This window comes from Bos mutus, chromosome 20 (assembly GCF_027580195.1).
Source record: "Bos mutus isolate GX-2022 chromosome 20, NWIPB_WYAK_1.1, whole genome shotgun sequence".
Lineage (NCBI taxonomy): Eukaryota > Metazoa > Chordata > Mammalia > Artiodactyla > Bovidae > Bos > Bos mutus.
In genome coordinates, this window is record NC_091636.1 from 33,492,249 (window position 1) to 33,636,427 (window position 144,179).

General features: G+C 39.6%; 3 protein-coding genes across 11 annotated transcripts; 2 read left to right on the forward strand and 1 right to left on the reverse strand.

The window, feature by feature from the left end:
* Positions 1-16,290: 16,290 nt before the first annotated feature.
* On the forward strand, positions 16,291-46,383 carry PRKAA1 (protein kinase AMP-activated catalytic subunit alpha 1). 5 transcript variants are annotated; one of them, XM_005889714.2, is made up of 10 exons: positions 16,305-16,422; positions 17,628-17,759; positions 26,829-26,970; positions 28,642-28,735; positions 32,759-32,903; positions 35,071-35,158; positions 37,288-37,512; positions 39,454-39,940; positions 40,051-40,177; positions 41,698-46,383. In XM_005889714.2, the coding sequence occupies exons 4-10, from the start codon at positions 28,676-28,678 to the stop codon at positions 41,940-41,942; spliced, it is 1,377 nt and encodes a 458-aa protein (XP_005889776.1). In that variant the 5' UTR covers positions 16,305-16,422; positions 17,628-17,759; positions 26,829-26,970; positions 28,642-28,675; the 3' UTR covers positions 41,943-46,383. The 5 variants fall into 5 exon arrangements, with proteins under 5 accessions (XP_005889775.2, XP_005889776.1, XP_070213706.1 ...); XM_070357605.1 differs by having other exon boundaries at positions 17,628-17,751; XM_005889713.3 differs by lacking the exon at positions 17,628-17,759 and having other exon boundaries at positions 16,291-16,422.
* Positions 46,384-49,685: 3,302 nt separating this feature from the next.
* Positions 49,686-83,948, forward strand: TTC33 (tetratricopeptide repeat domain 33). Of its 5 annotated transcripts, none has more exons than XM_070357609.1 (5): positions 49,686-49,990; positions 53,091-53,321; positions 69,491-69,572; positions 71,792-71,923; positions 74,876-83,947. In XM_070357609.1, exons 2-5 carry the CDS (start codon positions 53,101-53,103, stop codon positions 75,227-75,229), a joined length of 789 nt encoding a protein of 262 aa, XP_070213710.1. In that variant the 5' UTR covers positions 49,686-49,990; positions 53,091-53,100; the 3' UTR covers positions 75,230-83,947. The 5 variants fall into 5 exon arrangements, with proteins under 5 accessions (XP_070213710.1, XP_070213711.1, XP_005889773.1 ...); XM_070357610.1 differs by having other exon boundaries at positions 49,686-49,964; XM_005889711.2 differs by lacking the exon at positions 49,686-49,990 and adding an exon at positions 50,001-50,059 and having other exon boundaries at positions 74,876-83,948.
* A 6,416-nt stretch (positions 83,949-90,364) lies between these two features.
* On the reverse strand, positions 90,365-103,588 carry PTGER4 (prostaglandin E receptor 4). Its single transcript, XM_070357612.1, has 3 exons — positions 103,008-103,588; positions 101,622-102,549; positions 90,365-92,329 (listed from the first exon to the last, which is right to left on the reverse strand). Exons 2-3 carry the CDS (start codon positions 102,504-102,506, stop codon positions 91,736-91,738), a joined length of 1,479 nt encoding a protein of 492 aa, XP_070213713.1. The 5' UTR covers positions 102,507-102,549; positions 103,008-103,588; the 3' UTR covers positions 90,365-91,735.
* Positions 103,589-144,179: the final 40,591 nt, after the last annotated feature.

Here is a 144,179-nt window from a genome sequence, read left to right on the forward strand (position 1 = left end):
TTACCATAGGGTATCTGAAGTAATACCCAGGAATGTATCATTATTTATGTATGCATTTGACCTTTCAGTCACAGCTACTGTGGTTTTGTCAGTTGGAGAAAATATCAGAGGTAGGGGTCTTGGATTTTCTGGACTAGGGGGCAAGGATTTGGTGCATTCACTGAGGAATATAAGATGGAAGCAACAGGAAGAAATTGTTAGGTGGTGTTGATGCCTGTGGGATACTAGAAGTATCTTGGAAGAACTCAGTAAAGCTAGTGGCAGCTGAAGTGGAAAGCCGAAAGCCCAGGCTGGAGATTTGCATTTGGAAATAATGAACATAGAGTTGAGAATGGGAATTGATTTAGGGATTAGAAGGAAATGGTGAAACCTGGGAGGCATTTAAAAATGATGGGAGATGGGAGGAAAGGATTGTTTATTTTTCTCTCTTTAAAAATTCAGATTCTTGACTCAGTAATGGTTGAAACCATTTGAAAAAGAGAAGACAGTGTAGAGAGACTCAAGGAAAGGTTTGGGGAGATGTCCTTAGGAGATGAGGAATGAGAGTGGTTCATTAATTTGTTCAGCATACACGTGATGAGTGGGAACAAAAACCAACATGGTTGAAGTTGACTCCAGTCATTGCAGAAATGAGTCCTACAAAATAAGTGTCCTGTGGGACTAAGGCCAAGGAGGAAAAGATTTTTAAATTAAAAAAATTTAATGACTTCAGGGTTTGGAAAATTTAGGTTAGTGTTTATTTTCCACCAACCTTGTTTCTGTAGAGCATCAGGAATAAAGCCAGAGGTTCAGGGGTGATTGGGCAATAAAGAATTTAGTTTAAAATGAGAAGAGTTTAGTTTAAAAAGCACTTTTGGAAGGTTACCTAGTTATTCTGTAGTTGCCTTTCACTTCTATTTATGATACTGTGCCCCTTATGAACCAAATCTAGTGACCTCTGTGTGCCAGAAGCAGTTCTGGGCCCAGGAGATACAGTGGAGAATAAGACAGACTCCTTTGGCAGAGATTTCAGTAGAGCATGTGACAGCCTGCACTTGGTGTGTATGTGGTGTGTTGGGGTTGAGATACCTAGAACAGATAAGTAATTTCAGGTAGTGTTAAGACCTATGAAGACAAAAATACAGAAAGTGTGACAGGATGGAGGTAGAGGACCCCTTAGAAAAGTGGTTAAGATAAATATGGAAATTCCCTGGTGGTCCAGTGGTTAGGACTGCAAAAGGCCCCAGTTCAGTTGCTGGTCAGGGAACTAAGATCCCAACCCTAACTTTTGTCAAGTTAAATGTTTTTCTCAAAACGAAAGGTAATTCATAATCTAAGAGAAGCATATGTCAGAGACTATCAAACTGAGAAACTAAGAATGAAATCTGGAGCAAAAACTTCTGTCTATGGTAAGGTAAACGGATGTCTTGTCAAATAACCAATGAAAAAATGGTTCTCATCTATGCGAGTGGTCTGTAGATTACCACAGACATGGTATGTGGATTGAGATTTTATTTTTGTGTGCTCATCTCTATGCAATGGAGATATGCCCCAGGATGAAGACTTTGTTCTTTTTTTTTTTTTCTTAAGATTACTCAAAGATAAGAAAAAATATCCTCCAGTCATGATTAGTTGTAAAAATAGTTTTTATTTCTCAAGAAATTTTTGGTTCTATGTTATAGTCAGAATTCAAAGTTGACTTAAGCTTATCTTTCAGCTTGGGCCTCTTGGGCTGAAGCCATTGGAGAAGGGGGCATGATCCCTCTGATTTCAGCTTTTCTCCTTGAGATGAGGGGCTTGTGAGCTGCAGTTTCACTCAGTGGGGTTTAAAGAGTAGACAACACGGGGGAGTGATGTTTCCTTTTCCTGAGGTTTCCTCTACTTCTGAGGGCCCTACAGACAAGATCCCATGCTTTTCCTCATTCCTGAGTGGCTCACATCTGGTCCACAGGAAAAATTCCCACATTCCTGGCCTCAACAACCTGAAGTTTCCTAGGTTTAGAACTGCTGCCGCTGCTAAGTCACTTCAGTCGTGTTCGACTCTGTGCAACCCCATAGACGACAGCCCACCAGGCTCCCCCGTCCCTGGGATTCTCCAGGCAAGAACACTGGAGTGGGTTGCCATTTCCTTCTCCATTGCATGAAAGTGAAAATTTCAGTCAAAGTGAAGTTGCTCAGTTGTGTCCGACTCTTAGCGACCCCATAAGACTGCAGCCTACCAGGCTCCTCCGACCATGGGATTTTCCAGGCAAGAGTACTGGAGTGAGGTGCCATTGCCTTCTCCGAGGTTTAGAACTAGAAAGTAGTAAAACTATTCTAAGAAGGTTGGATTGAATACTTCCAACTCAAATTTCTTTACAAAATTTTTCCATTAAACTCTTATATCTTTGATTTGGCTGAGGATTCTAAAAGCTGTGACCAGATGTGAGCCACTCAGGAGAGAGGGAGAATGGAAAAACAATAAGATCCTACTGGATAGGATGGGGACCTGTACTCAATATCCTCTAATAAACCGTAATGGAAAAGAATATAAAAGGTACATATGTATAATTGAGTCACTTTGCTGTACAGCAGAAATTAACATTGTAGGACAGCTATAGTGTTGGTCGCTCAGTCGTGTTTGACTCTGAGATCCCATGGACTGTAGCCCACCAGGCTGTTCTGTCCATGGATATTCCAGGCAAGAATACCAGAGTGGATTGTCATTTCCTCCTCCAACTACAATTTTAAAAAGCTGTGACCTGGTTCTTGGATATATTGTGTGTGTGTGTGTGTGTGTGTGTGCGCGCGCGCGCGTGCCTCCATGCTTAGTTACTTCATTGTGTCTGACTGTGTCTGACTCTTTGCAACACATTGGACTGTAACCCTCCACATTCCTCTGTCCATGGGATTCTCCAGGCTAGAATACTGAAGTGGGTGGCCGTTTCCTACTCTAGGGCATCTTCCCAACCCAGGGATCGAACCTAGGTTACCTGTGACTCCTGCATTGTAGGCAGATTCTTCACCCGCTGAGTGTGTCTGTTGTTGAGTCACTAAGTCCTGTACAACTTTGCCCCATGGGTTGCAGCACACCAGGCTTTCCCTGTCCTTAACTATCTCCCAGAGTTTGCTCAAATTCATGCCCATTGAGTGGATGATGTCATCCAATCATCTCATCCTCTATCACCTCCTTCTGCCCTCAATCTTGCCCATCATCGGGGTCTTTTCCAGTGAGTTGGCTCTTAGCATCAGGGGGCCAAAGTATTTGAGCTTCAGCATCAGCCCTGCCAATCAATATACAGGGTTGATTTCCTTTAGTATTGACTGGTTTGATCTTGCAATCCAAAGTCCAGGAGGCTTTTCTAGCACCACAATTCAAAAGCATCAGTTCTAAAGCGCTCAGCCTTCTTTATGGTCCAACTCACATCCATACATGGTGGTGGTGCAGTTGCTAAGTCATGTCTGACTCTTATAACCCTGTAGACTACAACCTGTGAGGCTCCTCTCGTCCATGGGATTTTCCAGGCAAGAATACTGGGGTGGGTTGCCAGTTCCTTCTCCAGGGGATCTTCCCAACCAAGGGTTTGGACCTGAGTCTCCTGCTTTGCAGGCGGATTCTCTACTGACTACGCTACGAGGCAAGGGCATCCATAGATACTACTGGAAGAACCATAGCTTTTGACTCTGCAGACCTTTGTTAGCAAACTGATGTGTTTGCTTTTTAATATGCTGTCTAGGTTGTTGCAGCTTTCTTTCCAAGAAGCAAGCATCTTCTCTGTGTCTGATTTGATACTTTCCAGCCCACTGAGAGCCCTAACAATTGGACTGCCAGGGTATTTACAGCCCTAATCTTAAATGTTCCATTTGTATAGTTCTGGAAAAGACATCTATCTAGCACATGCAGAAGGTGTGTGATTTGCTCTCAGAAAATGTTTAAAATGATCTGAACTCTATTATATATAGTTACTATGTGGAGATAATTAAGTCCTTTAGGGGAAAGATCTTTAAAAAAAAAAAAACACCGAGGACTCTCCTGGTGATGGAGTGAATAGGCATTCGCTTGCGGATGCAGAGGACATGGGTTTGATTCCTAGTCTGGGGAGATTATGCATGCTGCAGGCAACGAAAGCCCGTGAGCCCTAGAGCCTCTGCTCTACGAGAAAAGCTACTGCAATGAGAAGCCTGTGCACCGCAACAAAGACACCCAGTGTGACCAAAAAAAAATTTTTTTTAACTGTTAAGGTGTTGAAGAAAGGTCTAGCTCCTTTAAGGTAGAGCAGGTGGAAGAGGTGACCGAGGAGGAAGCAAATGGATACCAGGTGATAAATGGTACTGTTTTAGAAACATCACCATCTTGGGCAAATGGGAGGAGGGAAGGCTTGTCAGTAAATGGTTCATCCAGCTCAGAGTGGAAAGGGCAGAGAGCAGAAACTTCATGGTCCCTGTGTTGCAGGGCAGCAGCCCTAAGAGAAGTAGCTCCCCAGGGCAGGAGAGACAGGAAGCCTCAGAGGGAAGTACTGTCCAATTAGGGATGACTCTGGAGAGAAGCCTCTGGGAACATGCGCCTCTGAGGGAGCAAAGCATGGTGCTCTGCGTTTCGAGTTGCAAGAGGCTTGAGATGGTGTAATTAAATTTCCTTATTTTAGAGAGGAACAAACTAAGGCACAGATTTATTGTAGATAAATATATATATATATTTCTTTGCTAATAACGATTCTGACAACAGAGAGTATTGGAATGCACTGCTTTAAATATTACATTGTACAATGTAAGGTTCCTTTTGTAGAAATTTGTCTTTATTAAATAGAACCCTAATTCATCTATAGCCTAGATGTGGAAACAGTGCTAATCATACATTATATAGTACAGAGATCTAAGATACCATTCACATTCATGACTTTAGCACTGGATTCTCTAAAGATAATAGCAAGCCATTTTCTGGTCATCTTAGAGCAAATCTGCCCTTTTCTGATTCCTCCTCTCCTCCCAAGAAAGTCCTTTGAGGATATACTATGGAGTAAAATCCTCAATAGTTTAAAATTTTTGAACAGTTTTAAATTTTGAGTAAATTTCGTATTCAGATACAGCTCTTCAAACCTGCATAGGTGAACTCTAGGCAGATTTTATCACACTGTGCCTTCTGGTATTTTTCAATTACTTGGCATTTAGATCAATTATAAAATTTAGTTGTAGATGCCAGCACCAGATCAGATCAGATCAGTTGCTCAGTCGTGACCGACTCTGCGACCCCATGAATCGCAGCACGCCAGGCCTCCCTGTCCATCACCAACTCCCAGAGTCACTCAGACTCAAGTCCATCGAGTCAGTGATGCCATCCAGCCATCTCCTCTGTCGTCCCCTTCTCTTGCCCCCAATCCCTCCCAGCATCAGAGTCTTTTCCAATAAGTCAACTCTTGGCATGAGGTGGCCCAAGTACTGGAGTTTCAGCTTTAGCATCATTCCTTCCAAAGAAATCCCAGGGCTGATCTCCTTCAGGATGGACTGGTTGGATCTCCTTGCAGTCCAAGGGACTCTCAAGAGTCTTCTCCAACACCACAGTTCAAAAGCATCAATTCTTCGGCGCTCAGCCTTCTTCACAGTCCAACTCTCACATCCATACATGACCACTGGAAAAACCATAGCCTTGACTAGACAAACCTTTGTTGTCAAAGTAATGTCTCTGCTTTTGAACATGCTATCTAGGTTGGTCATAACTTTCTTTCCAAGGAGTAAGCGTCTTTTAATTTCATGGCTGCAGTCACCATCTGTAGTGATTTTGGAGCCCCCCAAAATAAAGTCTGCCACTGTTTCCACTGTTTCCCCATCTATTTCCCATGAAGTGATGGGACCGGATGCCATGATCTTCGTTTTCTGAATGTTGAGCTTTAAGCCAACTTGATGCAAGCATAGACAGGAATTTAGTATTTGCAAAATAAAAACCAGCTACTGCTCAAAACATAGTAATTATGTATAAATACCAGAAATAACAGGAATACAAGCATCCAGTTAAAATAGCTGGTATATCAGTGATGGCTCAATGAAGAGACAGAAATCACACGGTAAACTTGAACAGGAAAAGATTAAGGGATTAAGGTAATACGGGACTGGTAAGGAAAAACTGAAGTGAACCCTATAGGAAGAACAGAAAGAAGCAGCAGTCACTTCCCCTGGAGCTGAGATAAAGCACCCAAGGAAGAGGCGGCCTCAACCCCCGCAGTTGAGAGCCAGATGTTGGAAAAGGTACAGCACAGTTCACTGGATATTGAAATGTCTTGTTTCTGGGACTTGACGGGAAGCCACCAGAGGCATGACGCTGGGGAAGTCATTCCTGAGGATGTGCCTTGCCTAACAATGTTTTGAAGCTGCCTGAAGGGAAAGCTTCTGGAAAGCCTTTTGTAAAAGTCAACTATAATGTACATAATCCAATAAGTCACTTAGAGCATTCTCCATATTAAAACTTCAGAGTCAGGTAATCTAGAAGCATTTCAATGAAAACAAAATATACTAGAGTTAGGGCTTCTCTGATGGCTCAGATGGTAAAGAATCTGCCTGCAATGCAGGAGACCTGGGTTCAATCCCTGGTTCAGGAAGATCCCCTGGAGAAGGGAAAGGCTACCCACTCCAGTATTCTTGTCTGGAGAATTCCATGGACAGCGGAGCCTGGCAGACTACAGTCCATGGAGTTACTAGAGTTAGAACAAATTCCTCATATAAAAAACTCCCAATGCCAAATAAAATCAACATAATTTTTTAAGTTAAACACTATACATTTCCTGATGTACTTGAATTTAATTGTATTTCATTTTACATAAGAGAAATAATAGATATAAATAATATGAGAATCAGTAATTTCACATAATCACATGTAAGAAATAATATTCCTTACTAAAAAATAATCAAGTCTTTAACTCTTATGTAATTCATTAGTTATTAAAGAATCCACCAAAGCATATAACAGCTCAGTTCTTTAGAGTATATCCTCAATACATTTAACGTAACTTAGTAAATTCTACCATATTATGGTTCTTTTAGAAAGTATAAAATATCTCAAAATATTTGGGGACTTCCCTGGTGGTCCACTGGTTAAGAATCTGCCTTCCAATGCAGGGGACGAAGGACTGATTCCTGGTCTGGGAACTAAGATCCCACATGCCTTGGAGCAACTAAGCCCCCCGGACACAACTAGAGAGAAATCAAGGGCTGCAAAGACAGATCATGTGTGTCACAACTAAGACCTTGATGCAGCCAAATTAAGAATTTTAAAAGTATCTCGAAATATTTGAAGAAAAATATTTTAAGATGGAGACCAATATACTTTACATTTTAAAAATGGTTTATATTTTCCTGTTTCAAAAGCATTTAAGGGTGACAAAAAAGAAAGAGATGAACGTTAGTGGAAATTGCTAAGGGAAAGAGCCAGTTTGAAAATACTACATGCTGTATGAGTCCAATTACATGATATTCTGAAACAGACAAAATTATAGAGACAGGAAAAAGTATGGTTGAATATGTGAGGCAACAGGACAATTTTTAGGGTACTGAAACTATCTGTATGATATGGTAATAGTGGATACAAAAAAAATAGTGGATACATGATACTCTTAAAACCCACAAAAATTTATAGCACAGAGTGAATCTTTTCTTAAAAAAATATTTATGGACTACACTGGTCTTCCTTGCTCACGACTTTCTCCAGTTGCAGAAAGCAGGGCTACTCTTCACTGAGATGCACAGGCTTCTCATTCTGGCACTTCTCTCATTGCAGAGCATGAGCTCTAGGGTGTGCAGGCTTAGTTGTCCTGCTGCATGTGCGATCTTCCCAGAGCAGGGATCAAACCCGTGTCCCCTGCATTGGCAGGCAGACTCTTTTTCGGCTGTGCTAGGTCTTCGCTGCTGCACAGGGTTTCTCTAGTTGCAGAGAGCGGGGGCCACTCTGTCTGCAGTGCATGAGCTGCTGCTTATGGTGGCTTCTCCTGTTGCAGAACACAGGCTGTACAGGGCACACGAGCTTCAGTACTTGCAGCGCAAAGGCTTAGGAGTTGCAGCTCCCGGGCTCTGGAGCACGGGCTCAATAGTCGTGGCACCTGGGCTTAGTTGCCCTGCAGCATGTGAGATGTTCCCAGTTCAAGGATGGAACGTGTGTCTCCTCCCTTGGCAGGCAGATTCTTAACCACTGGACCACCCGGGAGGTCTCAGAGTGAATCTTAATGTATGCAAATTTATTTGGGAAGTTGTAGTATATGGCCTAATATTAAGGCTCAATATTATGTGTTGCCTTAATAGTCATGTTTATTACCTGGTAAAACTGGGAGGGCCTAGAATGGCTTAACTGTGTATGTCCTTCTCCTCAGTCTTCCCTTAAATTAGTTCCTCTAGCTAAATCTCTAGCTTTCCTTATTGAAGGGACCAGGCACAGTCAGTGCTAGTCCCTGAGAAGTGGGTTTCAGTTCCCTGCCAACTTGTGGAACTATTCTTAACATTCTTAACATTCAAATCAAATAATCATATTCTTCACAGGAACCGGGGGCACTGTGCCCTCTTGGTACTACAAATCTGTCTTCCATAGCCTCTGGTTGTTTCTTCTCTTCTTCAGTGTGACTTCCCTGTGGCCCTGAGTGGTATTGTGGTGTCCATGGCTACAAGTATTTGTGACCACAGACTGATGTTGATATCATCTGTCCTGTGTCAGGAGTTGCTTGCCTACTCCTATAGCCCTAGGGAGGGAACTCCTCTCTCACCAACAGGGTGAATAGGAGGCAATTAATAGGGGGACCTGAGGATGGACTGCAGATTGTGACAACATAATCTATGTGTATTATACACATATGAAATCACCTCACTGAAGAGGGTGGAAGAAATAGGTGATTATCTAAGGAAATGGTAAAGAGCAAAATTACCATCTGGAAGGGACTTCCCTGGTGCTCCAGGGGCTAAGACTTGAAAATGAGTGAAGCCTATAAAACTAAAGACAAAAGGAACTGCACACAAGCACTGGATTCACATTGATAAAATTGTTATCCACAGGGGTAAGGTTAATAATTCTGATACTTCCATAAATGTAAACTCAAACTGAGCAATTAGGTAAATGGATATTAGAAAATGAAAGCTAGGTTTCTCAGTGTTGGAGCAGGAGTTTGCAGATAAGCAAAGGGAAAGGCTAGGATAATCTATGCAGCAACAAATTAAGAGTTGTTTGTATGGATCAGTATGAAGTCATGTTTAGCTTAATATAGATAGGGGTGATTCTACCCAGAGAAATAGAGATATGGGTATATTTATTAGTTAGAATACACACATATATTTATTTGCTCTGTCAGCTGAGAGAGTCTCAGTTCAGTCACTCAGTCATGTCCGACTCTGCTACCCCATGGACTGTAGCACGCCAGGCCTCCCTGTCCATCACCTACTCCGGGAATTTACCCAAACTGTAGAAGCAATTATACTCCAAACAGCAAATTTTGGTTTCTAATATCACTCTCCAATAAAAGTAACAAGGACACCTTCGAGAAATGACTGATCCTAGGACCAGGACAGGACAAGTTGAGTAGCCTGTAGTGTCAGAAAGTGACAAAAAAAGAATAAAAACTACACTGATGGAGGCATATCAAAGGGATACAGGAGCCAACTGAAAGGGCACCCAAATGACCAAAGCTGGAACAATCTGAGCAATGAAATCAAGGTGTATCAGATTATAACTTGGTGTATAAAAAATAAATATTCATGAGTCCATACTGCTATAAGCAAATGAAACATCCTCCCCACCCCCACAAAATGCATGCTTAGCTGGCCTGTGAGCTGCTGCCAAAAAGCTAGGGTCTGGTAACCACAGGGTCCTTGTTTCCTGGGACGTCACTCCAGCTGTCCTCTTTCTCTGCCTTTCCACTTAAATTCTGAATCAATTTTTCAAGAATAATGTTTTGAAGGAGACCAAATTACTAGTACAAATAGCCCAATTATTACCCTATTCAAGGCATCCACATGTCATCAACCCCTTTTATTACCAAACTTCATAAAAACAAATCTTAACAGTGACCAGAAACAGTCCAGTGATTTCTGTCTCTGATAGTCTCAGCTGATCCAAAGGCACAGTTTAGATGACCAGCCTACTCTTCATGCAATGATCCAAGGCCATTATTTCCCTTAACTGATAAGAACAGGGCAGCAAACAGTTTGGAGTTACATTGTTTTGGTGAATGACTACTCTTTGTGCCACTGATCATGGACAGATCCACATGCCTGATACTCAGTAAATCAACTGAGCGGTGGGGAGGGTTGACATCTTCTTATTAAAAGTAAGGAACCCATCCAGGACTAAGCAAGCACAGTTACCTAGAGATAGACCGAGGGGGTCCTTGTGAACAGTGCTGATTTTCTCTAGAAAACAGCTCTGGGCCTATTTCAGCACGGGTGATTGAATGTTAAAAATCATCATCATGAGGGGGTTGCAAACATTTTAACCTAAAAATATTTCAAACCAGGATTGGGAATCATCTACGCTAGATAAACAGGGGGACAATTATCCACAAACAAATTTTAATCACTGTAATTTCCTGGAGAACGTCTAACTTTATGACTATTTTTTCCCTATTTCTTTCATAGGCTCATATTGCTTCTGGGTCTTCTTAAGTTTTCATGTTTTCTAAGTAAATGTCCTGTCCTTGGGTCCCTTAACTCCACAATTTGGGGAGATCGCACCCAAATTCCCTGCCCTACTATGCCATTTGTTTGATGAGGACACCCAATCTGTATCTCTAGACTGACCTTTCTTTGGGCTAGTGGACCTGTATTACCAGTATATTTCTGGATACCTTTTGTGACTGTCTCTCAGATGCCTTGATGTTATAGACAGAATTTATTATTTCTGTTGAACCTCCATTCCCCACCCTCCTACAAACCTCTCCAGAAACCTGGGAGGTTAGTGTGGACTCTGTATCTTGCTAATTTCATATCTAAATAGGTCTTGAGTTTTTCCTTTACATATATGGTGCCTGTGTCATCATTTCTTCACTAGATGATTGCAAGTCTCTTGTTTTACCACACTTTCGTCTCACTCTTCTGCAATCTATCCTCCGTACTAATGGCAGAGTCAAAAACATTTTTTTTCTAACAGTTGATTTTTTTCTGACTCTAATAACATGCTTGAGGTTTAAATCCAAAACATAATACAAGAGTACTAGGGCAGAGTTTACACTTTGCACCAGACTCTAAGTCACCCAGTTTGCCTTCCCAAAGGCACCCAAAGCTATCAATTCCTTTGGTAAAGAATGTATTTATTTCTCAAATGCATCTACTTTGAGACTTCCTGGTGGTCCAGTGGTTGGGACTCAGCACTTTCATTGCAGGCGGCAGGAGAACTAAGATCCTGAATGGCACGCTGTGCAGCCAAAAATAAATAAAATGTATCTACGTCACATCTTCCCTTGGCTCACCATTGTCTGTAAGAAAATTGTGACATTGAGAAGCACAATCCCTCAGGATTTTGTCCTATTTCTCATTCCTTTTAGCCATTCCCTCTATCAATCTAAATTTTGTCCCCTGTAAACATTTTTCTTCTCTAAAAAGTCTAAGGCTTCCTTCCCTCTGTGATTTTGCATATCCTCTTTCTCCCACCAGGGTTGCCTTCTCCAAGTTCTTTCATCCCTATGCCATCCTTTTTTTTTTTGAGTACAGAGTACCACCTCTTAATACTTCTCTAAATATATTCAAGTTCAAAAGACTGAACCTCCACAGATAAAGGTTATACCCTCCTCTCATGAAGCCCTTTTAGGACCATATATATGTGTGTGTATATATATATGTGTGTATATATATATATATAATTATAGCACCTATCACACTGCTTGGCCATGTTAAAAGCAGTACTGTAGGTTCCTTTGTTTTCTGAGTCCTCAGAGTCAATTTGCATAATACCTAGTTGTTGTTTAACAGATAATGAATATTAGTTACAATGTAACTGCAACTAAGGAAATATTAGGCTGCATTACTAGCACAGTACTTAAAATTTTTAGTTCTGGCCACCATGTATACAGATAGACACTAAGGAAGAGTACTATCTCTCTGACAGTATAGTGTAAAATGTATTAAGAAGAGGTGGAAAGAATACACAGAAGAACTATCCAAAAAAGATCTTCATGACCCAGATAACCATGACTGTGTGATCACTCACCTAGAGCCAGACATCCTGGAATGAGAAGTCAAGTGGGCCTTGCCTTAGGAAGCATCACTATGAACAAAGCTAGTGGAGGTGATGGAATTCCAGTTGAGCTATTTCAAATCCTAAAAGATGATGCAGTGAAAGTGCTGCACTCAATATGCCAGCAAATTTGGAAAACTCAGCAGTGGCCACAGGACTGGAAAAGGTCAGTTTTCATTCCAATCCCAAAGAAAGGCAATGCCAAAGAATGTTCCAACTACCGCACAATTGCACTCATCTCACATGCTAGCAAAGTAATGCTCAAAATTCTCCAAGTCAGGCTTCAACAGTACGTGAACCATGAACTTCCAGATGTTCAAGCTGGTTTTAGAAAAGGCAAAAGAACCAGAGATAAAATTGCCAACATCCGCTGGATCATCGAAAAAGCAAAAGAGTTCCAGAAAAACATCTACTTTTGCTTTACTGACTATGCCAAAGCCTTTGCATGGATCACAACAAACTGTGGAAAATTCTTTAAGAGATGGGAATATCAGACCATCTTACCTGCCTCCTGAGTAATCTGTATGCAGGTCAAGAAGCAACAGTTAGAATTGGACATGGAACAACAGACTGGTTCCAAATCAGGAAAGGAGTATGTCAAGGCTGTATATTGTCACCCTGCTTATTTAACTTATATGCAGAGTACATCATGCTAAATACCAGGCTGAATGAAGCACAGCTGGAATAAGATTGCTGGGAGAAATATCAATAACCTCAGATATGCAGATGACACCACCCTTATGGCAGAAAGGGAAGAAGTAAAGAGCCTCTTGATGAAAGTGAAAAAGGAGAATGAAAAATTTGGCTTAAAACTCAACATTCAGAAAACGAAGATCATGGCATTTGGTCCCATCACTTCATGGCAAATAGAATGGGTAAACAATGGAAACAGTGACAGACTTTATTTTGGGGGGGCTCCAAAATCACTGCAGATGGTGACTGTAGTCATGAAATTAAAAGATGCTTGCTCCTTGGAAGAAAAGCTATGACAAACCTAGATAGCATATTAAAAAGCAGAGACATCAATTTGCCAACAAAGGTCTGTCTAGTCAAAGCTGTGGTTTTCCAGTAGTCATGTATGGATGTGAGAGTTGGACTATAAAGAAAGCTGAGCAGCAAAGAATTGATGCTTTTGAACTGTGGTGTTGGAGAAGACTCTTGAGAGTCCCCTGGACTGCAAGGAGATCCAGCCAGTCCATCCTAAAGGAAATGAGTCCTGAATATTCATTGGAAGGACTGATGCTAAAGGTGAAACTCCAGTACTTTGGCCACCTGACATTAAGAACCAACTCATTTGAAAAGACTCTGATGCTGGTAAAGATGGAAGGTAGGAGGAGAAGGGGACGACAGAGGATGAGATGGTTGGATGGCATCATCAACGCGATGGACATGAGTTTGAGTAGGCTCCAGGACTTTGGTGATGGATGGGGAAGCCTGGCATGCTGCAGTCAATGGGGTGGCAAAGAGTCAGATATGACTGAATGACTGAACTGAACTGAACACTGTAATGGCCTTAAGAAGAAAAGACTAGGAGGATACAGAGCTCCCTTAGAATCTGAAGGACTAAAGAGGAAGCATCTGACAACTAACGAGTGAGTTTTCCCATGAGACCCAAGATTCTCCACCACAGTTCTTCACCATAGTTCACCTTCATCATTGCTGAAATGTATTGTAACTTATTTGCATTAATAGAAGTGGAAGAACTGAAGTTTGAAAACAATTTACTTCCCCCCTCTTCTTAAACTAGGCTGGATTCTAGGTTACTTCTACAAAGTCACTCCTGCCCACTTATATTCCAATATACTTTGTTGAGATAGGGGTACAACTGATGGGTCTGGAAGCTAGGCATAAGTCCCAGTTTACCTTATCTTCACTTCCACCCTGGAAGAAAGATGAGCTTGTGAATATTATTTATTGTGAGGTTGGGAGGATACAGAGAACTGCCCTCCTAGACTATAAGCTAGTCCAGAGTAGGGACCATGACTTTTCATTTTGTGTCTACCCAGTGTCTAGGTGGAAGGAAATGTGACAAAAACTTTTAAAAAGGACTGAAGGAAACAGAAAAACCAAGGGAATAAAGGAAGTTTATTATTTGCTTTCTTAGAAACTGCTGACTTAATTTGGTTTTTAACTCAGATAAGGGGGGAAAATAAAACATCAAGAAAAGCTGTTTAAAGACTGTGGGAGAGTGGATGAGTTCTAAGTTCCTATTCAATTCTTTGATCTATGATTATCAGTTTTATTTACCTAACAATACCTTTAAGTGATTAATGGCATTTAATGAATATGTATTAAATAGAATCATAATCTAAAATAACACCATGGCAGAAATGAACTGATGTTTCTGCTAAAAATTGAACTGATAGTTTTATGAAGACACTGGTAACAGGTTTGCAAAATGCAGCTTCAGACTGCTGCCTTGCTGGATGCTCTATGGCTTAACTGGCCTGGTACAAGTACCTTGCAATTTTTTTCCTTTCAGAGCAAAAGAAATCACAGAACCTTGCTGGGCTAACTTCTAGACAAGACTCAAATTTAAAGTAATTTATTGGGGGTGGATTAAAGGGTTTTTTTTTTTTTTTCGTTATTTTGTTTTAGTTTTTTCCTAAGAGAATCCAGAGAGCTATTTCTGTTTTGTAGAGACCACAAAAGCCAGAGCTGCAGAAACTCAAAATTCAAACAGATGAAGGTGAAGAAAGGAGAGAGGAAACATTACAACAATAACCTATGCTTGCCTCCCAGTATGTCAGTAATGAAAGATTTCTTAACTTTTTGGCTCTTCAAATTATACTGCAGTCAATACTACAGTAGGAACTGACTTGTCCAAGATTAGTTGTTAATGTCTTCTGATTATTTGATGTAATTCTAAGCTCAAAGGCTTTTTTGCCTCCTCTGCAGTACCTTGCTTGGAACAAAGCTGTGCTTAATGCACATTACCTTGATTTCATCAAGTATATAAAAACCAGAACAGTTGAGTAACTTTTATTGGGAAGGAAAAATAACATTTTTAGTCTTTTTTTTTTTTTTACATGATTTTCATGAAGAGGCCAACTCTTTGCCCATTGATACCTGTCCAAATGCTATGACACTGCAAAACTGAGATCACATAAACTGGTTTGTTTGTCCGTTTAATTTTGCCCACGATGCAGGAATATAATTGGGTAACACCCTTAAAATCCTACTGCAAATAAGCATACTTTCTCTACTCCCCCTGTGATATGCCATGAACCCATTTGTATAGGCTTTTACTCACTGAAAGTACAATAAATATTTGTCGATTGATTTGGTTGATGCAACTGTAAGCCTTGTTTTCAGTTCAAAATCTTCATTTTACTGATGATATAAAAATACTAACTCCTGTACATCCAATGTCTGGATAATGTCCTGCTTCCCGAACACACACCCATTCACCCTTTACCCCAACCCGCTCCTCGCAACGGAGCTTGTTGTGGGGAGGACGTTTCAGGAAGGTATTCAGCAGGAGGAAAGACCGACAGCGCTACAGGAGCTATCGAGGTGCTCGATAGCAGCTTTCCGGCTCAAAAAAGAGCAGCGCGTGCGGGGGGTGGGGTGCAGAAAGAGGAAACTTCATCAAAGATACAAGTGACAACTCCCAGTGGCGTCTAGCTAGATTCCGATCCGAAGCGGAAAAATGAAAAGGTTAGAAAATACTGGCAAGGTGGTATCTCCAGCCATATTTAAATTCACGCTGTACTAGTAACAAACCACATTATCTGCCTTACCCAAGCAAGCCTATCTTCCCTCTTGGAGTCGGGAGAGGGGCCCCCACGAGTCCGGAGTAATAACTAGGGGAGCCTACTGTCTGCGTAGACTTCGCCAGAGGAAAGGAGCCGAGGGGCTCCGGCCCTCCTCGGCAATCCAGGAAACCCCCTCCCGCGCGCAGGTGGGCGGGCGCCCCTGGCCACGCGGAGGCAGATCGAGGAGAGGGGTACCGGTGGCCCTCCCAGCGAACCCCGCCAGTCCCGCCAGGGGGAGCGTCTGCGCCCGACGGCCGGCGGCTGGGACCCGGCGGGCGGTGCAGGGCGGCGGCTCGGCGGCGCGGCTCCCCTCCCGCGTCCCCACCCCCTCCCCGCCCGCCCCCGGCGCGGCCCTGCCCGCCCCCTCCGCCCCCTCCCGCGGCGCCATGCGCAGACTCAGTTCCTGGAGAAAGATGGCGACAGCCGAGAAGCAGAAACACGACGGGCGGGTGAAGATCGGTCACTACATCCTGGGGGATACGCTGGGGGTCGGGACCTTCGGCAAAGTGAAGGGTGAGGACCCCCGGGGCAAGGCTCGGCCCCCCGCCCAGGATCCAGGAGATTTCCGCCTTTCGCACCTCTTCATCCTCCCCCGCCCCTTGCGTTCCTGGTCTCCCGGGCTCCGCAGCCCCTGTCCTGCTCCGGCGCGAGCACAACCCGAGGCCGCCGCGGGACTGCGGCGCAGCCCCCCGTCCCCTGCCCGCGGCGGGTGGGGGTGAGGTGCGGACTGGTCGCCATGGCGACGGTGCGGCGGCTGGAGGGGCTTGTACGTGAGAGGGGCGGGGATGCGGAGGTGCTAACTTTCCCAGGCCCGACAGTCGCGGGCAGTGCTGAGTGCTCCCTTTGCTGGGTCCGGGCGCTGGGGTCTCGGCGGGGAACCCGGGAGAGGCGGCCTCCTATTCGACCCGGCTGTGGTCCCTCGGATCAGGGCCAGCCCATCGCCTCCCTGGCCGTCCTCGGCATTGTCCGTATTTCTGTCTTCCTTAGGAGACTGTTGGCTTACCTGCCCTAGCTGGCTGACAGGTGTGAAATGTGTACGCCCCCGAAGTAAGGTTGCTTTGGAGGTAGTTTACAGAATTATTTAAAAAAAAAAAAAAAGGCCGTCTCGTCGGAAAGGATCACTGATTTTTTTTCAGAGTGGTTTATGATTATAAATTGGTCCTATATGTATTTGCGATCTATGGTTTATGGTCTGAATGCACACCTGGTGTCCTCAGTGTTTCTTAATTACCAAACCCGGTAGGCAGATTTTTCCTCCGGATAGTGTTTATTCATTGATGCAATTCGCTTCCGTTTATTTTCACAAGATATTTATATTTTAATGAGTAGTTTAATGTTCATCTGAATTTTTTTTTTCTTTTTTGAAGAAAAGTGGAATCGCTTTTTCTTGTGTTTCAGTACAGTATTCTGGAAATAACAAACTTGCCCTTCAAGTCACCAATTCTGGCACAAAGAGTTTAATTGCAAATTTTGTGAGGCATAAATATTTTTTCTTTGAAATAGTTGACTCTGCTATTAGGAATGTAGAGGAAGGAAGTATGGAACTGATAAAAATTATTATGCATTGGCTTTGAATAAAGAATAGCCTGTGACTTGCATATAATAAGCTCTTGGTAAATATTTGAAAGAGAAAATAGTTTGTGAAAGTCTGTACAGTGAATTAACTAACCGAGCCTTGCTCTATCAGAGCTAAATAAACATTTTCTGATTTTATCTAGGGATGGAAGAGGAGAGCCCTTCCTTCTCTTGCTCTTCCTGAGTCATAGAACTGGAAAATTGCTGTATAGCCCACAGGGAAGCAACTGCCTAAACCTTCTTAAGAAAATCAGCAAGGCCACCAATGTAAGAAAGTAAGAAGCAAATGCCAGAATAGGGTAATTACAGCTATTAGGGTGGGTTTGTTTTGGGGCCAGTAAGATGTTTCTGTGCTTTTGAAGTTACTTATTTTTGACGATGTTGTTTCTTTACTTGTTAGCCATTACAGACTGCTTTCAGTTTGTAAATACTGAAGTATTCACTATTGCCCCCCAAATAGTAATGACAGCTTTGTTGCCTTCACTCCGCCCAGGGTTCTGCTTGGATTAGCATGCTCATTGTTCTCCTAATTCAGACCTGAATAGAGTCAGGTCTCACGTTCTTATGTGCTAGGTGGCTTTTGGCAAGGTAGATGGTAGATAGGAAAGCCAGAGGATATTCCTCATTTCCTGGATTTGATCTGTGTTATGGCAGTGACATGAATCCCTCCAGTGACTGCTATTCCTTAACCTTCACTCCCCACACCTGCCTCTCGAAATAACACATGCTGTCAGAGTCAACCATCTCTCCAAATATAGAAAGGCCAGTGTTAGTCAGAGGATCATAGTTTTCATGGATCGGGTTCCTTTGTTCATAAATACATTAACTGATGGTGGTCAAAGTCTTCAATCACAGCCTTTTTAAAGTTGTTAAAACAGTTGAAATGCTTCCTGCCCCCAAATAATAGAAAATTCAACACAGCCCAGCCAAGAACGTCTTTTCTGTGGTTCTGTGTCCAGGGCGAGGAAGCCCCAGCATCGCCCTCAAGAGTCTTACTGGCTCAGTCAGTCCGTCTGGCCAGGATTTTTATGTGCTAATTGGTTTAGGCTTGTGTTCCTATAGGGCAGATGGCATTACCCTTGAAGGAAGAGCGCCCCCTCTCGGACGTATGGGTGGGAGGGCATCTTCTGAAGTACTTGACTAGTATGGGGAGATAGGGTAGACACCTGCACAGAAACGGGGTTTTTTTTGGAAGAGAGAAAGGGGGACCTAGATGCTTGGTGAACATGCAGAAATAGCCACTATAGTGATGACATGTTAACTTACAGTAGCCAAGAATTTGACCGGAATTCTTACAAATTATACAATTAGCCACATATTTCAAAGGAGGCAGTTTGGAGGAGATAGAGCTTTTTAGTCATACACACTGGTAAATTTAACATAGAAAGAGAGTCTAATAGAAGATGTGATATCATATCATTCCCAATATGATATACTTATAGGAAACTTATTGAGGGGATGGGGAGGACTGCAGATTCATAGGCATTATTTTGTTTCTTGTTAAGGTTTAAAAAATCCTTTGGTAACTTAATGGGAACATTTTGAGGGGAAACTTTAGACAACTAGGGTTAGTTTGGAATTATGCTTGAATTATTGTTTCCAAGATACCTTTTTTCCACCCCCTTGATTGTCGAGGGGTTGGTCTCCACTCCCTTGTGGTTCTACTCCCCTCTCCTCCCAGGAAGAACATTTATAAAAGCATGGATGAATAGAGTTATTATTGCAGTAAATATAAGTGGAAGTTTTTGCTCATTTTCTAAGAGAAGATACTTCTTCAGTAGGATAGGTAATCTTTCCCAAATGAGTTTTTATACATATAATCTGTTTATTAAGTTGGAGTATTTTATACATGAAACTGAAAGTTTAGGTAAATAGGTGACTTCTTTTTGAAGTTATTAAAAAAAAAAGTTATTTAAAAACTTTTAAGTAAAAAAGTCTAGATATGAATTAGAGCTATATATACCAGCATGGGTGAATCTCAAGTATATAAGGTTAGGCCACAAAAACAGAAGAAGTTGAAGAATATGTCCAGTCATGTTATTCATATAAAATTTAAAAACATGAAAAAAGACTTATACATTGCTGACAGGAGCACAAATCGGTACCACGTCTACAGAGTATGACAGTATTTATAAAACTAACCCGGCAGTTCAGCTTCTAGGAATTTATCCTGTAGGTATATGGAATAATGAGTTATTCATTGCCATATTGTTTGTCAGTACAAAAGATTGGAAGTAACCTTGCTAGCAGGACAATAGTTAAATTATGGTTTACCCATACAGTGGTATATACCTTGCAAACATTAAGGAAAAAAAAAAAAGCAAGACTTCATATAATATAGGGAACAATTTCCAAGGTGTATTTTTAAGAGAGAAAAAAAATAAAGATAATCAACAAAGTGTATAGCATACCTACCATTTGTGGATAAAGAGCAGGGGCAAATTAAAGTATCTGAGTGTAACCATGTGCATCTGTATACAGTGTTTCTTTAAAGATACACATGAAACTGTGCTACAGTAGAAAGTGAATATTACACATGTTCAGGGGAGGGGAACTAGGTTGTAGGAAGACATGTCACTATATCTTTTTATATTTTTGAATCTGCATGAATTCATTATGAATTCAAAAGAATATATAGTTTGTGAAAGTAAACATATGAAAAAATTGTTACTATATCATCATATATGTGGGAAAGACAAACCACATTCAAGATAGTGGTAACCTCTAGGGAGAAGGAAAGGAGGAAGGAATCTGGGAGGAGTCAGACTGGGCTTCAGTTGCATCTGTAATGTTTTATTGCTTAAGCGGCTATTGGGTGGAACATGGGTATTTGCTTTGCCTTTTGGGATGCCTAAAATGTTTTGTTAAGAAAAGGTACCTTTCTCAAATTTCCACCTATAGTTTTAAAATTCATCCCTCTCCAGCCAGAATTCAGTTATTTCACTGATACTTTTAGCAGTGTGGGGTTTTTTGTTTTTGTTTTTCAATTTTAGAGTGAAAATGAAATGGTTGGGTGATTAGAATATCTTTAGTAGACATTTCTATCTTTGTGGCAACTCTTTATCAGTGTTTAAAATTCTCTCTTTCAACGTATGATCTTACTTTACTTGAGGATTACATATCTGATTAGAAGAGCATGTTTACAGAGTTCTACAGTTAGACAAAGTTCCTTTTAGAAAGCAGTAACAGGTTGTTAGCTAATGTTTAGTTGACTCATCTGTTGCTGTTGTTGTGAGGGAGATATTGTGAATTGTGGTAACCTTTGCTGTGAGTGACTCAGGTCTTCCATGGCAGAAATACCTGTCTTCCATTTCACCCAAAAGCCACATCTTGCTATTACTGTAAAACAGTGATATCTGAAGAGTAAAGTTTTGAGCTTTGGACCAAGGGAGAAATATTTCAGAAGTGCATATCCTTGACAAAGTCCATGTACTGCACTGATTGACTTATGGAGCAGCAGTTAATTTGGCTGCAACTGAGTTTAGTCACTGGAGAATCTTTAGCTTAGTTTTGAGGAAACAGTTCAGATTTTGATATTGTTGTCAAGGCTTCTTTCCCTTCACAGTGCACACTGATGGTGCTGTACAGTGGATAGGTCCCAGACTTGGAATTCTTCCAACTAGAAGACCTGTTCTGCCTTGATCACTTAATAACTTTACTTCAATGAGTTAATCTCTCAGCGCCTCATATTACCTGCATCATAGGTTTATTGTGAGGCTCAAATGTGATCTTGTGTTTCCTAAGCTATAATAAAATAACTATACTTTCAAAACTATTATGCTACTAAAATTCTAATACTGAACTATGTTGGCAGTGGGTTCAAGGCAAATATCGTTGTTCCTATAAGTAAGGAAAACATAACATATTAATCATATGATGGCTGGAAAATTACCGAGATTTTGCTGGGAAGAAAAAGGGAAAAAAATAATAGGAGATACTGCCTTCTCTTAAAAAGAAAACATTTGGAGTCCTCAGTGTTCAGTTCAGTTCAGTCGCTTAGTCGTGTCCGACTATTTGTGACCTCATGGACTGCAGCATGCCAGGCCTCCCTGTCCATCACCAACTCCCAGAGTTCACCCAAACTCAAGTCCATGAGTCAGTGATGCCATCCAACCATCTTATCCTCTGTTGTCCCCTTCTCCTCCTGCCCTCAGTCTTTCCCAGCATCAGGGTCTTTTCCAATGTGTGAGCTCTTCGCATCAGATGGCCAAAGTATTGGAGTTTCAGCTTCAGCATCTGTCCTTCCAATGAACACCCAGGACTGATCTCCTTTAAGATGGACTGGTTGGATCTCCTTGCAGTCCAAGGGACTCTCAAGAGTCCTCTCCAATACCACAGTTCAAAAGCATCAGTTCTTTGGCACTCAGCTTTCTTTACAGTCCAACTCTCACATCCATACATGACTACTGGAAAAACCATAGCCTTGACTAGATGGACCTTTGTTGACAAAGTAATGTCTGCTTTTTTTATGCTGTCTAGGTTGGTCATAACTTTCCTTCTAAGGATTAAGTGCCTTTTTATTTCATGGCTGCAGTCACCATCTGCAGTGATTTTGCAGCTGCCGTTCCCACTATTTCCCCATTTATTTGCCATGTAGTGATGGGACCAGATGCCATGATCTTAGTTTTCTGAATGTTGAACTTTAAGCCAGCTTTTTCACTCTTCTCTTTCTCAGTGTTGGGACATTGTTTTCAAACCTTGGAGGAAAAACCTGTATCCAGTTAAGACTGGGAAATACCAGATTAAACACTTGATGGGTTTCTTTCCAGTAGGGCTCTATCGGTGTTACTGTGTTAATATGCATAATAAGTTTCTAAAAAGGAGAGGAGACACCCTTTCCGAGACCACTTGATTTTGAAATCTTTTCCCATGAAGAGTCTCCAGTCCTAGTGTTTTGTAAAGCATACTTTAGAAAATTTATTCTAATAATTTTAGTTTTATGATTCTTCTAGCCCATTGAAAATTAGAATTCTTGAAATTAGAACATTGGAGAAGAGGCTGTGAATTGACTCCTGATAGACCGTGAAGGATGAAACACAACTTCAAAAAGTAGAAAACCCTAGGATCTGGCCCATAATAGCCTGGGAGCAAGAAGTGCTATCTAGAGAAGTAACTCCCATGATGTCCCTGTGGTCCCTGTCATCATGTGTTCCATTTAAGAATGCGTGGACACATGTAGTACAGTTCAGAAAAATCTGTTTTCAAAAAAGATTACTTTTGTTAACTTGTTGATTTCGATGTGACTATCATAAACCTAGGGATTCCCACGTGGCTTGTGGTAGAGAATCTGCCTGAAATGCAGGAGACTCAGGGAATGCGGGTTTGATCCCTGGGTTGAGAAGATCCCTTAGAGGAGGAAATGGCAACCCACTCCATTTCTTGCCTAGAGAATCCCCATGGACAGAGGCGTCTGGTGGGCTACAGTCCGTGGGGTTGCAAAGAGTTGGGCACGACTGAGCGACTAAACACAACAGAGCACACGTCCTAAGCCTGTCAGTTTCTTAGGGCTGTGGTAACAGTACCACAAAGCTGGGTGACTTAAAACAAGTTATTTTGGAGTTCTGGAGACCAGAAGTCCCGAAAGCAAGGGTTTAGTAGAGTTGCACTCCCTCTGAACGCTTTAGGGGAGAATCTTTCTTCCTCTTCCAGCCTCTGGTGACTCCTGGTGTTCCTTGGCATGTAGAAGCAAAACTCCAGTCTCTGCCTGTCTTCACGTGGTCACCTCTGTGTGTGCGTGCCTGTGTTCTCTCCTTTTCTTATAAGGACACCAGTTATTAGATATAGAGCCCACCCTAAATCTAGGATGATTTTATCCTGAGATCCTTAACTAACTATGCCCCCCAAAACCCTGGTTTCAAATAAGATCCCATTCTGTGGTGATGGTAGATGTGAATTTGTGGGGAAGAGGGGACACTCTTCAACTCAGTACACTTGCATTATATTTTATGTGCTTTTATTTATTTATTTGGCTGCAGTGCATTGCTCTCAGGATCTTAATTCCCTGACCAGGGATAAAACCCAGGCCCAGCAGTGAAAGCCCTGAGTCCTAACAATTGGATCGCCAGGGAATTCCCTATGTGCTTAGTTTTATGCTCTTCATTTTTGTCTTATGATGCAGTCACCCCTCAGAATACTGGAGGGGTTGTTTCTAGGAGCCCCCAAGGATACCAAAAGCCCCAGATGTTCAAGTCCTTTTTATTAAGTGACATAGTATAGTGGGCCCTCTATACCCTTGGGTTCTACATCTAGGGATAAGAGGGCTAAATGTTTATCTGCTGAAAAAAATTATAGTATTAGTGGACTCTTGCAGTTCAAACCCGAGTTGTTCAAGGATCAGTTGTAGATTTTTGAGTAACTTTTAAACAGATTTAATAGAATGAATAAAATGTCTTTTTTGGTCTCTTGTTATAAAACATTAAAATTGATAAGAAGCAGGTTTTTACTGCATGTGCATGTATTCTTAGTTGCTCTGCTGCTGCTGCTAAGTCGCTTCAGTTGTGTCCGACCTGAACCCTGTGCGACCCCAGAGACAGCAGCCCACCAGGCTCCCCCATCCCTGGGATTCTCTAGGCAAGAACACTGGAGTGGGTTGCCATTTCCTTCTCCAGTGCATGAAAGTGAAAAGTGAAAGTGAAGTCACTCAGTCTTGTCTGACTCTTAGTGACCCCATGGACTGCAGCCCACCAGGTCCTCCGTCCATGGGATTTTCCTCAGTGGTGTCCAATTCTTTGTGACCCCATGGACTGTATCCTGTCAGGCTCCTCTGTCCAAGGAATTTTCCAGGCAAGAATACTGGAGTGGATTGCCAGTTTTCTACTTGAGGGGATCTTCCCAACCCAGGGATTGAACTTGGGTCTCCTGCATTAACAGACAGATTTTCTTTTTTTTTTTTTTTACGTCTGAGCCACCTGGGAAGTCTATTAGAGTGGATTTATTTTCTCATACAGGAGAAAGGTCATAGTAGCAAGTGCCTGGCACATAGTGGGTGCAGGTACTCAATAACTATTTCTTAAATAAATGAATGAAGTTTTAGAGTAAGTCTTATTAGTTTGGAGAATTCAATCTGTTATTCTTTTCAAAATTATAAGACTGTGAATCAAGGGTTCCTCTTACATGTTCAACTTCTATATCTTTTATTAAAAGGATATTTATTTAGTATTATTATATATGTAATATTCTTTTGAAGATCATCTTTTAAAAAATAATCACATTTCACATACCATTTTTGGAAAAAGGACAAGTTTTTGAGACAGACATTTTTGTTTTGTCAGTCACTAGCTATGTAACTTTGGGCAAGTTATTTCATCTTGGTTATTTCATCTTCCTGTACTTCAGTTACTTGTAAAGTGTTGCTAATATTGCTAGTCTTCCAGGCTTGGGAGAGTTAGAGGCAGTATGTTTGGCTATAAAGTGGGTATGTCATGAATATTAACTACTGAGTTGTATACCTTAATTATGTTATGTATTATAAACCAATTAGATTTATATGTTTAAAAAAAATAGTAATCATTTTAAAAATCTGATTTCAAATTAAGTCAGATAAACCTATTTTTACCTCTGTGCTCTTCTGTGACTGAATAAATGTTTCTATAGTTTTTGGGTAGTAAGTGAAATCTTACTTTGTGTATATACATCTAGCAATATCATGTTGAAAATTAACCAAAGTCAGGAATTGGGTTGAACTTTGGAAGCTAGGAATCTCTGGTGTTGGCGGGAGCGGGGGATGGAGCAGGTTAGTAAGATTGAAGCTTATGGGGATAGAAGCCAGGTGCATAGAAATTACAGCTATTTGGAAAAAAAAATGAAAGTGTTAGTTGCTCAATTGTGTCCGACTCTGTGACCCTGTGGACTGTAGCCTGCCAGGCTCCTCTGTCCATGGAATTCTCCAGGCAAGAATACTAGAGTGGGGAGCAATTCCCTTCTCCAGGGGATCTTCCTGATCCCACCCAGGGATCGAACCCCAGTCTCCTGCATTGCAGGCAGATGTCTGAGCCAGCAGGGAAGCTATTGTTTAGTACTTATTGTGGACCTGGAAAAAGGCATGGCACTGAATCTAACTATAAAAAGGACAAATCAAAAAGCTGAGATAAAATTGGCTATACAGGATTAATCAGAAATTTTAGGACTGATTAGCTAGGAACAGGGGAGACATTTGGGAGCAATGGAAAATAAATAACCTTAAATAGTAATAGTCATCGTTTTTTCATGAAGAAATTACTGTGCTGGGCATGATGGAAAGTGTTTTACAAGCCCTACTTCATGTCACCCTATGGGGTATGTAGTATTGTTATTTTGACTACAAAGTTGAAATAATTTAACTTGTTCAAGTCAAAGTTTAGTAACTAGAGAGCTTTCCACATAGCTGTTGCTTCAGACTTTGCTTCATTAACTTACTGGGAGTCATTTTCTTTTTCTCCTATTTTGGACCCCTTCTTTACTGAATACCATCTTGGCTTACTTCTTGATTTTGTTGGAATATAAATTCTCCACTAGACCCTTAGAAAAGACTTTGCCACTATTAAAAAATGTCTAAATTCTGTTATAACCATTGATTATCTGGGTATAACATTCAAAATGGAAAGGTAATCACTTAAATTTTTTTCTTATTTAAAAAAATAGAAACTACATGCTCATGAACCAAAATTTAAAAGGTTCAAGGGCTTATAGAGAAAGTGTGTCTTTAACATGAGGGAGGTTTTTGGAATGAGGAAACTGTTCTGTATCTGATTATAACAGTGATGACACCAATTTCCACGTGTTAAAATCCATAGAACTGCACACCAAGAGAGAAAAGCTCAATTTGTATGTATGACAGATTAAAAACTAAAAAGTAAATTAAGAGAATTTAAAAGTATAAAAAGGTAGAGAACAATAAAGAAGTTGCTTTCTTTCTCTCTGCCTTAGCCCTCCAACTTTCTTTTCTGGAAAAAACCACAGTAGTTTCTTATGTGTCTTCCCACTTGAAAGTGAAAGTATTAGTTATTCAGTCATGTCTGACTCTTTGCAACCCCATGGACTCTAACCTGCCAAACTCCTCTGACTATGGACTTCTCCAGGCAAGAATTCTGGAGTGGGTAGCCATTGCCTTCTCCAGGGGATCTTCCCAACCCAGGGATTGAGCCTGAGTCTCCTATACTGTGGGCAGATTCTTTACTATCTGAGCCACAAGGGAAGCCCATACTTAATCACTCTTAAACACTCAGGGGTAAATCAGGCAGAACTGGAAGGAACTTGGACTTGATTAAGTATTTTTGGAGAATGCTAAGATTTCTACTCTTAGAATAGTTCTAAATATGTTATTAACCAAACCTGGCACTAATTTATTAAAATTATTTCTCCTACAGTTGGCAAACATGAATTGACTGGGCATAAAGTTGCTGTGAAGATACTGAATCGGCAGAAGATTCGAAGCCTTGATGTAGTAGGAAAAATCCGCAGAGAAATTCAGAACCTCAAGCTTTTCAGGCATCCTCATATAATTAAACTGTAAGATCTGATTATATTAAATATAGTCATATCATGTTTTCATCATTTTTGTTAACCTACTTAATCTGACAAGTGAGAAAGCTGAGTGACATTTCATTTTATTCCTGAGAGTTTTAGAAGTTCTTCCTATTCATGTATTTATCTAACCCCATTCATGGTCACTTAAGCCTGAGTCCACATTTAGCCCTTGTGTTTATCAGCTGCTATATTTCTTATTTTCTGAGCTGATGCCCTTTTGATAGATGACTTTCAGTGCCCCCCTACTGCTATAGAACCAACAATGATTCACAAAACAAAAACTCCTGACCTCCAAATTTCCACGTGGTATCAGTTAGCCTCATCGAGACAACACAGTAGAAATTGTCCCTCACTCCCCTACACTGGTTCTATCTGATAAAACAAATAATAAATAGAACTTTAGAAATCCAGATTTCAAAAGGCAGTAGTATTTCTGTTGTTTTACAGTTGCCAGTTGTAGGGTCTACAGATAACTTATTTACTGCTTGGCTTTATTATGCAGACTGTAAATTAAAACCGTTTAGGTTTTTGTATTGAACTGGCTGACTCAAAATTTGTTTCACTCTCACCTCTTCTAATCTGTTGAAGTGCCATGGTTTTAAATACCATTTTTGTGCCGACAGCCCTTAAGTATACGTGTCCTGCTTTGAAACCCATTCCTGGATGGCAGACTCCTATTCCCGCTATATTTTACATCTCCATTTGGGTGCCCACGAGGCACGTGAAACTCGGTATGGGTAAACCTGAACTCTTTATTACCCTCTCACACTTGGTCTTCCACAGTTTTTACCATCTCAGGTGATAATCTGGTTCCTGAGGGCAGAAACTTAGGAACTATCCTTAACTTTACTATTTCTCTCACTTCCCAACCTCCATTCCATCTCTTCCTGCAAAAGTATATCTAGGATCTGATTCCAGTTCCTTCATTGTCATCAACCCGGTGTGGGCCCCCTTCATTTCTCTCATGGACTACTGCAATAGCCACCTGCTTCTACCCTACTGCCCAGTCAGTTCTTCACATTGCCACCATCAGTCAAAGTTATTACCCTTTTAATCGGCCAGGCCACATGACTGCTTTGCTTAAAACCTTCATTAGCTGTCTCTCTGCCAGAGAATAAAAGCCACAGCCTCATCATGGCTTTGTAAGGTTCTGTGTCCTCTGGTACCAGTTGCCTCTTTGACCCCACATCCTGTTTTCTCTCTCCCAGCTTACTCAGCTCTAGCCTTCCTACTATTGCTCAGACATGCCAGGCAGGCTTCCCCCTGCGGGCCTTTGCACTTGCTCTTCCCTCTGCCTGGTTCACCTTCTTGGTAATGGCATGGTTTGTTCCCTGATTTGCATTAGGCTCTGTTACATGTTACTTTATCAGAGAGGCCTTCCTTGAACACCCTGTATGAAAGATTTCCTTCCCTTAGTTTGCTTTATTTCTCTTCATAGCATGTTCCACCACCTGAGATATTGCTTTTTTATTTAGTGTCTGTTTCCTGGCTCCTGGAAAATAAACTCCGTGAGTGCAGAGAATCTGTTTTGTTCACTGCAGTTTTCCCAGCCTCTAGCACAGTGCCTGGTGTATTATAGGCACTTAGTAGATATTTATTGAGTGAATGAATATACATGTTTTAATACTGGTAGATAATGTTTTCTCTCACCAGGTACCAGGTCATCAGTACACCATCTGATATTTTCATGGTGATGGAATATGTCTCAGGAGGAGAGCTATTTGATTATATCTGTAAAAATGGAAGGGTAAGCAGTTCTGATTTAATCCTGTATATATTTTGTAACTCCCCTTATCCTTTATGAGCATCAGAATATTAGAAAGCAATTCTGTTAAGAGTTCTATTTAATAACCAGTCCCCTTAGTCACATATTTGCTTAGAATCATAGACTTGTTAGAGCTAGATCTTAAAGATTATATCCTTAGCCTACTTACACAGATATGGAAACTGAGACTCAATGGATTTTTTTTTTTTTTTGCTCAAGGTCACTTGATTTATCAGTGATAGGATTAGATTGAGACCCTAGAACTCAGGATCTTCAGACTTAGCTTCTGGGGCATATGAATACTTGTAATATATATCTTAAAGTATGTATTTAATCCTTAAAAAACATATTATTTAATACTTAGAAATCTGGGCCTTGCTAGTCAACCCCTGCTGCTGCTGCTAAGTCGCTTCAGTCGTGTCCAACTCTGTGCGACCCCAGAGATGGCAGCCCACCAGGCTCCTCTGTCCCTGGGATTCTCCAGGCAGGAACACTGGAGTGGGTTGCCATTTCCTTCTCCAACAGTCAACCCCTAGCCACATTTAAATTGCATTCATTTTTGGTTTCAGAAATCTGATGTACCTGGAGTAGAAAGAACAGGCTCCATGAAGGAGGTAGGAATTAGACTTAAAGAATTTAGAGTTGGAAGGAATTTTAGAAGACATTTTGAACAGTATCTTAAGTTACAGATACAAAAACAGAACATTACCCCTACTGTACTTTTTCTCATACCCAGAGTATGTGGTATGCAAAAACCTCTTTTGGAGGAGCCTCATCAAGCACTAAGAAGCCAATTGTTTTCCCTCCCAATCTAAAGTTCTTTATATCATTCATTCATTTGTTCTGCGTAGTATATCTGTTCACTTTCATCAAAATCAAAATCATTAACAAAGTTAATTTTGATTTTACCATTTCTTGACATGATTCATTTCAATTTCAGCTCTTTCACTTGTCTTTTTCACCCCCTGCTTCCTCTACCAACCCCCTGCCCCCATCCCTGGCACCAATGTTCTGCCTAAAAAATGGGAAAAGACACAAGTTGAATTGGTGTCTTGCCTTCTTATCTTTTCCATTTCTCATGTCCTGATCATTTTGTTTTACATTATGGAAATTGTGCTCAATTTTACCCATTGCATATTAAAATTCCAGCTGTCATTTTTTATTTCTTTCTTGTTTTCTGAAGTCATCTTTCTTTAAATAGCCTATTTTTTTGTTCCACAAAGATAATAAACATCTGTTTGAGGATGCCAATTTCTTTAAAAATTTTTTTCTTTTCTTTCCTTCATTGCTTCTGTACCTTCTGTGTTCCCTGCTTTTTTCTGTTCATTTTATTGGTGTTTGTCTTTTGTGCATGACCCTTGCTTAGATATCTGGTGATTGTGGGTTGTCCACTCATATTTGAGAGTGAAATTCTAAATGCCAAGGTCAGGAGGGTGGAATTTATTAATTGATGGACCTTCCCATTGGTTGAATGGGTAGGGACCTGTCTGTTTACTAGGGAACACCAAATGTCAATAATAAACAATATTTTTTCCTTGCTGAGATAGTTGCTCCAGAAGAAACCTTCCAGTTTCCTTGAGGGTGTGAGCTTAGCTGCCAGTGCTTTGTGAGCTAAATGGAGAAAGGTCCAGAAGGCTCACTGATTCCTATGCTGACTTTCATTTAAGCCCTATGTTCTCCATGTGGTGCCTCATTCCTGCTCTAGTGTCCTTGAGGAACAGGGCTGGTTTAGCCTTCAGTTCAGTTGAGTTCAGTTCACTCGCTCAGTCGTGTCCGACTCTGCGACCCCATGAATCGCAGCATGCCAGGCCTCCCTGTCCATCACCAACTCCCGGAGTTCACTCAAACTCATGTCCATTGAGGCGATGATGCCATCCAGTCATCTCATCCTCTGTCGTCCCCTTCTCCTGTGCCCAATCCCTCTGAGCATCAGAGTCTTTTCCAATGAGTCAACTCTTCGCATGAGGTGGCCAAAGTATTGGAGTTTCAGCTTTAGCATCAGTCCTTCCAAAGAATACCCAGGATTGATCTCCTTTAGAATGGACTGGTTGGATCTCCTTGCAGTCCAAGGGACTCTCAAGAGTCTTCTCCAACACCACAGTTCAAAAGCATCCATTCTTCGGCACTCAGCTTTCCTTACTAAAGAGTAAATCATGGCTCTTATTCCCCAGTAAGGGTGGTGAGCTTAAAACTTGTTTCTTCAATCAGCTGTCCTGTTTCCAGTCCATTTCTCACTTCTACCATCAGAAATTCCCAACACTTCCAATATCTAAGCCCTTCAAGAAGTCTGTGTGCAGATGAGTTTATCATTGAGTTCCACCTCTAGAGGCTTGGGTTCCAGCTTTCTGTGGTTAGCCAAGTCTTTATCACTGTTCACCTACCCTTTTGCTTAGTGACTCCCCTCAATTACTGCCATCTCTTCTCTTGCTCTTTTGTCTTTATATGCTGTCATCTTAGTGATGTTCCATCTTCCATGTTTAAATATGCTTTCACTTTTCTAGTCTTTCTTTATAGACTTCCCCTCCTTGATCCTTTGTACTGTATTAATATAGTATCAAATATAATTTTCATTTTTGTAGCCTAACTAGTTATTTTACTGCTTGTATTTTGTTCACTCAGTTAATTTTCTTCTCTTTCACATTTAGAACACATTGTTCTTTTCATTTAGTATATTTATATATGGAGTTGTATTAGAAAATGAACTTATATTTCTTCTAGAAGTAAATTAGATTGCTAATCATTATTACCTGCTCTTGAGGAAGGGTATCTCTTATCTCTTTGATAGTTTTGGTTTTGTTTTCAAAAGAATTTACTGGTTCATCTTCCAGATTATCTATTACCATTTAAGGTATAGGAACCTGGTTTTAGAATGCTAATTTGTGACCTGTGTTAAAGAACTGCATGTTAGCGTCCTTTATCTAGAGGATTAATAGCTTATTTATTAAATATGACTTCTTGGGAGCAGGCATATCCAAGTAATGGTTTTCACTTATGGAAAAAAATCATAAAATAAGAAAATGTGGATAAATGGAAAGAGAAGTTTTTAAAAAATGTTTTTAAAAAATATTTTTAAAAATGTAGTACAGCATAAGATATAATTTTTTCAGTAAGCAGAGTAAAGATAAATGCTATTATATTTTATAAAGGCTTCCCTGCTGGGAATCTGCCTACGATGCAGGAGACCTGGGTTTGATCCCTGGGTTGGGAGGATGTCCTAGAGAGGGAACAGCTACCCGCTCCACTATTCTGGCCTGGAGAATTCCAGGGACTGTATATAGTCCATGGGGTCGCAAAGAGTCAGACACTGAGCAACCTTCACTTTCACTCTATTTTATAAAACAAACGAATTAGGGTTTTTCTTTTTTTTTTTAATTAAAACACCTTTTATTTCAGAATCTAGGATAACATGGTTGCTTGCTAATTCATCAACGATGCTTAAATGTTGCTTTCTCATATGGTTCAAACCAGTATTCCCCACCCCAACATAATTCTCTGTGTCTTTGTCCTGCTTTGTTTTTCTCCAGAACACTCTTATTCTTTTTATTTATGTGTCTATTGTCTTTAACTAGATTAGGGCCTCTTTTTATCATTGCTATATCACGAGTGTCTAAAACAGTGCATGGCACATTGAAGGTATTCAATAAATATTTGTTAAAAGAATCAAAGAGTAAGTATTTGTAATTTATAGGAGAAAACATGCCTAGTTTCAAGTAAAAATTGAAATTATTCGAAATAGCACATGATATTTAGATGAGAACAAGCTATTAGAGTATAGTCATGAGAGTGATAATATGAGAAAATTGAGTTACCGATTTGAGTTCTAAGATCCTCCTAGCATTTCTGTTTTGTGCGGTCTGTACCACCTCCCCATTTGAAAAGCATCTCATGAGTGAGGTTCATTTGGAAGGCTCTTGCATTTTCACAGTTTTATAGGCTAGAGAATTATAGATAGACTACTTTCTTTTGAAAGATACACCTTTAAGTTGCCTCTCTGCTTTTTCTTAGTTGGATGAAAAAGAAAGTCGACGACTGTTCCAACAAATCCTTTCTGGTGTGGATTACTGTCACAGGCATATGGTGGTCCACAGAGATTTGAAACCTGAAAACGTCCTGCTTGATGCACACATGAATGCAAAGATAGCTGATTTTGGTAAGGAGATTTTTATAGTTTCATATATTCATTTAACAAACATCAGTAGGTTTCTTCAGGTAACTTGCATATAATCAACTGAATATCCCAAAGTAGTATATCCTCACTATTAGTCTAGGAGCATACGAAAAGGAGTAAAAATAAGGAATTCTCTTTTCATAGCTTTATGTCTTTAAAACTGACTTTTATTACATTAGGCAGACAAACAATTTAAATTCGCAGCATTAGCGACATCATCTGAAAAGAGACCATTATTTGTGAAGGAGAAGTTAGCAACCTATTTCCATGTGTTCTTTTGATCAACTATGGAGCAAGAGGAAAGAGACTGGGATGAAGTTACTCGGACTTTGAAAGCCAGAAGGCAAACTATGTGAACAAAATTATTTTTAAAAAATGAAAGTAAAGTATTTAAATAATAGAAAAGCATAATTTCAGCTTGAGGAAAATGTAATAAATTTGTTTTCCTATATAAATTGCCATTGACATTAAACCTAAGATAAAAATGAATCTCTGCAACTCTCTCTTGCTTAGTTTCAGTTCAGATCAGAGGAGATGCTTATAAATTTTATTTTCTTCAGTTTTGTATATATGATCTATTTTAGAGATTCACTAAATAGTTCCCAACAGCTCTGAGCTACTGAGATTTTTTTAAATAACTGACTAAATTATTTGACTTCCTTATTCTTTAGTTGTCATTATTTTTATTCATTGTATTTTTGAGGAAGCAGAGTTTTCTTTTTTTGGCTGCACCTGTGATTTCCAAAATCACTGCAGATGGTGATTGCAGCCATGAAATTAAAAGACGCTTACTCCTTGGAAGGAAAGTTATGACCAACCTAGACAGCATATTAAAAAGCAGAGACATTACTTTGCCAGCAAAGGTCCATCTAGTCAAGGCTATGGTTTTTCCAGTGGTCATGTATGGATGTGAAAGTTGGACTATAAAGAAAGCTGAGCGCCGAAGAATTGATGCTTTTGAACTGTGGTGTTGGAGAACACTCTTGAGAGTCCCTTGGACTGCAAGGAGATCCAACCAGTCCATCCTAAAGGAAATAAGTCCTGGGTATTCATTGGAAGGACTGATGTTGAAGCTGAAACTCCAATATTTTGGCCACCTAATGTGAAGAGCTGACTCATTTGAAAAGACCCTGATGTTGGGAAAGATTGAAGGCAGGAGGAGAAGGGGATGATAGAGGATGAGATGGTTAGATGGCATCACCGACTCAATGGACATGAGTTTGAGTAAACTCCGGGAGTTGGTGATGGAGAGAGGCCTGGTGTGCTGTGGTTCATGGGGTCGCAAAGAGTCGGACACGACTGAGCGACTGAACTGAGCTGAACTGAACTGTGATTTGTGGGATCTTAGTTTCCTGACCAGGAATTGAACCTGAGCCATAGCAGTGAAAGCACTGAGTCTTAACTACTGGACTGCCAGGGAATTCCTGAGTTTTTTATTTTTGTAGTAGAACTATGAAGGAACTTGGATATTAAAAATTACTTTTTTTTTTTTTTTTAAGAATCAGATCAGGGGTTAATAGAAACTTTGAATTTTAATTCCAGTCTACATTTTTTCCTAGTAATTTCTTTATTAATAAAACATGTCATTTTTTAAAAACGTTTTTTATTTTATATTAGAGTATATCTAATTGACAATATTGTGATAGTTTCAAGTGGACAGCAAAGGGACTCAGCCACACATATACATGTATCCATTCTACCCCAAACTCCCTTCTCATCCAGCTACTTCCCTGTGCTGCAGTAGGATCTGTTGGTTATCCATTATAAATATAGCAAGAGCATACATGTCGCTCTCAAACTCCCTATCTCTACCCGCTGTTCTACCCCACCTGGCAACCATAAGTTTGTTGTCTAAGTCTGTGAATCTTAAACTTGCCCAGTTTATTCTAATAAGCAAAATCACTAATAGCTTAATATGTATTCACTGAACTCCTGACCTTGCACTAACTTAACTGCTGAAACAGGTTACAAGTTTTATGGCATAAAGGCAAAATATTTGGGAACAATAAAGGATGTAGGATTCTGTTGAAAAAAAGAACAAAATGATGATTTATCACTTTAATGCAAACTCAGTTTTATTGTTTAATGGAATTTTGTTTTTATTTTTGTCCTTGGGAAATCTTGAGCGGTGAATTTTGTGCATTTTCAGGTCTTTCAAACATGATGTCAGATGGTGAATTTTTAAGAACAAGTTGTGGCTCACCCAACTATGCTGCACCAGAAGTAATTTCAGGAAGGTAGTGTTTGACACCTCCTCCCTGCCCAGTATATTTGTAATCATATTTTTCTCCTAGACTTCGTTAGTCTATAGTATAATACTCAATTCTAGTGAAAGAAATTTAAAGCTTATTCTTTTCTCATCCAAAAAGTGTTCTATTATAAGAATAAAACATTATAAGTGAATAAGGATTAAGAACTCCATTTATAAAGGGGGATATTGGTTTGCAAGTTAATATAATATTAGTTAAATGAGAGTACTCTCATTTTTTCCCCTGGTGGAAGACATTGAAGGCTTAAAAACTAGCAAGTTTAAAAGTGAGACATTAAAAACTTGACTAATGCAGAAATATCTAGTAGTAAGAAATGGTTTACTATTTTCTTAGATGAGGAATTAAAAGTGTAATGTGTAGCTTTAATTTTTCAAATTAGCTTTAGCTTTTATGATAAGGTACTTTGGGGAATTGGACTGAAATATTGATAAAATCTTCAGATTTCATTTATTTTTAATTTTCATTCTTTAAATCTTCTAGAGACTGAAATAAGAATTCTAGTCTCTCAGTTTATTTATACTAACTACCAGCATTGAGAACATGAAGATCTTAGTATAAGGCAGCTTTTTGAATAGATGACAGTAAAATTTACTTTTTTGAAGAGGAATTGTTCATTATACTACTGAAATAGAAAACAGAGAAGCTAAAGTTTGTTTACTAGTTTTTATAATTAACTTTTAATAACTTTTCATTCAAACCTTATTTCTTTGTTTGAATGTCTTACATCCTGATTTAGAATGCAGAAATGTTATAGTATTTTCTTTCTATTTTCATAAGCCAGCTAGCCTAGCCTACTCAGAGAAATTATGTTTGTGTTAAGGCATGGATATGAGTAAGGCAAAAATACCTAATTTTAGATTTATCAAGGTTCATCATTATCTTTTTATATTAGCAGGGAAATGTTAATATTATTTCACGTGGGCTGTGTAAATTATTTGGGGAAGAAGACAAGTCAGGACCTGGATACTGGGGGCGTTGTTAATTAACTAAACAAAAAGATATGTAATTGTGCATATATATATTGGGCCGTTACTGAAGTCTGTTTTCCCAGTTTGGATAAGGTCTTTCTGTGTGGTCTAGATGTATGGAAACCTTTACTTGCAAAACAGTATTTATTAGTCAGTTCAATAATTTATTTGACCAATTTAAAGAAACCCTTTCCCTGAAGCCAGACTTTGAATGGGTTACCTAATTAGTCTGCAGCTAGTTATGTCAGTAGGGTTTCTCTACTGGCTCAGCGGTAAAGAATCCACCTGCTATGCAGGAGACCTGAGTTCGATCTTTGGGTCAGGAAGATCCCTTGGCGTAGGAAATGGTAACCCAGTCCAGTATTCTTGCCTGGGGAATTCCATGGACAGAGGAGCCTGACGGGCTACGGTCCATTGGGTCGCAGAAGAGTTGGACACGACTTAGCGACTAAATAACAACAACAGTTAAGTCAGCAGGCTATAGTACAATGCAAATAAGAGTTTAAAGTCCTCTGCAAATCAGTTAGCTGGGCTTCATTCCACAGCTTCAGGCCCCTTTTACCTTGGTATAAGGTCTTGGGTAATTGGGGAGAGTGGGTTTATAGTCTATCACTATAGAACATTCCCAGTTGAGGAAAGATCACTTAATCTGTAACCAAAAAACAGTGGTTTTAAATTCAGTAATGATATGTTTGTTCAAAGTTTGGCCCTATTAGTTGGATATTTTGTAAGGTAGTATAATTTAATTTAATAGTATAATTTAATTACAAAGGATAATTGTAAGGTAGTAAGGAGAGAATTTTAGCTATAGTCTGTAACTTTAAAAAAACTCTTAATTTTTGTTTCCCAAGATGCTACGGATAGAATTAGTGTAGAATCTCTATGTGTAGAAAAAAAAAAAGTAAAAAAAAAATTAGAACAAAGAAATAAAATTTTTAAAAATAAAATAAAAAAAAAAGAGAAAAAAAATTAAATGAATCTCTATGTGTAGTACATAGCAGTGACTTATAGAAACCATATTCTGACTAATAATTCTTTATACAATATCTGTATTTAAAATGTATTATTAATTAATTGACTCTTAAGTTACTAATGATTGTTTAACCCAGTTGGTATTTCCTGTTGCAGATTGTATGCTGGTCCAGAGGTAGATATATGGAGCAGTGGGGTTATTCTGTATGCTTTATTATGTGGAACCCTTCCGTTTGATGATGATCACGTGCCAACTCTTTTTAAGAAGATATGTGATGGGATCTTTTATACCCCTCAATATTTAAATCCTTCTGTGATTAGCCTTTTGAAACATATGCTGCAGGTGGATCCCATGAAGAGAGCCACAATCAAAGATATCAGGTGATAAAGCAATCTGATTGTCAGATCTAACAGTATCAGTGATATAAGTCAAGTGAAAGAGAAATTTGCAGAACAGTTTGTACAATGCAATCCCGTTTTTATATTAAAAATAGTGTATAGACTCAAACTTATTTTATCTTGATATTTAAAAATACTAAACTGGCTACCATTGGAAGTAAGATTAGGAGGAGGAAAGGCTTTCACTTTTTGCTTATGCTTCTTTGTTTTGAAATTGTAACTGTGAACATTATATTACTTTTTAAATTAAAAAAAAAAAGATGTAATGAAAAATAAAAAGGACCCTAGTTGGGTATTAGATTTAGTAGTGATTCTTTAAGATTTTCTGTAATATGCTTCATGTTTGACTATTACACATTCTCATACTTTTTCATAGTAAATTTGGATGTTGCTGTTTGAGTTCTCATCTTACAAGTTACTGTATTTTTTCCTTTTGTACATCTCAAGGAATGAGAACATTTTAATTCAGTCAATGACATGTTTGTTTTTGTAGTAGTATACATTGAATTACATATGAAATTACTGTTTTATAAGTAGAAAAGTCTACCATTATTGCCAGTTTCATGTGGTTCAACCTAATAGTTTAAATAAGGCAAAAGTGATGATGACAAATCTCAAATTTGAGCAGGTCATTTCTGATGAAGATAATACTGCAAACTTTGTTTCTTCTACCATTGATTTTCTTTCCTTTTTTCGTTAATGGTAATTTCTCTTTTGGTCTTCTAATGGCTATATAGAACATTTCTCTGAGATGGAAGAAGGATGAAAGAAATCAGATGTGTATCTGGGACTAGTAAAGAAAAAAATATTAGGGCAATGAAGAAGAAAGTGTATATGTAGAACTTAAAGTTTGATTGCTAAAATATATATACAGTAAGGACCTACGTTATAAGCACAGGGGACCCTATTCAATACTGTGTAATGACCTATCTGGGGAAAGAGTCTAGGAAAGAGTGGATATATGTATAACTGATTCACTGTGCTGTACAGCAGAAAGTAACACAACATTGTAAACCAACTATACTCCAGTAAAAAAAAAAGCTTAATTCCTTCCCATTTAGTCCATATTCTGCAGACTGAAAAAGAGAACGAATGGCAGGTCATGACTTTACTACTAGAGGGAAAGGACTGATCCATCTCTAAAATTTATATTTCAGAATGTCTTAGTTAGAGGTGGTTTTTCTTGTGTTTTACATATTTTTTTCCAATTTAAATGAAATATGTGACAATTGGAAAAGACTTAGAAAACACCAAAAACATTAGAGAATTTAAATGATCTTTAATTCCAATACCCAGAAGATAATCTTTGTTCTTTGGGGTGTTTCCTCTCAATATTTTTAGTTTTAGCATATTTTTATATAATTCAAGTCAAAAAAATCCCTTTATATATAAAATTAGGAAATCCTTACTTCCTTCGTTAATATAAGGGGATATTATTATTATCTTATTGGAGTTGTTTGAAAATGAGGTGAGATAACAGATATGAAGCGTTCAGCCTAAAATCTACCACATAGTAAGCATTCAATGAGTTAAAGCTGTCTATTTTTGTTATATATTTTTTTCACTTAACATTATATCCCAAGAGGAAGCCACAGACTAATTTTGTTCTTTTCTGAGCTGGAAATAAGATGGTCTTTACCACTAGCATGTCATTGCCATTTGTTCCAAAAATTTAAAGTTTAGACACTTCTTCCTGGTTGCTCCAGCAGTGTTGTCTCCCTCTTACTATCAAAGTAAGGCTGGAGCATTTCTGTTATACAATGAAACATGAGCCAAAAGAGAAAAATCTGTTTAAAAAAAACGATGACACAGTATGAATATAAATATAAATGATAATACTGTATGAGTATAAATTCCCCCAAACAGTTACTTTCAGTCTCATCTCTCCTCCAAACCCTTCTGACAGCTACCATTTTCTCTCAGGGAACATGAATGGTTTAAACAGGACCTTCCAAAATATCTCTTTCCTGAGGATCCATCATATAGCTCAACCATGATTGATGATGAAGCCTTAAAAGAAGTATGTGAAAAATTTGAATGCTCAGAGGAGGAGGTTCTCAGCTGCCTTTATAACAGAAATCACCAGGACCCTTTGGCAGTTGCCTACCACCTCATAATAGATAACAGGAGGATAATGAACGAGGCCAAAGATTTTTACTTGGCAACGAGCCCACCAGATTCGTTTCTCGACGATCACCACTTGACTCGGCCCCATCCTGAAAGAGTACCATTCTTGGTTGCTGAAACTCCCAGGGCGCGCCATACCCTCGATGAATTAAATCCACAGAAATCCAAACACCAAGGTGTAAGGAAAGCAAAATGGCATTTGGGAATTAGAAGTCAAAGTCGGCCAAATGATATCATGGCAGAAGTTTGTAGAGCAATTAAACAGCTGGATTATGAATGGAAGGTAAGAAAGAAAGAGCATTCTGAATATTAACACATTTGACAAACCTGTAGTCTACCATGTTTTATAGAAGAATTCCTTTTCACTTTGTTTTTGTCCATACCATGCGCTAGGTTGTAAACCCGTATTATTTGCGTGTTCGGAGGAAGAATCCTGTGACAAGTACATACTCCAAAATGAGTCTGCAGTTATACCAAGTGGATAGTAGAACGTATTTATTGGATTTCCGAAGTATTGATGGTATGTACACACAGAACAACGTAGACAACATATTAGACCTTGTTACTTAATTTGGCATTTTAGTAAATCTCTGAGTCTTTTGAAGCTTCTTGAATTGTACTTCGTAATTCAGTAGCAAAAGAACATAAAAGCACCTTTTAGATTTGAATATTTGAGAATCTAGGAAATAGTTTATTGTCCTTTTAAGACTATCTTCTAAAATCCTTAAAGCCTTATATAGCTTTATCCTAAAGTGATAGTTTGTTACATTTTTGTTTCTTGTAGTTCATTTTGGTAAGATGAAATGCTTTATTTAGGATAAATGTTGACTTTGCTGTTAAAGTCAATAGCATTAAACTTAAAAAATAAAATTAAGTACAGCACAGTGCTTCCCTGGTGGCTCAGAGGTAAAGAATCCACCTGTCAATGCAGGGTTATTTCCCTGGGTCAGGAAGATCCCCTGGAGAAGGAAATGGCAACCCATTCCAGCATTCTTGCCTGGGAAATCCCATGGACAGAGAAGCCTGCCGGGCTACAGTCCATGGGGTCACAAAGAGTTGGATGTGACTAAGCATGCATGCACACAGCTGTGTATATATAAATGTTCTCTCACAAACAGAATCTTTAACTAAGTAGACGTGTTTATGGCTATTCTTCATTGACCAAGTCAATTAAGATATGTTGCCACTTTTGTTCACTTACGAGATTTACCCATGGCTTTGTCTTCTTTATAAACTCAAAGATAGTACCTATAGTATCAGAAAGACACAGCTTTAAGCTATGATATGTTGGCCAAACCTGTGTGTCTGTTTATGTCCAGATGGTAGTAACAACACAGTTTGAGATACAGAATGGGTTTAACTTTTTTTCTATTGTATTTGGATTAAATTTGTCACTTTAGGTTTTTTAGTACCAGGGTTTACCAACTGAATGACCACTTACTGTTGTGTTCCTAATTTTAGTTTTTCCTTGATTTTTTTCATTGGAATTGTTGCTCTTTTGTAAGATCTTAAATATGAAGACAAAGTAAGAGCACTGAGATGAGCGTTAGTAGACTTAATTTCAAGATTTACCTCTCTGTTCACTTGTTACCTTAAGTCACTTGTTAAGCAAGTCACTTAACTGTTAGGGGTTTATGCTTTCTTATCAATAAAGCAATGAGTTAGGTGAGATGATTTCCAAGATTCAAATTTTAAGTGCATTTATTTTATTATTGTAATATAGAAAGGTTGACTTTTGTTGCTAGTGAATGATGTTTATTAAGCCTCGTTATTATGTCATTGACCTCTTAATCCTGGATTGCAAGACTGATGAGTAGCCAAATATGTACGCAATCTTAATAAGTCATCAGGGGACTACATTACTGTGTGTAAAAGAGGCAAGTGGCATGACACAGATTCATTGCCTCTGTTATAGGGAGTATTCAAAACAAACATGCTCTTGATAGCTGGTCTCACTTAAAGAAGCAAATTAAATACTGTTAAAATTTTGGGAAGGGTGTCATGGATTAAAATAAATTGAATTTTTTTTTTTTTACCCAGATGAAATTACTGAAGCCAAATCAGGGACTGCTACGCCACAGAGATCGGGCTCAGTTAGCAACTATCGAGCTTGCCAAAGGAATGATTCAGATGCTGAGGCTCAAGGAAAATCCTCAGAAGCTTCTCTTACCTCATCTGTAACCTCACTTGACTCTTCTCCTGTTGAATTAACTCCAAGACCTGGAAGTCACACAATAGAATTTTTTGAGATGTGCGCGAATCTAATTAAAATTCTTGCACAGTAAACCTAAAACTTTGCTTATTTCTTTGATAGCAATAAGCATGCATAATAAATCATAGCCAAATGCTTCCATGTATAATCAAGTTATACGTAATTATAACTGAGGGTTGGCCTTTTGGAATGCAGTTTGCACAGAGGTTGAAACATGATTAATAGTTAAAAGCATAATGTGCAAAAATGAATTAAGACAATTTTGTTCATTGTTCAGTAGGCATATAGAATAATATACTATGCGCAATGAATTATAGGTCTCTCAGGCTCACTTGATTTTTTGGCTATTTTATATTTAGTGTATACAGGGCTTTGTAGAATATTAATTTACCATAAAGGCCTTCATATGTTAATTACATGTTGATGTGTTATATATTTGCTTCAAAGATTTATTCAATAAATATTTGCCTAGAGACTTCCCTGGCAGTCCAGTGGTTAAGACTCTGTGCTTCCAACGTAGGGAGGTGCAGGTTCGATCCCTGGTGGGGGAACTCAGATCCCTCATGCCACGTGGTGCGGCCAAAAAGGGAATAAAGAAATAAATATTTGACTAGAATCCCCAGAGACTTTTAGAGGTGATTTTGTTTTCTGGGCTCCGTAATTTAGCAAGTATTTTCAACATTAGGGACAGCCTGGATGATTCTTCCATATCCTCTCCTTAATATTCTATAGTATATGGTAAGTCACATTAAAGATACCTGACACAGTTAAATTTTTTTCTTTTAGTTTGGTAAGTGCAAAAACATACAGAACTTATATATTCAGACACTCCAGGCATTAATTTTAATTCTACAATTTGCCCCACTATATTCTGTATATAAATTGCTCTTTTTGTCACAAGAGCTGCATTGCATATACTGTAAATAAATCATTGGTTAGTTTGACATTTGACAGAGTCCTCTCTCCTAATCATGTCAGTCAGTATTAAATGTATGCAGGAATGTCTGGTCATTCAATCATGTACCTTTTAAATTGATTCAGTGCATAGGACATGTCTTACAAACTGTTAACTGCTTAAACAGGATTTTTTCTCCTAAATTTCATTATGGCCATTTTTTAGAAGAAAAATTGAAAGGCTGTAAGATGATCACATGTGTTATCTACCACTTAGATTCAATACTTGTTAACATTTTGCCATATTTATCTATATATCTGTATGTAGATACAGTTATATATATATGTGTATATGTATGTGTGTATATATGCTTTTTTCCCCTGAACAATTTTGACATTGCAGATAGACTCATCACTCCTCAAAACTTAAAGCATCTCCTAAAAAATAATGACATTCTCCTAAAAAACCATAATACTATTCTCTAATACCATCTAATCATGCATATTTAGATTTCCCTCATTGTCATACAAATTTATTTCAAACCAGGCTCCAACTAAAGTTTACACATTGCATTTGGTTGTCTCTTAGCTATTACCTTATTATTTTGATAAAATATGGAACAAATCAGTTCTAACTAGTCACATTTGCTTTGGATTTTCATTACTTAAAGTAGCATTATGGGAACTTCCCAAAGTTGCTTAATCCTCAGATTTATAATTTCTTTTTCTTGCTCTTAGTGTAATGCATTACATACTAGGTGTAAGAAAAAATTTAGCCACCTCAGATAAAATTTGTGTCATGTGTATGCTAATAAAAAAATACTGTCGTTCATAATTGCCTTATATTTTAACTTGAAAGTTTTTTGGTATTCTCTCTCCATTGCACCAGAACTCTTCCCCCATCCCCACCCCCTTTTTAAGACTCTTGGTATTGTAGTGTTGTTTTTGGCACCGATGTAACTTGATAATAATGCTCTCAAATGTCATGATCGCTTGTATAGTTGTAGATGTAGCTCCAGCATCCCTAGAAACATGCACTGAATTCAGGAGAAAACCTTGCTTCCTTCTGTCCAGGGCTTATTCTATTCAACTTAGAATCAGAAAGCTGTATAAAATGATAGGAGTTCCATTTAAATATAAGTTCAAACTGTATTTATAACTTGTATGTGGCCCTCTGTTTTGGAGATACTGTCTTCATGTAGGCTCTCTTAAGTGCAGCATTATGTTCCTAATGTTAAGAACAGAAGACTGTATTTTTAAAGCTACAGATTTGTATATAGAGCTAAGACGTAATGTCTCTGACCTGTTGTGGGGAGTGGGGAACAAAAAGAGGAACCAATTAAATAGGACCTTCTAAAAATTGTTAATTTTGTAAACGGCTTCTTTTTAAGTTATTGTGATTCCTTTAAGTTACTGAGTTTTATTTTGGATACTTAAATATTGCACTTGTTCAAATAATATGATAAATACACAGACTATTGGAAGTAGGTTCTTTTTAAGCTGGGATATTTGAAATGACAACTTTTAGTTGAGAATGTCAAGGTTTCATCACAGTTTCCACAAATTTACTGTTGTTTGCAAATTCTTACTAATTGAAGATGTAAGGGAGTCAATGCAAATGATTTTTAATCTTTTTTTATTATCTTTTCAGCAATTTATATTTTTTGTGATTTTATGCAACCACATTTTTACTTTGTCTTGACAGCTGAAAGATGTATAAGGCATTTGCCAGAAATGTACTGTACACAGTTTTAAATAACAGATTTTACTGATATGTAAAATTTTTGCCATTAAAATAAATGATTTCTCACTGAGAGGAACTTTTCTACCAGGTTGGGGGACTGGGGAGCTTAATATATCTAATTTAAGGTAATTTCACTGAAATAAACTCCATTGCTTTTACTTCGATTATATTTTTTCTTTGGATGGCTTTGTAGTTTTTCAGAGTTTTAAATCATTTTATACAGAAAATCCTGACCTCTCACCCGGCCACCTACCCCCACCTCCCCTTTTGGCCTTTCAGTGATACCATTCACACTGAATGATTGGTGGACTATGGGTGGATGGAGAACTCCATGCACCTTTGGAATGTGCTTTACATCTTTTCCCCTTAACTCCTTCCGAGTCCCCCCATCCATAACAGAAATCCTATTTTCATTGTGAGTTTTCTTCACTAGATGAATCAAAGCCTACATACAACATAACTATAAATTGGTAGTACGGTAGAAATTAATCTTTGTGGTACAAGATTTTTGAGGCTTGTTCACGTTTATCTTGACCGGGGTATACTTAAGGATACAATTTCAAATACTTTGACTTAGAAAATGGATAATAAAAAATATGATTTTTCATTGGTTTACAATGTGGTGAACTTCTGAGAAAACTATGTGGAAAAAAAAAGTTACTTGTTATGGCCAACCATCTGTGTACCTTTTAAACAGTGTGCCTAAATATAAAGTATAGTGCTTGAGCAGATTTTGGCACTTGAATGTTATGATTTTTGTTTCATCTAAAAATTAAACACCTGAACAAAATATTAAGTTGTATATAATGGAAGAGCAGTTACGTTTGGCTGCTAACACTGGATTTGGTTAGAATCCCACTACTGTTAGAATTCAATCAGTAAAAAATCTTATATCCCATATGGCATTGTTGGCTTGTGTTAGATTGTTGACATTCTGAATCTTTAAAATAACCTGATAATTGAACAACAGAAAACAGTCCTAAAGAGTGTTATGAACAATGCATGGGTTGTTCTTTTAGGGAACTTATAAATTACTCTAGATGTTTACCCTGACTGAACAAAATTGTATGAGAAATTCTCTTGCCTGAAAAATCAATATTTATTGAACTGTTCTATTGTAAAAAGATTGTTCTATTTATTGTGAATGACAATAAATGTTAACTATGACAAATTTAGAGAATTTCCAACAACTTGGAAGATGATCATGTTGTCTACATAGGCAGCATGGGAAATTATTAAATATATCAATAGGTGCATTATCACAGAGCAAAGTAAGTAGGGAAGTGGTGGGGGTTTTGAGAGGTTTGATATAGACTCCTAGAAAGGTGTACAGCTTCAAGAACCATTGACTTATTCACTCTGCAAACTATATCTTCTTGTACATCTTCTACTATGAACCAAGCACTATGAATGTAACCATAAGGCATAAATCCTGCTCTGAGTCCCTAGATACATACATTTTAAAGATATTTATAGAGGTCTAACATATGCAGGAAAGTGCTCAAATCAAATATTTCCCTTGATGAATTTTCAGTGTTTTAGGTTTGCAATGAACATGGCCATGTAAACCTCTACCCAGATGAAGAAACACTGCCACCACTATGCTATGCTATGCTATGCTAAGTCGCTTCAGTCATGTCCGACTCTGTGCGACCCCATAGACGGCAGCCCACCAGGCTCCCCTGTCCCTGGGATTCTCCAAGCAAGAACACTGGAGTGGGTTGCCATTTCCTTCTCCAATGCATGAAAGTGAAAAGTGAAAGGGAAGTGGCTCAGTCGTGTCCGACTCTTAGCGACCCCATGGACTGCAGCCCACCATGCTCCTCCATCCATGGGATTTTCCAGGCAAGAGTACTGGAGTGGGGTGACATTGCCACCACTATAGTAGTATCTTTTTATTAATACCAGAAGTGATATAATAAGTGATATACTATCACTTCTACTATATCCTTGAGGCAACAGAGAACAATCCTGGTATGATGTGGGAAGTAACTACACAAGAGTGTGAGTGCAAGGGGTAGGGCTCGTAGGTGGCTATCTTGGAGGCTGGCTACCACGATTGTGTACTGATTATTTTGAAAAAACTGGTTCACTTCTGCAGTTCTTATAAATCTTGGAAACATCTAATCCAACAATAAAAAAGAAAACCACATTTGATACCACCACTGGTCTCATCAGAAAAGTCTGGGGACTTGCCTGACAGTCTAGAGGAAAAGACTGTGCTTCCACTGCAAGGAAACTAAGATCCCACATGCCCTGCAGTGTGGCCAAAAAAAAAAAAAAAAAAAAATCTGGAAGCACCAGGAAGCTGGCAAGATAATTATGGCAAATACAAGTATTCCAAAATGGTTGTTGTTTAGTCACTAAGTTGTGTCTGGACTCTGTGACTCCATGGATATAAAATTTTGCAATAACGAGCTCATGGTCTGAGCCACAGTCCACTCCAGGTTTTCTTTTTGCCAACTGTATAGAGCTTCTCCATTGTCCACTGCAAAGAATACAATCAATCTGATTTCGGTATTGACCATTTGGTGTTGTCCACACATAGAGTCATCTCTTGTGCAAAAGGGTGTGTGCTATGACCAGTGTGCTCTCTTGAAAAAACGGTTAGCCTTTGCCCTGCTTCATTTTGTACTCCAAGGTCAAACTTGGCTGTTACTCCAGCTATCTCTTGTTTAAATTCTTGAATTTTATTTTTGGCAACACTGTCAATTGTTTTCCTTGATGTAGCAGGTGCCTTTCCTTCATTTTCAAACTGTCTGTCAGACCCAAGCCTGGATAATCAGCAGGTGTGTCAGTTCTTCTAAGTAAAAGCTGTATTCCACAAAAAAGTTTGTTTATAATGTAACCTCACAAGTGTTTTTATAATGTAATCTCACAAGAGCTTTTATCTTGAGACATCATACTTCAATGGAGTAAAAGTACTTTGTACCTCCCATTTTTGTCACACAGAATATTAAAAAGAAATGTGTATACTCAGGGTTAATAAATTGATTTTTACTGCTTCTTCAAGGACACTCAGTGACTGAATCTTCTTTTTCTTACAATGAATGTGTACTGAGGAGAGAATGACCACTAGTACAGCTTGGTATCACCACCTTGATTTGTACTGAGGTCCCAGTGGTTTTAGCCACCATTGCTTTTCCATTCTTACAGCAAATGTCAACATTATGAAAAAGGTAAATGATGTCATGATAGTATGAAAATATAGTTTTGTTTTTAAATTTACTTATTTGGCTGCACTGGGTCTCTGTTGCAGCAGGTAAGATCTTCATTTCCTCATGTGCTATCTGTCACTGTCACGCTCGCACTCCAGAGCAGGCAGGCTTCAGTTGTTGCAGTGCACAGACTCTGTGGTGTGCAGGTTTAGTTGCTCTGTGGCATGACAGATTTTTAGTTTCCCAATCAGGTATGGAACCTGTGTCCCTGCATTTCAAGGCGTATTCTAACCCATAGAGAAGTCCCCCAAATACTTCTGACTCTGAAAGGATCTTGAGGACCCTCAGGGGTCTGAGGCTCATCTTTGGAGAATCATTGTTTCCCATCAGTGGTTCTCAATGAGGCAGAGGAGGGGGACCTATCTTCCTTCCAGGGACTTTGGGCAACTTCTGGAGACATTTTTGGTTGTCACCACTGGTGGGGTGGTTCAGTTCAGTTTAGTTCAGTTCAGTCGCTCAGTCGTGTCCGACTCTTTGTGACCCCGTGAATCGCAGCACGCCAGGCCTCCCTGTCCATCACCAACTCCTGGAGTTCACTCAAAGTCACATCCATCGAGTCAGTGATGCCATCCAGCCATCTCATCCTCTGTTGTCCCCTTCTCCTCCTGCCCCCAATCCCTCCCAGCATCAGAGTCTTTTCCAATGAGTCAGCTCTTCACATGAGGTGGCCAAAGTACTGGAATTTCAGCTTTAGCATCATTCCTTCCAAAGAAATCCCAGGGCTGATCTCCTTTAGAATGGACTGGTTGGATCTCCTTGCAGTCCAAGGGACTCTCAACAGTCTTCTCCAACACCATAGTTAAAAAGCACCAATTCTTCGGCGCTCAGCTTTCTTCACAGTCCAACTCTCACATCCATACATGACCACTGGAAAAACCATAGCCTTGACTAGACGGACCTTTGTTGGCAAAGTAATGTCTCTGCTTTTGAATACGCTATCTAGGTTGGTCATAACTTTCCTTTCAAGCAGTAAGCGTCTTAAATTTCATGGCTGCAGTCACCATCTGCAGTGATTTTGGAGCCCCCCAAAATAAAGTCTGACACTGTTTCCACCATTTCCCCATCTATTTCCCATGAAGTGATGGGACCAGATGCCATGATCTTCGTTTTCTGAATGTTGAGCTTTAAGCCAACCTTTTCAGTCTCCTCTTTCACTTTCATCAAGAGGCTTTTCAGTTCCTCTTCACTTTCTGCCATAAGGGTGGTGTCATCTGCATATCTAAGGTTATTGATATTTCTCCCTGCAATCTTGATTCCAGCTTGTGCTTCTTCCAGCCCAGCGTTTCTCATGATGTCCTCTGCATAAGTTAAGTAAGAGGGGGACAATATACAGCCTTGACGTACTCCTTTTCCTATCTGAAACCAGTCTGTGGGGTGGTAGTGGATGCTAATGGCATCTAGTGCCCAGGGATACTGCTGAACACCCTGCTGCGCACAGGGGAGTCACCCTCCACCCCGACCCTCCCGCTGCCTCAAAGAATGATCCAGTTGGAAACGTTACACCCTTGAGGTTGAGAAAACTTGGTCTACAAAAATGAAACCACAACACTGAAAACAATCTCAATTTTTCAATTTCCTACACACTTCCCTGTGTTACACGTTCTCACTTTATTTTTCAAAACAGCTACTTTCGGGTCATAGTTCTTTCTTCTTTAGGGACGCTGCATCCAACTTTTTGCCCCCTCGGCCGCCCTCGCCCGCCGACCCATCCCCCCGAGTTGAGCTAGGGCCCTCCCTGGTCCTCTCCCCACCCTCATATACTTTTATAGTCGGGTTTGCCTCTGTCCTCAGCGCCTGGCTGATCTCAACTAGGTTGTAAATTCCTTCAGGGAGGGCCGCGTGTCAATGCCCTCGATTTCCCCAGAAGTCGTTTTCCGCCCTCTACCTGCTGACTGGATTGGCCTCGCGATACCACCAGCGAAGTCCTCTCCACGCGCACTCAGCCTGCGCAGACGCAGTTTCCCTCGCTCCCGAGCTGTGGGCACCAGCGCTCCGATGCTCTCGTCTGCCGCTAGAGGGCGTGCCCGGTCCGAGCGGCCCGGACTACCAGCTTCGGAGGGTAATAATGGGGTGGGGGCGGCCGCAGTGACTTCTGGGACTTGTAGTCCCAGGGAAAGGATTGCGGATGAAAGGCACTGAGTCGCCTCTTCCCAGCTCGCTGCTCCGAACGGTTCGGACACCCTAGGTCGACCACCCCACTATCTTGGAAGACCCGGCACCTACGGCAAGCGGGAAGGAGGTGGGGCACGATAATTTCCGTTTCCGGTGGGTAAAGGGCAAGCGGAATGTAAACAGGGGACCCGGGGAGTGGTCTTCGGGTAACACAGGCTACGGGTCAGTGGTGGAAGTCGGCGGAAGTGGGGGAAAACGAGGCTGGTGGGTCTTGGGGTGACGGGAGTAAGGAGCTTCAGAACTCGGAGTTGAGGCCCACCGCGGGTGTGGCAGAGCCAGGACGCTAAGGTTGGTCTCTAGGGACCAGCAGTTTTGGGGTTCAGGCCCTCCTTGGTGCTCGCACCCCGGGCGCGAGGAGCAGAAGGTAGCTGACTTTGCACCCCGGGGACGGGGCCCGTGTCTGGGGCGGGGCTCTGAACTCGCGGGTGACGTCCTGGGCAGCCCTTGTGAACTTCGCAGTTTTTGTGTGTGTGTGTTTTCAAAATGAGGGGAAGTCGCTAGTACTGGTTTCTCTTTTGCGGTAACGTGTTCTGGTAAATCGTTTCTTGCGGAATCCCTCAACTCCGAATATATCCATATACGCAGAAGGATGCTGTTTTGCTTCCTTGTTTGTGTTCTTCGGTTTCCTCGCCATCGTTGCTTCATTTTCCGACGCAGTGAAGAGAAGCGTTCTCTAGCTTGTGGCAGGGTAAAATGTCTGTGTTATTCGGGTTCCCACACTATGTTGCCTTCCCTGGTGGCTCAGTGGTAAAGAATCCGCCTGCAATGAAGGAGACCAGGGTTCGATCCCAGGGTCGGGAAGATCCCCTGGAGAAGGGAATGGCAACCCACTCCAGTATTTTGCCTGGAGAACCCCCAGGCTCAGAGGAGCCTGGCGGGCTGCAGTCTATGGGGTGGCAAAGAGTCGGACACGACTGAATGGCTAACACACACTGTTTCGTCCCTCACATTGCTGATATGGAAAGTTGAACCCAGAAAACTTAACCATCCTCATTCTTGTCACCTTTAGGGACAGTGGTAAATGCAAGACTTCTTGACATGACTTATTCTAATACCTTGTGAGACCTTTCTAACGATCCCTTCTTATGTTCTCTCTCTGTACTTCTGGACTTCCGTTTCATAGTAAACACACTTACATTTTCAGGCTTTTTGTTGTTGTTGTTCTTTCCCTATGTTACTTGCAGTAGTCTTCAAACATAGGAAACTCATTCTCCCCTATTATCATGGGTCTGGAAAGAGGATTTGGCTTTGTCCTCATTCCCTAGTATAGTTTATAATCCATTACTCCCTCAGGCTTTTCTAAGAATCTCTGCTCCTTTGGGAAGTGTGTGGTTTACCCCTATCAGCCTAGGCATTCTTTTTTGGTTTGTTTTGGGGTGGTTGTTGTTTTCTGGCCTCCCTTCTCAGCATGTGAGATCCTAGTTCCCCAACTAGGGATGGATCCCATGCCCCCTGCAGTGGAAGCATGCAGTCCCAACCACTGGACCCCCAGGGAAGTCCCACCCAGTACATTTCTTGATTGCTGTAGTTTATTGACACTTCATTAAGGACTTAGGCACATGACCCACAATTTTCTTACCTCTCCAAAATCTGCCATTGTCTTGGGCCTTTCCCTGTTAGTGACCTCATAGCCACCCACACTTTTTTTTTGGTCTCTTTCATCCTAGTGGTTACTTATACTTTATTTCAGTGTGCATTGGTGATGAAGAGCTTGGTATGTGCTGGAACTTATTATTTCATTTCTCTCCCTCTGGTACTCCCACAATGCCCATTCTCTGATAGTTGTGTGTAGACCTCTGGTCCATTCTTTTCCTTATCTCAATAGTTGATCCGTCAGTTGATACTCTCTTTGGGGTTGTAGGCTCCTTTAAGAATGGAATGAAAGCTTAGAGACTCTTGTGCAGGGTGCATACAAACATATAAAAATTCATTTACAATTCCAAAGGTATCTCAGTATCTATAAACCTTTCCATGTAACTAGCAAGAGTTCTTTGCTCCCTCAGTAAATCCCTCCTCCAAATAAATATTTGTTGAATTCTTCCAGGGTTTTCTTTAACTTTGTTCCATCAATTATGCTTGCTCACTCAGCCCTTATATTTTGTATTATTATTGCAGATTTACAAAGCAGTTTAACATTTGTTATCATTCTGATTAACCAATTTTGAATTTTTCAAAAACTTTTTATGATGGAAAATTTCAAACATATATGCAAAGAGAGAAGAAAGTACAAAGACTCCATGTACTCATCACCTAACTTGATCACTTATCAACCCATAGCAATCTTTTAATCTGTATATCTTATATCACACTCATCACTCCTGCTATTACTTTGAAACAATGTGTAATTTTATGTAAAATACTTTAATATGTATTCCCAAAAGATGAGCATACTTTTTGTCAACATAATACTATTATACCTGAAAAAGCAAGAATTTCTTAATATCATCAAATATGAAGGCATTGTTCTAATCTGCCCTATTATTTCATAAATTTTTCCTCCCCATTGGCTTGTTTGATTCTGTAACTAAACAAGATCCACACGTTGTGTTTGGTTTGTTTTTTAAGTCTCTCTTAATCTAGGGGATACCTCCCAACTTTTCCTTTTTTCTTGAAGAAACCAGTTTTATTTTTCCTTATTTCTGTTTCTTGCTGTCTTGTCAGACATGTTATTTAGCATTCTCCTCTGTATCCCTTATTTTTTATAAACTGGTAGAGATATGAGGTGATTTAGTGTTAATTTTGGCAGGAATACTTCATGGCTTCTGTGTCACTTCCATCAAGAGATACATATTGTGAACTTGTCTTTCTTTACTGTGTTGGGCTTCCCTGGTGGCTCAGGCAGTAAAGAATCTGCCTGCAATCCAGGATACCTGGGTTCAATCCCTGAGTTAGGAAGATCCCCTGGAGAAGGAAATGGCTACCCACCCCAGTATTCTTGCCTGGAGAATCCCATGGACAGAGGAAACTGGCAGGCTGTAGTCCATGGGGTCACAGAGTCAGACACGAGGAGTGACTAACACTTTCACTTTCACTTTAGGATGTTAGCAGCCATAGATGATTATCGCCTAGATCCGCTCTTTTAATTAGGGGCCAAAAAATGGTGACAGCCTTATCCTTTTATGCTTTCTTTACCTGTTTGTTGGAATACTTCTATAAAGGGCCAAGTATGAAATTTAAAGCTCTCTCTTTGTAGTTTTTCCAGAATGGCTTCCTTTGGATGGAAAAGGAAGATCGGTGAGAAGGTCTCAAAGGTCACATCCCAGCAGTTTGAAGCTGAAGCTGCTGATGAGAAGGATGCAGTCGGGAAAGATGAAGGCAACTGGCTTCATGCTGTTAAACGGAGGAAAGAAAGTCTCCTTGAAGGCTGTGCCGAGAAAAGCAAACAGCTGAAGGATGAAGGAGCCACTCTGGCTGAAAATAAAAGGTATGTTTTTAGAGTTTTCTTTTAGAGGATGGCTTTGGTCTTTGGTAGGATGGAATGCTCTTCAGATCATCCAGAGATCTACAGTCGGGCCTGGGTGGCGCTGACTGGTATATCCTTTGTGGTGCTGAAGCGTTTGAGACATTAGAAGTAGGAGTGCTGACAAGAAGCACTTTTAAAAAATGCTTTTCTTTATTCTTTTTCTTCTTTTTTTCCCACTATTGGTAAGGATGATTATAAAAGATTCCTTGTTTATCATTTTTTTCTTAATTGAGTCAGAGTTGAGGAACCAGCCTTTTTGTTTCTAGGAATGTTATTTTGATTCTGGGAGTAATCTTATTGAATTTTAATGTAAAACATGAAGTAATGCTTAAACTATAAAATATTAGCACCTCAAATTGAAAGTGAAGGGAAGACAGTCAGCGACAACTAACAGCTTTGTGTCCTAATGTTAGATGGTGAATTCTCATTTGTAATGTTTAAGCACAAAGATTTTTCTCTTGTAGGACTTCTCAAGATTGGCTATTCTATCTTAGAAGAAAATCAACTGTAAATTTTCCACATTTATGAAATCATTTTGAGAACATCCATAAAACATGTTTAGAAATTCCTGTAAATGCCTGTTAAAAGTTCATTAATTTTGTCATTTTTATCTTTTTCTCTAGACCACACTAGTGTGTAGAAGGGAAGAGCCATTCAATTATTGCCATGGGATTCCCTCTGAATTTCCTGTGGTAGATGAGAGATATCAACTTTGTGGATAAACAAATAGCTTTTTTTTCCCTTGCATGTCAAAACATTGAGTCATTTCACTGAAATCAGCTGGATAGGATGTTTTATTTTGAATGGAGAGCACTGTGAGATAATTAAGTATTTTAGCTCTTTAGCATATGTTTTTGGATTACTGTATACACAGCTTTGAAGGATCACTAAACAGAATTAAAGGAATCTGAGTTCTGTGAGTCATCTGGCTACTCTAAGCCAAAAAAATAGAAATAATGGTTTAAAAATATCTAAGAGAATATTCAACATGATTGAAAGTAATATGAGGAGTAGGAAATAATATAAGGAAGAATAGTAAAGTTAAATTAAAAGACTAGAACTCAATCCTTTCCCCATCAACTTCATCTTAAATCACTATCATTTTCGGTACATTTTAAGCCACAGTGTCCTTCCTTGTGTTTTTGAAGACAGTTCTTGATGCACCTTTGTCTCATGACTCTTATCTGAAAACCTGTTAGTTCCTGTGTTCTGATGTTTATCGTCTTGTCCTTTAGATCTCTGCTCATAAGTCCTCTTCTCAGCAAACCACTCCCTGGCTACACAGCATCCTGTACTTCCTTGTTTTCCATCACATCAGCTTTTTTTTTAAAGAAAGAATTTTAAATGTCTATTTTGTGATTAGGTGAAAGCAATGCTAATCAAATAAACCTTACAAAAGATTGAAAAACTTCTTTACTCATGATTTATATTTCTAAATCTGTGTTTCAGAGAAAATCATTAAATTGATCTCTGCAAAGGTGAGAGATCAGAAAGTGAATTCGTTGTTAGGATGGCAGTTATTTCAAGTGCTGTAAGGCTTGTTGATGTGCCAAGGTGTACGAACAGTGTTAGACATTTATTGATGTACCAATTTCTTTAAAATGTGTTCAGTTTTAAGAAATGTGTAACGTCATCATTAAAATCTAACATCAAATAGCCATTCATCCATTCATCCTTCTTTTAAAAAACATTCAAAGAGAGGTAAGATATATTAATAAATTTTAAGGAGCTCAGCTTTTGATAAGATGCTGCTGCTGCTGCTAAGTGGCTTCAGTCGTGTCCGACTCTGTGCGACCCCATAGACGGCAGCCCACCAGGCTCCCCCATCCCTGGGATTCTCCAGGCAAGAACACTGGACTGGGTTGCCATTTCCTTCTCCAGTGGATGAAAGTGAAAAGTGAAAGTGAAGTTGCTCAGTTGTGTCCGACTCTTAGCGACCCCATGGACTGTAGCCCATCAGGCTGCTCCGTCCGTGGGATTTTCCAGGCAAGAGTACTGGAGTGGGGTGCCATTGCCTTCTGCACAAGAATACAAATAATTAGAGTAGTGTGTGCAGTAAGACAGGTCCATAGAAAATATTTTAGAATCACAGGAAATCAGAGCCACCAATTCTACCTGTGTATATCAAGGAAGTTCTGACAGATAAATTCAGTCTTCAGTTGGGTTTCAAAGAAGGAGTAGTATTTGCCAAACCAATAGTGGTGGGAAGTATTTCAGGAAAGTGGGGACAGAACATGGAAGTAGAAAGACTCATGAAATTGTTTTACCTGTTTAGGAAGATTCTACCAAGTTGGTATTGCTGGAGCAAAGAAATACAAAAAAGTTTGCAGTACACACTCCTGAAGAGAGAAAACTAGGTTGTGGTCTCTTTGTATGCAACAATAAGACCCTTTTCATTGTATTTTGTTAACAATGGTGAGAAGTAATTTTATGACTTAAAGTAAGAAAAACCACAATCACATCAGCTTTTTAAATTTTCTTTTAGTATTTCTCCCTTTTTGAAGTTACATTTTTCACTTATTTAGTGCTTTATATTTCTTTGCGTTCTATAGAAATGTAAGCTCCAGTAATGTAGGGACTTTGTCTAAACAGACTTTTGTACCCTACCTTTAGCTCTTAGAACAATTTGTGTCATTTACAAGGCCAGTCAGTAGATATTTACTGAACATTTGTAAGGCTGCTGTGTTATGGTATATCGTGGCTAAATAGGTTTTTGTGGATTAACTACCATATATTACCTTGTACCTATAGAAATATATATTTTTAAACTCCAGATTGGAACACCATTCTGGGAACATATTTTATTTCATATTCCAACCACAGAGGACCTTTGGGAATAGAATTTTCCTGTCTTCCTCCTGCCTGAGAATATGACACTTGAGAATTATTGTTCTTTTCTGAGTCCAATTCCTTTCCCCAAAAGCTATGGTGGTAAGGATTAAGTAACAAAATATGAAACAACTTTGAACTTGGAATGAGTAATAATCCTAAGAATGTAGAGAAGTAGGGGTGCCTCTGGAGGCATTGCTAGAGAAGGAGGGAGGGAAGGTTGATGGAAAGGAGGGAGGGAAGGTTGATGGAAAGGAGGGAGCTCCTTCAATTTCCTGGGATACATTGTTTTGCCTCCTTGAGATTTTTTTTACCCTGCAGGTTTTCTCATTTCGTTTTATTTAGCACTTAGGGAATTGTCTGAGTACATTGAATATGTATGATCCAAGTGTGTTAATGTCATTCTTCCTCCAAAGGAGGCACAGTTCTTGAGCATCACAGACTCTACCCTGTCCAGTTTACTTCATTAGTAACAAACTATTAACTACTCTCAGGAAAATGTGGTTTGCAACAGAATAGCTTTTAAATTTTGAAGTTCTACCTTGTAGTCTTCATGATTCCATCTAACAGAAAACTGGTTTACTTTTCTACTGAAGCCCAAATAATGTTAGTGCCTTATGATTGTGTGTGCTCAGTCCCTCAGTCTTTGCGACCCCTCTGTCTATGGAATTTTCCAGACAAGAATACTGGAGTGGGTTGCCATTTCCTACTCCAGGGGATCTTTCCAACTCAGGAATTGAACCTGCGTCTCTTGCATCTCCTGTACTGGCAGGCAGATTCTTCACCACTGTGCCACCTGGGAAGCCCCTGGTGCCTTACAGAGACAGTATAGTAAGTCTGGTGGTTTTGAGTGTGGATTTTGAAATCATTTTAATTCTATTCAGATGCTAACTTTATCATTTTTACTGTAAAAATTTTGGGCAGATTCTTAATCCTTTGTCAATTTATAGTTTCCTTATATATAAAATGAAGGTGACATTTATCTCATAAACTATTGGGGGATTAAAGAGCAAGTCCATGTATAAACACTTAGCATGCCACATAGCACCTAGTACGCACTGGTGAATATACTTTAGATAATGTAAGATTTTATATGTGATTGATACATATCATGAAGTATTAAATTTTTTTTTTATGAATTATTTTGTTCAAGTATCTTTTTATCAAATTAATACTAACCAGGACATACCGTAGACTTCCAAGGTGGTTCAGCAGTGAAGAATCTGCCTGCAATGCAGGAGATGTGGAGTCAGTCCTTGGGTCAGGAAGATCCCCTGGAGGAGGAAATGGCAACCCACTCCAGTATTCTTTTTTTTTTTTTTTTTAACCACTCCAGTATCCTTGCCTGGAAAATTCCATGTAGCCTGGCGGGCTACAAAAGTCGGGCATGACTTAGCACGCACACACTTGCACAGGACACATGCATGCACAGGCCATGCATACCTTTTTAAGAATCACAGTATGGGTTCAAACTTTTATACACTGGCTTTTAAGGTTTCAGCCACTAGATGGTGATATTTAATTGTGTAGCTGAGTGGTCTCATTTTTCCTTGTATTAGTGTGTATATTTGGAAAGCTGGAATAATTTATAATTTGCCATGAGTTTTGTTCCTTGTCTAGAAAAGCGTACTACCAAAGTGAACTTGAGGGTGACCTGGCTGTGTGAAATGCATTCTGTTGAGTGCTGGCCTGGATGTATTTAATGATAGTGATCTTGCCTCTTATTCTGCAGAAGAGAATAGATGCAGTCAGTGTAGAATGCCTTTTATTTTCTCACCCCACGTCTTCCAGTCTGAGTGTGTCTGCATCAAGGCCACTTACTTTCACTGTGTTGTAATGAAGTGCCCCTGCTTTTATCAAAGGCCTATCTCATCCCTTTTTGCCTTTTCAGGAATCTTGTTCCTAAAACCACCCTCATTTTTTAAAAAGGTTTTTTTTTTTTAATCTATTTAATGAATTTTTGGTTTCACCAGGTCTTAGTTATGGCATATGGGATCTTAGTTCCCTGACTAGGGATTGAACTCAGGCGCCCTGCATTGGGAGCATGGAGTCTTAGCCACTAGACTACCAGGGAAGTCTCCCCTCCTTTTGTTTTGATATCATCTGTTTTTCTCTCTCTCTTTTTTACCCTTTTTAAAATTTAACTATAGTTGATGTATAATATTATATAAGTTATAGGTGTACAATGTAGTGATTCACAATTTTTGACGGTAAAGAACTCACCTGCAATGTAGGAGATATGAGTTCGATCCCTGGGTGGGGAAGGTCCCATGGAGAAGGAAATGAAAACCCACTCCAGTATGCTTGCCTGAAAAATTATGTGGACAGAGGAGCCTGATGGGCTATCATCCTTGGGGTCACAGAGTTGGGCACGACTTAGCAACTACAACAAACAAACTGGAATCTCGAAGTCATCTCTGCTGGTTGATGTGCCATTCCAGAACTAATCAGCCCCCCTCACCCTCAGATCCCTGCCCTTGAGAAAGCTCATGATATTCTTTTTTTTTGATAGTTTTTTAAAAATTGATGTGTAGTTGATTTACAGTATTGTGTCAGTTTTAGGTATACAGCAAAGTGATTCAGTTACATATATATATTTTTTTTCAGATTATTTTTCATAATAGGTTATTACAACTATTCTTATTACCATAAGGTCCCGGCAGACGCTGCTGTCAGAACAGACTAGAGAGCCGCCATGTATGGTGCTGATAATGCAAAGACCATCACACCTTGATGCTGGCTAGGTTGGACCTTATGGTGCTTCAGAGGGACTGGGTCACATACCCAGAAGTGTGAATGGGTTAAAGCCTTGTGGGACTGACTTTGATCAATGGGAGGCAGGATATGGGAGGGAGACTGCAAATAAATTCTTTTTCCTCCATTCCCCACTGGACTGTTTCCAGTACAAAGAGGTTTCACACTGTGTCTGAAGAAGTCCTCCAAGGTTAACAATCATCTGTGTTTGTTTTTGAAGCTGTTGTCAGCTTAACATATGCCTTGTGTTTATTCTCCCAAACTGCCTCACTTTTCTCTTTTTTCCTCAATCTTTCCTTGGATCCTATCTGCCACAGAGTTAGCCTGTAAGCTTAGGCTTCATATCATCAGGCTAACATATCATCCTGGATTCCTTTCCTTTTTTCACTGCTCTTATCCGGTCCACGTTGAGACAATTTCACTTTTTCATGTATTCTGAATCACTTTTATCCCCCCTTCTATCTTCATTGCTGTCATCCTAGTCTAGTTTATTGTCATCTTATCTAGATTACTCTGGTAGTCTCCTAACAGGCCTCCCTGTGCTCACTCTTACACCCTTACAGTTAATTTTCCTCCGCTGGGCCCAACTGATGTTTTCAAAATGCAAAGCGATTCATGACTGTATTGCTTGGAAACTGTGGATTCCCCATCCCTCACACAAGAAAATCTACGCTCATAACCATGGCCTACTAGTTCCATAACCATGGCTTCAGACTACTTCTCTTACCTGTCAGTTCCCTTCTTTCCTCCTCCTCCTACAGCCATGCTGGTTTTCTTTTCTTGCCTCAAAAAAAAAAAAATAGGGTGTTTAAGCCTCGCTTGGCCTTTTCCTTTGTCTGGAATGAACCTCTCCAGATTTTCCATTGGCTGACCGCTTTCTGTCACTCAGCTCTCAGCTCAGATGCCTTCCCAGAGAGACTTTTCCTCACCCCTGTCATAGCCCTCCGTGTGTCTGTCATCGTGGTACTTAACCATGTTTTAATTTATATTTGTTGTCTTTTTGTGCCGACTTCCCACACACGTACATTCTAGAATGTAAATTTGAGAAGAATGGTAGGTCCTTTTATATTTTGTTGAATGCTGCATCCGCAGTACCTAGAATACTACCTGGCCCAGTAGTTTTCTGCTCTGGTGCTCAGTAAATGCTTACTAAATGAATAAGCTGGTAACTATATAGCTCATTAAACTTGATGCTATAGCAAATTACAAATCTAATTGGGAGCAAAGTAGCTAAACCCTGTGACATTTCTATCTGGTAATAAGTGTGCTGATTTGCTTGGCTTGGTCACCAGCTGTTCCTGTACCTCAGGTCGTATCTTACCCAGCCCTTGGGCAGTCCCTGGAACTATTCACTCTGCTTCCTTCTTTGTGCTAGTTCAGTGGCATACTGTTAAGGTTGTCTTTAAACTGGCTGAATCAGACTTTGGACACTTATTAACCATAGTGACTTTAAAGCAAGTTTTTATCTTTTAATGCTTCCTATCCAGCAGCTGCAGTAGGGCCATGTCTGTTCAATCTGTTCCAAACTGAAGTTGAATTAAGAGATATGCTGTAGAGTTTATGAGTGACCATTGATTTATTAGGTGCCAAGTTTCCTGTGATCCAAAAATGGAGGAGCTTGGTGGTACCACCTTTTATTCATAGGCCAGGAGAAGGGGAGAAATGAGAAAAAGCAAAAGGAGAAATGAGAAATGAGATAGGGGAGGGAATTCCACAAGCTGATGGTAGTGAAGTGAATGCCCATCAGTTCTTGGCTCTCTTCAGCCAGTGGAAAGCAGCTCAGTTTTCCTTTAAACCTATGTGTGCCTTTAGCAACAGTGCACATTTCATCTGGCAGTGCCTCTGCTTGCTAACAGGAGTGGCTGTTTTCCAAATCAAAGCAATGCGGCTGGGGAAGAGGACATTTTTCTTTCTGCCTCAAATCTGTGTGCCTGTGTGTGCAGGTGTGCGTTTTTGTATGTGTGGGCATACATGCGTGCCTGCCTTAATGAAAGGAGAAAACAGAACTAGTGATGGTCAGTGTCATGTTAAACTTCTTGGTTTATTTTGTACTTTGGGACGACTTAAACTTTAGTGCATAAGCAGCTTTGTGGGGGTGGATGGGAAGAGCCATCCTGACTTTTTAGGAATAATGCTGTTGGCATTTTGGGCAGGAGAGTCTCCTGTGCATGATTGCCCTTTGCTTTGCAGGCTGCTAATCCTTGATCCTCTTGCCACTAGTGTCTCCAATCCTTAGTGACAACCAAAAAGTCCTCCATAAATGCCCCCCATGGGGTGATGACTGCCCTTGCTTGAGTTAGGAAGAAACTAGGACTGAAAGTGACAAAGTTTATCAGTGGTTGGATCAAGTTGGGGCTTTCCAGGTGGCGCTCGTGGTAAAGAACCCACCTGCCAGTGCAGGAGACATAAGAGACACGGGTTTTTTCCCCTGGGTTGGGAAGATCCCCTGGAGGGAAGGCATGGCAGCCCTCTCCAGTATTCTTGCTGAGAGAATCCAATGGACAGAGGAGCCTGTCAGGCTGCAGTCCATAGGGTTGCAAAGAGTTGGACATGACTGAAGTGACTTGGCACGCACGGGGCAACTAGAGTAGGGGTTGGCACACCGAAGTCTGCTTTTATAAATAAACTTGTATTGGGACACAAGCAGGTACTTTTCTTTGTGTATTGCCTGTGACTGATTTTGTGCTGCAGCAGATTGAGTAGTTGTGTCAGAGACTGTGGCTCACAAAGCCCGAAATACTCACTGTATGGACCATTACTATGCTGACCTTGGCCTCCAGACCCTTCCCCAAAGCCACAATGGCTCTTCCCAGAGTCTTAAGATACCCCTACTTCTAATCTCTTGATTTCTTTCTACCCATATTTCCATTCACCTGGTCTTGGGAATTTCTTGTAATTTCTGTACCTAGAATGATGAGATGAAACAAAAAAGAATTAAGGTGTCTGCTACTTTTGTCTTAGGGTAGAATTTTGTTTTTACTTCTTTCCTTTTTGTTTAAATGTTTTGGAAGCATGCTAGCTCCTGTCTCTTCTTGCTATCTTCCATGCTTCTCTCTGCTGCTTTCCAAGACTTCTCTTGGAGAAGGAAAGGACAAATTAGTTAGGCAGAATCAGTGATATTAGCACCTTTTCTGTGCCCAGCCATGTTCTGGGTGTTGTAGAGAATATAAGCAAACCCACCCTTTGGTCCTTGAATTCATTAGTAAAGAGAAGATAAAAATACATGGAAGAATTAGAGAAAAATTAAATGAAAACAACATTGGGGTCATTGGAGAAAGCATTGGTCATGTAATTCTAAGAGCGCGCTTCAAGTCCTGGTTTCTCATGTGTCTTTGGACTACTTCTGTAACTACTCTCTGGTCAATGGTCTCAGTAAAATGAGAACAAATGCCAGTCTTATAGAACTTGGTGAGTACTAAGTGAATTAACTTTCTATGAAAATAATGGTGTGTTAAGTAATTGTATGGAAAGTGTTTAGTAAAACGTAAAGTACTTAGAAGTGGGACTTTGTGGCCAATTAAATGATGCTCATGGTTTTCATGAGAAAAGAGGATTTTTACTTGGTCTCAGAGGACAGAGAGCCTTTGACTAGGTGAGGAGGGGGAGGAATGGGAACCTTAATGTGCACATTTGTACACTAAGGGTAGATATGTGGGTAGAGACGAGGCAGAGATGCAGCTTAGGAACTTCTCTGGTGGTCCAGTGGTTAAGACTTTGCACTTCCACTGCAGCGGGTGTGGGTTTGATCCCTGGTCTGGGAAGATGCCACATGGCATGGCCAAAAAGTAAAAAAAAAAAAAAAAAAAAAAAGACACAGCTGAGGGAAGCAGAGGTGTGGTGGCGAGTACGAGAAAAAAGATTGGACAGATAGGCTAAGACTGGGAGAGATCAACTTGCTACTGTTAAATCCTATGGAATTTACTACTCTACTATAAATTAGAAAATTATGAGTATAAGAATTATTAAGAAGGAATAATTTAACTTTCAAGAGAAAGATGATAGAACATAGCATACTTCCAAAATTTTTCATATAGTGTCTATAATAACATTTGGAAATGTTAGAGAAAAGCTTATAATCACTCATAATATGCCACTTTTTTGGGGTGATGTAGTTAATACTTTTAGAGATAATGTCAATATGATTAATATTTAGTGTATAATAGCACCAAGGAGGAGAAGGAAATGGCAACCTACTCCAGTATTCTTGCCTGGAGAATCCTGTGGACAGAGGAGCCTGGTGGGCTGCTGTCCGTAGAGTGGCACAGAGTTGGACACAACTGAACTGGCTTAGAATGCATGCACGCATTGGAGACGGAAATGGCAGCCCACTCCAGTGTTGCCTGGAGAATCCCAGGGACAGGGGAGCCTGGTGGGCTGCCGTCTCAGGGGTCGCATAGAGTTGGACACGACTGAAGCGACTTAGCAGCAGCAGCAGCAGCACCAAGGAACTAAATTTCTTCAATGATGTATGTATTTTTTTGTTAAAAATCATATAGATAATAGCTATAAATAATAAAAAATGGATATTAAATTATAGTAAGCATTGTTGAGTGTCATGTAATCTTTTCCTCCATCATCTCATGAAACCTTTTGCAATGGTTTTCTGAAGTGTATCCTACATGGTCATGTGGTTTTATACCTTACTAAGTTGCTGGATTTAATTGCTAATCCTTTATTTAGGATTTTTACATTTATCTTATGAACTGAAAATTCTTCATTGATCACTGGGATTAATTTTTCAAATAATGTATTTACCTTAGCCCAAAAGTTTGGTTTATTTTCATTGCTAGGTTCTCCAAATACAGGCTTCCCTGGTGGCTTAGATGATAAAGAATCTGCCTGCAATGCAGGAGACCTGGATTCGATCCTTGGATCAGGAATATCCATCCCCTGGAGAAGGGAATGTCTACCCACTCCAGTATTCTTGCCTGAAGAATTCCATGGAAAGAGGAGCCTGGCAGGCCATAGTCTACGAGGTTGCGAAGAGTCAGACATGGCACTGAAATTCATTAGGACTCCTTTTTGTTTTTTGTTTTTGGTCATTAGGACTCTTAAGACTACATTTCTAATTACGCCATTTACAGTTTTGAATTAGGCAGTGGCTGATATTTTCTGGTCAGGCCCCTTCCATAGAGTTCCAGTTCATCCTATAGTTGCTACAGCTGCATATACTTTGGTGAACAAAATACCTATTACACTGTCTACATAGAGCTTTTAGTTTAAATAAACATGGAAATAAATGTAAAGTTTCAAATAGTTTTTTTTTTTAAGTTATTTATTTATTTATTTTTGGCTGGATGAGCTTTTCTCTAGTTGCATCAAGCAGAGGCTACTCTAATTGCTGTGCATGGACTTCTCATTGAGGTGGCTTCTCTTATTGCGGATCACAGGCAGGTTCTAGAGAACAGTCTTGACAGTTGTGGCGCACAGGCTTAAATGCTCCAAGGCATGTGGGATCTTCCGGATCAGGGATCGAATTCTTGTCTCCTGCTTTGGTAGACGGATTCTTTACTACTGAGCCATTAGGGAAGCACCCCTCAAATAGTTTTACAAAGACACCGTGAGCCAGTATTCAGCAGAAGGCTTCTCCAAGAGAGCGAGAAGACAAGTGATTGAGTTCATCTAGGTGAAGAGAATTACTCTTTATTGTTGCCTTTATTATGATTTTATCATATTTATCATTTAAGTATGCTGCTGCTGTTAAGTTGCTTCAGTTGTGTCCAACTCTGTGCAACCCCAGAGACGGCAGCCCACCAGGCTCCCCTGTCCCTGGGATTCTCCAGGCAAGAACACTGGAGTGGGTTGCCATTTCCTTCTCCAATGCGTGAAAGTGAAAAGTGACACGCTCAGTCGTGTCCGACTCTTAGCGACCCCATGGACTGCAGCCCACCAGGCCCCTCCACCCATGGGATTTTCCAGGCAAGAGTACTGGTGTGGGATGCCATTGCCTTCTCCATCATTTAAGTATAGAAACTTGCTATAGTCCAGCCCATTTATTTGTGAATGTTTTTATTGGATCCAAATTGTACTGGAATTAATTGCCAGTGAATTTTATTTTGTAACATGTATGTGTAAGCTAAATGAATGGAGTAATAGAGATAGTAAAATATTTTAAGTAATTTTTGTATCTGAAGTAAAAAATTTATATTAAAGGAAGAATCTGATATTAAAATTACGACTTTTTAGAAGTTTTTAAGAAAATTCTCATCGTCTAGTGTCACAAGGGGTGGAATAGAGCAACTGCGTTCAATACGATAACTAAGAAATGTCCTTTACTAATTAGCAGTTGGCATTATTGCTTTTATATGCTTTTGAAAATGATCTTTATTCAGTGTGTTTGCACCTCCAAGTAATTTCAGAGCTCCTTCCTGTTTCCAGAGTGGATTGATCCTTTATAAACTATTAGTTCTTGTCTCTAATAAATTAGAAACCTTTAAAGACCTGTTTCTTCTTTTGTGTAAGTAGATAGTTTAAATTATTACTGAAAGTAGACTTTATGACTTAGTTTCAGTAAAGTTTGGTGACTTTATTTATGACTATTTATATTGAAACTATTTATGACATAGTTTCAATAAAGAATGGTGACTAAAATTCAGAGCAGTTTAGTATTGGATTGGCCAAAAAGTTCATTTGGGTTTTCCCATGAGATTTTATGGGAAAAAAGGAAGGAACTTTTTGGCCAACCCAGCGTTTCTAATTATTTAAATTTTTTTTAAAATTTATTTTTAGCTTAATTTAATTTTACTTGATGTTATGTATTTTTGACCGCGCTAGGTCTTTGTTGCTGCAAGCGGCCTTTCTCTAGTTGCAGTGAGTAGAGGCGATTCTTGAGTTGTGGTGTGCTTTGCATTGCGGGGGCTTCTGTCCGTGCAGAGCATAGACTGCAGGGTGTGTGGGCTGAGAAACTGAGCTCGCTTCAGAACACGAGGCTCTAGAGCACAGGCCCAGTAGCTGTGGTGCGTGGGTTTAGTTCTCTGCGGCTTGTGGATCTTCCTGGACCAGGGATCAAATCTGTGTCGCCTGCCTTGGCAGGTGGATTCTTAACCACTGGACCACCAGGAAAGCCCCTCAACATTTCTTTTTAAAGTATATTTATATTGTATCTCTATACAGTATGTACTGTAGTCTGAGCATCATTTCAGTACTTCTTCCTGTTCCAGATCGCCTCTCCTTCAGTATGACTGTCCTGAGAGAGTATGTAGTTAGGAAGTATACTTTTTCTCTTCCATTGTTTTTACTCTTTTTTTCTTTCTCTCTGAGCCTTCCTGAAGTTTTGGGAAGTTAGGTTCTTTACTATGAGTGCTCATTATATGGAACTATACGTTATTTTTTCCTTGATTTCTTCAGAATGTCATTCTAAATTCTAGACAGGAAAACTCAAAATAATTTATAGAATTTTTTTGTTTTGGCTTAATTTAGTGTATTGAGCATCATCTAAAACTTGAAATCGGATCTACCTGCGTTGGAAATCACACACGTTTCAGTCAAATCTGTCTAAAGCTACTTTTAACATCTTTATAATTTCTCTGTAAAAGCTCTCCCAAAATCAAGGAAGCAAACTCTAATTTCAAAATTATATACTTAAACAGTGGTAAGCCACTTCTGATAAACTAAGGCTGGAAAAGTTACTTCTATCATTAAGCATTTTGGGAAAACAATGATTATAAATATTAGGAACACAATATAAAATAAGGTGAAAACTTTAATGTTCTTGATAATAGAGTTTTAAAAGGAAATAAAGGGATGAATCCTGCATTAGCTACTGATTTACTAAAATGTGTCTGTATAGGAGGGACTTCCCAGGTGGCACTAGTGGTAAAGAACCCGCCTGTCAGTGCAAGAGTCGCAAGAGATGTGGGTTTGATCCCTGGGTTGGGAAGATCCCCTGGAGAAGGAAATGGCACCCCACTCCAGTATTCTTGCCTGGAAAATTCTGTGGGTGGAGGAGCCTGGAGGGCCGTAGTCCATGGGGCTGCAAAGAGTCAGACATAACTAAACACATGAAGCGCAGAGCTGTATAGGAGTAGCTTTTATATTTGTTTTGGTATTTCCGCATGAGCACATAAAATTGTATGATAGAAATCTACCATAATTTTAGTGAAAAGTAATTACCGTTTGTATTTAGTGACATTTTATTTGACATTGACAAAATGCTGTAACATTGCTTCTTAAATACAGTCTTCATTCATGGATTCTGTATTTGTGAGCTCACTTACTCATTTTAAATATATTTGTAAGCCCCAAATGAGTTTCCAGGTGCTTTCCCAGCTGAGTTCTCAGCTGAGTCAAAAGACTCCTTCTGCCTTTGTATTTTAGCTCTCACAGTGAAAACAAGCATCCTCTCTGTGGTCTCTTTCGTGTTACGTTTTCCACATTTTTTGCTTTTTCTTGGTGGTTTTGCTGTTTTAAAAGGCCCCCAAGTGTAGTGCAGAGGTGCTTTGTAGTGTTTGTTGTTAAGTCCAAGAAGGCTGTGACGTGCCTTACAGAGAAAATACTCAGGCAGAGGCAGGGGAGCAGAGCATTGGAGGCGCCTCATAAAACGAGGTGAACGATGGTCTGTCTATCTTCAAATCATTAGTAGTTCCTAAAATCGAGTGGTCTTTCTCCCAGAGTTAAACACAGTCTTCAAACAGATATCTTCTCAGAGCTCTGCAGGGGACCCTATAAGTATAGAAGATATTAATAGTAGTTCTCATCATCATTTCTGCATATTCAGATGTGGTTTGCCTAGAAACAAAGACTGCCAGCCATTGTGGGGTGAATCTTCAGCTTATCCTTGTATGTGGACTGCTGCTACGAAGTAATAGCCATTGATACAACCCATATGGCAGTTAAGGCAGACTTTCTAAAGTTCCCTGCCACCCTGTCCACCCTCACGCCTGCTGCTAGGCATGGAGTTGGCTATGTGGCAGATGTAGTCTAGGATTTGCCACACTGGCATGAGACCTTGGAAATGGTATTGCCATTTGTATTATTTACTAGTACAGGGATGCTATAGCATGGTGAAAATGTTTTTACTTTTTAAATGTTATTTAACTTTGTATTTTCTACCTAATTCTGCCTTTAGTTTTCTGCTCCCTGCTTAAATCAGTGCAGGTCAGCCCACATTTTTGGTTGTTATGGTCACGTAGTAGGTAGGAAATTATGTGCAAGAATACGTAGAGGAAATGAAGGGTAGCTGGAAGTGATTCAGGAGAAGACAGCATGTGGTAGGGCTTAATATACCAAGAGAGAGATTATCAGTGGTTCACAACCCTGGTTTTTACTAGTATAACCTAGGGAACTTTTTAAAAATACAGATGCTTGGTCCCTACTCCAGAAATGTCTCATTGATCTGAAGCAGGGACCAGTGTGTATGTGTGTGTGTGTGTGCGCGCGTGCGTGTGTGCATTTTTTTCTCCTCCAAAACCTCCCTAGATCACCCACCATCCACCATCAAAACTGGTGGATTATATATTTTCTGTTTAGCTCTAGAAGAGAGGATGAGTAGCATTGATGGAAAGGTACAGAAAGTTTCAGCTTGTTATAATGAAGAATATTCTCTTAATTTGAACTTTGTCCTCCTAGAAATATTAAAGTATACATGAGTTAACTGCTTGGGAAGAATGCTGTGAGGATGACTGCTTTGGATAATGTGTAGGACTTAATCTTTCCTTAATTTTATTTAAAAAAGAAAATGCTGCTGTATTTCTGCAGATTTATAAAATTGGAGGATAATTGTTTTACAGTATTGTATTGGTTTCTGCTGTACAACAGTGTAAATCAGCCATAAGGATATATGTATAAACATACATAAGGATATATGTATAATTCTGCAGATTTAGTATGGAGTATGCTAAGATCAGTTTGGGGCATATTGAGTCTGAGGTGTCTATAGGGAATCTAGGTGGAGATGTTGACTCAGAAGAGAGTCATGACTGGGAGAACATCAGTGAAAAGAAGATGATGGTGGAAATCACTGTCTCCATACTGGTTTTCATTTATATGACCCACATCTTATAAACTTACCGTATATTGATAGTGATAAATAAAATACGATCCCTGGACTCATGGAGCTTATAGACAGAGAAACTAAATACTGAAGAATGTTTACAGAATGACCTGGCAGCGTCTTAAATTGTCATCTCTGTCAGCTAGATTGCTGCAGTAGGGTCAGGGGTTGCAACTGGATTATAAATTCTTGAGAGAAGTCCTTTGTAATCCATTTGAAATGAGTGACAACATATGCAGACACTGAGATTAGAGAAAAAAAGAAATTCTATGGTGCTTTCTTAGCCCAGAAAATAAATTTTCAGGGAAAATTTCCAGTCTTTTTTAATTTATATTTTGCTTTTGCTGTCCTTTTTTAAAAAAACTATTTTGTTATTTGCTGTCCTTTCCCTTCATCTCTTAAATTTTTCTGCTTGTGTAACATCATCCTTATCAGTTATTGAATAGAGATATTTCTTGGTAAACAGTTATTTCTTATTTTCTGACCTTTAAATTTGGTCTTGTATTCTCAAAGACTTACTGAAAATAGAATACTAATGTAACTTTAACAACTATAGATACCGAGAGGCCATTCAGAAGTGGGATGAAGCACTACAGTTAACCCCAAATGATGCTACCCTGTATGAGATGAAATCACAGGTAATGGTTATGAAGAATTTCCCTTTCATTGTGAAATTGCACTGTTTGTGATGTGAGCAGTGATGAGCCAAAAGAATATTTCCTCCCATTTTCTTTTGTTAAGTACAGTTTGTTTATTTGGGGAAAACATATGTCACCTTATTATTTATGGCTCTTTCCTCATGCATCAAATTAGAAGTTTGTTTACCTTAATATTGAAACTAATTTTTATTTCAACCTAACTATGCTTAAGATATGAGTGATGGGTATCTTTTAAAAAGTTACTGGTGATCTCTTAAATAGATGAAATGTATTAGCTTTCCTTGGAAATTAATTGTAGTGGACTTAACAGTAACTCAGTCTCTTCAGAATGAGGATGAATTGGATTCTGGATGAAGTTATTTCTCTTAGAACAGCCTGGTCCATAGCAAAAGGTCAGAATAGACTCAGTTTATTAATAGTGTAAAAATAACATTTGTACTTATAAATACATTTTTAATGTTTTGTGGGAAAGTTCATAAAGAAAACCTCTGCTGCTGCTGCTGCTGCTGCTAAGTCGCTTCAGTCGTGTCCGACTCTGTGTGACCCAATGGACGGCAGCCCACCAGGCTCCCCCGTCCCTGGGATTCTCCAGGCAAGAACACTGGAGTGGGTTGCTATTTCCTTCTCCAATGCATGAAAGTGAAAAGTGAAAGTGAAGTCGCTCAGTCGTGTCCGACCCTCAGCAACCCCATGGACTGCAGCCCACCAGGCTCCCCCGTCCATGGGATCCTCCAGGCAAGAGTACTGGAGTGGGGTGCCATTGCCTTCTCCTGGAGTACTTCTATTAGACTATTCAAGAGACTTTTAAAATCTCAGACAGAGTGCTAACATACTTCTGGCATGGAATAGTTGCAATTCAGCCTGATGTGCCCACCTAGCATGTCTTTCAGATGATGATCCAAAACATAGGGCACATCCTTTTTCAGATCTGATTTTAATTTATCCAGGAAAAACCCAAATAAATTATTTTCTACTAAATGAAATGCTGTGAGGACCTTCATTTGGATAAGCCTTTAATTTTTAATCTTAAACATGTATATATTAAAGGTAGGATTGTGGCAAGCTGTATGAAATGAGTTGTTTTATTTGGAACTTGATAATGGTAGTGTCATAAATCTTGTGAAATGCAAATGGTCAAAATTTTATAGATAAAAGCCAGCACTTCCCCATAAATTGAAGTAGAGGGTCCTGGAATGCCTTGATTTTTCTGGTGTGTATGATTTGGAGAACGTAATTGTGGGCAGGCTGGTGGTGTGTTTAAATGATTTTTATAGCAGGAAGATGTTCATGTAGGACAAGATGGGTGGTTGAACCAAAATTTAAATTTACCTAGTTTGACAGAAGGACCTGGGGTTCCCTAAAAAACACATTGTAAGTTGAGTAAATAGAAGGGGAGTTGGAGTTCAAATAGTTGTGAGCCATCATGGCCAGAATATGGCTATCTGGTTTAGTTGGGGCTTTCCAGGTGGCGCTATTGTTAAAGAACATGCCTGTGAATGCAGGAGACATAAGAGACATGGGTTTGATCCCTGGTTGGAAAGAACCTCTGGAGGAGGAAGTGGCAACCTTCTCCAGTGTTCTTGCCTGGAGAATTTCATGGACAGAGAAGCCTGGTGGGCTATAGTCCATAGGGTTACAAAGTCCATAGGGTTGCAAAGAGTTGGACACAACTGAAGCAGCTTAGCATGTATGCATGCAGTAGGGTTCAACAGTTGCAAAGAGAATATATTTTTCATAATTATTTCAGGAATAAGAAGAATATAACTTTTAACCCTGAGTAGTACTCTTGCCTGGGAAATCCCATGGATGGAGGAGCCTGGTAGGCTTCAGTCCATGGGGTCGCTAGGAGTCGGACACAACTGAGCGACTTCACTTTCACTTTTCATGCATTGGAGAAGGAAATGGCAACCCACTCCAGTGTTCTTGCCTGGAGAATCCCAGGGACGGGGGAGCCTGGTGGGCTCCCGTCTATGGGGTCACACAGAGTCGGACACGACTGAAGTGACTTAGCAGCAGTAGCAGCAGCAGCAGCAGCAGAGGAGAGGGTTAAAACCACGAAAATGTTTTATTTTCCAGACTAAAAATGTATTTTCAAAAATGGAGAGTTGTTTATATATGACTGTCTATTTTTTTTTGTTTAGTTTTTAGTTTGCTAATTTATGAATGTTACTGATGGGTTTCTTCTTTTTTGGCCATAGGTCCTAATGTCTCTTCATGAAATGTTCCCAGCAGTTCATGCTGCAGAAATGGCTGTCCAGAGAAATCCACATTCATGGGAATCTTGGCAGACTTTGGGGCGTGCTCAACTTGGATTAGGAGAGATAGTCTTGGTAAGGAAGTCAGATTATTACAGTGATGACGTTTTATTTTGACATGTTTTTGATCAGTTGAACCAAAAGTAAATAGTCGTTTATCAGATCTACACAAAAGGTAAATAGCAAATAACCTTTTAAAGGTATTAACCCATAAACACTGCTCGCTTATTACTGATCATCTTTTTTCCATTACAAATGTCAGTTACAATATATCAGGATCAGAATATTTTTCAGGTATTTGGCATCATGGGAATTAAAAAAAACAACAACAATAAATGTTGGCATTTGGTAAACCTTATTTAAATATAAAATAACTTTTAGATTAGTTCATTGCATCACTCAGTTTACCCCCATTATAAAGTGATATCAGTAGCACTATGGAGACAAAACCACTAAAAGATTGTGTTGAAGAAGGAAGAAAGTAGAATACGGAAGAATAATGGTGATAAATACTTTAGACTGAAAAGTTGCTAAGATTGGTGAGCAGAGAAATGGAAAAGGGTAGAAGCTTATGAAATTGAAGTATTCATTGTATAAAGTTTACTATAAACTGGTACTTAATGAATTTCTCACCTTATCTGGACTATACCTTGTATGTAGCAAAGGCTCAGTAGGTCAGAGTTGGCTGTGAGCATTGTCTTCTTTTCATTTTTGTTTTGACTGAACTACATATACCTAACAGCTAATTTCCTAACAGGTGTTTGCAAGTCTAATATAGTGGTGCCAGATTTCCTCTGTGTCATCAAGTAAATTAAAATTTTTCATACTTTTATTAGACTTTTATAGTTGAAAACAAAACAAGCAAAATATCCCAAAGAAGTTGTTTTAACATTACTAGTAATGGTTTTAGTAAGTTGTGGATAACTTAGATTTTTCCGGTACTCTTGTTAAATATATGATTATTTCTAATTACCAAATAGGGTATTTATCAAATTCTCAAAAATCGTATAGAATCTTGATGAGAAAAGGATTGAAATAATTTCAGAATTGTAGTCTGAAGGAAGATTCATAGCGATGGAAACAAGTTTAACCAGAGATTGTTTTTTTTCCTTGCCATTTGACATAGTCATCTTTTCTCTCTTTTGTCTGAAGACTTGAATCATATCACAGTTGGAAAAAGAAATTAAAGGAATTTAGTTTTCTAACAGGTTAATTGCAAAACAAACAGAAGTCTAGCTTATAATACTTTTTACCCATTTCTCTTTTAATAAAACCTTACATCATTATCTGTTTTACATATAAGTGTTTACGGTAATGGAGAAAATCTCTAGGACATATAGCAAAGATTGTCCTATAAAGAAAGAAAATAAAGTGCAGATGAAACAACAGAGCTATTTTGAACCAGCTAATGAAAGTAAAATTATTCAGTATTTTAAGTTTTCAAAATAAGAGTACCAGTGGTTCAACTGTTACATTTTTCCCCTTGGTAAATTTCTTTCTTATTTATATTGTGAAATTATTGGAGGAATCAAAAGTGGTTCCCCCCCCCCCCATTTAGTATGATTTTAGGACTCTATTTGGAAAAAAATCTAAATTTTTGATTTTTAGATAAACTTAAGCTGTTATTTTGAAACATTGGAATAGAAAAAATAACTTTATTCATTGTCATAATGAAGGGAATACTGTAAAAAATATATTGAAAACAAGCTAAAATTTTTAACATCTAACAGTTCTTAATAATCCATATGGACAAAAACGTAAGAAAATACATAGGTAAATTAAACAGGGAGTAAGTTAAAAGTCAATAGTTGGATATGTATCTATGAGTAATATTTAGATTTTTATGTGGAGCTGAATGTGTATGTTAGAAAATGGTCACAGGCTTACTTTGTTTTTCATTTTCTAATTCTTTGAGGTGTAAAGTTAGGTTTTTGCTTGAGATCTTTTCTGTTTTAAACATAACATTTATCACTATAAACTTATAGTTAGTTTTGCTTTTGCAAATATACCATCCTGTAGCGTCAGGATGTTATAGTTTGATTTTCATTTCAAGATACATTTTAATTTCTCTTTTGAGTTCTTCTTTGACTCACTGGTTGTTCAAGAGTGTGCTGCTTAATTTCCACGTATTTGTGAGTTTTTCCAGTTCTATTGATTTCTAGCTTTATCCTCTTGTAGTTCAGAAAAGATACTTGGTATGTCTTCTTAAATTTAAGACTTGTTTTGTGACCTGAGATGTGATCTGTCCTGGAAAACGTTCTGTGTGTTCTTGAGAATAATGTGTGTTCTGCTGCTGTTGGATGAGTCTTTCTATATTTGTCTGTTAGGTCCCTTTGGTCTGTAGTGTTGTTCAGGTCTTCTGTTTCCTTATTGATCTTATGTTGGAATGTTCTATCCGTTATTGAAAGTAGGACATTGAAGTCTCCTACTAATACTTTATTGCTATATGTTTCTCCCTTCAGTTCTGTCAGTGTTTACTTTATATACTTAAATGTTCTGATGTTGGGTGTGTATATATTTATAATTATTATATTTTTCTGGTTCATTGATTCTTTTATCATTATATATAATGTTCTTCTTTGCCCTCTTGTGACACTTAAGACATGTTATCATTATTATGACCTAAACTTTTGGCTTCGAAGACAGGCATTCCTGATGCCTTTCTGATCATGAGCTGGCCCAAGAAATCCCCAGATTTACATGTTTGCTGATTTCCAGAAGCTGAACAATGCATTTGACTTGTTTTGAGCCATCATATCAATACCTCTATTTTAATGGACTTTTTGGTCCTTATCAACAGTTTTGTCAGCTACTTTCTTTTATACTATTTGATTGTTTTTTTAACCATAACCATCATTCCAATACATTTACCATTTTTTAAACCATAACCATCATATCCAGCACAGCTCTAACTTCCATCTTTACATTGTAATATGGTGAGAAAAAGAGAGAAACATATTGTGGATTATATTAAATACATTCCTTACTAAAACTAAGCAAAGAAGTCTGACCTTTTCTCCCCTGTAGGCAATTCGAAGTTTTCAAGTAGCCCTTCACATCTATCCGATGAACCCTGAGATATGGAAAGAAGACCTTTCTTGGGCAAGAACACTCCAGGAGCAGCAGAAAGTAGCAGAGAGGATTAAAAAGAGTGAAGTACCAGCAGAAGTAACACATTTCTCACCCAAGTCAATTCCTGACTATGACTTTGAAAGTGATGAGATTGTTGCTGTTTGTGCAGCTATTGCTGAAAAACAGAAGACAGTTGCAGCAAATAAAACAATGGTTATTGTGTCAGCTTCTGGGACTGTAGAGACTGTGACCGAGAAGGAAGATGGTGCTGCACCACCGGATGCCTCTGTTTTTATCAAAGCCCGATGAAGCTTAGCAAGAGTCCTTTGAATCCATCTTTGATTACCACTTAAATTTTAGGTGTGGGGGCTTTTAGTCTGGAGAAACAGGGTAAAATTCCTGCTTGTTAAATAAGTTTTTCAGATGAGACATATAAAACTTAAGTGAAAGAATTATTGTATAGTTTTTGGACTGTACTTTGATGAGGCATGATTTCAGCTCAAGATTAAAATTGAGTACATGGTTTTTTGATTAAGAAGCTTAATTTAATCAAAATATATAAGTGAATGCATTTTCAAGATACCACTTGAAAAGCAAGTTCTCAAATAGTGAATAACTTGATGGCCAGTGTTATTAAAATATTGACTTGTTGATTTTTGTTTTATAATAAAGGAAGTAGGCTTCTTTCCCTGCTAGAAATATACCGCTATTCCTATTCACTCTTCTTTTTCTCTTGTTTCATTAGAGTAAGTCCGTCACGAAGCTTGAATCTTTTTGATACTCATTTTGATTCAGAGTTGTCATTTGGTCCTATGTAGGATCTTGAAAGTTTGAAAATGCATGCAAATGTGTATGCTGAACATTTTATGAAGTTTCTCTTTTGATTTGTGCTTTTAACTTTATAATTATTATAACAATGATAGTTGCCACTTTCAGTATTTGTTAGATGTGTGAGATACTGACAAATGTCAGAATCATGGTTTATTTTTTAAATTATTAAGGTAGATAGAGTAATCCTTAGCACCAAGTGAGTCATTTTAAAGATGTGCATTTTTTAAAAAAATCAGTGGCTCTTACAGATACATCATAACAAATTACACTACTATTTTCCCAGTCAAAAGCAGTATTTTCTTTTCCTTATTTTTAAAAGATTAAAAACAATTTATTTCTTGCTGTAATTTCCTAGCTGATGGTTTAGAATTCCTTTTCTAGTTAACTTTTATGGAACTGCTCAGTGAAATGAGAAACAATCACAATTTTAAATGACTCAATTATACTTTTCTAAAAATTGAGGGGGAAAAGTAGATATGTTATTGAAATAAAGGAGTGAATAACGTTAGGCGCAACATACACAGAAATTGAAGTGTGATTTATGGTTTAATCCCATGAATAGAAAGGATATATTGAAGGATATATTTCATTGAAAGGTCACCATCACATCCACAAATCAGTACTGACATTGCTAATGTTAATTATTATTTTAGTACAGTTATATAGAACTGCTGAGTACTGTTACTTCTGAAACTCAGGAAGCTAGTATTGGTATTTTATCCTTGTTAGAGAGGAAGTAAGTTACTTTTTATTTTAAGGAATTTTATCTTGCCCACTGGGAGCATGTACATGTAACGGTCTGAGATGACTGAAAAACATTTTTTTTAGTGGAATGCTTACTTCTTTTTTTCAGAGTTGGAGAAGCCAGCATTTGCCTTGAAAAGTACTATTTTTCCCCCCAAAGTTATATCAGATAGTTAGCTCTGGTTAGAGAAGTTTGTTTTAGAAAGATCAAAAAAAAATTAATGATATTTTATTTTGTTAAATAATGCATATTCTTCAAGGGCAGGTAGATGGTGTGTAGATAAATGTGCACTTACTGTTCCATATGTTGTTTTGAGTAATGGATGTTGATTGTATAGTTTGTGAATAAATAGGGTTTTTTGCTTTTAAAGGTTTGCCTATTTGTGTTGTTAGCTTTTGAAAAAATTAGATTGATTAATTTATTTCTTATATGAAGACAAAATATATAAGGCACCTTGTATGGTGTTTTGTGTATGAAGTACTCAGTAAATGTTAGCTGTTTCTATGAAGCACTTGAATTGGTTTTATTTAACCTCACTTTCTTCTGATTTTAAGAAAGGAGGAAAACTTCTTTGTAATTTTTTCCATACTTGGAAGTGAGAAGTCACTACTTCTGATACTATAGGACAGATGGCTTTCAGTTGGGGAATGTTGTTGGTATAAGGTTTATGAAGTGAAGTGAAGTGAAGTCGCTCAGTCGTGTCCGACTCTTTGCGACCCCATGGACTGTAGCCCACCAGGCTCCTCCGTCCATGGGATTCTTCAGGCAAGAATACTGGAGTGGGTTGCCATTTCCTTCTCCAGGGGATCTTCCGACCCAGGGATCAAACCCCGGTCTCCCACATTGCAGGCAGATGCTTTAACCTCTGAGCCACCATACCTCAACCCAAAAGAAACAAGATCCAGGATGGGAGTGCGTGTAGCTACTAGATTCTGTTTATGAACCTACTGTTGCCTCTGTACTGACATCAGTAGGCCAGGTTAGTCTCTTTCTTACACAGAAATAAGACATAAGATGGTTTAGATGCAAGATGGAGGAGAGAACGAAATAGTGAATTATGGAGGAGAAAGGGATCTCATTTCTTCAGGCCCCCAAAACTGCTTAGCACTCTTGTGTACGAAGGGAAAAATGCATACATTATTTTATAAGGATGTGAATACTGATAGATCTGTACTAAGCTTGGTAACTGTAATAGCAAATTCTTTCAATCTGAGGGAAATAATTGATGTTCATGGTAATGATATAATTAAAGATATTTAATATACTTTCTGAAACAACACTAAACACTAATACTATATTGAACATAATTTGTAGTATTCTTATCTGAAAATGTGTGTGGCATAGATACTCATTAGTCAGAACACTATACAATCCAGACCATGTCTGATAATTTGAGAATCATTATTCTCTAGACAACAGGTTCTTAGATTATAAAGTATTTATCTTAAATGTGCTAACAAATACTACATAAACACATGCAAAGTTTAGACCACGAAACCTGGATCTTTTTTATTTTTTTGTAATTCTTTTTTTCTTAAAATTTTTTTTTTTTTATATTTTTAAATTGGATAATAATTGCCTCAAATATTGTGATGGTTTCTGCCATACATCAACATGAATCAGCCACAGGTATACGTGTTTCCTCTCTCTTGAACCAAGATCTACCTTAATTGGAGCCTATGTGAAGGGTTTTATGGTACACTTCAGTATGAAATTAGCTTTTAAATTGATGTTATATGTCAAAACTATAAAGAAGAGTTTAAATTAAAAAAGCTTTGGCTCAGAAAGCTAGTGTTTTCATGATTATAACTGACCAAGATAGCCTTTTCAGTTTGAAAATTGTGCTTTGTGTAATGACGTCAAAAGCTCGTTTCCCTGCCTTTCTCAGCAGCAGGAAATTGTTAATAATTTCTTTAATCTCAGACTTCATGAGTCAGAAGCCTTTTAAAATTGATTTGGACTTTGATTTCATGACATACATATATCTAAATGAGTTGTACATTGACACAAGAACCATAGTTCTATAATTATCTTCAAATCAATAAGTAGATTAAGTGTGTTTTTCCTTAGGGATTATTATGAAACTGATGTTGTGTTTTGTAATTGATGACATTTTAGGATTGAGAAAATAATGTTTTTTTAAGCCAATAATAAAAATACACAAGTTTGTAAATGATTCACTCATTACTAAAGTAAAATGAAATATGTCACTTTCCCTCCGTGAAATTAAATACGCCTACTTGAGTGGAAGAGGGGATGGCCCTATAGCCAGTGTACCATGAACTGTGCCTTAATGTGTGTTATGTGTGAACCTCACTTGCTGTGCGTGCCAGAGTGGAAGAAAGGGTGAGAAATAATAGTCTATACTTGGTTGAGAAGGCAGAAGGATGGGGAAGGGGATGGCTTTTTTTCCATGGTGCTTTGACATCCATCAACCAAGGAATTCTGGTTTCTCCCTTTGTTCCTCCCTGCCATCTCCCCAGTAAAGGGAGTTTAAGATAGAAAACTGGACATGCAAACCTCTTTCTGCATTTGTTTTTTTGAAATGTGTCATGCCTGCAGACAGCCTATGTTGTGGTCTCTTGCTGGAAGTGTATGTTTTGCAGCGAAGACTGTCTGTCCCTGCAAGAGGAAACCTGTAGTTGTTCAGGACTGCCAATGCCTTGGTGAGCAGATGTGTCTAATTCTGGGTTTGATACTAGGTGGCCATTGTTGGCACAAACCTCAATCATATCCTTTAACCTAGACTTTTTCATCAATAAATCTGACTTAAATCTCTGCATCACATTTTGTTTCTGAAGTGGTTCAGAAGTCAGGAAGGGAAAATGGGTGTTACTTTGAGTCCCTCATAACAAAGATTACTGTAGATTATTTCAATGTAAGCATGAGACAAAAACCAAATTTCTTTCTAATTTTAGATTTTTTTTTTAAATCATGGAAATTCTATTGAAAATGGGCAGTGTTTAATTCCAAGGCAGTATGCAAACATTTGTTTGGCATATTTAAAAGGTCTACTGACTTAGCGTTGTGCTAGACCACAATATTGATTCTAGATTTAACTTGAAGGAGAGGATATAAAACAGTATCTCTGCCCATCCTGTCAACTTTTTTGAGTGTAATTTTGCATATGATAAAATGCACTTAGGGTAAGTTTAAGAGTTTTGACACGATGGTAAGTTGAAGAGTTTTGACAGTACCATCAAGATGGAGAGTATTTTTATCACCCAGAAAGTTCTCTAAAGTTTATTTATAATCAGTTCCCTTCCACCCCACAAACACTGTTCAACCTAGTGATTTGCTTTCTGTGACTACACACTGATTTGACTTTTCTAGAATTTCAAATAAATAGATCATACAATATATACTGTTTCTGATCTTCTTCACTTAGCATAATACTTTTAAATCCATCCATGTTGAGACTCACCCATGCTATTGTGTAGTGTGTTCCTTTTTGTTGCTGAGCACTAGTCTGTTGTATGGATATATCACAATTTGCTCTTCATATCTGTTGACAGACATCTAGGTTGTAGATGAACATCTAAGTTTTGATCTGCTGTGAATAAAGTTGCTGTATGCATATGTCACAAGTCTGTGTATGAATATATATGTTTACCTGGGGATTGAATTGCTGTGTTTTATGGTAAGTATATGTGTAGCTTTAGAGGAAACTGAATCTTCTAAAGTATTTGTACTGTTTTGCATTCTGACCAGCAATATATTAATTTTCTGTTGTGCCATATCCTTGTCAATGCTTGGTATTGCTGTTGGTTTTCATTTTAGTGACTTTAGGGCTTCTCTGGTAACTCAGTTGGTAAAGATTCCACCTGCAATACAGGAGACCCCATTTGATTCCTGGGTCAGCCAGATCCGCTGGAGAAGGGATCCGCTACCCACTCCAATTTCTTGGCCTGAAGAACTCCATGGACTGTATAGTGCATGGAGTCACAAAGAGTCAGACATGACTGAGCAACTTTCACTTCAGTGATTTTAGTGGATGTGTAATGGTATCTCACTGTGGTTTTAATACGTATTTTCCTGATGATGTTGCGCATCTTTTATATGCTTGTTTGACATTTGTATATCTTTTGGGAAATACCTTTCAAAATATTTTGTCCATTTTTTATTTGGGCTATCTTATTTTTGAGTAATAAAAGTTTTTGTATATTCTGGCTAAAAATCTTGAGATATATGTATTGTGAATACTTTGTTCCCATGGTGTGGCTTCCTTTTTTGGTTTTCACTTAAAAAAAATTGTCTGTTTATTTATAACCATTGAGTTTTAGTTGTAGCACGCAGGCTCTTTGCTGCAGTGCTAGGGCTTTTCTCTAGTGTGGTATGTAGGCTACAGACAGCATGTGCTTGGTAGCTGTGGTGCGTAGGCTTAGTTGCCCCTCCACACGTGGGATCTTAGTTCCCTGAACAGGGATCGAACCTGTGTGTGTCCTGCATTGGAAAGTGGATTCTTAACCACTGGACCACCAAGTCCCTGCTTTTTTGTCTTCTCAGTGATATCTTTTGAAGAGTGGAAGTTTCTAATTTTGATGAAGTCCGTTATATTTCCCTTACGGTTGTATTTTTTGTGTACTTACAAGATCAGAAAGAATTTCTCCTTTCTCGTAGAAGTTTTACAGTTTTAGCTTTTATACTTAGGTCTGATTCAAGTTAATTTTTATGAAAGGTATGAGGTAAAGGGCTAGGTTTCTTTTTTGGTTTTCAGTTATTCAGGTACTATTCATTAAAAAAAAATAATTACCCTTTCCTATTAAAATACCTTCACCATGTATTTGAGGGTCTGAGTTCTGTATTCTGTTATGCCGATCTATATGTCTATTACTTTTTTTTTTCGGCTGTGTCTTGTAGCTTGTGTTATCTTGTGCTGTTCTACATATACCATCAAGTTGTGAATGAAGACAGTTTTCCTTCTTTTCAAACTGAATGCTTTTTATTTCCATTTCTCACCTTATTATGCTGGCTAGAACCTCTAGTACAAAAGTTCCCCAATCAAGGATTGATCCTGGGCCCTCAGTAGTGAAAAAGTATCAAGTCCTAATCACTGGACTACCAGGAAATTTCCCTGTTCTTAAAAATCAGCATGATTTTTCCAACTTTGTTCTTTATTTCCTAAAGAATTCTTGAGCTGTTCTGATTTCTTCCATGTACATTTTAGAATCATTTGTCTTAATCTACATGTAAATCTGCTGGAATTTTGATTGGAATTGTATTGAGTTTGTAAATCAGTTTGGGAAGAACTGCTGTCTTAACCACCCACTCCAGTGTTCTTGCCTTGAGAATCCCAGGGACCAGGGAGCCTGGTGGGCTGCCATCTATGGGGTCGCACAGAGTCGGACACGACTGAAGCGACTTAGCAGCAGCAGCCATCTTAACCATGTCACATCTTTGAATCCATGGTCATGGCATAATTGTCATTGTTTTAGATCTTTAATTTCTTCGTCATGTTTTTTAGTTTTCTGTGAATGAATCTTGCCTATATTTTTGTTGTTTATCCCTACGTATTTCATATTTTTCTAATGCTGTAAGTATGTTTAAAATTTCATTTTCCAGTTTGATACTATTACATAGAAATACCTATTTTTGTATACTGACCTCGTAGCCTACAACCTTGATAACACATTTATTAGTTGCATTAGCTTTTTTATAGATTCTTTAGGCTGTTCATATATATTATCAAGCTGTGAATGAAGACAGTTTTCCTTCTTTTCAAACTGAATGCTTTTTATTTCCATTTCTCACGTTAGGTACTGGCTAGAACCTCTAATACAGTGTTAAATAGAAGCTGTGAGAATGGACATTCTTGCCTTATTTATAATCTTTTGGTCTTTCACTGTTAAGTATGGTGGTATCTGTAGTTTTTATATACATCCTTTATTAAATTGAGGAAGTTCTTTCCTAGTCTGCTAACTATTTGATAAATGTATTTCCTGCATCCATCTGAAGATCATATGATTTTTGTTTTTTATTCTCTTAATATGATGAATTACATGTGTTTTTCAAATGTCAATTGCATTTTGGGGATAAACCCTATTTAGTTATGATGGAATATCCTTTTTAGATCTTTTTTTATTCAATTTGGAATAAGGATTTATATGACTGTGTTCATGAAAAATATTGGTCTGTAGTTTTCTTTTTGTTGTTTTTTTGGTCTGTAGTTTTCTTGTACTATATTTTTTTTTTTAGTTCTTGAGTCAGAGTAATGCTGACCTCTTTAAAAATAGAGGTTGAAAAGTATTTCCACCTATTCTTTTCTCAAAGAATCCCTATAGATTCAGTATCTTGTTCAATAGTGTTGATTAGAACTAACAAATGTTGTCACTTAGACCTAACAGTATCCTTTTTGGGAAGGTTTAAAATGACAAGTTTCAAAAGTAGGTACAACATAGACTTTTGTCTGTTGTGTCACATTGAGTGATAGTATTGTTTGATTAAATTAGAATCCCCCCCCAAAAAGCCCATTCATTGCATTGTTGATATGTCTTAGACTTTTATAATCTATAGATTCCCTTTCATTTTTTTCTTTGCAATTTATTTATTTTTTAACTGAGTTGCCTGTCCTTTAGAATTTTCTACTTTTTGTGCCCTGTCTCTTGCGTCCCACCTAATGTCATTAATGTTCCTCTTGACCTACATTTCTTATAAAATGATTTGTTGTTGTTCAGTCACTCAGTCATGTCCAGTGACTCCATGGACTACAGCACACCAGGCTTCCCTGTCCTTCACCATCTCCCCCAGAGCTTGCGCCAGCTCATGTCCATTGAGTCGGTGATACCATCCAACTATCTCGTCTACTGTAGTCCCCTTTTCCTCTTGTCTTCAATCTTTCCCAGCATTAGGGTCTTTTCCAGTGAGTCAGCTATTTGCATCAGGTGGCCAAGCTACTGGAGCTTGAGCTTTAATATCAGTTTTCTGGTAAGAATATATTACGGGTGGTTTTGGATACTTAGACCGAAAGTTAAATATTTCTGGCTATCTGTTTGTAATGTCAGCACACATTGATTATTATTGCCTAGATTTATTGTTTCATTAGAGGCCAAAAAATGGTGATAATTGTTAGAATTTTGGTGCTAGAAAACATCTTTAAAGAAAAACTTCTCATCAATTATTTTATACCATAGAAGTGATTTATGTAGTACAGGCAGTTTATGTATTGGAGGCTTTGTTCTCCGCCTTTATTTAGCACTTTTCAAAATAATAGGTTGGTTGTACAATATCCTCCAGAGGTGACTAGTAAGTGTTCTGTTCTATTTTTGTATCATTATGAAGTCACGCATTGAGATATATATATGCTGTGTTTCAGTCCTTGCAGTTATTGTTCATATTGATGAATATTATCCCGAACTTCAATAGATCGTGCCAAGTTCATTTTTTTCAATGGTTCTAATTTTGTATCAGAGTTTCTAAAGCATACTTGGTATTTTCAGGCTGTAAAATTTTTATGAATATGATTGGTATATAAAAAATATATATATATATACACATAATTGTGATTTCAGTGCTTAATTCATTTTTTAAAATTTGCAATATTAAATATTGATTTTTTATTATGGAGGAATATGATTTGGCTCTCTTTCATTTCCTCTATATATTTACTTACTACTCCTGCATCCAATTCCAATACAGTTGATTGTAATTTTAGCCTCAATCTATAGTCATTGTTAATATGACTATGTAATTATTACACATAGTGGATCTCACTGGGTCGATTATTTTCATTTTACTTTTCGAGTACGTCTCTGTCTTTCATGGAGTCAATAACTGCCTTGTTTTTACATTTCTTAGTTTTCTATGTAGTATATATTACAAACATTCCCTCTGACTAACAGAAATAGAATACTCCCCTCAATATTCCAAATATAAAACAATCCATTCATTTTCTTCTCTTTCTTTCTTGGTTTTAATCTAGAGACATCCTGAGCCCCCTCTGCTGCCTTTTGCACAGTTTTACTGTGTTCCTCTGTGGATCTGTTGCCCTGAGTTCTCTTTCATCATTGTTCTTGGAATTCTTTTGGCTTCCCCCTTGTATTGAACTCAAGAAAGAGAAATATTTACCCAGTTGTTCAGATTTCAGTGTAGGGACTTGCTGTGGCTGAAAGTTGTTATGACGCAGGTATGTTTGCCGTGCCGTGCCCTTCTCTTCTGTGGTGGAATTTACCTAAAAGGGTAAATACAAGGTTATGGATGAATGGTAGAGATACTGATGTGAATACAAGGACAAGAAGCCCAACTGTATTTCTCTCTTTTCTTCCAAAGTCCTTCCAGCTTAGAGTTAAAGCCCCATGTGTGACCCAGGGCAGCTCCAGGTTAAACGGTAGGGTCAAATGTTCTCTCTTGCTCTGAGTCTCTCTTTCCTGATTCCATTTTTGGTGTACCTGGAGAGCAATCATGAGATAATACTTACAGCATCCTAGACTCAGGTTCAGTTGTAGTGGGAAAGTGAAAGTGAAAGTCATTCAGTCATGTCCAACTCTTTGTGATCCTATGGACTATACAATCCATGGAATTCTCCAGGCCAGCATACTGGAGTGGGTAGCCTTTTCCTTCTCCAGGGGATCTTCCCAACGAGTGGATCAAACACAGGTCTCCCACATTGCAGGCGGATTCTTTACCAACTGAGCCACAAGGGAAGCCCAAGAATACTGGAGTGAGTAGCCTATCCCTTCTCCAGCGGATTTTCCCTACCCAGGAATCGAACAAGGGTCTCCTGCATTGCAGGCAGATTCTTTACCTACTGAGCTATGAGGGAAGTTATGAGGGTGGTGGGAAGGGGGAACTGTGAAAGCAGCAAAGTTCATGGCTTGTTTTATTTTGAAACTGACAAGCACTTTAGGAAAAAAATCACTGTTTTGTGTAGTGCAGATATTCTGCACTCAGTCTAAGGCCAAAGGCATAGTTCACAGGGAATACTACTGTGCCTTGAGTTTTCCATGGCCCCTGGAAAATGGAAAATGGCATAACCCCTGGCTATGGCTCCAATAAGGAACTTGTGGAGACAAGTGGCTGTAATTTGGGAAATGATTCTTGCATTCCATGGTTTTCTAGTCAAAGTACCATTTGAATTGCTGTATCAGTATCACAGTTTTTTCTGACTTGACCTGGTTGGTTAGATTATGAGATTGTCTTAAAGATTATGAAAGTTAAAAAAAAAAAAAGGGAAAGTGTTAGTTGTCACTGTCATGTCCGACTCTTTGTGACCCCATGGACTGTAGCCTACCAGGTTTCTCAGTTCATGGAATTCTCCAGGCAAGAATACTAGAGCAGGTAGCCATTCCCTTCTCTAGTAGATCTTCCTGACTCAGGTAATGAACCTGGGTCTCCTGCACTTCAGGTGGATTCTTTACTGTTTGAGCCACCAGGGAAGCCAGTGTTGTTACAGTTATGTTCCTGTCTACTATATCCTATTGGAACCAGATAGGATTTAATACTAACCATTTAGATAATGAGAACTGACCTACAGAAAAAGTTAGAGGCTCTGAATGGTCAGAAACAAGTTTACCACCAAAAACTGTCTTTGCATAGCATAGTTGGTAAAGCTTATAAATAAACATGGAATAGATGGTGAACAGTGCTAAATGTTCTTTTTAGAATAAGCCAGACTCAACAATAAAAAGACATTGTTTTGGACTGAACTGTATCCTCTGAAATTCACATGGTAAAGCCCTAACTCCCAATGTGACTGTATTTAGAGGTGGGCCTTTAAGGAGGTAATAAAGGTTGAATGAGGTCGTAAGAGTGGGTCTTAATCCAGTGTGACCAGTGTCCTCTCAAGAGACACCGGGGATGCATGTGTACAGAGAAGCCCATGTGGTAAGACAGGAAAAAGGTAGCCATTGCAAGCCAAGGGGAGAGGCCTTTGGAGAAACCACATCTGCCAGTGCCTTGATCTTGGACTTTCAATTTCCAGAACTGTAAGAAAATAAATTTCTGTTATTGAAGTCAGCAATTCATGGTATTTTGTTATGGCAGCCCTAGCAAACTAATACAGACATACATACCAATTTAAAAATGCATAGATGATTTGAATGGCCATTTCTCCAGAGAAAATCTACAAATGGCCAGTATGTGTATGAAAAGATTCTCAACATTATTTGTCACTGCTGCTGCTGTGGCTGCTAAGTCGCTTCAGTCGTGTCCGACTCTGTGCGACCCCATAGACGGCAGCCCACCAGGCTCCCCCGTCCCTGGGATTCTCCAGGCAAGAACACTGAAGTGGGTTGCCATTTCCTTCTCCAGTGCATAAAAGTGAAAAGTGAAAGTGAAGTCGCTCAGTCGTGTCCGACTCTTAGCGACCCCATGGACTGCAGCCAACCAGGCTCCTCCACCCATGGGATTCTCCAGGCAAGAGTACTGGAGTGGAGTGCCATTGCCTTCCATTTGTCACTAGGTAAATGCAAATCAAAACCTCAGTGAGACACCGCTTCATACCCATCGTGTGCTCAGTCATCATCGTGTTTGACTCTCTTGCGATCCCATAGACTGTAGCTCATTAGGCTCCTCTGTCCATGGGATTTTCCAGGCAAGAATACTGGAGTGGGTTGCCATTTCCTCCTCCAGGGATTCTCCCTGATGCAGGGGTAGAGGCCCATCTCGTACCTTGGCAAGCAGGTTGTTTACCATTGCGCCACCTGGGACAGTGACATTCACATGGGTGGATTTGCTTGCATCAAATGCATCTGACAGAAATATATGGATCACAAACTTTGAGTGTGAACAAGGGGTGACTCTTGAGGGCCCAACTGAGTCATACTTCATTAATCCAAGAGAGTGAGGAAGTGAATGGATCAGGATCATGGGGAAAGGAAACCCTTCTGCGGTACTGACCTGATCAGGATGGACCCTCTGTGTGCATCATACCCATTAGGATGACTATAATTTAGAAGACAATAACAAGTATTGAGGATGTGGAGAACTTGACATTGCTGGTGGGAATATAAAATGTTGCAGTCACTTGGGAAAACCTGTGGCAGTTCCTAAAAAAATTAAATGTGTAGTTAATTTATGACTCAGCACTTTCACTCCCAGATATATAGAGAAATACCTCTGCCAGATATAAAGCAGTATCTCCCCCCCCCAAAAAAAAAGTTGTACACAACTGTGGCTATCAGCATTATTAATAACAGCCAAATTAGGGAATCAATTCAAATGCCCATCAACTGATGAATGGATAAACAAAATGTGGTATATTCACACAAATGAAATACTCAGTTTAGTTCAGTTGCTCAGTCATGTCCAACTCTTTGCCACCCCATGAACCGCGGCATGCCAGGCCTCCCTGTCCATCACCAACTCCTGGAGTTTACAGCTATAAATCAGAAAGTACTTATTCATGCTATGTGAGTGAAACTTGAAAATATTATGCAGACAGTAAAGGCCACATATTGTATGATTTCATTTATGTCCAGAATAGGCAAATCCATAGAGATGTAGTGGTTGCCCCGGTCTAGGGGGAAAGATGAATTGGGAGTGACTGCAAATGGGTCTGTGCTTTCTTTTATTCTGGAATTAGGAATGATGGTTGCACTCTGTGAAAATGCTACAATACTTTACAAGGAAAATTTTATTGTATGTGAGATTTATTTAGAAAGCTGTGGTACATATACACAATGGAGTATTACTCAGCCATTAAAAAGAATACATTTGAATCAGTTCTAATGAGATGGATGAAACTGGAACCTATTATACAGAGTGAAGTAAGCCAGAAAGAAAAACACCAATACAGTATACTAACGCATATATATGGAATTTAGAAAGATGGTAACAATAACCCTGTGTACGAGACAGCAGAGGAGACACTGATGTATAGATCAGTCTTATGGACTCTGTGGGGGAGGGAGAGGGTGGGGAGATTTGGGAGAATGGCATTGAAACATGTATAATATCATGTATGAAACGAATCGCCAGTCTAGGTTCAATGCACGGTACTGGATGCTTGGGGCTGGTGCACCGGGACGACCCAGAGGGAGGGTATGGGGAGGGAGGAGGGAGGAGGGTTCAGGATGGGGAACACAGGTATACCTGTGGTGGATTCATTTTGATATTTGGCAAAACTAATACAATATTGTAAAGTTTAAAAATAAAATTTAAAAAAATTAAAAAAAAAAAAAAAGAATCAGCTAGAATCAGCGTTCTGGGTGGTGAACCTGAAGTAAAGGATGAGTGAGTATACCTTGACTAGTATTGCAAACTTCTGAATAAGACTTTGTTTCTCCTCGCATGAATATGGGTGATGAATATATTCATTTATATATAAATCTCAATATCATCTTTGCTGACAAAGGTCTGTCTAGTCAAAGCTGTGGTTTTTCCAGACCATAAAGAAATCTGATTGCCGAAGAATTGATGTTTTTGAACTGTGGTGTTGGAGAAGACTCTTGAGAGCCCCTTGGACTACAAGGAGGTCAAACCAGTCCGTCCTAAAGGAAAGCAGTCCTGAATATTCATTGGAAGGACTGATGCTGAAGCTGAAACTCCAATACTTTGGCCACCTGATGTGAAGAACTGACTCATTGGAAAAGACCCTGATTTTGGGAAAGAGTGAAGGCAGGAGGAGAAGGGGATGACAGAGGATGAGACGGTTGGGTGACATCACCAACTCAATGGACACGAGTTTGAGTAAGCTCCGGGAGTTGGTGATGGACAGGGAAGACTGGCGTGCTACAGTCCATGGAGTCGGACATGACTGAGCAACTGAACTGAACTGAAATGTTGTCTCATTGTCCATATACATGGAAGAAAAATAACAAGTAGAATAGTCTCTGAAAACATTGTGTTTAGTCTTTGGTTGTTGTTTAGTTGCACAGTCGTGTTTGACTCTTTGCTACCCCATGGACTGTAGCACACCAGGCCTCCCTGTCCCTGACCATCTTCCAAAGTCTTTGGTTAGCATGGTAAAATAGAACACTTTAGAAGGTTTTGTTTTGTTTTGTTTTTCCTTTTCCATTATGGTTGATTCCAGGATATTTTTTTTAAATGTATTTATTTTTTAATTGAAGGATAATTGCTTTACAGAATTTTGTTGTTTTCTGTCAAATCTCAACATGAATCAGCCATAGGTATACATATATCCCTTCCCTTTTGAACCTCCCTCCCCTCTCCCCTCCCCAACCCACCCCTCTAGGTTGATACAGAGCCCTTGTTTGAGTGTCCTGAGCCATACAGCAAATTTCCATTGGCTATCTATTTTACATATGGTAATGTAAGTTTCTATGTTACTCTCTCCATACATCTCATCCTCTCCTCCCCGCTCCCCACTGTCTCCATACATCTCACCCTGTCTTTCCCTCTCCCCATGTCCAACAGATCTTTTCTAAGCTAGCTGAAAATCACTAAGCTATCAGGTCTGTGAAAATGACAGTCTTGATTTTCTGGTATCATTCAAAAACATCTTTTAAAAATTGCAAAAAAAAAATTATAACCCCACTCCGGGAGATTATTGCTGCTCAAAGTATGTTCTCATACTGGCAGCATCACTATACCTAGGATACAGCGCAGAGCTACTGAATCAGAAAGTTAGTGTTTCCACGAGCTTTCCAGATGACTGATGCATGGTAAAGTTTGAAAAGCAGAGGTCTAGAGAATTTACAAGTAGGAAAGGCCACAAGTCTATGCTAATGTTTTAATAATGAACATTTAGATTCTTTACATGTAGCAGGTTAAGCATAATACTGTCTCTGCTACCATCCATACAGACTGGTCATTTCGAGCACACTTTGCACCCAGATCTTGGTTTCTAAATGCCATTCTTTATTAAGTGGCTCCAAGGCTTTGTGCTATTCTTGCACCTTTACATTGGACATTATTTGTAAAATAAAGAAGTTAAAATATTTCAATTTCAAAAGATGGAAGATGACCTGAAACACACAAAAATCACACAGGTTTCCAAAACTGATGATATGGAACTCCAATTGAGTGTATTTATTTATTATAATCTCCAAAATAATTTCAGTTGGCACAACTGCTTCTTAAAACCACATTACTATCAGGCTCAATTTAATTACAACCAAGCAATTCACAAAGACATTGTAAGCAACAAAACATGCTCAGTATTTCTTTGAGAAAGGTGCTTCAGATATGTGTACAGCATGACTGGGCATTACACAAAACTTTTAGAAGATGATTCTTACATGCCCAAGTTTTGTACCTCTTCTGTTGTGACATCTGTGAAAGGCTAATCCTTCCACACCTCCCGTAAAACCCTTGATGGTGCAATCTGCCTTTCTCTTAAATTTTAAAGAATATTCTAAGTCATTCCTTAGGAAAGTAAAACTATACACATTTCCAAGGGGGAAAACAAGCTGCTTACTTTTTATATTATACACTTCAATTATGGGTTACTAACACTTTTTAAAAGCTTTGTTACATTTTAAAAAGTACCAGCTAATGAAGACACAAATACAAAATATTTATCAGCACGTTAGGTTGTCCTGAAATCACAGTTTTCTGGATAGATACATGCAGCATCACTAAACGTTTTTCACTATGTATTACACATAGCTTGGAAAGAATTTTAATATTTCGGCCTGTAATGTCCATGTCTTAAATAGCATTTTGCTTTATTACTTTAATAGTGCTAAACTCTTTTAAAAATTTGTATTTATTTTATAGATCTGACTCACTGAATTTTCAACACCATGGCCTCACCTTGGTTATGAAAAAATATCTTAACATCTGCAACTTCAGTTGGTTATACTAGGGGGAGAGGGATTACCACAACTTTGTTATACCTCGTATTAACAATAAACCTTCTCACAGAGAAGAAAATACTTTAAATACCTTAAATCATATTTACAACAATAAAATTCACATTTCATGCTTTAGTGAGACCCTTAAATCATCCACAAGACAGTCCTTTATGGTTTATTGGAATAGAGCCCTTCTGTACATGGACTTCTGCTGTGTGCCACATATAAAGCTCTTGATTTTATGAAAATAGCAAAACTTATGCTGTCCTCCTGTCAAGTAGAAAAACTGAGGGTACATCTTCCCAGCCATGAGGTTGTCACCGAAACGCTATTATCACAGCGAGGTGGCAGCCAAGGCTTCGGACCTCAGGACCCAGAAGGAGCAACTCGTCTGTCTGCAAAGTGCTCAGAAGCCCGGGTGTTCTCTACTGTGCGTGATAGGATGAAAAGAGCCCTCTCAGCACTGGCCAAACAGCTCGCTGATGTGTCTATTGCACGGGATCTTCGAAGCTTCCAGAAATAGTGCTGTATGTCTTCCCTTTACTACTATATACATTTTTCTGATAAGTTCAGCGTTTCACTGGGAAACGTGACTTGCAGGGAGCTCCCCTTGGGGGCGGGCCCAGCCCTGCAGCTCCCGCCAACCTCGTCCACCAGTAAGAAGCTCTCCGAGTCCTGCCCCTGTGAGGAGTCTGAGGTCTCCGATATTCGCAGAGTCCTAAGCGACGTGCTGTCTATTTGGGTCAGGCCCACGCCGGGCACACCTGGCAGCAGATTCCTGCCTCCCCCGAGGCCGTTTTCACTGAGTTCTGGCGTGTACAGGAGGGTCTGCGACGTGCTGCTGATCTCCTTCAGCTCCCGGGAGAGGAAGGAGCGGGAGTGGCCGGACACGGCGGAGGACGTCCTTCTGCTGTCTGAGCAGTGCGGCCCCGAACGCTCCCGGCGCGACCCGCCGATGCGGCAGAAGAGGCATTTGATCTTCTCTATGGCTTTACTGAGCACTGTCTTCCGCAGGAGGATGTATATCCAGGGGTCCAGGATGGGGTTCACAGAAGCAATTCGGATGGCCTGCAAATCAGGGTTTTTGCTGATGACTGGCTCCAGTTGTGGCCGATATAACTGGTTGACGAACACTCTCACCTGCGAAAAGGAGATGTCCACGTTTAGTGTTTAGCATTCATTCATCAACTGGGAAAAAATTTGCATGCAACGTCTAACTTAGTAACCCTGTTGTGAGTGCTTAGTCGCTGTCTGTCCGACTCTGCGACCCCATGGACGGTAGCCCGCCAAGCTCCTCTGTCCATGGGATTCTCCAGACAAGAATACTGGAGTGGGTTGCTACGACCTCCTCCAGGGGATCTTCCCGCCCCAGGGATCTAACCCAGGTCTCCCGCATTGCGGGTGGATTCTTTACCGACTGAGCCATTAGTAACATTGGCTGCCCTCTTTTCTGTTAGTAAGTGCCAAGAGGGGACTTCCCTGGTGGTTCAGTGGTTAAGACTGGTATTTACAATGGAGGGGCCTGGGTTCAATCTTTGGATGGGGGAACTAAGATCCCACATGCCTTGGAGCATGGTCAAAAAAATTTAAAAAGTTTAAAAAAGCGCCAAGAGCAGCATATATAGAACCAGGAAGACCACCGATTACCACTTATCGAGTTAGTATAAATTTAATATATCAGTAACTACCTTATGAATATCTTCTCTAGGTCAAAGATGGATAAAAGAATGCAATGGGTGTACAGGAGACATAGGCATAAAGAATTTTATTAACTTCATTTCTGTGCTTTCTCACAGAATAGTGAGAAACTTTTAAACTTGGAAATTTAAACCAATATTTGAATCTATTATCATCTAGAATGGCCAGAGAACAGTTTTTATTTAATCTAATGTTATCAACTCTTACTTCAAAAACCTTTTCCATAACCAATTATGTGTCAATAAATAATAATAAAAGAAGAAAAAAAGAAAATCTTTCCCAGTTAGTTTTTTTCCCTGTAACTGCATTCCTCACCTAGATTATTGCATCAACCACCAAACTAGCTTTCGCATCTCCACTTCCTGTTCTCTCCAAACCATCCTCCAAACTGCCACCAGAAGATTATTTCTCAAATGCAGATTTGATTATGCTACTCGGCAGCTAAACCTTCAATGGCTCCCTGCTGCTTGGGAACTATAGTTCTGTTCAACATCTGTCACTCTGAATCCATCCTGAAGCCTTCACTGGAATCCACCCCTCTGTATCTCTGGAGCATTTTAGAATAAACAGCCAGGAGCACTCTGGAGAGACCAGACTCACTGAAGAGAGTATAAATTTGTAAATTTGAGGAAAACTATCATTTTATTCCTTAGTGGAAAGGTACTTCTTATTTTCTCTCTTTTTAAAAATTAAAGTACAATATTATGTAAATGACAGGTGTACAGTATAGTGATTCACAATTATTAAAGGTAATACTCCATGTATAGTTATTATATAATACTGGCTATATTCTCTGTGTTGTACAATATATCCTTGTATCTTATTTAATACCTAATAGTTTTACCTCTTAATTCCCTACCTCTATATTGTACCCCCTTCTCTCTCCCCACTGGCAACCACTAGTTCGTTGTCTATATCTGTGAGTCTACTTCGAAAAAGCACTTGTAAAACATACACTTCCATATCTACTCCTAAAGAGTAGATCTTAAAAGCTCTCATCATGAGAAAAACATCTTGTAACTAAGTGTGGGGATGGATGTTAATTAGACTTATAGTAGTGATTATTTTACAGTATATACAAATATCAAATCATTATGCTATGCACTTGAAATAAATATAATGTTACATGTCAATTATATCTAAATAAATATATGTGTATATAAATACACACACACACAAGACACACACCAAAAAACCCAAAATTTTACTGTTAAAGGATGATGATGCTATCTGAGTCTTACTTCTAATTCCACCAGGATCATTATATAATAATCTCACAATAATTCGTATAAAAACAGTGGTTTTTAAGATAATATAATTATTTGATAATTATTACTTGCTATTAGTAATTATTTTAGGTCAGGGAGAAGTAAGAGGTGAGTCTCACGGCCAAGAAAGATGCATTAAAAACCATAAAAAGAAGAAAGAACTATAGAAGCATAGCTGGAGCCATTTAACCAAGGGCAAATATGTCTAATATTAAGAAGAGTTGATGACACTGCCACTTTGTCATACGTATAATAATATTTATGGTGTATGAATCACTAAGAAAGAATAGGGATATTTTAGATTTATAACAGACTGGATAAAAAGAAGTCTAAAACATGTAAATAATTCTCATTAATCTGCAAAAGTCAACTTATATGAAACATTTCTAAACGATGCTAGATCAGTGGGGTGTAACTGTATTTCCACTTCTTCCTATACTGGAAGACCTCAATCAACTACAGGTATATAATCCTTTATCAAGAAGTTGCTGTTGTTTCCATATTCATTTGTTTTGTTTTCAGTTGCAAAACCTGAACTGACTAGACCATGATGCTATTTATAACTTTATTTATTCCTCTTGATGTGAATATTCCCATGTTTTGCTCCAGAGGTCCCTTTCCAGTTTCTGATGGGGATATTACATATTGTATGTGGATTACTAAATTACTTTTCTAAAAGCCAAGAAATTCTGAATTTAAAACATACTTGGTCCTAAATATTTTGGATAAGCAATTACATACAGCCCTGTAACTCTGATAGAATAAAATGGTGAAATGGCTCTAAGATGAAATTATTCCCTCGATCTCTGGAAGACAGCTAAATAAAAAGTGTACTAGAATGAACAACAGTATATGATGGCTACTCTCTTTTTTTTTTTTTTTTTTGCCCAAACCACACAGCATGTGAGATCTTAAGTTCCCTGACTAGCGACAGAACTCACACCCCCCTTCAGTGAAGTTCTTATGATGACAACTCTTAAAATATTTTTAGAAACTATGTTTGTATAAATGATTCTACCAAGACAAAGGATGACTGACCTTCTGTCCTTTCAAAAACCAATGGAACAAAGCATCTTGATTTCTTCCTACCATACTCTTTATTGAGGTTCTCAGCTGTGCCTGGGCACAGAGATTCCCTCAGGTCTATGGACCTTTTCTCAGATGAAGTGTTACTGAAACCAGGAAGTTTTGAGAACCTTATTTAGATCCCCCACCCTGTTGGTGGCTGATTCTGGCCTGGGCCTCAGGTCTCCAAATTACTTTCATGTTGCTTTTTCTGTTTTACCAGGCTAGCTAGCCTTCTACTTAAGAATTATCTCCTGACAATGGAAATATTGGCAAAATACAAAGCATGAGGTCTATATTTTACTCACATCACACAGTAGGTTCTTAAGGGTAAAAGAAATGATGGATTTAAATCTGGATTTAGTATCAGGCCCTCCCCTGAGTGTGCTGCAGCTAACTTGCTTCAGTGGTGTCCGACTCTGTGCGACCCCCATAGACAGCAGCCCACCAGGTTTCTCCATCCCTGGGACTCTCCAAGCAAGAATACTGGAGTGGGTTGCCATTTCCTTCTCCCCTCTGAGTGTAGCCTCTAGAAAAAACCCAAGGCAGGATTTGGGTGAATTTGAGACTTTTAGCCAGTAGGTGGCAGTGTTGTTCTACTTGGGAGCTGGTCCCACAGCTCTCCCTAAGAGGTTTGCCCAGCCACTTCAAGACCCTCTTTCAGAACAGAATTTTTAATCTAAAGTTTGCATTTCTTTAAACTTTAACATTGAGATACTTCATTGGTAGTTGTTTCTCCCACCGCTTCCTCGATGGAAACACATTTACTACTGAAAGGAGTAAATTTTTTTAACACCTGAAATGGCTATAGAAGGAATGAAATTTGTAGCTATTTAAGGGAATAAACTAGGAGTTACCATTTATTTTTTAAAATTCCTATGACCCTTCAGAAAAATCAGTGTTGTAAAAAAAAAATTAATAGTGAAGTTTCATAATCAAGGTGACAAGAGGCAAGGAAAGAATTATTTTGTGGCTCACTTCATGCTCAGTAGTAATGGAAACTATAAGGGCGTGAAAAGGAGCCTTATTTCAGTGTTCCATGGTGTGTGTGGGCGGGGTGGGCATACAATTAATATAAGCTAGTGAACCTGGTCATTTTATGTCTTCTCAGGAAAGCAGAGCTCATGGGGTAGCAACAAAGATGAGTATGAAAAGCAACGTTCCAAATTTAGATGAAAACACTCTCAAAAGCTGGTAAAATGATTTGAAAAAAAAATGAAGACGGAGCTTTTCTTTGCAGCATGATCTCAATGGAGACTGACTTGAATAGAGAAAAAAAAGACAAAAGTGAGCAAAAGCTCCACGCACTTCACTAGATTTCAAAATAACCACAGCCATCTCTGCCTCACTTTAAAGGCTGTACTTGATTTGCTTCCCCAAGGGGGCAGACCCCAGATTAGGATGGGACCATCCACAGCAGGACTCCAGCGTCACGAAGGGAGGAGAGAGCACTTTTCTGCAATTCTTGTCCAACAGGCTCTGTATGTTACACCAATAAACGTGTTCAGGCAGTTTTCAGCGTTGGAAGAGCGTGCTGCTGAGAAAACCGAACCTCTGAGTGGGAGGCGGGTGGGGAAACACCTTAAAAGAATTCACTGAATACAAACAATGTATTTAGTCTCTTGCAATTTTATTAGTCTGTTTCTTCAGTAGCTGCTGATTTGCACATGTGGCTTATTGTTAGCACTGGCATACATGACAATATTCTAAACTTTTGAGGATGGCTAGAGATTAGGATTCAGGAACATACCTTGGAAAAAATATGATAAACCCAAAATTAAATGTGATGACGGGAAAGCTATAAGGAAGGCTACATGTTGTAAAGATAAATGCCCAGTTCTGTTCAAATCCTGGCTCTCTGCTCCATATAATTTATAAGCAAAATCATGAAAGGGCTTAGTACAAATATGTGGAAGCTTGGCTACTGTGGAATATATCAATAATATGAAAACCACAGCTTAGAGGTTGCTTTGGGGTATAGTTAATGACTTGCATAGTCTCTAAAACACATACTTCCTGTTTAATGAATTAACCTGTTGGCAGGGAATGTCTAATTGAAAAGGAATGTTGAAATTTTGATTAGACTGATTTGGGAGTTGACTGTCAACATAGAAATGCTTTCCAATAAATGACGAGAACCTGTGATTGGATTTGTATGTGCTCCTTGTTCTGTTCCGAGCACATGAAAGGAATGTTCTATGTGTGATCAGTTATCTAACTGCCCTGTGAAGGGTCTAAAATTGACACAGCTGTTACTAGAAATTCTTCCCACCTCCTTTTTTTTTTTTTATTTAGTGACAAAAATCTCTAAGTAAAGGAGAGTGGAGAGAGTTCTTGGGTGGGTGGTGGAATGAGAGCTCGGTTCTCCTTCCCTCTGTATCACTGACCAGCCATCTAACTGCAGAGCAACTGCTTTACCTCTACGGGTCAGTGTGTACACTGAAAATTTACTTCTGAAGTGTTTAGTTTCTTTGAACCCTTAACTTTGAACATTCTAACAAGAACCTTCAAGAATCACTTCAGCTCTGGGAGGAAGAGATCTTGTTAGCAGATGTTCCATAAAATCAAGCCTTGACAGGTCAGCAAAGCATGGTGAAAAGAGCCTTAGACTAGGACTCACTCCCAGCCACCCAGGAAATAGCATGAAATAAAGTCATTATCTGCAGTTGAGGAATCTGAGGTGCAGAGACAGAGAAAATATTGGTCAGCCCTCTTTTCTTCCTAGAGCTTTTTTAAAGACTCAGAGGAGAAGCAGGGAAAACAACCTTACTTTTATGTGCTGCTCCACAGTCTTCAAGGTACTACTCCTGGATCTGCAATTTTATGTTCTGGTTAAAATTCTGCTTTTGGGAATTGCTACTTTTTAAAAATTTAGCCAAATTTATTTGAAAAAAAAATCCTTCAGGTTCCGCTGTAATAGTGCCTGGATTTATGGCATTCTTCATGCACCTATGTGATTTTTAACTCATCTGGAACCCCATCAGTTTCTTTTAGTTTCCACTTCCAGTCTGCCCGCAGTAAACAAAAGTGTATCTACTTACACAGTTTTCCTCTGCTCTAATAAACCTTTGGCGATCAAATGCTGATGAAGGCTTATACAGACAACTAGTTTATAGTAAGGAACCAAATAAACACTTAAAGGAAGCTATTTTCCTAAGTTTCACTCCTCCCAGGCAGAAAATGAATCAAACTGGCCATTCTACTTTTAATAGAGGTGAAGGCTTGCTACTTCAGAGTAAGAAGAAAGAAAATAAAAGAAACAAGTAAGCAATAAATACTGCCATAGCATGCCTGTGCGTGGGGGAAAATGCCTTTCAAATCCTGTAGTGTAACCGTTTAGCCCTGAGGCCAAAGACTGGATTACAATAATGTCTAACATTAGTAACAAAATTAGGTACCAGACATTGATCCAGCTGCGGCATTTAACACCAGGACCTTAGGCTGTCTCACTTGCATATTTCTAAAGAATTCATTCCCTTTTATTTATTTTGAGCATAAACTCTTTCATTTCTTTAGCTTCTCTTGTATTTCAAAAACCAGAGACTGCTTATAAACAGAACAGACAAAATGACATTAACCTTGTCCCACTAAACCTTGTCATGCAATGTTCCCTGTTGATTGTATTTACATCTTTTCTCTTCATTGCTTATGACTCACTTTAGAAAATTTTGCAACTTCAGCACAGTTCTTCATATAACTGCAATTAATTTTTCCAACCTTTCTCAAATTTCCATTCCAAATCTATTTTATGAGATATATATATTTTGGAGAACAAATTAAAATTGACTTTTATACTAAATTCAATACCAACTGCCTTCTAAGAGCCACTGTCGTTTCTCTTTCTCTGGTATCTGAAAGACAAAAATGTGGCCGCTTTGCAGTGATGCTTGTTTTCCTTATGTATTGTAAGTCAAGGTTTGTGAAGCTGCACATAAAGTATACTTGCTCTGTTATTTCCAAGGCATTTTAAGTGTTTGGAAGGGTTTGATTTGCCTCCAATAGGATTACCAACCAACTTGATTTGATAAAGTTAAAAGAGATTCTTCATTAGTTTCCTTGAAACTGAAGATAGATCTGACTGTTTTAAAAGTCAGAGTTCAGAAATTTTCAACTCAAATTACAATATGAATGTGAGAAATGTGGGAAAAAAAAACAAACCAAGAAAGTTGTAAAAGTGATCCAAGGAAGGCTACAGCTGTGAATGCTTCCCTTTTAATTCTTTCAGTCATTGCTAAACTGTGGGCGGGTGAATAATATAATGACATCATTCTTATCATTAATTTACAATTAGATCTATTCTGAAGCTACCATTACTTGTATGATTTCTTATTACTTCCAAAGGTATGTCTATGTGATTATTTCTCAGCTGAGCCATTTTCAATTTGCAGGGTAAAAAGGTTAATATCACTACACAACACTGACTTTACAAAGAGTAGACAATCCTTGTTAGTTTAGATGTGGTCAGTCTGCAAACCACAAATATAACTCCTATAATTTCTTGCCTCTTGTTCCTCAAATAATGTCAAAGGCTTTGTGATAAATGGCTTTGCCATCAGATCTACCATTTCAGCCCATAAGAGGCTTTGAAGAGAACAGTTCATCTGTGACTGTGTGGTCATCAACAGCTTCGCATGCTTGCCTCCAACAAAAACACAGTTTAAAAGTTATGTGCGTGTTGCTAAACCTCTAGCTCTGATTCCTCAGTTCTTTAAAGTGGATGTTCTGTAAATAACAACCACTCACTCTGGCATTTACTGTTCTGTAAAACATAAGGCAGAGGCCACAGAAGGAGGCCCCAGCCAGAGAGTTGTTTCTTCTAAAATCTCCCTCTATTCTAAAGGTGCCATTACAGACAGTAAAATATGTTTATGTGGCTCAATTAACTCTCTAAATTATCCTGGGTCCTGGGAGGGTTTAAAGGCCCTTCTGGCCAATTATATTTACTTCTGTTTATACAAATTGGCAAGAAGCTACTGTACACCGGCTCTCCACCACCTTGGAGTTCCATTTACAGATGGAAGGAATTTTATCCATCTGTAATTTTATATAATATTTTATATTAAAATATTTTGTTAGATATAACATCAATTTTATGATATAATATTTTTATCTTAAAATCTCTGAATAGTATTAGTAAAGGAAAAGATGGAATAATAGCCTATAACATTTATTTTCTCATGCTCCCAATCAGCATTCAAAAAAAACAAAACCAACTTTTTCAAGTTGATAGTTTAGAATTTCCAGGAATGTGGTGTTTTGAGATATAGAAAAACTCGACTAGTTGCTTTCATGAGAAACTCTAGATGAAGTATTATGTGCATCTGCCCATGGGTTTCTAGTGCAAAGAGAGGAGAGCTAGGCAGACTTTCAAACTTTCTGCTTGTAACATTTTAAAACATTTGAAAAGTTAATGCACAGGCAATGTTAAAGAAGATGGTGTCCTTAAAATAAAGCGTACCAAAACGCAAACTCACACACGCTGTTTTGAAGGCCAAAATTAGAAGTGTTCTAGGAGGGAGACATGACGTCATATTACAGAAGCAGCCTTGGGGTTAGATTGGTCTGAGGTTCATCTCAAGTTGCAAAGCTTTGGCTTGGCAATAAATAAGGTGACCATCTCTAAAGCCCCATCTCTCTAGAAAGGCACTCTATCTCTTACAGTTGAGAATGTGAATTCAATACCCCAGGTGCATCAGCCTATCCTCAACAGGTCCCCTGAAACGCCTTGCTTTCCTGGCCCCTAGAAAGAATGAAGCTCTGGGCCTTGCCCATGGAGGGCCACATGTGCACCGAGATGTTTTCCTGGGGGACTCACTGCATGGCAAAGAGCAAGGAATTTAGCTTGACCGTCTAGTTCTGTGGGATTATTTTAAGCAAGTAATTCCCAGTGTAAAGTGAAGGAGTTAGACCAAAATGCATCCAATATCCCTTCAAGCTCTAAAATTCGACATAAGCTACCAAAAGAAAAATTAAAAAAAAAGGACATAAATCAGAACACTAAAAACCCTACAACTGTAAGGAGTGGACACCAAAGAAATCACCGGCCCCGATGGTTCGGATTCCGCCTGAGGATGGGGCTCAGTCATACTACAGCGGTTTCCTCTCTACATCCGACGGAGAGCGCGCCCGTGTTCTCGGAAGGCTCAAGGCCACTGTCAGGCAGCCTGATGTAGGGGCTGTCCCGGGAGGGAGAGGAAACTAGGCTTTCGGGGAAAGAAACTCGGCGATGTAGGGGAAAAGCACCTGCTGCACCTAGTTAGCGACGGGGCCTAAAAAGAGCCTGGGCGTGGGGACCCCACGGTGGCCTGTGGCCGAGGAAAGGGAGAGCAGGGAGCGAGCGATGGAGGAGGAAGGTGGACGCAGGAAAAGGGCCGAGTAGGACCCTGGCCCCTGCCACTCACCACAAGCGGGATGGAGCAGATGAGCACCACCAGAGAGGTGGCGATGAGTAAGATGACCATCTGGATCTCGGCGCCCGCGATGCGGCGGAAGCTCCGGCGGCGGCGAAAGTCGCTGAGGCGCGGCAGGGCAGGGGAGGAGGCGGCCGGGGGAGCCCGGCAGGCTGTCGGGGCCAAGGCGACGGCGGCGGCGGCCGCGTGGTGCTGCTGCTCGGTGCCCAGCGAGGTGCGGCGCATGAACTGGCGGTGCATGCGGAGCAGCGCGCCGCACACGAGCACGTTGCAGAGCACGGTGGCGAGGATGAGGAAGGAACTGAAGCCCGCATACATGTAGGAGAAGGCGGCGTGCGCTGTCACGTTGGTGGTCCAGTCGATGAAGCACCAGGTGGCCGGGTACTGCAGCCGCGAACTGCCCAGGCCCATGCTGGGCAGCGCGCAGAAGAGCACGTTGGACGCGTAGACCGCGAAGAGCGTGAGCCCCGCCAGCCGCTTGTCCACGTAGTGGCTGTAGAAGTAGGCGTGGTTGATGGCCAGGTAGCGCTCAATACTCATCGCACAGATGATGCTGAGCCCCGACAGGCCAAAGAAGAGCAGGATGAAGGTGCTGTATTCGCACAGCGCGTGGCCCCCGGGCCATTGGCCCTTCAAGTAGGTGGCGATGGTCACCGGGCTCACCAGCAACGTACCCAGCAGGTCTGTGACCGCCAGCCCGCATACCAGTGTGTAGAAAGTTGTCTCCTTCTGCTCTTTGCGCGACTTACAGAGCACCACGATGGCCACCAGGTTGCCCACGACCCCGAAGATGAACATCACCGCCGGGATGGTCACTGGGCTGTTCAGTGGGTTGGAGGCCTGGGAGGATGATGCATTGGTCCCAGGGGCGGTCATGGTGGTGGCCGACGGTACACTGCCTTGGACTGCAAGGCTGGGTCTGTGGAGAATAGGAGAGAGACGAAGAAGCGATGAGGAGAAATTATCACCTGCAAAAAGGTGTCAGACCCGCTCCCAAGAAACAATATGCTGATGAGAGATCGGGGGGAGCAACTCGATCCAACATTGTGGACTGTAGCCACTTACCAACTCAGCTACCTAAATCTCCAGGCTCCGGATAAGTCCTGCCGGCAGCACCACTCTACGGGCATTAATATTTATACGTTGATACGGTCTTTCTCTCCTCTCCCCAACCCAACTCATTCCATTGCCAAGATGAACAAGACCTATCTCAAGGGAAAAGTGGCTTGCTCGTTTTCCCGACAGATTCTGAGTCAATAAAAGTCTCGCTGAAAACAAGTTATGGAAGATAATTTGAAGAGAGCACTCTTCATTTCCTGGCTACGCTCAAGGGGCGCCCGCACCGCTCTCTGCCCAGTGCCCCCAACCCTGTCTCACCTGTGGAAGCCGCGGAGGTTGCAATTACGTAAGCCCCCAGGGTCAAGCCTCAGATGTCCTGGACAAGCCTTCAACCTGCCCTCAGCCGTGCCCTGCTCAATGTGGAGCTTGCCAAGCCTCTGCCTTCTCAGAGCCTGCTCTCGGTGGCTGCCAGTTTTCCGGAACTGGGGTCAGTGGTCAGCTTTCAAAAACTTGGAGAAACAGAAGGGCAGCGAAATGGGTCAGTGAAGCCTGATCATGGATTGCTTTTTTCCTTCGTCTTTTCCTTCGTTTCTTCAAAGACGATCTAAGCTTTGCGGAGCCCGCGGGAATCGTCCGTGGGCGGACAGCTCTCAGGTGTGCGGCGCAACGCGCTGGTGGCACCGAGCCTGGGTACCGGGCTCGGGCAGCCCTCCTCCCCAGCCCAGGGCAGCGCGGGCGGCTACCGGGGCTGGTGGCTACAGCTGAGGCCGCTTCTGACGCCCTGGGGGCGGCTTGAGGTCCCCTCTGCCCGAGGCTCTGACCTGGGGCGGTTCATCTTCCTCTCGGGCTGCCGGGTTTCCAGCTCCGCTCTTGCCAGTCCAGCCTCTGTACAAACTTTCCTGCAGCTTCAAGTTTCCCTGGTGGGGGCGGGGCCACACAGCGCGCGGCCTGGGCGCCCATTGGCCAAATGTGAAGTGGGTGGGGCGCTCGCTAGCTCCTGTGCCCGGCGAGGAAGCGCTGCCGGCCGGAGGGCGGGGCCCCCGGCGGCGCGGGTCCCACCGCGCCTCTGCCCGCTGCTTGCCTGCGGCTTTCCAGCCCACCGCGGGGCTGGGATGGTGGAGGCTTGGCCTCCCTGCTCCAGGCAGGTGGTGCTGAAAGGTCGCGGTCCGCGGGGACCCTGGGGGAGTCCCGGTATTCTCCTGTGCACCCTCTTAGCTACTTTGAACTCGGGATCCAGGGCGGACAGCTCTGAAACCCTCATCTTTTCTTCCTCGCTGCCTCCTTCTCCAAGTGGGCTATTTCTCGCACCTTCTTCAGCCGAGTTGCAACATCTGGGTGCTGGGAAGGGAGGTCAGCGGCTTAGGACTCTACCTAGGAGGTGTCGAGGTGTGTGTGTGTGTGTGCGCGCGCGCGGCTCTGGGAGGAGAAATAGGGTGCGTGCGCGAGTGGCCCCGGATCAGAAGTAAGGGTGTGCGTGACTGTCGTGGTGGCTGGATGGAAGAGTGGGCATCAGGATTAGGCGGGGAAACGACGAGGAATCCATCCTCTCACCACGAAAGGAGTTCGTTGGCAGTGCCGAGACAATTAAAAAAAAACAATAGGTGAGGGGGTGGGGGGAAGCCGGGACAGCAACGTCTTCGGTCGCAAGTGGCAGAGACTGCGGCTGCGGAGAGCCGGCGCGCGGCCCTCCAGGGAACGGACAGTGACTGCGGAGGGCTGCCTGTCGAACCGCGGAGACCTTTGTCCTCCTTCGGGGAACTTCTCCGCCCCGTGAGAACGGTTAGACTGAGTTTCGTGTCTGGGCTCGGTTAACAGTCGGATTTAGACACCTTCACCATGAATTCTTGGAAAGGCTGATACTGGGATTGTTTTCAAGTAAAGGAATTGTCCAGTCACTACCTCACCGGTCAACTCTTGGAAAAGCCTATTTGCTCTACCTTTTAATCTTTGAATTACAATTTGGCTTCTTCTCGTTATCCCCTTCTTTCTATTTTACTTGCTACAGTCAGAACTGTTCTATTAATATTTTACTTGCTAAAATCAGAACTGAAAACTAAAAAAAAAAAAATGATTGTAAAACTTTATGGCATAATTATAACCGCTTCACCATTTTTTTTTAAACCGTAAAGTGAGATTGTGTGAGCCTTCATAATTTCAGTTCCTAGGATCTCTTTCCCGAGGTCGATACATGCATTTTAAAATAATGCATCTCCTCACAGGATAAATAACTTGATACTTTTATATGCCAAAGCGGGCACTCATGCCTTTATTATTTCGTGAATGTACAAAACTAAGAATTTATCTGGTGCTCCAGTTAATCTCAAGTGACACAGTAACAAACGAGTAATAGGAGGAACAAAGCATTACAGTTTTCAGCTAATTACAGGACGTAATTGTATAAGACACCATGTGATATATTAATATAACATCAATCTGTTGTTTGTATTGTTTCCACATGAATATCAGGGGTTCGGAAAGAAACACATTTGGTAGCAGATGTAAAAAGAACTGATGGAGATCCGTCAGTTTCTCAGAGCCCTAATCCAGTATAACCACTTCTGTTGTCTGTGCTTCCTGTTAAGTAGTAAGCTCTAGGATTGTGTCAGCATTGAAAAAGGAAACTGCACGTTCTACCCCCAATCTTTTGTGACCACATTGCATCACTGTCACCCTGTCAGGTGGTTGTTAGTAAGAGTTTGAAGGGGAGGTGGGAAGTTCCACTTATAATCACCCTCTGCTAATAAAATTTTTTTTCCAGTTCTCTTTGCATTTGAAGTTCCTAAAATGGAGAACAATTTGAGTTGGTCCTTGTTAACTTTTCATGATGAAGAGTATTTTAAATATAAAAGTTGAGGCGCTCTGTTGAGAGAATTAGGATTAGAGATTTTAGCACATTGCTGATAAACTGGACTTGTGACCAATAGAGCTGTTTTTCTTACTACTCATTTGCATTCACTTTCCAAAGTAGCTTTACGAAAATGAAAATAAATAAGAATCCAGAACATCAGACTGAAAAAATGTTAGGAGGTTTACCTCTACCGTCTCTTGGTACATGATTCTTAAAACTTAAGTTTAAGCCTTCAAAAGTAGAAGTTGAAAATTTGGAAATGAATATTTTATTTTCTTTATTTGAAAAACTGGGACACTGTTGTTCAGTGTCCCTCACACTCTCCTGGGAATGTACGTTGCGAAAGAAAACAAAGAATCACCATGATTCTTTGTCATTTGATTCTTTGACAATTCTTGTCATTGTTTGTGTATTTTATGAAAAAAAATTATTCTAAGCATTGATTTATTTCCTCTCTTGCCATTTCTGCCTCAATCCCTACTCTACACTGCAAGTCCCTGTTTCAATTCTGTCATCAAATCCTCCCTGAAGGTTTGCACTAGTCCAAGAATGGCCCCACTGATCCTTTTGATTGCTCTCTGCTAGCTAATTACTGGACTATTCTTTTAGGTCAACATCATAAGGCAGGAACTCTTAAAAGCAGAGTCCACTTGGAGGCTACCAACTACATTCCCTTTGACTAGGTTGAATCTTCCTTGAGTCAAAAGAATGGTTAACAAAGGGGCTAGTTCCTGGGAGGAAGGTAGCAGGATGAATCAGATCTGGCCTGGACCACATACTGAGGCAAAGCTGGCCAGATCTTAGAGCATTCCTAAACAGCTAATATTCACGTAGCAAAGCCCACACAAAACCTGAGCATTCCTAAAGAGCTAGCATTCACGTAGCAAAGCCCACACAAAGCCTGCTCTGTGTCATTCAGGACTGGCCATTAGATACTCAAAAAGGTGAAAAAGGTGTTGATCTGGTGCAGATAACCCAGTGCCCATGGCCACATCTGTCTTCCACATGCTCACCCAACTGGTTTAGTAAATTACAAGTATGACATTAACCTGATGTTGGGCATGAAAAGAGGTCCATGATTGTGGCTCTGGTCCCTCCCTTTTTAGCGGTGCATTTTAAATGTGCACCTAATTATTTTCATTTTCCAAGCATAAGTTTTGTGCTGATTCTGCTGCTTAGGGCTGTTATACATGTTAATACTGTGATTGACTCCTCAGCATCTTCATGTGGGCCTAAATTACCACTGTGGAGGCTGGTCGCCACCAAGTGATTGCTTCAGGCTTGCTTCTTCTCTGACAGTTTCACTCATCAAAGTGACAGCTTTCTACCTTTTTATTCTTCCCCTCTTCTTTTTCCAGACAGGTATTTCCACTGCACTCCCATTGTAAACTGGGCTAATGGACAAAGAAAGAAGATTATTTAATTAATGTTGATCATTTTTAAAAAGAAACTTTTTGTTTTGTATTGGAGTATAGCCAATTAACAAACAATGTTGTAATTGTTTCAGGTGAACAGTGAAGGGACTCAGCCATACATATATAAGTGTCCATTCTCCCCCTCAAACTCCCCTCCCATCCAGGCTGCCATACCACATTGAGCAGAGTTCATTTACTATTCAGTAGGTCCTTGCTGGTTATCCATTTTAAATATAGTGGTGTGTACATGTCAATCCCAAACTCCCTAACTATCTTGCTCATTTTGGAAGGTACAGGTGGAGAGATAAAGTCCTATAAGTCCAGGTGTCTCTTCTACAGGAAGATGGACATGCTGATTATATTTTAGTTTCTTCTCACTTCCCCCGAATTGCTGTATATTTTAGCACTTCAGAAAATACACAGAGACTCCCTGGTTTAGTCATCAACACCCTTATTTTCTATAGCTTGTTGACTGCTTTCCACGGAACTTTCACAATTGCATTCAAAAGTGAAAGAAGAAAATGAAAAAGTTCGCTTAAAGCTCAACACTCAGAAAACTAAGATCATGGCATCCAGTCCCATCACTTCATGGCAAATAGATGGAGAAACAGTGGAAACAGTGGCTGACTTTATTTTGGGGGGCTCCAAAATCACTGCAGATGGTGACTGCAGCCATGAAATAAAAAGATGCTTTCTCTTTGGAAGAAAAGTTATGACCAACAGCATATTAAAAAGCAAAGACATTACTTTGCCAACAAAGGTCCGTCTAGTCAAGGCTATGGTTTTTCCAGCAGTCATGTACGGATCTGAGAGTTGGAGTATAAAGAAAGCTGAGCACTGTAGAGATGCTTTTGAACTGTGGTATTGGAGAAGACTCTTGAGAGTCTCTTGGACTGCAAAGGAGATCCAACATAAAGAAAATCAGTCCTGAATATTCATTGGAAGGACTGATGCTGAAGCTGAAACTCCAGTACTTTGGCCACCTTATGCAAAGAGCTGACTCATTGGAAAAGACCTTGATGCTGGGAAAGATTGGATGCAGGAGGAGAAGGGGACAGCAGAAGATGAGATGGTTGGATGGTATCACCAACTCAATGGACATGAGTTTGAGTAAACTCCAGGAGTTGGTGATGGACAAGGAGGCCTGGTGTGCTGCAGTCCATGGGGTCACAAAGAGTCAGACACGAATGAGCAACTGAACTGAACTGAACTGAACTGTGCTCTTCTTAGTAACCCTCTGAAGGTGTTAGGTGGGTGTGATGGAGACCCATGCTTTACCAAATCCTGTTTCCATTTTTTTCCTGAACACATAGCTGGATGGCATTTCCCAGACTTCTTGTGACTAGCTGAGGCTCATGTGGCTGTATTCTGGCCAGTGGAAATAGGAGGAAGTGATGTGTATCACTTTCAGGCCTGGTCCCTAAAGGACCCTGATCCTCTGTGCTGTCTATCTTCCCTTTTCTGCCAACAGGATACAAGGCCCTGGTATATGGCAGAACAACTAGGTAGAAGGTAACTGGGTCCCTGTATACCTGCATGGAGTGAGGACCTCATTCTAATCCCAGTGACCTTCACTGGACAATGAAATGAAGAGAAATAATCCCCTGAGATTTGAGGGGCTGCTTGTTTGGGCAGTTACCCTGTGCTGACAGAACAGTATGATTGGAATCATCCGTCTTCAGTAATGAGACTGTGGGCCCAGAAAAGCTATGTGACTTGCTCAAAGGCACAAAAATTAGGCCAGCTGAAATTTATCCAGTGCTTAGCTTGTGTGAGACAGTGTGCTGAATGATTTATGCATATGTCATCTAACCACCCAAGAAACCTATGAAGAAGGTACTACATAGTAGTAGGCCATTTACAGGTGAGCTAACTGATACTTGGTTGAGGAATGTGGAGAAGGACATTGTCATTTCTTAAAAGACTGCAAAGCATTTGGGGATGGCAATGTGAAGGGTCCCACTGGCTGCTGGTTGAGGCTTTCTGACCATCTTGATTCAGTGTGACCCTGGCTGAGTTTGCTCTGACTGTCTTCCAGTTGATACCTTGTCTGTTGATTGTCTTTCCAATAAATTATTTTCCTACTTAAATTGATCATGCTCAGTTTCTATTGATTGCAAATAATCACCCCACCTAGCACAGAGAGGTTGAATAAATTACAGATCACAGTATTGATAAATGACAGAACAAAGATTTAAATCTAGGTCTGTCCAATCCCCAAACCTCTATCTCTAACCTCTGTATTTCTTAGCCCAGGAACTACAGCCATATGACTGTTAGTCTTCTTTTTTTCTTCCTCAGTATCATTGGCTTTGGGATAAAGAAAGTCTGGATTGAAGGTCATAGTAAGTAAGTTAAGTTGCCTAAACCTTACTGAAAAGGAGTTTTTACTACGTTGATTCTTTTGAAGTTTAAGTAATATAGTAATCCACATGAAGAAAATTTCTGGCACATATTAAAAATAATTATTTTTACATACAGTTATGTTCCCCAAATTTATGCATAAAGCACTTATCATCCCTGATGTTTTAGAGGGCATCATAATAAATTGAGTATATATTACTTTGATAGAACTTATTTTTGCCTCTGCCTTGCCCAAAATATCTAAAGACTGGTTGTATATATATAATCACAGAAAGAGAATTAAGGTATTTATTAGATAATTTTGGGCTTTCCTGGTAGCTCAGTGGTAAAGAATCCACCTGTCAATCAATGGAGTAGATGTGAGTTTGATCCCTGGGTCAGGAAGCTCCCCTGGAGGAGGAAATGGCAACCCACTCCAGTATTCTTGCCTGGGAAATCCCATGGACAGAGGAGCCTGGTGGGGCTATAGTCCCTGGGGTCACAAAAAAGTTGGACATGACTTAGCAACTAAACAATAACAATAACAAATAAGATAGTTTAGTCAATCCCCTTTCCTTCCCTTCGTGAGAATGAAAGAATTACTTTCAAAGTGATGATTCCTATTGCCTACTTATGTTAAATTTATTAGATAATTTCTCAAAAGTACACCTAATATTGACTGTAATTACAGTATAGCTATTGAGCTGATATTAGTAAATTTTACTCAGACACAGAATTTACCTGGTTTTCTTCCAAAATAAGTTTCCTTTTTTTTAAATTTTTGAGATATTTTTTCTTTTTTTCTTCTTTTTTCCTTCTTTTTTATGTGCTTATTATTATTATTATGTTTTACTTTACAATAAAAAAATAAAATATATGCACACAGTGCATTTGTTTATTGACTTTAACAACAACAAAAAAAGAAAATAGTTGATTTATGTTTGGAGAGAATTTATTCTTTGGAAGATCAGAAATGTAACATTTTACTGGAACTAATGTCCTTTCTAAAAACCATCTTCTGATGGATAAATTCTTTAGAAAAAGATGATCTATGTATCTTAAAAAATGTTAATATATATGTATATATATATGTGTGTATATATATACATATATAAAAAAATGTATATAGATAATTTAGAAACTAAAGGACAATATAAAGAAGAAAGTAAAAAAACCTGTAATCCCACAACTTAGAAATAATCAATGTTAATATTTTCTTGAATTTTGATTATCTTTTTTTCTAAACGTATGTAAGTTTTTATTGCTTTATTGAAAACTTGGAACTGTATTGTATATATAAGTTCTGTATTCTCTACTCTATAACCTAAAATTACATCAGGAGAATTTCCCAATTTAATGAAATCATTTCCTTTTAAATAGCTTAATTAATTTCTAGTAATGTTTGGAATTTATTTAATAGTTCCTTTAATGTTCAACTTTTAGGATGTTTCCAATTTTTGCTGTTATAGATAATAAATATGCTTAAACATAAAAAAAATTTTTTTTGAGATATTTATAAGAAGAATCAAGGCACTTTTATTTGGAAGAAATGAATGCAACTCTCCCTGGAAGCAGGGAACCAATGTGGGGAACTTGCAGAGGGGAGGAAGACTGGGGGGGCCTTTTTAAATAAAAATGGATAGAAAAAAAGCAAGCAATTTTGTGAGCAAAGATATGATGGGGAAAGTAGCTGTTCTTGGACAGGGCTCAACCTGTTCTGCCAGGTACTGTCTATAGCTATGAGGTCCCTTGACTTGCATCAGCTTATCCAGGGTGCCACTGGAACCCTGTCCTGCAAAAACTGCTAGTCTGCTAGCACAATGCATGGCAAATCCAGAGTAACATGAGTGTTCAGAACTTACCCTCTTGACCTTTGTCATCCATACAAATTCCACTTTGCTTCTAGTCTCACAGTAGTCTCTTCATTTCTGATACTTATATGCAGACACATCCAACCTAAATAGACATACATACAAGTCACTGCCCCCAGCCTACCAATAAACGCATCCCTGCATGCATCCTCAGACACAGATCTCTCAGTTGACCCAGGACGTGGACAAACATGATGCTTTCATTCTTCTGTGAGTGAGGTGCTTTACCTGGTGAACTCATTGCACTTGAACTGCCCAGTCACAAACATTTCTTCCTCCTTTCAGCCTGCCATTCATTCATCCATTGAACAAGTACTTGTGTAAAGGACTAGGATAACCTCTGAGTGCATCCTCTGAACAAAATAAACAGTTCCTGCCCTTATGTAACTTTGTGTAAGGGGAAAAAGCTTACTGTCCAGAAAGGGAAACATTCAAGTAAGCACATACACTTAGATATTTACAACCTGGCATCAATGCTTCATTTAGATTTGAGAGCAGGAATGGCCATTCTGAAGAGGTGGTATCTTCTAACCAGAGTCTAGTTTGTTTCCCTTCAAGATGTCTCTTTAGTTAACAACAGGTTATCTTCCACTCACAGTACAGGAAGCTTTACGCATATTCTGGCTCAGAGCTTCTCAAGCACTGTGTTTGATGCTTCAGAAAAGATAGCTGCACATTCTATAGGCCAATGGCTAGAGCAGAGAAAGTTTCTGAGAATTCAGAGAATGGATCTTGAGGAAACTGTTGTTCAGTTGCTAAATCGTGTCTGACTTTTTTCGACCCCATGCGCTACAACACACCAGGCTTCACTGTCTTTCACTAAGTCCCAGAGTTTGCTGAAACTCATGTCCATTGTGTCGATTATGCCATCCAATCAGCTCATCCTCTGTCGCTCCTTTCTCCTCCTGCCCTGAATCTTTCGCATCATCAGCTTCTTTTCCAATGAGTTGGCTCTTTGCATCCAGTGGCCAAAGTATTGGAGATCCAGCATCAGTCCTTCCAGTGAATATTCAGGCTTAATTTACTTTAGGACTGAGGAAACTAGGAGCTGAATAAACCCAACTGAGGTGCATTGGAGTAAAGGAAATCATTGAAATTTGAAAAGAGGAACACATGACCTGAGAAAATCTGCCACTTTACTGTGAACTTCTGCAACAGAAGTTCAAAGCTCTTCGTTGTGGAGGGTGAGATAGAGGAGAAGTGAAGCGGGATTGCTTTCTGAGGATAATACCAACTTCTCCGACTATTCAAATTCAAGTCAAAATTAGTATCAGGCCTGCCCAGCTCCGTGCATTTCATGTCAAAAAGTATTGGTCACAAAGAAACTAAAAGTATAACCAAAACTTTGCTATAGTTTAAGAAGGTCTAAGAGTATGAAAGTCAAAGTCAATGAATAAGGCTGTTTGTTTTATAGGAAAACTTAAAAAAAGCTGTAATACTTAATTTAACAAGAAATGAGATTTGATTGTATAAATAGCAGTTTAAAAAATATGACTTTCTGATGCTAAATTGTTTTGTGTTTTCTATAAACTACATTTTCTATAATCTATTAAATAATAGATTATATATTAAAAGAGCTATATAATTTGCCTAAGGTGTTTCTGCAGCAAGATTCAATCATTTAATCTAGCAGAAGAAAAGCAAGTACATCTTTTTAAATTGAAACATAGTTGACGTACAATTTTATGTCAGTATCAGGTGTACAACAATGATTTGACACTTGCGTACATTATAAAATGACGACAGATCTAGTAACCATCTGTCTCCATCAGAGTTATTACAATATTACTGACCATATTTCTTTTACTGTATATTATATCCCGTGGCTTATTTGTTTTCTTTTTTTTAGCATGTCTTAATTTATTTATTTTTAATTGGAACTTTACAGTGTTGTACCAGTTTCTGCCATACGTCAACATGAATTAGTATATGTATGTTCCCTCCCTCCTGAACCTCCTTCCCACCTCCCACCCCATCCCACCCCATCCCACCCCTCTAGGTTGTCAGAGAGCACTGGGTTGAGCTGTCTGCATCGTAGAGCAAATTCCCACTGGCTATGTGGTAATATATATGCTTCAATGCTACTCTCTCAATTCATCCCAATCTCTCCTTCCCCCTGCTATGACCACAAGTCTGTTCTGTATGTCTGTGTCTCTATTCCTGCTCTGCAAATAGGTTCATCAGTATCAGTACCGTTTTTCTAAATTCCATATATATGCATTAATATATGATATTTGTTTTTCTCTTTGTGACTTACTTCACTCTGTATAACAGGCTCTAGGTTCATCCAACTCACTAGAACTGACTCAAATGCATTGTTTTTTGTGGCTGAGTAATAAGCCATTGTATATATGTACCACAAGCTCCTTTATCCATTCATCTGTTGATGGACATCCAGATTGCTTCCATGTCCTAGCTATTTTAAATAGCACTACAATGAATATTGGGGTACCTGTGTCTTTTTTAATTATGATTTCCTTAGGGTATATGCCTAATAGTGGGATTGCTGGGTAATATGGTAGTTTTATTCCTAATTTTTTAGGAATCTCCATATTGTTCTCCATAGTGGCTGTTACTAATTTACATTGCTACCAGCAGTGCAAGAGGGTTCCCATTTCTCCACATCCTCTCCAGCATTTATTGTTTGTAGATTTTTTTATGATGGCCATTCTCAATGGTGTAAGGCGATATCTCACTGTAGTTTTGATTTGCATTTCTCTAATAATAAGCAATGTTGAGTATTTTTTCATGTGTTTATTAGCCACCTGTATGGAGGTAGAGAAATGTCTGTTTAGGTCGTCTGCCAACTTTTTGATTGGGTTGTTTGTTTTGGGTATTGAGCTGCTTGTGTATTTTGAAGTTGAATCCTTTATCAGTTGCTTCATTTGCTATTATTTTCTTCCTTTTTGAGGGTTGTCTTTTCATCTTGTTTGTGGCTTCCTTTTCTGTGCGAAAGCTTTTGAGTTTAATCAGATCCCATTTCTTTTTTTTTCTTTCTTATTTTCATTACTCTAGGAGGTGGGTCATAGAGGATCTTGCTGTCATTTTTGTCAGAGTGTTCTTCCTATGTGTTCTTCTAAGAGTTTTATAGTTTCCGGCTTTATATTTAGGTCTTTAATCTATTTTGAATATATCTTTATGTATGGTGTTAGGAAGTATTCTAATTTCATTCTTTTACACATAGCTGTTTAGTTTCCCAGCATCACTTATTGAAGAGACTGTCTTTTCTCCACTGTATATTCTTGCCTCTTTTGTCAAAGATAAGGTGCCCATAGGTGCTTCAGTTTATCTCTGGGCTTTCTATCTTGTTCCATCAGTCTATATTCTGTTTTTGTGCACTACCATACTATCTTGATGACTGTAGCTTTGTAGTATAGTCTGAAATCAGGAAGGTTTATTCTTCTGGCTCCATTCTTCTTTCTCAAGATTGCTTTGGCCATTTGGGGTCTTTTGTGTTTCCATACAAATTGGAAAAGTTTTTGTTCTATGGAAAATGCCATTGGTAATTTGATAGAGATTGCATTGAATCAGTAGATTGCTTTGGGTACTCTAGTCATTTTCACAAAATTGATTCTTCCAATCCAGGAACATGATATATCTCTCCATCTGTTTATATCATCCTTGATTTATATCATCAGTGTCTTATAGTTTTATGTATACAACTCTTTTGTCTCTGTAGGTAGTTTTATTTCTAGGTATTTTATTCTTTTTGTTGCAATTTGAATGAGATTAATTCCTTAACTTTCTGATTTTTCATTGTTAGTGTAAAGAAATGCAAAAGATTTCTGTGTATTGACTTTATATTCTATGACTTTACTAAATTCACTGATTAGCTCTAGTAATTTTCTGAGAGTATCTTTAGAGTTTTCTATGTATAGTATCATGTTGTCTGCAAACAGTGAGGGTTTTACTTCTTTTTTGCCAATCTGGATTCCTTTTCTTTTTCTTCTCTGATTGCTGTGGCTAGGACTTCCAAAACTATGTTGAATATATATATTACACCTTTTTTTAAAAAATTTATTCATCTATCGATGGACAGTTGAAGAAGCAAGTCCCTTTTGAAGATATTGAATGTGAGGACTGTGAATTGAATACAAATTCTTTTTCTCTCAAATCGTGAATTAGTATAAAAGTGTCAGTTGCTGAGAAGTAAAATTCTGTGAATTTTTTGTGACTGAAAAAATGACATACACTTCTCAAAAGTGTCTTGCTGTGTTAATGATTTGACTGTATCTCTGATCCTATTCCATTAGTGCTGAAGGCACTTTAAAAGAGCTTCTGACAGTCTGAAGTTTAGGGTAATTCACTCTAAACTATGTATGTTCAATTTAAGCTTTGATAGCAGTCAGTTCTTACTTTAGTATTCTACCTATGGATTGCTGCTGCTGCTAAGTCGCTTCAGTCATGTCCGACTCTGTGCGACCCCAGAGACGGCAGCCTACCAGGCTTCCCGTCCCTGGGATTCTCCAGGCAAGAACACTGGAGTGGGTTGCCATTTCCTTCTCCGATGCATGAAAGTGAAAAGTGAAAGTGAAAGTGAAGTCGCTCAGTCGTGTCCGACTCTTAGCGACCCAATGGACTGCAGCCCACCAGGCTCCTCGGTCCTTGGGATTTTCCAGGCAGGAGTACTGGAGTGGGGTGCCATTGCCTTCTCTGACCTATGCATTAAAACGTTTTTTTTGGATGCATTGTAAGGCATGCAGGATTTTAGTTCCCTGACCAGGACTGAAAGCTGAGTCCCCTGCAGTGGACGCACAGAATCTTAACCACTGGACCACCAGGGAAGTTCCAAAACACTTTTTAATAGCCAAACAAACCATAAAAGAAAAAGTATTATTTAGTTTTGTTTTCCTTTTCCTGACTTGAATCTCATTTAAAATTTTGTTTTCCAATTTGAACATTAGCAAAAATACTATCAAATACAGAAATAAAATACATTTCCCTCTTGAGGAAGAGGCCATCCTCCAGATGAGGTTTTACCTGGACTTATATAATTTTGGAGATCCTGTTTACAGACTTCTTTGGGTTCTTACACACCCACAGTCACCTGGGCTTGAAGGTGTGGCACTAGAAATGCCCAGTTTATGAAGTGTCCATAAGTCTTAGACTGTTAAAGGAAGTCCAAAGTTCTCTCTTTTTGGCCCAAATGACAGACCAGTCAGCTTTGAACACCAAATCGAATCTTTTAGCCCTTGCCAAGGACTGGTCTTAAGAAAGACTTAAAAATACATTTTTAAACAATTTAGTACCCTCTATATTTTTTTTGAAGACTTCCCTTTCTTGTTTTTAAAAGGTTAGTTTATTCTCTTTGAATTTTAACAGAATGTGCTTTTGCACTTGACTTTTTTCCTGTATTTTTCTGAGATTCAATTTGTGCAGGAGGATTGGAGAATTGGATGTGCTGTTTTACAGATCTGCACAAGCATTCACTTTTAGAGAAAGACACCTGAGATCTCTGTTGCTTTTAAAAGCTCTATTTATTAGAAAGTGGTCAGTTCTGTCCAGGTGATCCCTACATTGATCTGTAGGGGTTAGTGGCACACTTTTGTTGGGTTTTTGTTTGTTTGTTTTTTAGGAGTTTGAGGAAATCATTTCTCTTGCAAAGCCGGTATGGATCTTATGATCCCTGTACTAATGTGTTAATTGTGGCATTTTAAGCTTGGGCAAATGCTGACTTCTCTTTTCTCATTTACATCCATAATAATGATAAAAGCTTTCCTATAATTCAAATTAAGACTCTTTCGGGAGCTTCCTTAAAAATTTTTTTTTTATTTATTTACTTTTGGCTGTGCTGGGTCTTCATCGCCGTGTGGGCTTTTCTCTAGTTGCAGAGAGTGGAGGCTGCTCTCTCGTTGCTGTGAGGGCTTCTCACTGTGGTGGCTTCTTGTTGCAGAGCACAGGCTCTAGGGCACGCAGGCTTCAGTAGCTGTGGCTTCTGGGCTCCAGAGCACAGGCTCAGTAGTTGTGATGCTGGGTTTAGTTGTTCTGTGGCATGTGGGGTGGAACCCATGTCTCCTACATTGGCAGGCGAATTCTTTACCACTGAGCCTCAAGGGAAGCCCAGGAGATTCCTTTTTATACCTCTCTCTGTTCTGCAAACCAGGGTTCCCTGGTAGCTCAGTTGGTAAAAAATCTTCCAGGATAACACAATTTATGCTTCACAGGCTGGTTCCTTCCATCTACTTCATAGAATCCTCCTTCTCTTGTTTAGGGCTTCCATGATAGCTCAGTCGGTAAAGAATCCACCTGCAATGCAGGAGACCCCAGTTTGATTCCTGAGTTGGGAAGATTCCCCTGCAGAAGGGATAAGCTACCCACTCCAGTGTTCTTGGGCTTCCCTGGTGGCTCAGACTGTAAAGAATCTGCCTGCAAAGTGGGACACCTGGGTTTGATCCCTGGGTTGGGAAGATCCCCTGGAGAAGGAAATGGCAACCCACTCCAGTATTGCCTGGAGAATCCCTATGGACTGAGAAGCCTGGCGGGCTACCGTCTGACGTGAGTTGGACTTGACTGAGTGACTAAGCACAGCACTCCTTAACACTTCCCTCCACTCCTTAAAACACAAAAGAAGAGATCACCACACTTCAAAAGGACAAAGGTAAAACTTCTCTGAGCAATAATAGTAAATTTAGATTAGCCACTTACCACCCACCCTTGGGTGCTCAGGAAGCAGATACAAAAAGCAGAAAGTAGAAAATTCTTCACAGTATTTCTGATTGGAACTTATTGCCACTTATTTTAATTTTCTATTTTATGCAGAGTAGTTTTCCATTTCTGCAACTGCCAAGGGTATATATAATAGCTTCTATGACATTTAAATGATCATATACTTCCTTATTTGTCTTATTCTGTTCACAAGCACCCAACCAAAATCAAATTTCCTGCTTAAGTTGATTCTGCTGCTGCTGCTGCTGCTAAGTCGCTTCAGTTGTGTCCGACTCTGTGCGACCCCAAAGATGGCAGCCCACCAGGCTCCCCCTTCCCTGGGATTCTCCAGGCAAGAATTCTGGAGTGGGTTGCCATTTTCTTATGCACAGATAAAATGGAGAGTGAAGTCAATAACATGAAAAAGCATCGACTGAGTATAAACCTCGTGCCAGGGATTAGGCTAAACCCTTTGTATTTATCTTAGATAAGCCTATAGTAAACCTACAGAAGAGATAGCATTATTGCTTCTGCAGCTCTATCAGGATGTAAAATCAGGTAAAAAATCCGCAGTCATTTGGTGCCTCTCTTTTCTGGGAGATGGGGTAGGAGTGGGCATATACAAGAACGATTAGCATAAGCTGAGATAAAAATGGGGGGAGTGGGAGACACATAGCTACTCTTTTTGTCTTTCAGTTCTCATCACAGACATTGCTAATCCACAACATCATTCTTCCTTCAAGGGCTCACCACCATCTGCTAGTGCCGATGCAAGAGATGGAAATTATTTGCTATGCTTGGTTTAGCATATGCTGTGTATAGAACTGATTCGAAGAGATCCTAATACAAGGAGGTTTTGTAAACTTGGAAGGTATGTTGGTAAGGTCTTCCTTGTCTAGGTGATTATGGAAGGGCTCTGAAGATCCTTCTTCAGGATTTTTTTGCTTTGGAGGGCAAACTTTTTGCCAAGAGAGTAGGAAAGGGGTACAGTAGACAAGAGATCATGATCATTAAATATGTGACTAGAAAAAAAGTTTCACCTAGGACAGAGGGTCCTACTTTTAAAGCATATTCACCTACTTTAAAAAAGTACTTCAAGAATGCCTAGAATGTATCTAACAGTATCATACATGCCTTTCTGCAAAACACCCTTATTTGCAATTCAGGGAGAATCCATGGAATTCTTCAGGTCCAACTACTGGAACGGGTAGCCTTTCCCTTCTCCAGGGGGTCCTCCCAACCCAGGGATTGAACCCAGTTCTCCCACATTGCAGGCAGATTCTTCACCAGCTGAGCCACCAGGGAAGCCCAAGAATACTGGAGTTGGTAGCCTATCCCTTCTCCAGGGGATCTTCCTGACCCAGGAATCAAACCAGGGTCTCCTGCATTACAGGCAGATTCTTTACCAACTGAGCTATCAGGGAAGCCCTATTCAGGGAGCAGCAGGACAGAAATTAAAAGAGGTAGGAACAGATTGTATTTGGGTCCAACCATGACATTTCAGTTTTCAACTCTTATGAACCATTTAAATCTTCTAGTACCTTAAATGGAATTTTGGAAGCCACGTAGGGGACAAGTAATTGAAGAAAAAAAGATTAACTGCAATCATTAAAACCTAACTTTAGTGAACTTTATGATGTTTAAACATACACAAAAATGAGTATTTGAATTGAGTTATTTGAAACCTATGGCTATAATAACAGAGCCCTTTGGGGGAATATTTCCCTAAAGGATCAAATATTTATTTATTTTCTCTACTTTATCTTTTGTTCTTTGTGCTTGTGTATTTTAATAGTTCTGACTCATATTAAAAAATTGGAGAAGGCAATGGCACCCCACTCCAGTACTCTTGCCTGGAAAATCCCATGGACTGAGGAGCCTGGTGGGCTGCAGTCCATGGGGTCGCTAAGAGTCGGACACGACTGAGCGACTTCACTTTCACTTTTCACTTTCTTGGATTGGAGGAGGAAATGGCAACCCACTCCAGTGTTCTTCCCTGGAGAATCCCAGGGGCGGGAGAGCCTGGTGGGCTGCCGTCTATGGGATCACACAGAGTCGGACACGACTGAAGCAGCAGTAGCAGCAGAAGCAGCAGTAGCAGCAGCGTATGAAATAGGAGGCATTTTAAATTGTATTTATACCCTTTGAACTCTTTTTTTAATCTCCTTTACTGAAAAAGTGAAACACTATTTCTTTACTATGAGTGCAGTGCAGAACTGACTCTAGAACCAGAGAGATGAGGAAACTCAATTTTTAGTCTGTATCTGCCTTAAATATTTCAGAGAATTGACTTCATTCAGGCCAATTCTGTTACAATGCACTAGTATTTAAGGTGGACACTCACAAGAGCTGAGTCATTTTTCTGAATGTTTTCCTGGCCTCCAGCATTCAGTGAGGAATCTCAGCACACAATTTTCTAGTTAATACATATTTTCGAATGAGAGCATAGAAAGCATTCTATAGAATAAAAATTCACTGGATAACTTGATTACCTCCATGAAGTGTGGAGGAAGAATATATTGAAATTTTGGTTGTTGGGGGGAAAAAGTATTTAAGAATAATATATTCAAGCTAGTGTGTGACTTGGTGCATGGTTGGATGAAGGAATATCTTATCATAACACATCAGCGTTCTTCCTTACTAATGTTTAATTTCATTGACAGGAAGACTGAAGAAGGGGCATTACAGCATTTTCTCTGCCTTGAATGTTAGTTTTAATTTTATTTGAATATGCAGGAAAAGAAATATTTGTAAATTTTGGCTTTATAGCATTAGTTTAGTAACTATGGTATGTTTTCCCCAATGATAACAAAAATACTTAAAAATGCCTAAAGATGAAAAATCCTTTTTAGTTGTTTATCAACACATTTGAAAGGGAGGAGAGTGGGGAAGAGAAAAAGGAAGGAGGAAAGGAAGGAAGGGCCAGGAGACAGAGAGAGAAAGAAAATGCCTGTGTGGTAAATCAGGTACACATTTTCTCATGGTCACACCCACAGACTTATGTGATGTTATGGATCTCTCACTCTTTAAGTTCCACCTAGAAGTCCCCAATGCAACTAAAACAAACCTTCATAAAGAGCCTATATGTCATCGACTACAATCAATAATGTAGGAGATTTGGATGACTTATTAGAAGTGATAAATATATTTTTAGAATGCCCAACGTTATTGCATGGTTTCATTATCAGCAAGGTAAGTTAGCTTTACCCAAGAGACTGAACTTTTAAAAATGACAAGAGGAAATAAGATTTTCTACCCACTCTTTTTCTGACCATAAGAATGTTCTAAATGTTCTAATAGGGATACAGGGTAAATTATTATGTGCAATATCTATTTTTTATAACATGAGCTCAAAAATGCTGTTGCCTTTTGAAAATTAATACAGCTTAGAATATGTTTTCAATACTGATTCTGCCTAGGAAAAAAGATTTCACGATCAGGTAAATTTTGGAAATATAGCACCATATTCCCTCTTTGGAAAGTTTCATTCTATATTTTATGAAAAGCTCTGAGGTGTCTAATCATTAACAAAACTCAAAGCTCTTTAATTTCATTTTAGTTAGCATCCCTTAAGTTTATTTGATCACGCACACCTAGTAACCTGATACAGATTAGAATTCCTTGGAACACATGTGGGAGATCTCTCCAGATGCAGCAAAAGATGCTTTACTCTTCTGAGGAATAGTTGAGAGACAAATGTTGTAATTCCAGTAGATACATATTTATTTCAATGTGTTAGGGAAAATGCACATTTTATTCATGACTGAGTGGATATCGTTGCTCAGAATGAAGCTAAATTAATGTATGAAAAAGGAACATATTCAAAGAATATATAAAATAAATAATAGTAAAGATAATATATAGTGTAGCAAAATCATGAAGCTGGTAGGTAAATGTCTGAAGTTTGGGAAATGCTGCTTTCATCCATAGACAGATTGGATGTGCAGACTCAGACTGGTCATCAGGAAACTTGGGGGCAGAGGGGAGTTAACATTTTGGTTCTAGTTTAAAATAATTTTGTTATCTGGGAGGAGAAGTCCGTTCTAGACCTCAGTTTCTTTATCTATAAGTAGGGAGAGCTGGATTGGAGATCCATGGTTGACTTCAGCTTAACTGTTGTTGTGATAGAAGATTGTGGTGGTCTGATCTGTTAGCCCCTTTCATGTACTCTGGGACTCAGGGAGGGTTCTTTTATCCCTGTCTAGCTGGAAAATTACAACCTGCATTTCTGTCTTTACCAGGAAAACAGTGGCCAAATGTTGCCCTGACCATACCTTGGTGAATGCATGTTGACCAAGCTGTCGTGCTGATGCCTCGGATCCTGGATGGCAGTGGAGACGAATGCTTCATTCTATGGAATGCTGTTGAGACCTCCTTGTGCCTTTTTCTCAAAGTAGCCAAACCAGACCTGCTGGATTTGAGATACCTTTGTGTGAATAGAGAACTTTGGAGTTCAAGCTTCAGAGAGTTCCCCAAGTGACTGGCTAGAGAACTAAGATAAGGTTTAACACTTTTTTTCTTTTAATGCCCCTCGCCTCCCAGTTTTTTGTTATTTTGGAATCACATTTTAAAATGACATCCATTTAATTTACTGAGTCTTTTCTGTCTGGTCTTGTTTTAAATTCTTTTAAATGTGACTTTTTGGTTAGATTTATTGCTAGGATTTTGTTTTGATTTTTGTTTGTGTTTGTAATGCTCTTTTATTGTTTTATGAATGAGATCCTGTGATCTATTACATTTTCTAACTGCTTATTGTTAGTGCAATATAATATATTGGTTATATGATCAAACTCTGCCAGGTTCCATCACTTATTAGCTGTGTGACCTCACATAGTTACTTATCTTTTCCTTAGGATTTTTTTTAATCTTTAAAATCAGGATAATAATGCTAATCTCCTTCAGGATTAAAGGAGTTAATATACTACACAGTATTTAGTATAGTGCTCAGTACATAGTCCTCAAAAATTGTTAGTTGCTACTACCACTGGTGTCTAGCACAATCTTGTCCCCTCTCACATCAATTCTGTGCTTGTTGTTGTCCTAAAGGAGATCAGTCCTGGGGTTCATTGGAAGGACTGATGTTGAAGCTGAAACTCCAATCCTTTGGCCGCCTGATGTGAAGAGCTGACTCATTTGAAAAGACCCTGATGCTGGGAAAGATTGAGGGCAGGAGAAGAAGGGGACAACAGAGGATGAGATGGTTGGATGGCATCACCGACTCAATGGACATAAGTTTGGGTAAACTCTGGTAGTTGGTGATGGACAGTGAGGCCTGGCGTGCTGTGGTTCATGGGGTCAAAGAGTGGTTCAAAGAGTCAGCCACGACTGAGCGACTGAACTGAACTGTTATTGTTCAGTCGTTAAGTTGCGTCCAACTTTTTGCTACTCCGTGGATGGAAGCGTGCAAGGTTTCTATGTCCTCCGTTATCTCTTGAAGTTTGCTCAAGTTCATGTCCACTGAGTTGGTGATGTTTTCTGACATCTCATCCTCTGCTGCCCTCTTATCCTCTTGCTTTCAATCTTTTCCAGCAACACTGTTTTTTCCAGTGAGTTGGCTCTTCGCAGCAGGTGGCCAAAGTATTGAAGCTTCAGCTTCAGCATTGGTCATTCCAATGAATATTCAGGATTGATTTCCTTTAGATTGACTGGTTTGATCTTCTTGCTAATTCTGTGCTAACTGAACACTAATCAACCAGAGTTAGGTGACTAAAATTGCTAGTATAGTCATCATCATTAATGAACACATTCAGGTAGTTGCTCCAGGTCAAGATGAACCAACACATCCCCAAGCCACGATGAGATGATTTAGTGACTAAGTCATGTCCAACTCTTGCGACCCCATGGACAGTAGCCTGCCAGGTTCCTCTGTCCTTGGGATTCTCCAGGCAAGAATGCTGGATGTTGGAGTGGGTTGCCATTTCCTTCTCCAGGGGATCCTCCCAACCCAGGTCGCCTGAATTGCAGGCAGATTCTTTACCAAGAACTATAGACATACTGACTCTTGAAATTACAATGAAGAAATGTTAGAAATGTCACAAAATGACACTAATCCCAGTCTCTCTTTTCATCCCTTTTAAACACCTAACACAGAGCAAGTTGGAGTGAATGTGAGACCTGTCTCCCACTCCATTGCTTGATGGTGGCGGTGGTGGTTTAGTTGCTAAGTCACGTCCAATTCTTGCGATCCCAAGGACTGTAGCCTGTCAGGCTCCTCTGTCCATGGGATTCTCCAGGCAAGAATACTGGAGTGGGTTGCCATTTCCTTCTCCACTCCCTTGCCTGATGCCCTGCAATAAATGCTACCCTTTCTTTTGCCACAACCTGGCTTTTCTGGGTGTCAGGCAAGCAGACCCCAGTTTGGTTCTATAACATTGTCAGTTGACTGTTTTGAAAGTTAGTCTAGGTATGTCATTATGTCACATGAAAAAAATATCAGTTTAGGCGCATTCTTCCCTTCTTTTGTTTGGAGATGATTTCAACTTACCATTATACCTGAACATGTTTCATATTGATAAACTTTAGGTAAATATGATTTGTTATTAATTTTATAAAAATCTGTATATGGTAAAGTATAACATATATTTGTGTATATTAGTGTATAAAGTCTATGTGAAAGTTAAATAATGATGATAATTGGACTATCTATATATGTACCAAACGTGGATATGAATAGGCACTTAGGAGTCCCTTGTGCCTTTTTCCAGCTGCATCAAAAATTTTGTATCAGATGCAAACTATTATATATAAGATGGATAAACAACAAGATCCTACTATATAGCACAGGTAACTATATTCAGTATCCTGTGATAAACCATAATGGAAAAGAATATGAAATATGTATATATATATATAAATGAGTCACTTTATAGCAGAAATTAACACAATATTGTGAATCAACTGTACATAGATAAAATTGAAGAAGGAATTTTGTATTAATTATTTACTTGCTTTTCTTTTTACTTTTATCACCAGTGTATACTTACCCCCATATAGATATATTAAGATTTGAATAAAAGTTCCTCTATTGTGATTATTTTGTTGGGTTTATATTTTGGAATTTGGGAATAGAGCTTTTCTTATGCTGAAGATTTGCTTCCTTGGGATATATTCTAGAAGTAGAATTATTAGGTCAATGGATTTGCTTTAAAGTTTTGGACAAATATTGATTGTCAAAATGCTTTCCAGGAGGCTTACATCAATTTGTATTTCCAAAAGTCATGTATATGAGAATGACCATTTCTGTTTTACAGCTAAGGGTTATTAGCTTGAAAGACAAAAATATCATGTTAAAGTATTTTCATATAATTTGGATGAATTATTTTTAAAGACTGGTTACATTTTTTGAAGAAAACTTTGTATAGAGAAGTGTCCATATGTCAAGTGGTTAGCTTGAAGAGCTTTTATAAAGGGAACACAGCTTTGTAACTAACACCTAGATCAAAATACAGAACGTTGTCTGCATATAAAAAAGAGCATTAACTGTCCTTGTGCTCACTCTCAGTTTGAAGACCGTTTTTTAGGCAAAAACCGCTAAAGAAAGAAAATTGATGTTGCTTTGACCCATTTAGTTTTGACAGCCAACAGTAAGTTTTCAAATTATGAAGAATGGAGGATTTTGAAAGATTTAAATGTGCTTAACACTGTTACTGTCCTCAAAGTAAAAAGTGGATTTATATTTCTGACCGAAAATCTCTCTTTCTGTTGAAATGGTTTAATGCCATTTGGCTATTAAACCAGATATCTTTGGATATACTTAGAGTTTTTATCAAGCCATGATAGTGTATCCTATAGTGGAGGTACATAAATTCTAGTGTGTATAAATCAGGTTTCCCTGAATGCTTGTTTAAGACACAGGTTCAAGGGCTTAGCTCATGCTCAGTTGTGTTCAGCTCTTTGAGACCCCATGGACTGTAGCCCACCAGGTTCCTTCGTCCATGGGATTTCCTAGGCAAGAACACTGGAGTGGGTTGCCATTTCCTCCTCCAGGGGATTTTCTAGACCCAGGGATGGAACCCACATAGCTTCTTTATAGGCAGGCAGTTTCCTTACTGCTGAGCCACTTGGGAAGCCTCTCAAGGACTCAGCTAAGACTCACTAAATTAGCACTTGTATTTTCATGAGCATTCTGGTGGTGCTGATGCATGCACACGGCCCCTGGACCACACTTTGAGGAATGTTATTCTAGAGGATTGTGCTGTATTCAGTCATGTCCAACTCTTTGCGACCCTTTGGACTTTAGTCCTCCAGTCTCCTCTGTTCACAGGATTTTTCAAACATGAATACTGAAGTGAATTGCGATTTCCTTCTCCAGGGGGTCTTCCCAACCTCGGGATGGAACCCACGTCTCCACGTCTCCTGCATCTCCTGCTTTGCAGGTGGATTCTTTACCATTGGGCCATCAGGGAAGCCCTGCAGCAGAGGATAAACGTCTCTAATTGAAGAAAGGCATTTCTGGAGTAGTTACTGTCTAAGAAAATCCTTCCACATTGCATGACCTCAGTTTTAAAAATATGCAGTCAAGTGTGTTTTGTCCTTTTTTCCATTCTAGCCTCTCCTAGTGTAGATGTCGACTGGTGGTATTTAACATAGGGGTGGTGCAGTTTATGTAACCACAACAGGAAACATCCCACTCAAAACACACCCCTTGATTGCAACATCTTTGAAACTGACCTGATAGAATAGGCCTAGCTTTTGAAAGAATCACCCTTAGTTTATTTACCTTGGCAATCTTATGGGCATATTATCAGTATAATTGTGGTAGCTAGGTGAAAACACTATAACTTAAGATTTTTACATGACTATACAAGTAACAATAAAATGGAAACAAATCAACAACAGACTCCCTCCCATATAGTATTTTATCACACCTCAGTTCACCTCTTTGATGCTATAGTTATGTAAGGGAAGTGAAGAAGTGTTAGTCACTCAGTCGTGTCTGATTCTTTGTGACCCCATGGACTGTAGCCCGCCAGGCTCCTCTATTCATGACATTCTTCAGGCAGGAATACTGGAGTGGGTTGCCATTCTCTTCTCCAGGGGATCTTCCTGACCCAGAAACTGAACCCAGGTTTCCCACACTGTAGGCAGATTCTTTGCCATCTGAGCTATCGGGGAAGCCTCCGTAGTTATACAAGGGATTGTTTTATAAAAAGCTTGATAATTCACACATTTAATCAAAAGAAAAGTTCAGAAAATTGTTCCTCTGTTTTCTTTCTCTGGACACTGAGGAACAGTAGGGTTCATATGTTTGTGGAGAGTCATTTTAGAAAAAGTGAAATGGTTATTAAGCAGTAAGTGTGTGTGCTCTGCTGCTGCTGCTAAGTCACTTCAGTTGTGTCCGACTCTGTGTGACCCCATAGACGGCAGCCCACCAGGCTCCCCTGTTCCTGGGAGTCTCCAGGCAAGAACACTGGAGGGGGTTGCCATTTCCTTCTCCAATGCATGAAAGTGAAAAGTGAAAGTGAAGTCGCTCAGTTGTGTCTGACTCTAGCGACCCCATGGACTGCAGCCTACCAGGCTCCTCCATCCATAGGATTTTCAAGGCAAGAGTACTGGAGTGGGGTGCCATTGCCTTCTCCGGTGTGCTCAGTCATATCCAACTCTTTGCAACCCCATGGACTGTACCCTGCCAAGCTCCTCTGTCCATGGAATTTTCCAGGCAAGAATACTGGAGCAGGTTGCCATATCTTCTTCCAGGAGATTTTCCTGACCCAGAGATTGAAACTGTGTCTCTTGCATCTCCTGCATTGGCAGGCAGATTCTTTACCACTGGGTTGCTTGGGAAGCCCATATTAAGCAGTCAAATATTAGGTAATAACTCATAGAAAAATTTATGTGGGATTTGACTTTTGCTTTAAATTTATTAATTTGAATTTCTGCTGGACTTGATGGATGAAAGTCATATTGATTCTGACTCCATTGGCTTTGCTTGAATCCCTTCATTTCTCCCCATCTCCACTACCTAAGCTGACCCACTTTCTTCCCCTCCTCATCTACATTCAGAGTCTCCTGACAGTTCTCCATTCTATTCATGTCCCTTTCCAATCAATTCTGCATATGAATTTCAGAGTAGTCATTTTAATAAAATACATTGAGTCATGTTATTCTTCCGCCTCAGTGGCTTTCCTCAGCTAAAAAGTCCTCAGAATGGCCACAGGTTTCTGCATGATCTACTTCTGGCCTCCCTTTACAGCCTCAACTCAATCCGAACTCCCTCTTGCTCATGACACTGGAGTCACACTGCCTGCTTCCCTCACACCCTCACGGTTCTTTGACCCACCCATGTCCTTCCCTAACTCTAAGGCACTAACAAGCTTTAGTGCAAACTGTTTGCTCTGCCTTGAAGTTTCTTCCCACAGTTTCAGCTGGTTAAAGCCTGCCTTTCTTTCAGATCTGTTCTTTAATGCCACTTGCTTAGATGGTGGTGGTTTAGTCACTGAGTCGTGTTCCACTCTTGCGACCCCATGGACTATAGCCTGCCAGGCTTCTCTGTCCATGGGATTTCCCAGGCAAGAATACTGGAGTGGGCTGCTGCCTCCTTCTCCAGAGACTTGCTTAGGGAGAGCCTCTAAAACTAAATAGTATTTCTCAGTTTTCTCCTCATGGCATACTCTTTTCTCTCAGTACTTATTGCAGTCGGTATATATAGATGCATGTGTTTGTTAATATCTGCCTTTCCCACTAGTCTATCTTAAGAGAAAAATTGCACTCATGTTCAGTTCAGTTCAGTTGTTCAGTCGTGTCCAATTCTTTGCGATCCCATGAATTGCAGCACGCCAGGCCTCCCTGTTCATCACCAACTCCCGGAGTTCACCCAAACTCATGTGCATCGAGTTGGTGATGCCATCCAGCCATCTCATCCTCACTCATGTTATTCATTACTATATCCAAGTGCGAACCAGAACACCTGGCCCAATGAATAAAAGAAAAGATTTGTTATGACCCAGTGTATTAGTTATCTACTGTGGTGTGACAAATTAATGCAAAAACTTAGACATCAACTTATAATAACACACATGTCTCAGCTCATAGGTTCAATGAACCAAGAATTTGGGGTGGTTTGTCGAGTGGCTGTGGTTCAGACTCTCCTGAGTTGTAATCAAGGTGTCAGCCAAGATCATATGCTTCTGAGGCCCTGGGTGGGGTGGGAGGATCTTTTAGGGGGAGGGGCAGCCACTAACTAATATTTCTGTGCCACATGGGCTGCTTCATAGGGCTGTTTGAGTGTTATCCTCATGTGGCAGCTGGCTTCTCCCAGAGAGATGACCCAAAGGAGAAGGAGTTTAAGGAGGTGTACATACTTAGTCACTAAGTCAAATCCAACTCCAGGCAAGAATACTGGAGTGGGTAGCCATTCCCTCCTCCAGGGGAATCTTCCCAACCCAGGGATCGAGCTTGCATCTTCTGTGTCTCCTGCATTGCAGGTGGATTCTTTATCACTGAGCCACCGGTGAAGCTCCCAGATAGATGATCCAAGGGAGAAGGAGATTAAGGAGAAGGCCAGCTATATCTTAATTTTGGCTATCACATACTGTTACTTTTACTGCATCTTATTTATTGAAAGCAAGTGAGCAAGCACAGGTCACACTTAAAGGGAGAGAAGATAGCTCCATCTTTGGAAGGGAGGAGTATCGAACTTGTGGACATATTTGGAAACCATCACAGTTCTTTCTCTGACCAAAAAATACTTACAGTATCTTCACATGCTGCTGCTGCTACTGCTAAGTCGCTTCAGTCGTGTCTGACTCTGTGTGACCCCATAGACGGCAGCCCACCAGGCTTCCCCGTCCCTGGGATTCTCCAGGCAAGAACACTGGAGTGGGTTGCCATTTCCTTCTCCAATGTGTGAAAGTGAAAAGTGAAAGGGAAGTCGCTCAGTCGTGTCCGACTCCTAGCGACCCCATGGACTGCAGCCGACCAGGCTCCTCCGTCCATAGGATTTTCCAGGCAAGAGTACTGGAGTGGCTTGCTATTGCCTTCTCCATCTTCACATGCAAAGTATACTAAACTCTTCCCCTTTCCCTAAAAGTCCCTCTAAGAGTCTCATTCACTTATTTTATCAGTTTAAAATCCATGACTTTGGCTTCCAAATCAGATCCAAGTGTGAAGAGACTCCTTTAAGTATACCTCTTTAACACCATTTATCAGAAGACCTAGAAACTGAGGAGCCATGTTATCTGCTCCTCCAGGAGCCAATATGCAATGGTGAGATGGGCCTGGCATAACCACTGTAGAGCTTCCCGTTAAGAAAGGGGAACATGCAGTGTGCACAGAAGTCCCTGGTCCATGGCAGTTCTGAAACCCAGCTGAGCACAGGTTGAAGTTCTTGATTAAGAAGCAAGGCCTGGAAATTATTTTTCATGACTCTTGGCTCCACCTTCTGCTCTTATTTCCAACCTGTGATTGTTGGTTTTGTTTGTTTAGTTAAAGTTTAGTGTGTGTCTGTAGCTGAGTAGTTTTTTGCACCTTGCTTCCTGCTCATAGAAGTTTGGGGGTGTCTAATGATCTCTTTTCATTTTTCACAGTCTTTGTCCCTCTCAGTCCAGGCGGGTTGTGTCTCTGCCAATGTGTTACACATAGAAACATAAGTATTTATAAGGTATAGGAATTATCTGGAGGAAGAGATAAATTCTGTTTGGGAAGGCTCCAGGATGGATGAGGTCTAAGCAGCATTTAGAAATCCATTAGGAAGACCACATAGAGAGGAACAATCTAAGTATAAGGAAGAATATGTGCAGAAGTACAGTGGACTCAAAATGCATATCTACAGGGACATGAACATAACATTATTAATAGAACACATGATATAGAAAGACCTTGGATTTATCCTATAACTAATTATTTCTCAAAATATGGTCTATCAATCTCCTACATGTAAATCATTTGGGCACTTTTTCCCCCCAAACTTTAAACTTTTTCTTTTGCATTAGGGTATAGTTGATTAACAGTGATAGTTTCAGGCAGACAGCAAAGGGACTCAGCCATACATATACATGTATCCATTTTCCCCCAGACTCCCTACGCATCCAGACAGACTGCCACATAACACTCAGCAGAACTCCATTCATTTGGGCACTTACTAAAACCATAGCTTTTTGATGCTACTCTAGACTTGCGGCATCAAACCCTCTGGAGAAGAGAGAACCTCTGGAGGAGGGACTCGGGGATCCCTGTGTTTTAAGATCTGCTCTGCAGGCCATGGGAGAAGGCAATGGCAACTCACTCCAGTACTCTTGCCTGGAAAATCCCATGGATGGAGGAGCCTGGTAGGCTGCAGCCACGGGCTCACTAAGAGTCAGACATGACTGAGCGACTTTTTTCATTTTTATCCATTGGAGAAGGAAATGGCAACCCACTCCAGTGTTCTTGCCTGGAGAATCCCAGGGATGGGGGAGCCTGGTGGGCTGCCGTCTCTGGGGTCGCACAGAGTCGGACACGACTGAAGTAACTTAGCAGCAGCTGCAGGCCATGGGTCTTACGAGGTTTTCAGTAGGAGGTGGCATCCACAGAATGATTTGCGTCTCAATGAGTTACGCATTCAGGGTGGTATGGTCATAAACGGTAAATTACTTCAGGTTCCGTGTGGAGGGTGGAAGATGGTCAGAAAGGGAGATCAGTATGGAGGCTTTTGTGATGGTCCAATAAGACATATTAAAGGCCTGTAGAGATGAAAAAAAGGAACATTGAGATTTTTAAATATAATGAAGAGGAACTCTGGCGGCATAATGGTTAAGACTCTGTTCTTCCATTTCAGGGGGCACAGCTTTGATCCATGGTTGGTGAACTAAGATTCCACATGCTGCATGGCGCAACTGAAAGATAAGAAAATAATAATGAAGATAATGACCAGAACATGAATATGAGTATAATATACGTGCTGCCAAAACGAGCACTGAGCATGAGTATAATTCAATGGATTTTTTATGTATACACATATAGATATGTAAAATTTTACAATGCGTGTTTCAAGTTTTGTGAGAAGACAGCAGAGTTGGAAAATAACACTAGTTGTCAGGGGAATGAAAGATGAGGAAGTGTAGAGAGAGACATTTGAACTAGGATTTGAAGTAGAAATAGGATTTTACAAAACAAAGAAGGGAACTTAGATACAGCAAAGAAACATACATAAAGCAAAGAGAGGGCCTATCATGCTTTAGAATAATAGGAAGTGGAGATGGATTTAAATATAGTCGCTTGAGGGAAAGTGGTGGTGCATGAGGCAGAAAAGAGAAGGCAAGGTCTCCAGAGAGTGGTCGGCTGCTCACCAGGCTGTTTCTTCCTCTTCCTGAGTGAACACATTTCCTTTGCACTTAAATGAAGCCGTGTGGTAGACTCCTCGCAATTGCCATGTGGGTGGAAGTTATCTGCACCTTTCTAGGTCTACAGCTCCTACGTGCTAATCTCCATTTACAGCATGGCCACCTTAGAAGCCACTTGTTGAAGATGGACAGAGCCCAGTAAATAATAAAGAGATGTCTCAAGGGGTAATGTGAGAGTCTTCCACAAACATTCAAAAGCTGACTTGTGCATGTGCCCACTGCTGCTGCTGCTGCTAAGTCGTTTCAGTTGTGTCCGACTCCATGCGACCCCGTAGATGGCAGCCCACCAGGCTTCCCCGTCCCTGGGATTCTCCAGGCAAGAACACTGGAGTGGGTTGCCATTTCCTTCTCCAATGCATGAAAGTGAAAAGTGAAAGTGAAGTCGCTCAGTCGTGTCTGACTCTAGCGACCCCATGGACTGCAGCCTACCAGGCTCCTCCGTCCATGGGATTTTCCAAGCAAGAGTACTGGAGTGGGGGTGCCATTGCCTTCTCCGATGTGCCCACTACAATATTTAAAATAGATAACCAACAAGGGCCTACAGCACAGGGAATTTGGTTCAATATTCTGTAATAACCTAAATGGGAAAAGAATTTGAAAAAGAATGGATATGTGTATTCATTATAATTGGATACTGAATCCCTTTGCTATATACCTATAACTAACTCCAGTACTTTGGCCACCTCATGCAAGAGTCGACTCATTGGAAAAGACTCTGATGCTGGGAGGGATTGGGGGCAGGAGGAGAAGGGGACGACAGAAGATGAGATGGCTGGATGGCATCACTGACTCGATGGACGTGAGTCTGAGTGAACTCCGGGAGTTGGTGATAGACAGGGAGGCCTGGCATGCTGCGATTCATGGGGTCACAAAGAGTCGGACACGACTGAGCGACTGATCTGATCTGAACACATCATTGTTAATTAACTATACTCCAATATAAAATAAAAATTTAAAAAAAAGCTGTCTTGTGAATGAAGGGATTCACTCTATTAGGGGTAGGGCTCAAAGCAGACACTAAAGGAATAAGTGAAAGTTGCAAGGGGAAACAAGTACAACTCAGACTAGAGGGAAGAAATTTCTAAGAGAGCTGCTTTTACAGGGCTTTCCTCAGTGAGCTTCCTCTTTCTGAAGAGCTGTCTCGCAGGAGGCTGGGGGACTTCCTGTTCAAGTTTTTGGTGGAGGACTGAAAGAGAATACTTTTAAGATGTTTTTCAATTTGGGGATTTCAAGACCTGAAGATACATTGAAACTTGGTATCAAATGGCCCGCTCACCAACTGAATCCACACTTGTTAATAGTGTGTCTTGGGACAAGTCACAGCCTTTCTGGCCTTGATATTCTCATCAGTAAAATGGGGACAATAATAGAATCTACCTAATAGGGCTATTATGGGGGTTAAATAGTTAATAATGCCTGGTGTATAATGATCACTTAATAAATATTAGCTGTTATTGCTATAGTCTTTAAGGGTGTGTCCTCCCCACCCCACATGAGGCATGTAAGTGATCTCTTCCTTATATATATCATTATCCATGTTTTCCCATTAATTATATAAATGTTGACTTTGAATTGTTTCATTTTGTGTGTATGGCCACAGTCACCCTTTCCATGTACATAAGTTTGAATCTGCAAACAAAATTTAGCAGTTACAAAATTTGCATTAATTTCTTATCTACTTATTAATACTTTCTATTTCCTCAGGGTCATCTCCAATAACTTGTTAAACAGGCTCAGCTACCACATGATTATGAGAATGAACACAGAAAATTTAAACACTTAATCACACACACTCACAATATATATGCAATTCTCAGGGAAAATAACCCTTAAGTTAACTTTAAGGAAAAGGGAACTTAATTGTCTTAATGACTTTGTATCTTTTCCTGACACCTGTCTTTCTTTTAGTTCCTGGGAGTATGGCCTATATCAACTTGCATAATTATGTGAAATATTATTAGAGAGCTTTAGAGAACCCAACCAGATTATAATGCAGTAGTCTCTTGATTCCCAGGAATATAACTCTTGACTATTAAAAAAAAAAAAGGCGATTAACATGATATCTATTACTTCCTATCTTCTGTGATCTGGCTGGCCGCCTTGGCTTTAATGAGAAGGCTGGACTTGACCTTACATGGCTGGGAAAGTTTATTAGCTTTGCCTTAATTAAACTGGTGCCATATAGTAGGAGCCAGGCTATCACTGCCCCTTTGTTACTTTTGGCGATCCTCCTGTTTCTCTTTTGTGATAAATTACCCACCCTTTGGCCCCTGATTATCCACCAGGGAAACAGGTTATTGCTTTGTAGAACCGAGGGGGAAGTATATTATCATTTAATTTTCAACTGCAAGGGTTGGTGTACTGTGTCAGGAACAAATAAATCTGAACAATTACTCATCTAATGCTTAAGCAATTCTGGGCTCCTTTTATTAGGACTTTATGGAAGCCTGTCTGCAAAGGTTCACAGTCTGCTCTTGTTGGCAGATATCCTGGTCGTGAGGCCCTGACTGGTTCTCCAGCCCCAGAAACAAAGACGGTCTCTTGTCTTCTAGGGAGTCAGACATTTGCTGGAGTGGTGCTCACAAAATAAGAAGGTAGCTTTTACAAGTACTACAGATGTGTTTAAAGGAGAATCCTCCATTCAAAGCAGGGGTTTTTACACATCAAATTATCAACAGTGAATATTTCGTTGGAGAAGGATTTGGTGGATGGTCAGTGATTAGGGACAGCTTCCTTTTTTACCTTTATATATACTCATATTGTTTGATTAAAAAAATCAAATTGGTGCAAATTACATTCACAATAAAAATGAGAACAAGAACTTGTGGCTCTCAAAATTAAAAATGTTTTTAATTTTGGGGAGATACTCTGACCCCATATACTGTCCTTGCTAAAAATCAAGAAGTTGTCAGTTTTTGCATGTATTTCAGAAATCACCCTCTCACCAGGGCTAGAGTGTGTATTTTAGAATTAGGCTTCATTGAATAGAGAAAAAGAGAAGAAATATGACATGGGGAGGAAGGTAGAAAATGAGGTAATATGTGCAAACCAGGGTTCTCGAGTCACTAATTCTAAGAAAATGACTTTGTGGGAGAGGAAAGTAAACCTCTCAAAATGAGTATATTAATTTGCTAGGGTGGCCATCACGAAATACCACAGACTGGGTGGCTTAAACAAGGGAAATTTATTTTCTCATGCTTCTAGGTGACAGCCAGTTCAAGTCCTCGTGAGGGCCCCCTTCCCGGCTTGCGGACGGCTGCCTTCTTTCTCACACTGTCCTCACGTGGTCTTTTCTCTGTTGGCGCACATCCTGGTGTGTTCTAATCTCTTCTTATAAGGCTACTAATCACACTGGATTAGGGCATGCCTTAATGGCCTCACTTTAACCTAATTACCTCTTTAAAGAGTCTTATCTACCTCTTTAAAGTCGCATTCTGAGGTTCAGGCTTCAACATACGAATTTAGTGGGGAGGACACAATTCAGTCCATAACAATCAATAGATTCTCCCAGCTTTTTGTTATTCTTACAGATTTCAGTGAGAATGAGTTGGGAATAAAATGACTATAACTATTCAAACTAATTGTAGTTTTTTGAAGAACAATGGATAATCGCTAACCCACAGTGCAAAGTAAAAACAATTAAAACTGAAAATCACATTGAGATGTACACAAAGTTAGTCTACACATTTAATGAATGAAAAGCAATTAAGAAATTGTTCATTTACAGGGAAGGGAAATTAACTTACTGGTATTTCTGATATTTATATGGTCTATTTTGAAAACTTGTTACCATTATAGGCAAGGGACTTATGTTGCTTTATTATTTTTTAAAGAAAAGCAGACATGGAAAGAAGCTATAAACATTAAACATACTGAAGCTTTAATAGAAGATGTTATTCAATAATAAAGAAAATATTCACCTGGTAACAATTCAATGTCCTTTAAAATCCTATTAAATTACATTAACGAATATATATTTACTAGTCTTCCCTGGTGGCTCAGTCGGTAAAGAATCTGCTTGCAATGCGGAAGACCCAGGTTCAATCCCTGGGTCAGGAAAATCCCCTGGAGAAGGAAATGGCAACCCACTCCGATATTCTTGCCTGGAGAATTCCATGGACAAAGGAACCTGGTGGGCTACAGTCCATGGGGTCACAAAGAGCTGGACATGACTGAGTGACTAACTCTTTCACACTTCATATTTAGTAAAATGCTTATTTGATTATACCAAGATTTGAAAAGCAATAGCACCACAAGTTATAACAGAAAATAAAACGCTTTTCACAATTTTCTTTTTAAAAAATTATTAATTAAAAAAATTGGCTGTATTTTGTTGCTGCGAGCAGGCTTTCTCTAGCGCAGTAAGCAGGGGCTCCGCTCTCGTTGCAGTGCTCGGGCTTCTCATCCCTGCGGTTTCTTTTGTTGTGGAGCGCGGGCTCCAGGACACGTGGTCTCAGCAGTTGTGGCATGCAGGCTCAGGTGCTCTGTGGCATGTTGAATCCTCCCGGACTAGGGCTCAAACCCACGTCCGCTGCACTGGCAGGTGGATTCTTAACCACTTGACCACCAGAGAAGTCCTCACAATTTTCTAACTTTGAGTTAGTCCATGAGGCTTTTATATTCATTAGTGTTTAAAATGCTGAATGTTCAAATTATTTCTAGAGGGATTTTTTTTTTTTTGCACTTGCCGTCAGCCTCCCAATTTGACACATAACATGTACTGCCCGTGTTGTTGCATTTTTCTATGTTCAAATACTGTCTCCCCCAAGAAGATAGTAAGCATCTTGAAAAGAACTGTGATTAACTCATGGTTATTGCACTAAAGCCTTGCACATAGTAGGCAGCTAGTGACATGTTTTATTCACCAAGGTCAAGTAGTATAGAAATATTTTAACACGTTTGACTATATTTTGTAAAACTGTGAAAATGTAAACTGAATTATGATAAAAATGATCAGATGATTTGTATGGTAGTGTCTTTAGCTCTTGGGTCAGTTGTCCAAATAATTATCTCAGATACCTAAATAATTTAACCTGAAATGCTTAAAAAATGGAGGTTAAAAGGTTGTTTTAATTTCCTTTCTCAAGTTTCTTGTGTTAGGTATAACATAGTGGTGAAACATGAATTGTTGAGCATAATCCTGGCTTTGCCACTTACTAGCTGAGTAATGATGGGCAAATTACTTACTGTATCTGTGCTGAGTTTCTCTTCTATACAATGGGATAATATTAACACCTACCTCTTAAGAGTTTTTCTGGAAAAAAAAAAAGATTAAATGAGTCGAAAGGGTAAAGCTCTTAGAAGAGTGCCTGGGGCATACTAAGTGCTATAACTGTTTGCATTTTGAGATGTTGCTATTCAGTTCAGTTCAGTTGCTCAGTCATGTCCAACTCTTTGCTACCCCATGAATCACAGCACGCCAGGCCTCCCTGTCCATCACCAACTCCTGGAGTTCACTCAAACTCATGTCCATCGAGTTGGTGATGCCATCCAGCCATCTCATCCTCTGTCGTCCCCTTCTCTTCCTGCCCTTAATCCCTCCCAGCATCAGGGTCTTTTCCAATGAGTCAACTCCTCGCATGAGGTGACCAAAGTATTGGAGTTTTAGCTTCAGCATCAGTCCTTCCAATGAACACCCAGGACTGATCTCCTTTAAGATGGACTGGTTGGATCTCCTTGCAGTCCAAGGGACTCTCAAGAGTCTTCTCCAACACCACAGTTCAAAAGCATCAATTCTTTGGCACTCAGCTTTCTTCACAGTCCAACTCTCACATCCATACATGACCACTGGAAAAACCATAGCTTTGACTAAATGGACCTTCGTTGGCAAAGTAATATCTCTGCTTTTCAATATACTGTCTAGGTTGGTCATAACTTTCCTTCCAAGGAGTAAGCATCTTTTAATTTCATGGCTGCAGTCACCATCTGCAGTGATTTTGGAGCCCCCCAAAATAAATTCTGACACGTTTCCCCATCTATTTGCCATGAAGTGATGGGACCAAATGCCATGATCTTCGTTTTCTGAATGTTGAGCTTTAAGCCAACTTTTTCACTCTCCTCTTTCACTTTCATCAAGAGGCTTTTTAGTTCCTCTTCACTTTCTGCCATCTGGTGGTGTCATCTGCGTATCTGAGGTTATTGATATTTCTCCCGGCAATCTTGATTCCAGCTTGTGCTTCTTCCAGCCCAGCGTTTCTCATGATGTCCTCTGCATAGAAGTTAAATAAGCAGGGTGACAATATACAGCCTTGACGTACCCTTTTCCTATTTGGAACCAGTCTGTTGTTCCATGTCCACTTCTAACTGTTGCTTCCTGACCTGCATACAGGTTTCTCAAGAGGCAGGTCAGGTGGTCTGGTGTTCCTATCTCTTTCAGAATTTTCCACAGTTTATTGTGATCCACACAGTCAAAGGCTTTGACATAGTCAATAAAGCAGAAATAGATGTTTTTTCTATTTCTAACTCTCTTGCTTTTTTTTAAAATTTAATTTTATTTTTAAACTTTACAAAATTGTATTAGTTTTGCCAAATATCAAAATGAATCTGCCACAGGTATACATGTGTTCCCCATCCTGAACCCTCCTCCTTCCTCCCTCCCCATACCATCCCTCTGGGTCGTCCCAGTGCACTAGCCCCAAGCATCCAGTATCGTGCATCGAACCTGGACTGGCAACTCATTTCATACATGATATTATACATGTTTCAATGCCATTGTCCCAAATCTTCCCACCCTCTCCCTCTGCAACAGAGTCCATAAGACTGTTCTATACATCAGTGTCTCTTTTGCTGTCTCGTACACAGGGTTATTGTTACCATCTTTCTAAATTCCATATATATGGGTTAGTATACTGTATTGGTGTTTTTCTTTCTGGCTTACTAGCCACAGTTATCAAGACAGTATGGTACTGGCACAAAGACAGAAATATAGATCAATGGAACAAAATAGAAAGCCCAGAGATAAATCCACGCACATATGGACACCTTATCTTTGACAAAGGAGGCAAGAATATACAATGGATTAAAGACAATCTCTTTAACAAGTGGTGCTGGGAAATCTGGTCAACCACTTGTAAAAGAATGAAACTAGAACACTTTCTAACACCATACACAAAAATAAACTCAAAATGGATTAAAGATCTCTTGCTTTTTTGATGATCCAGCAGATGTTGGCAATTTGATCTCTGGTTCCTCTGCATTTTTAAAACCAGCTTGAACATCTGGAAGTTCATGGTTCATATATTGCTGAAGCCTGGCTTGGAGAATTTTGAGCATTACTTTACTAGCGTGTGAGATGAGTGCAATTGTGAGGTAGTTTGAGCATTCTTTGGCATTGCCTTTCTTTGGGATTGTAGACACTTTCTCCACCTCCAACCCAACTAATTTATTTGTCTTCTGCACTTGTGATGTTACTCAATTAAACAGACAAAATAAAATTCTTCCATTGATAAATGCACTTTACAAGTAAGGTAAAATTTTAACCTGTGATGTTAAATGTATGCTTCCCAGACCAAATTTGAAAGAGTTTACCCGTGTAGCAAACACCACATCCATTCACTCAGAAACCATGGTTCCCTTGGTCTTTACAGTTTGTGTTACATGTTATGAATGCTCAGAAAATATGAGTGGATTAAAGTGAAATCCAGAAAGGATTGATCAGAATTCCTTAGTAAGGAATCTAGTCAGAAATTGTATTAGGGTACAGAATCAGCTTTTTCAGGTGTGGCTTCCATGCTGTGGGTCACTTACAGAAAGGATGGAGGACTTAGCACAACTTCAGGAGCCCTCACTTAGCAACCATTCTAGGGCCAATGGGGCAATGTCCAGCAATTAAGGAGAATATTCTCAATAATAGGTCTATGGAATCACAGGGATGTTATGTGTGTGGTTCTGGATTTAAAGCAACTGAGAGATACTGGACTGTGTGGGAAGTTGCATCCGCTAGCAACTAGAATGCCTTTGGTTACAGTCCTGAAGTTAACACCAGGATTTTGTAAGAGGTCCTACCACTAACTGGTTGTATAACTTTGGGTTTGTCACTCAGCTTCTTTGGATCTCCATTACTTCTTGGGGATAGGGCAAGGTGTTCTTTAAATTCTCTTCCAAATCCAAGGTTTTATGATTCTACATTGGAAATAGAAGCATAGTCAATAAGGATTTACTTACTAACACCTCTTCATAAAGGCAAAATCAGAGTTTCTGCAATGATATAGTTAATTAATATTTAAAAAAAGAGCCCTGTCTGGTGATTATAAAATGAGAACTAGAAAGGATCTAATTTGGCCTTCTAATTTAGTGATTTTTCAATTTATTTTTTTTAGCATTTGAGTTTCAGGAGAAAAAAGTAAATTCAAAGAAAACAATTTGTTCTAAAAACCAGTATCACCAAATCCATTGTCAGAGCCTAGCAAGTTCTGGCTCCTATAATTTTCACATCTTTAATGTGGTACAGTTAGAGTTGGTGCTCAGTAATATGTATGTCCTTGAAATATCAAAGGGAGACTCAGTTATTTAAACTACACTGTACTTAGAAGTAAGATGTTCCAATATACTGTGTATCTTTGCAGATATACTCTAGAAAGCATTTTGGTCATACCTATAAATCAAAATGTTCAATTTACCAGATCAGATTTTGATGAGCAGTGTTGCATTGTACTTTCACTAATAATGTGTGTATGTTTTTGCAAGCCACTTCACTTAGATTACCCTCAATTTTCTCGGACAAACAAGGGGTAAGAGACAATGTCTAAGATGATTTTTTTAATCTCTGAATTCTATTTTATATTCTACCTCTGTAAACTCTAATTCTGTTCAATCTCTAAAATTTGAATTTAAGTCCTCTAAGACTTCTTTCTCCTTTTTGAGAGCTCCTTCCAGGTATTTTTATTCTGTTTCTCCCCACAAAACTCTGCCCCCTTTAGTCTCTCTATTACCTGCAGAGACGGTTACATGCTTTCATGGCCAGTGACTGGCACAGGAAAATGTTGACTGCTCTTCTCCTTTGCTGCCTGCAGAGATGTATCTTGGGTGCTTTGTTTAGAAAGCTCTGTTTAGAAAATACATTTAGAGATTAGAAGATAAGAGGTGCAGATGACTAAAATCTGAGTTATTTTCCTAACCCAAGGCTGACACTTTCCATCAATTCAATCAATCAGATACCTAGCAAATGTATGATAGACTAGGCATAGCCCTTGACTCTAAGAAATGTATATTCTCTATTTAAATAGTTGATGCCGATATATCTGGAATATTCAGAGCATTCTTAAATGCCAAACTCTGTAGCCCTAACTATAATTGTGTTAGAAGTGCATGGAAGGGAGATTTGGGTTTGGAGTAGTCAGCAGAATCTGATGGAGGAGCTCTTATTTGCAGAGCATATTTAAGGAAGAATAATATGTATGATTCTTTAATGCATTAACTCAATCAACAAAGATTTATTTAGTGGCTACGATGCATTGAACTTCTCTAAGTGCTGGGAATACAGCAGTGAACAAGATGGGAAAAAACTTTGCCCACACAGAGATTTCATTCTAATAGATGTAGGTAAGAAAAAATAAATAAGTAAAAATGCATATTATATTCCTTGGACAGCAAGGAGATCAAACCAGTTAATCCTAAAGGAAATCAACCCTTAATATACATTGGAAGGACTGAGGCTGAAGCTGAAGCTCCAATACTTTGGCCACCCTATGTGAAGAACTGATTCACTGGGAAAGACCCTGCTGGGAAAGATTGAAGGTAGGAGAAGTGGGCGGCAGAGGATGAGATGGTTAGATAACATCACTGATTCAGTGGACATGAGTTTGAGCAAACTCCGGGAGATAATAAAGACAGGGAAGCCTGGCTTGCTGTAGTCCAAGGGGTCACAAAGAACTGGACACAACTTAGTGACTGAATAACAGCGAATAGTATATCAAATGATGATAAGAACTATAGAATTAAAAGCATACTTTGGTTGTAAGATAGCTATAGAGAATGATCTAAGGAGTGATATAATCTGACCATATCAAGCTAGCACTCTCATTTTATAAATGAACAAACTAGCACTCAGAGGGGTTAAGTAGCATAACTAAGGTCACCCAGTTTATTAGGAAGAAAGGAACTGCTGACCAGTTACTATGTAACATTCTTTGCAATTATGCACATATGTTCCAGATGGTCAGACCACACAGTTCAAGAGGTGGGAGTGAGCAGAGCTTGTGTGGGAGCCAAGGGGGTAGATGCTTTGTATTGGTGGGAAGAGGAAGATATGATTAGATGAAAAAGAAAGAAAAGGAAGTCACTCAGTCGTGTCTGACTCTTTGCGACCCCATGGACTGTAGCCTACCAGGTTCCTCCGTCCATGGGATTTTCAATGCAAGAGTACTGGAGTGGGTTGCCATTTACTTCTCTAGGGGATCTTCCTGACCCAGGGATTGAATCCCCATCTCCTGCATTGCAGGCAGATGGTTTATCGTCTGAGCCACCAGGGAAGCTTAGATAAAAAATGATAATGGCAAATTTGGAAAGCCATACAGGGAAGCTGAGATTTGATGTGGGATAAGAAATAAATAGGGTTTCCCCGGTCTGGTGGCTCAGCTGGTAAAGAATCCGCCTTTAATGCAAGAGACTTGGGCTTAATCCCTTGGTTGGAAAGATACCCTGGAGAAGAAAATGGCACCCATTCCAGTATGCTTGCCTGGAAAATCTCATGGACAGAGGAGTCTGGCAGGCTATAGTCCATGGGGTCACAAAAAGTCAGGCACAACTGAAAGGCTTCATTTTCTTTCTTTTTAAGAAAGAAATGAATAAAGTGTCCTTTAAAAAAGTTTGACAATACTTAGTTGATTATTACGGAGAAGGCGATGGCACCCCACTCCAGGACTCTTGCTTGGAAAATCCCATGGATGGAGGGGCCTGGTGGGCTGCAGTCCATGGGGTCGCTAGAAGTCGGACACGACTGAGCGACTTCACTTTCAGTTTTCACTTTCATGCATTGGAGAAGGAAATGGCAACCCACTCCAGTGTTCTTGCCTGGAGAATCCCAGGGACAGGGGAGCCTGGTGGGCTGCAGTCTATGGGGTCGCACAGAGTCGGATACGACTGAAGTGACTTAGCAGCAGCAGCAGTTGATTGTTAATACATCAGGTTAACAAATACCTGTCTACATGACTGCCCTCTTTTGCCTTTCCTTGTCTCCCTAATAATACCTTGCAAAATAATTCCTATGTCTAATGTTATTTTCCAGCAGGTAGAGCAGTTACGTGTTCTGAGAATATCAAAGACACCATGCTATGGTTTATCCTGAAACTAGAAAGAAGGCATTTTGGGTAAACACAAATATTTGATTGCAATTCCACATTTAGAGATTAAACTGCAGGTGAAATGAAAATATAATGAGAACTAAATCTAGACATTAGATTTGGATAAAATGAGCAAGTTGAATCAGATGTAAATTGAGACATGCCGTTACTCATATTTTCATCACAAATTGGGAGTTAAGCACTTAAGTTCCTTTAGGAGCTAATTCATAAATTATGAAGCAGATCATACATTTCCTTAAGTGTGGCAGTCATTGTTGCTGATTCATTTTCATTTCAAGTTTCCAATAATTAAGACAGAAAAAGAGAGAGATAAGCCACCAACAGAATGTACAAATGAGGATTTATTTACAGATCTGAAGATACCATAACAGTAGTGTAGGTTCAGAAATAGTTTTAGTTTTTACTTTTCTTTGAGAAGGAACAGGAGCTTCAAGTAGGAAGAAAATACATGCATTAAACTATCACAAATTCAACAATCAGAAAAGTATCAAATAGGGCAAATAAATCTTTTATGGTTGTAGCTGATGATACCATGTTAGATGTGAGTGCTTACTTTGGCCTAAATCTAAGGCAGGTCTTATTTTGGATGGTATGGATATTTTGGAAAGACTCCAGGAGTTCTTATATAAAGTTATAACTAGAGAATTGTGAGCCTGTATCATATGTGGGTCACCAAATACATTCGAGGATCTAGTTATGCATTTTGTGGGACAAACTTTTAGGAAATGACCTAAGCCCATAGCTCTCTAA

Excerpts from the sequence above, each read along its gene's own strand:
- TTC33 (XM_070357609.1), top strand. The coding sequence starts at position 53,101 with ATGGCTTCCTTTGGATGGAAAAGGAAGATCGGTGAGAAGGTCTCAAAG. Across the intron at positions 53,322-69,490 it reads ACTCTGGCTGAAAATAAAAG|ATACCGAGAGGCCATTCAGA; the intron begins GTATGTTTTTAG and ends TAACAACTATAG. Across the intron at positions 71,924-74,875 it reads GATTAGGAGAGATAGTCTTG|GCAATTCGAAGTTTTCAAGT; the intron begins GTAAGGAAGTCA and ends TCTCCCCTGTAG.
- PRKAA1 (XM_005889713.3), top strand. The coding sequence starts at position 16,296 with ATGCGCAGACTCAGTTCCTGGAGAAAGATGGCGACAGCCGAGAAGCAG. Across the intron at positions 37,513-39,453 it reads GCCACAATCAAAGATATCAG|GGAACATGAATGGTTTAAAC; the intron begins GTGATAAAGCAA and ends ATTTTCTCTCAG. Across the intron at positions 40,178-41,697 it reads GGATTTCCGAAGTATTGATG|ATGAAATTACTGAAGCCAAA; the intron begins GTATGTACACAC and ends TTTTTTACCCAG.
- PTGER4 (XM_070357612.1), bottom strand. The coding sequence starts at position 102,506 with ATGACCGCCCCTGGGACCAATGCATCATCCTCCCAGGCCTCCAACCCA. Across the intron at positions 92,330-101,621 it reads TCTGCTCCATCCCGCTTGTG|GTGAGAGTGTTCGTCAACCA; the intron begins GTGAGTGGCAGG and ends TCCTTTTCGCAG.